At 42.5% G+C, this 144,179-nt stretch overlaps 1 protein-coding gene across 3 annotated transcripts; it reads right to left on the reverse strand.

The window, feature by feature from the left end:
* Positions 1–4,616: 4,616 nt before the first annotated feature.
* nrp1a (neuropilin 1a) lies at positions 4,617–87,771 on the reverse strand. Of its 3 annotated transcripts, none has more exons than XM_032551085.1 (18): positions 87,195–87,771; positions 85,507–86,081; positions 83,521–83,695; positions 62,009–62,190; positions 53,207–53,434; positions 48,697–48,852; positions 45,191–45,357; positions 29,360–29,515; positions 26,644–26,788; positions 22,197–22,528; positions 19,019–19,163; positions 13,834–13,923; positions 13,106–13,156; positions 10,249–10,392; positions 9,883–10,160; positions 9,703–9,799; positions 9,558–9,611; positions 4,617–7,761 (listed from the first exon to the last, which is right to left on the reverse strand). In XM_032551085.1, the coding sequence occupies exons 2-18, from the start codon at positions 85,571–85,573 to the stop codon at positions 7,475–7,477; spliced, it is 2,754 nt and encodes a 917-aa protein (XP_032406976.1). In that variant the 5' UTR covers positions 85,574–86,081; positions 87,195–87,771; the 3' UTR covers positions 4,617–7,474. The 3 variants fall into 3 exon arrangements, with proteins under 3 accessions (XP_032406976.1, XP_032406973.1, XP_032406975.1); XM_032551082.1 differs by having other exon boundaries at positions 13,813–13,923; XM_032551084.1 differs by lacking the exon at positions 87,195–87,771 and adding an exon at positions 86,181–86,633 and having other exon boundaries at positions 13,813–13,923.
* Between the last annotated feature and the right edge of the window lie 56,408 nt (positions 87,772–144,179).

Here is a 144,179-nt window from a genome sequence, read left to right on the forward strand (position 1 = left end):
TACGCACTTAATTGGATTTGATTCTGATTTTATTACTTTTATTTTGAAGGCTGAGGCTGGACCTCGACCACGTCACTACCAGAACCCACTAAAAACGAGATGCCTATTGATACAGATGCTGCCCATGTCGACGTCAACGCTGCACCATTATGTTTAAATTAGCCTGTGCCATCATCACATCATCATCATCATCATCATCAAAGCAAAGTCCACCATGTTTTAGTTTAGTTTTTTTTTTTTTTTTTTACACACTTTTGAAGTACACTTTTGTACTTTTTATTCTTTTCTAAACACCACCAACATTTTTTTCTTTTTTTTAGTATGATTTTGAGGAAATAACTAGTCATCCTATCGTCTTTATTTTTTTCCTTCTTCTTTGTACTTTAGCTTCCCGCATGATGACATGAGCTTCTTTTGGCTCTTTTTCTGCTCAAATAGCAAACGTCGGTTTATTTATTTGCTCTAAGCTTAGTTTCTCAGTGTCATTGCCTTTGCTCTGGAGACGTGGTGGAAAAAAGAATGCAAGAAAAAACAAACTATCAGGTCCGGAAGCGCCTTAAATCCTGTTTAGCCTCCGGGGAATGTTTACAAGGGGGATTCTTTCAGTCCCTGCGCTGCGAAACAAACCCGCCACTGCGCGACAAGGACGAGACAGACGGAAATTGTGTCTATTGAATTTTTCTTATGATTATAGAAAGTTAAAACATCTAAATATATATATTTTTTTTTTATCTAAAAAAAAACCCAACAACAACTAATTCTTAAAAAAGAAAAAGAAAAATTCCCGTAGGTCCAATCAGATAAGCCGGAGTCCCTATGACAAAGCCGAATGAGGCGCTATAATTGAACTGATATGAATCAGACCTGCAGATTAGTCAACACCGTGGGGCAGCCTCATTCCTTCACATCCCAGTTAGAGCTTAAATGACTAAAAAAAATATCTTCCTTTTGACTAAGCGGCAGGAAATAGTCGCCGATGAAAGATATTGGCCGTCTGGAAAGCCAGACGTCCAAATGTTTTTGACATTTCCTGCCAGAGGAGATATGGAACCAGGCAGACACTCCAGCAGATTGGGGACTTCATTATCATCTGGGTTTATCGTCTGCGTGATCATCTTTACCTCTCATTTTTAAAGGGTTTGGCTTCTCAATGTCACAGAGTTGATGAGATGCACTTTCTAGTTTTCTCTTGCGTTTTACCTTTACTCTATTGCCCCCTTGTGGTGGAATGTAGATACTGCGTGATTATAGAAATAAATGCAAAAGAAAAATGTTTGTTTCCCCCCCAACCCACATTTTTTCCAGTAAAGACCAAAACCACCTGATTGGTGAACTTAAAAACAGCAGGCGTCCGTTCTTTTTTTTTTTTTTTTTTTTTTTTAATTAGATGCTGTTTTCATGATGATTCGAATGAGGCTGCCTGTTATGAAACTCCTACACGTGGAACATAAAAACTGATCATGTCTTTTCATGGATATAGTTTTAAATGTAAAGCGGCGGACAGAGTACTCCCAGAAAAATCTACTCAACTAAGAGCAAAGATACTTCGACATATTTTTACTCGAGTAAAAGTAAAAAAAAAAAAGTAGCCGTTCAAAAACGTATCGAGTAAGAGTAAAAAACATATTTGGTGAAACGGTTAATATTCAACAATGATGTCATTTGACAGACAAATATATAAAGCTAAGTGGATATTCTTGCATCGTAAAAGACTGAAATGGAAAAAAAAAAAAATGCAACTACGTTATTACAAAATAATAGATGCAGGCAGAAGGAATTATTTCCAAATCAAAATTTTCAATAAAAAAAAACAACTAAAGAAACCAATACTTAAAGTAATATATATGTTACTTCCATATACTACCCCAGGACAAAGATAATATACGATGTATCATCAGAAAGAGACACTGTATGTTTTACACTGACTTGTAAATGGCTGAAAAGAGTCAAGCAGAGAGAAAAAAGACATTAGAAGTGCAAATGTTCTGTAGGAACAGGACGTCTCATATTATCATAAAATGTAGGAGTGTGTCTGGGTTTGGGGTACGTTTGGTTAAAATCTTTGTTCTTCATTCAGTAAAGTTGCTCGCAGTGTGCAGACTAGCTAGAAATTTGACTCAAGTAAGAGCAGTGATGCTTTAAAATAGTATTAATAACATAAAATTAAAAAGTACAGAGTAGAAAAACTACTCCAGAAAGTTCATTCCGCCCCCCCCCAAAAAAACATTACTTAAGTAAATGTATCTGAGTAAATGTAGCTAATTACTACTCACCTCTCTAAATGTGGCGGACCATTGAGCGTTGCTAATGGCAACAAGATCCAGTGAAAAGGTGAAACAGCCTGACCTGAACTTTATAAGGCCGGAGTTCAAAGTTCAAAGTCACATTAGTGGTGTCTGAGACTTAAAATGACACTGAAACCAAAATCAGCTCAATAAAGTCCATAATAAAATACGTTAACAAACACAGTTAGCTGTTTTTTTAAACCAGAAATGTCACACACCTTTGCTTTTTAAACACTCCCGTGATCACTTAAAGTTCAAATTTTTCAAAATTCTTGTTTCAGAATTAACTTATGAATGCATCTGCTTACAACTTACCTTACTGATTGATTAATTGACTAATTACCTGGTCTATCTTATAAAGTCCCAGTGAGGTTTTGTTTTCAAAGCTATAGTCGGTTCAACGGGTATGAATACTTCTGTGCCAGAGAGACTGTCTGGTGAGGGTTGAATTTTATTGCTTAAAAATGTGTACTAGTGTATTCCATGTAAAGATGTGCTAATTCAGAATTTCCCCCAGTGTAGTATAAGCCTGGCGGGCCGCTAGGCTTTCCTTGTGCCCCCACCAGGCTAAGCATGGCTTATTTCTTCAAGTTCTTTTTTTTTTTTTTTTTAATGTTTGCTGTTTTTAATACCTGATAGCTGGTGTTTAAGTATTAATCTCCCAGTCTTTTAATAACACATAACCATCAAGTGATATTTTCAAATTTCTTGTCAACTTTAAGCATTTTTAAATTCAAAAACATGAATTTAAAACAAGCCCTAGCGACCAACCTCCGGGCTTATAGATGTTTTTTAGGGGAAACCTTGTAATTGCTAACAGATGACCTGAAATTAATAACGCGTGTAAAGGAAGTTGCAAATAAATCTCTGCTGTGTTGCCTCTTGCTCGTATGTTTTTTCTCCTCTATTTTCTTCTGCGCTACCAAAATCCCTCCACCCCAAAAAGGCGATAATTGAAAGATTTTTACTTGGCTAAAAATAAAAAGCACTAAAATTAGATCTTTGGTTTAATGTCTTCTAATGATAGGACATAGAAAGCCAACTGTTGGGCGGGGTATGGCGCTCATCAACGTGTCATTAGTGGTCGGTACCCTCTTCACTGCGGCTGTGAAGTGGAACTTCAGAGATTTCACTGGAGTTGCTTCCATCTGTTCCTAGACCTGAGCACAAATCTTCACCTTTTCTCACTTAGCGTCAGACCAAAGCGGCTTCTAGTTATAGTATAAAGAAGTACACCATGTGTTAAATCTGGGATTTTGCTTCTCAGGACATGAAAAACGAATCTGGTTAAAAGGCCACTGTTATTTTATTTAACAAAATCAGAATAAAAAACCTCGGCATGTGATGCACTCCTGTTTATACCAGAGTACTTTGGGGTACTCTGTCCAATCCAAAAACAGACCAAAAAAAACCCCCAACAACATCAAAACGGTTCATAAATTCCCAACGGAGTTACTGATAAAGAAAAGAATCAAAGTGTCATAAAATGTTTTCCCTGCAAAGTCTTTTCGGCACATTTTGAAGTATCACATTAAAAAATGCCAGATGTAACTGGCAAAATTTTAAATAACTCCCTCCGTTTAAAAAAAAAAAAAAAAAAGTTTCTAAGTTTGCTTGAGTTATTTTTTAAAATTATTTTATTTGCTTTTTCCAAAAAAGACCTAATGCTATATAGGGAACATGGAAACACATGTACCGATTAAGTTCTATAACGCAACAACCGTAGCCACCCAGTGGTGGGTCTGTGCCTTACCAGAGGCACAAAACTAGGAAACATTTCGAGGTCCGGACTTCAGATGTATGGTCCATGCTAGTTTGTAACTTCTACATCTTGTTTTCTACAGACATGCTTGACGTCACCATCTGACAAAATGATGCTTTGTGTAACCTGTAGATGGAAACACGACTAATTTGCATTTTCTCTCTTTCTTTCTTTTTTTTTTTGCGTCATCTTAGCAGGATGCTCCAAATTAACATTATAATTGGAGGTAAACATAGCGAGCTTAGTGTCCATTCTTATAATTACTGTGCTGCTGTGGCTGAATATTTCAAGACACAATCAGCAAAGTGAAAGCAACGGAGCAAAGGAGAGTGGGTCAAAATTCCTCCATAACAGTAGCTGCTTTTCCTTTACACAATTTTGTCATCAAAATTGGTTTATTTCCTCAAAACTGCAGTGGAGCGATCAGGTTACTCAAATGAAGAAAACAGACGCTGTGCTTTGAGAAAGGGTCGCTTGTTCAAACCCCTCGCTGCATATAACACATAACAACACAGTCAAACCCAGTGCTTTTTATAAGACCTTTGCTGTTTTATTACTTCCCCCCCCCCCCCCCCCTACAACAGCAAAATACAGAAGCAGTATTGAAAATAAAAGTCTTGTTTTTCTTGTAAAAAACAAACAAAAAGAACAAACAAATAAAAATCTGCACAAAATCTGAATGACAGTACAAAATGAAGCGCTAACATGGCATGTACATGTACGGGGAGGGGAAGTTTCTTCTTTAAAAAAAAAATCTGTTCCGTCTTTTCAGTAATGAAAACTTCTCTCTCTCTCTCTTTTTTTTTTTTTTTTTTTTTTTACATTTTGGATCCATTTCAGATAATCTGAAATGATGCTTTTAAAAAAAAACGAGCACAAGTTGTTTTTTTTCTCTCTTTTGACGTAATTTTCTTTTTTTTTCTTTTTGCAAATGAACACTATAAACACATAGACCTCTTAAATATATTTCTCAGTGCAACATTGTTGGTTTCGAGTCCACGCTACAGAATCCGGTTTTTTTTTTTTTTTTCCTAGATTGCTTCAGCTACCGTCCTCTGAAACTGAAAGCTGAGGAGAGCGGGGGCGTCCGATTTGAAATGGGATAATAATAATAATAATAAAAAAAAAAAGGTAAGAGTGTGTGTGTGGTGCGTGCGGGGGTGGGCGTGTGTGTGTGTGTGTGTGTACACCACGGCACGACATACAAAGCACACGGATTTAAAAGACGTCACCCTTCTTAGATACAAAAATTGATCGAGTTCGTGATTGGATCGGGTCGATGGTGAGGCAAACCGATGAGTTTCATCGTTGGGCTCGCAGGCCCCGTCTTGTGTGGGCGTGCATGGGTGTGTGTGTGGGTGTGTGTCCTCGACATTCTCTCCATCCGAGTGTGTTATGGTGGGATTGTCTCATCCGTCCATCTGCAAACTTCTCGACTGAGATTGTAAAAGTTCACACTTTTTAAAACATTGAAATAACCTAGAAAAACAAACAAACAAACACTTTGCCACGTTTTGCAACTTTCCACAAGTGTCCTGGTGTTCCCCCCCCCCCCCCCCCCCCCCCCCATGCCTGAAGGGTGATCACTTGATGATGACGTGTGTTCTTGCTGTACTCTCTGTGTGGTGAAAAGCCCCTACAGTCAAAAGGTGTGTGTGTGTAGGGGTGTGTGTGGGTGTGTGTGTGTGTGTGGGTGTGGAGGGGCAACAATCCTTTGGTAAAGCCACGGAGGGATTCCCAGATAACCTGATTCAGGTGATGCCGCTCGATCCCCCCCGCTGTGCCGCTCCAATGACGTCGGCTCTGACATCACGTCGTTATGGCTGCTACATGTGAAACGCATAAAGCTCCCGCAGGCCCAAGCGAGACCTTTCAGCTACACGTCTGGGTTTAATCACGAGACACGTCCATGTCCAGCTGAACTACCGGTAGCACCGTCACTCGGTCAGTGGGTCAGCTCCTTTTTTTTTTTTTTTTTTTTCTTTTTTTTTTAAATCGGCTTCCTATCAACAAAAGTGCGTTCAAGCTGCATTGTTCAGATAGCACTTCTTACAGTGAACATCCACAGTGATGCTGGAGGGAAAATAAAAGACAAACCCCCCAATAATAATAATAATAATAATAGAACGTTGGTTGATGGTTTTCATTTTGGTATGCTGGTCGACATATATATATTCTGACGTAAACATGTCTAATTTTACCCTTGAATTCTGTCAAACGAGACATTAGCAACGGAGGATGTTTTTCATGTGCATGTTTTACCCTTTTATTCATCCATCCTTTGAGTTGTGTGTTTTTTTGGGGGGGGGGAGGGGGGGATGAAAGATGGCTTCGACGCACAAAATTAGCGTCACACACACGCGCACAAAATCAGTCTTGCTTGCCTGAGCAACGGAATCTACGGCCGACGCCACACTTCTGCACAAAACAGTCAAAAGTTTGTGTTTACACACGCACACACACACACTCACTCGAACTAATGGAGGGGGGAAAAAAAGGGATACTGCAGCTTTTTTTTCTCCTCTTTTTACTTTCTTTAAAAAGGGCAATAAAATATATTAAAACTTATTTACAAAGTTTTTTTTTTTTCTTTTTCTTGGACAGAAAAACAAAACAAAACAAAAGAAAAAGCGCCATAATAAACTATATAGTCCTGTTTGGCAGGAATTCATAAGGTAATGTGCCCCTGTTTCCTTTCATTATAACTTAACCCTAATATAATTCAAAAGAGAACTCGGTTCAACGGAAAAAGGCCAACCAAAAGGTACTAAAGGCACTGTCAGAACCATACGTGAATGGGACCCGAACTGCAGGGGGGGTCAAAGGGGAAAAGGATCGGGGTCGCGCTCGTTACGCCGCCCCGCAGTGGCAAAATATACAGTTTCGTCGGGATATGGTTCTTTAAGGGTTTCGACACGTCTCTTTCAAAGCGTGAAGAGGAACAACAGCTTTCATGAACTGATTCTACAAAACAAAACCTTCCCCAAGACATTTCTTCCCCCCCACCACAAAAGATAAATACTTTAAACATTATTAATAAATTGGTCTCAACACCAGCATCCGATTGTAGAAATGAATGAAAATCAAAATACAAAATTATAATATCATCTAAATCATCTGTACATACTTTTTTTTTTCTTTTTTTTTCCTGTATTTTATTATTTGTACACAGTGTCCCCTACTGGTAGGTTCTTTTTACTGCAGCTCCTGAGAAAAAAAAGCGTGGATCAGTCCAAACCTCCCACTGGTTTCCTGAACCCTTGACCCTCATCTGTTGAGCGGAGGGTGTTTGGCAGTTCTGTTGAGCCCGCTTACGGGGCCGGCATACAAAATATGCCTGAAGATGTTTTTGTTTTTTTTCCATTCTTCTTCTTTTTGTGCGAGCTCTGCTCCGTCTTTTAGTCTTGTGACAGCAGCCTGACCCGTCTCATGCCTCTGAGTACGAGTTCTGTACATTGAGTTTGTCCTTTTTTAGCTTGACACCGTCCACCAACTCAAAGTTATAGTTCTCCAGGGCCGATAAGTTCCTCTCCGACATGCCGCCGTGCGAGCAAGCGCAGTACAGGACCACGCCGCAGATGGCCCCCAGGAAAACCCCCAGGGCCGACATGGCGATGATGGTGATGAGGATGGGATTGAGAGTTTTCAGCATGTTGCCAGCGCCGCTGATCTGGTTGGTTTCTACCAGGTCTGGATAGTCGGTGATGTCCTCAACTGAAGGAGAGAGAGCAGGAACAAAGGAATGTGACAAATTCAGAGAAAGCTTATTAGTACTTCATGAACTTCTTCACATTATGTCACGTCAGATCCATTAAACCCAACGTGTTAGTTTTAGACCAGCAGAACAAAAGTAATGCAAATCTGAAAAGTGGAAGGAAAACAATAATTTTACAAATAAAAGTCTTAGAGGTAAAGCATACATGAGTTGGGGTGCACCGATTGCAATTTTCTGGCCTATCGCCGATTATGATTTATATAAAGTCTGACCTGCCAATTATAATTTTGACTGATATGGATTTTATTTGTCTGAAATGTTGCTAAATATAGTACGAAAGTTGCTGAGTTGGCACCTGGGTGACTCAGCGGCGCCGGATTCATTTTTGAGGTGGGGGGGTCATGGGGCGTTTCGTCACCTCTGTTACGCACTTTTCATGTCAGGCGCGCGCACTTGTTCAATTGATATGATGGCACCTGTCAATCAATTCAGTGGGTTTGTCGCAATTTGTCCCGTAGTAAACAGTAAACACCCCTTACCTGGAGGACAACGTTTTAGGGTCTAACCTGCGCTGCGGTCATAGAGATTTCTGAGTGGGACAGATAACCAGCCAGACTGCTGACAATATGTTTGCATTAAAAACTAAATGAAGGGCGTGCTGTGGTGGTGTAGGGGATAGCGCGACCCACGTTTGGAGGCCTTGCGTCCTCGACGCGGCCGTCACTGGTTCGATTCCCGGTCCCGGCGACATTTGCCGCATGTCTTCCCCCTCTCCTTCCCCCTTTCCTGTCAGCCTACTTTCATATAAGGGACACTAGAGCCCACAAACAGACTCCCTGGAGGGGAGAAACCCCCCCCCCCAAAAACCACCATGAATAAACTTTAATGTGCTTGTTATTTAGCAGATAAAAATGAATTTCAACAGCCAACAGAGACCTGAAAACCATCAGTAGCCATCGATACTTATGGCTACTGATGGCTGATTGGCTTTTGGAAAAGCAAAGAGAAAAAAACAAAACAAAACAAATCCACGCAATTATTTTTAGACCTGAGCAAAAATGATCTGCTCTGGGCAAAGTGTGGATGAGCATTTGGTCCAGACCGGTAAACGGACATGGGCCCCATGTCTTTTTTTTTTTTTATTTCATCCCAACTCGATTAGAAAAAAAAACATCGCCACACTTCTATAAATGGTGACAAATACAGAAATCTCACTGAATTTTTAGGCAGAATTGGTTCAGACCTGGACCGGATTAGAGTCAAAGCCTTTTTTCAGATGTCAGACCGGTTCCCGATCCCAACCCGACCCGAAGCTGCCGCATGTAAACCTTTGAGTGACTGTTATGATCTGGAGCCTTAGATTTGGTCCAGATCTCAGTGCTGGAGGTTTTCTCTGTGCCTCTGTCTGCATATAAACACAGAGAGATGTCAGTCACAGATTGTCAGAGTTGTGTGCCGCCGGTGTAAATGTCTGGCGGGACCAGAGGACAGGCAGGGCAGGACCGTAAAGTGGGGGGGCCAATGGCCCCCTGGCCTCCCCTGTTCCGGCGCCTATGGGGTAACTACTGTTAATTACAAATTTGCAGACATGACCTAGTGTCTGTCAGTTAAACCTCTTTCACAGCAGAGCAAAAGACGATCGTGGTTGATTTTTAGACCTTTACCGAGGTAGATGAGATCAGTGGACAAGACTTAATTTCACACCTAAGTATTGGCCGATCAATGATCTCCCAAAATTACAGAAACCAGTACACCCTTAATAGCAACTATTGAAACTCCATTTGAAATGGCTTACAAATTTCGTTGATATTGTCCTCCGGTAGCATTGGCTCAGTAGGCACATCAGGATCTATAAAAACAAGAAATTACAGATTAATCCAGTACTTAAGGGAACATCTTCAAGACCAGCACAAACACAAGAACTGGACTGTCATCCTCACCTTCACAATCTGATTTGCCAAGCCCGTCGAGAACCTTAATGTCATCCACAGCGATGTCTCCCCAGCTCTTCCTCTGCACAAGACCCTCAATCACCACCTTTGAAATAAAAGCGTATGCAATTTAAGTCAATCCGATGTTCACGTTTCAGAGAAAAGTAGGTCATTTGACGAGACACTGACCTGATAGGGTTTGCTGATCCGCGGGACAAGGACACGCCCTTCCCTCCAGCGATTGCCTTGGTGACCACTGACCGTCCAGAGCAGGATGTCGGCAGTTCCTTCCTCAGTCTGCTCGCGCTGTTTGATATGCAGTGTTCCGATGTGTGACCCGTACATGTGGTACCAAAAGGACACGCACAGGTCGGAATCCTCAGAGCTGACCACGGGACTCACTAGTCGAGCCACTTCGCTCTCCTGGAGACCGGTCGCTAGCGTATAGATGAAGTTTCCTGACCCCCCTGTTGGTTAGTTAAATTTACTTTACCTTGGGGTAGAAATGGGTGCAAAGTTACTTTTCTGTGTAGGCCAACAGATTGAGGTACTCACCTGTGTGGTCCATGTTGGGGCCAGTGTTGAGAGTTGGGGTGCCGCTGGACTGGATCTGCCACCTGGAGCCAGTGTCCTCTGAAGTCCAGCGGCAGAAGGAGGGATCATTGGGCCAACCGAAGTCGCAAGCAAACCACAGAAAGCCTGAAAGCAATTTGAAGTCAGGTCAAGCTTTAGCGAGAGATCTCATTTTATTACAAAAGAAGAAATGCCAATAATTTAGACTGCTGCTTCGGCTTGAATCCAGACAATTGTTGAAAGGCTTGTAGCCTGTAGTCATGATCTGACCATAGGCTACAAACAAGAACATCCTACTCTACTCTACAAACTCTAGAGGGCAGCAGATCACCATAGAACAAAAGCCTCAAGTCCCACTTGTTGGCGAGACAAAAGTTGGAAAATGAAATCAAAATGTGACACGAGACGGAGAGAAGTGTTGGTGAAGACATCACACCGTCCTTTTATCACGACTGCGCTTAATGATATCTCTTAATGAATGTAACAGGGTTGAGTAGGGAACAGACGGGGAGGCATGCTGGGAACACTCGCCAAACAATGACGGGGGGATGGAGACGACAAGGTCTGGACACAGCTTAGAAAGAGACATTCAGAGCATCCCGCTGAGAGATGAGGATTTTAATGAGAGCGGGGACTTGAGATTTCAAGACCGCAGCGCCGAGGCGCAGTTCCAACTGCGCGGTCCCCCACGGACCTACGGCGTGCCGGAGGAGCCTCTGCAGAGGCCAGAAAATGTGTGAGAGCTTTTGGACAAAGAAAGACTTCCAATCAACACACGGGAGAGGGATGTTTGGGATGTTAGGCATGGTTTTAAGCTCCAGCAGGAGATGCCTTTGGAGATGTAACGAGACTGCCTTCCAAGTGACAAAATATATGAGCCAATATTCCCTTTAATAACGGCGAGGGTTTAACTAGCTTCTGCAGGCTACGACTCTATTTACCCATTAAGCACAAAGGCTGGAATTCTCATGTGGAACCACATTACAGACTCCAAGCCACGTTCACATATAAATCCCACTCCCAATTAAAAGGCGTTTGACTTTCTTTTTTTTTTGTTCCACTATTGGAAGGTTTTGACTGAGGCGGCCAACAAGCTCTGGATAAGATGAGCAGCCACATGACGCATTTGGGCATTTCATTAAAAGAAAAGGAGACGTTTTCCTGCTCAGTACAAATGGAAACTAGATCCTCGGAGATTAGGATGCATAGGAAACAAGCACCACACAGACTCAGGACACATAAACATGAACACATGTATGGCGCGATTCTACTGACATGGAATGTCTTTACCCTTAGACACAAGGTTTAATTGAATGCAAAATAAGAAAAAAAGAAACCCAGATGTTCTCATTCATTCTCTGCAAACGTATTCGTACACCTTCAACATTTTACAACTACAGATGACTGTGTATGTTATTGGGGTGTTGTGTGACAGACCGACACAAGGTAGTACATAATCCCAAAAAGTTGCTTCTTTGCAAAATACTTTGAAATTAATCCATGGATGGAGAGAATTTGAGAACATCAGGACATTTTGGTCTGGTCTCTATATGGGCTATTCTGGCATATGAATATGCTTCAGTCTAAATTATTGCACTGTACTTCTGACTGTTTATGGGCTTTGATGCATGGATGGAGTGTTCAGCAGTGTCTTTGCATGTAGGCCAAACATAAAAACTATTTTCTCATCTTACCAGGTCAGGGCACCATGGATTGTCCCTTACATTGTCTGTGGTAAACTGCAGACAGGACTTCTTCATTTTGTTATTTAACAATGGCTTTGCTTCCTGCCACTTTTTCATAAAGTTGTATTGGCGGAGTGCAAGACTAATAGCCGTCTTGTCAACAGATTTCCCCATCTGAGCTATGGATCTCTTGGCTGCTTGCATGATTAATGTGCTCTTTCTGCATCCTTTCACATTAAGTGGACGGCCACGTCTTGGGAGGTTTGCTGTTGTGCCGCACTTTTTCCATCTTCATGCAACAGACAGTGCTACATGAAACGTCCAAACTTTGGCCTGTTGTTTTACAGTTTTCCACAGCTTTGTCCCTGAGCTGTCTGCTGTTCCTGGATCTCGACAGTGCCGTTTGCTAGCAAACATCTGTCTATATTGATACATGAAATCAAACACAAGTGGACGTAAAGTCCCGAAACAAAACGGTAAAAAGTTTAAGGTGTTCAAAGACTTTTGTGAGGCAACATGCACTCATAAGTTCATTCTCCTAAATCGCCATGCATTTTCTCTAAAACACAAGGTTGAGTTTAAGGCAAACACACACTACATGTCACTTTCTTCCATTAGGATAGCCGCTGCCCCAGCAGACTGCAGACAGACCATAAAGCCAGCTGACTGAGTAAATGGGGATGGGTGGAGCCTACGGCCCATTAGCCAAGGTCAGACTGGGGTGCTTTCTCCCAGCTGGCTGCTGCCTCATCAGCCCCGCTATAGGAGACACTGCTATGTGTGCTTGGCTGGGGACGTGGCCCCAGAGTCCACCTAATTTCCTCCGGTCATCTGCATCGTGCTTCCCTGTTCTTCGCGCCAGCTCCTTTTTTTTTTTGCGTGCGTCAGTGTCGGCCCGGTGATTAGTGATTATGCTGAGGAGGCAGCAGCGGAGCACCGGTGCTAATCATCAGCCAGCCTCGCGTCGTGCAATCCCTCTCACCCCGTCAGCAGGAGCCTCTCCGGGCCATATCATCAGCGTTAATAACAGGCCAACGCCAAAGGAGGAGAGGGACCTGCCTGGCGATGGCATTCATTACCTTTGGTCTGCTTCTTGTGGTCTAAAATTAAAACTCAGCAGGTAAACAACAACAAATCCTTTTTCAGAAACTTACCTGGAATGGGGTCCACTTTTAAAGTTGTGGTCTCTGGCATTGCGGTGCCACCTGTCACAAGATGGAGTAGCAGCACAGTTAGCCTTTTTTCGAAAGGTTGATTCCTTTCTGAGACATCATCTGCATTCATGCCAGATAGAGCTGATCACTTCATGCCACTTTCCATTCATTTCCTTCAATACACCCTTTCATCGACTATCGTCGCCTATGAGTGAGACAGTGCCATGCTCCTCATTGGAGACTGCTGGTTAATGGAGAGTACCAGCGGCAGTGCAGGCTCATTGAGTTACTGGGTTAGTGGGAAAGGAGGCCAAGAGGACAGCGCGTATGAGAGAGCTAATGACAGAAAGAGGCAGAGCTCTGCTGCAGAGATGCAGAGACAGGTGTGCGTGGATCGGTGTGTCCCCCGTGAGTACCCATGAGGGGTGTGGGGGACTGGGGGGATAGGAAGACTGACGAGGGAGGTGGGAACTAAAGGTGCAACTAATTAGAGCTGCATCTATCAGTGCCAGCTCACATGTAGACGCATGCATGCATGCTGGCGAGCGTGCGCGAGAGATGCCAGATTGGCTATGCTAAGAAAACTCGGTGGCATTGCGTAGATGGGGGAAGGAAGAGGGGAAGCGGAGTCAGAAACAGAGTAAGAGAGGCGGGAGGGCGAGGGGGGGGAGAGTTTGGACGCAGTCTCATGAAGGCGATGTTAGCACCTGTCACGTCGTAGTCATCACCTGTGCCGCTGTGGCAGCTCGCCTGGTCGTCGTCACACTCATCGGAAGGGGTGGTGCTCGGGGCCGGAGTGGTCGGGGGGAGCGTCGGAGCTGGAAGACAAAGAGCGAGGGGAGTCAGCAATCAGCACTGATTGGATTTCTGAGCCAAACCGGTATTGGTGAGGAGGCTGGATGTTGATGAGTCTGACCTTATGCATGTGTGACTGGGGTCAAAGGAAAGTACTGCGAGATAACAAGAAATCTGCATGCAACGATTGTCATGTTTAAAAGTCCTCAGTTTTAACTTTGATCTGCGTCGTTTAACCCATTAAACAATTTTTAAAATTGCAGATTCAGCATTATTAAAATTCCAGATTAGTCTTAAAATAAGATGTGATCACTCTTGAACATATAGGTACCATTCTTCTGCCTGTCTTTACCCAATTAAGCTTTCTACATAGTTGTTGGCCAGTTACCTGTAAAACAGCATTATAATTTCCTGTAAAAGCAGCTGCATTTACATTGACAGTATAATTGTGCAATTTGACAATTCAAAAATAAATTTGCTTAATGCAAACATGCCAATTTTGAAAAAACTTATTTTTTGATAAAAAGTTTTGGCAGTAGGATGAGTTTTTTTTTTGGCCATATCAAAATTTCTTTATTTCACAAAACTGCAATGGAAACAACAGGAAGCAGGTGGACTATGATGACGCAGCATGTTTGTAATGACATATCGTGTGAACAAAAATATTCATGTGTGATTTTAATTGTGTTTTTTACTTAATGGAAACACCGCAATTGTGAAATTGTGTTTTTTTTCCCAACAGTAGTGGAACACTGACAAAGTTTTTCACACATTTGTAAAGGAAACGCAGCTACTGTGAAATAACTCAGTGAGATTTTCTGTCACGATGTTGTAGACCAGAGGTCCTCTGATCCAGACCTCCAGGGCTGGGGTCCTGAAACTTTTAGATGTTTGTATGATAGATTGGTTTTTTTGTGATTAAAAAAGAAAGCTAAAGAAAATAAAAATTAAATATACGTAAATACCCCAACCACAGCTACATACTGGCTTTCAATGTCAGCTTTTATTCCTTTTCTTTCCCCCTTCAGCTGGAGCTATTAGCAATGCTCCTTTTATCAAGTTGGAGAGGTGTGGGTGTATAAATGCAGCCTTGAAGTTAGCGCATGATGCTTGAGCGGTTGAAACTACAAGATGCAAAAAAAAAAGAAAGAAAAAAAAAGACATCCAAATGGCTACATAGGCAGGGCAACCATGGCCTATTATTACAGCCCTGAATCACTTCGATGTGGGTAAGGCCCGAGATCCACGCCACGCTCCACTGCCGCGAAGCCGTCCTGCGGTGTGAGCGTGCATTTGTAAGTTTTTATACCGTCTTGAGTAATGATCGGGCTTCCCCCAGAGCAGAGGGAGGAAAGAGAACGAGGGGAGAGAGGTTGAGCAGGGAAGAGGCATAGACAGATGGGGGGGTGAGCAGGGGCGAAAGTGTGTGCGAGCGAGCCGATCCTCCCGCTCTCGCCCTCCGCTCGATGAAATATGAGGCTGATCAGCCTCTGTCAGATTCAGGGTGGGAGAGGTCAGGGACGGGGTCAGCGCTGCGTTAGGAAACCCTCTTACAGAAATGAGGACTTAGCCCTCCTGCTGTGGCTCTTACTGCACACACACACACACACACACCCACACACACTCCGGCACACTCTTGAGGAGACAAATAGGCACCTGTGTATGTGCGTAATTGTATACGTTGTCCGTTTAACCACAACCTTGGCGAGGTACTTGCGGTTGCTGTGAGTGCATCCGTCTCTGTGAGTCTGTCTGTTTTTGGCATTAAGGGTGAAAACAAGCATTATCGCCTGTCTGAAGGTCCCGCTGGGAGTCCATCAGGTTTATGAGAGAATGGACTTCCCTGAAATCCAATATGTAAATCCACTACCATACCACTAGGCTCTTTCTGTGCTACACAACTGCACAAAAGTGTTGCTCTTCATTTCTTTAAATTTAGTTTCCAACAAAAAGCACTTTTTAAAAAAATAAAATATTCTAAAATAAAAAGTTTTACAAGGACCTTCTAAAAATTTTATGCGAACAGTAAATGAGTAGTTTTTACCGTTTTTAAGCCAGGTTGTACATTCATCATAAGCCTACAAACTAAACAGATGAACGAGTGAGATGTGTGCACCTAGCAGGTTGGTTGCAAACGGCTCCTTGCTAGCAACCTGTTGCAAAAATCACATGTTTGTAATTGAATCTATCAAAGATAGTGGAGAAACAAAAATGTCTTTAGGAGCAACATGTTTGATTACCTGAAAACTTGAGATAGCTGATCAACTGAACAATTTCCGCATTTCCTTTGACTACACATTGGCACAATTTGACATTTCGAAAATAAATTTGCTTAATGGAAATGCAACAATTTCAAAAAAAGATCTTGTTTCTCGATAAAAATTTGTGGCACCAGGATGAGATGCTTTATCTGCTGGAAACAGTTTGCTAGGTGTGATGCTTCTGGTCAAAGACCTACTAGTGATTTTTACAGAATACCTCAAGTCAGGACTTGGTGGCTTTGAATTCAACCTGCCACTCCTAGTCCCCTAATGAGGCAGTGACAACGCTAAACACAGTCGATTTATAAAAAGGTTCAAACACATCAGGAACACCACAGTTCTCACCATTAACACACGTTTGATGAGTCGAGTTAAGGTGCAATGAGACAAAACAAATAACTTAACTTTAGCCCTGGTTATTTTTTTTAGTAGTTGTGATCTGTGAAACTTCAACAAAACCCAGAAGGATACTTGTTGTAGCTCTGCGTTAAAAAAAAAAGTTATTGGTGAAAAATTAGATTCAGTACCTGTCAAAATTGGGAAAAGATTGCGCCTTTGTGACAGTCTGCTAAAGACGAAGCACCTTAACATACAATCTAAAATAGTCTCTTTGCTAAATTTCAGGCACCACACCGATTCATCGCTTGAGTTAGGCTTCGTTTTCAGGCTCACTGAAAGAGGTTTTAAAAAACCGCATGGGAAAACAAGTTAGCGGTGAGCGCCATTAAAAGAAAAAAAAAAACCAACAACCTTGAAATACCTTCATAAAGCCTGGGACAGCCATGGGTCAGAACCCTCTCAGCGCAAAACTTTAGACCAAGTCTAACTCCTTCGACATCGAGGACAGCTCGGTCGTTTCGCACAGTACTCTACATCTGCTCCCAGAGAGAGACCGCGAATAGACAGAAACAATATGGATCAATTCAAATATACCAAAGTCCTCTGGTTCCTTTGAAAGACCAAAGACGAGGACGGGCTGTGAAGAGGCTGATCGGGGGCCAGGCAGCAGCAAACCCAGGAGGCCAGGTGGGCTTTTATTTGATCCCCTCCAGAAGTGGCCAGCCATGAGGGCAGCTTTGATGTAACAGGGAGACAAGACAAGCCGTCCCTTGTTGGAATAAACAGCATGAGCTGGACAGCTGTGTGCTGAACACAGGGAGCCTTCATGCCCATCATTAAACAACCAGGGATGCTGCGAAGAGATGACGCGAAAGTTGTGTCTAGTCACGTTATTAGTTTGGTTGACAGATTGCTCACCTCACCGAGCCTGACACATCACACACGAAGAGATGTAACATACTGTAGGCTCAGACTGGGAAAACTCTTATCTAGACGTCCCTACTGTACTCACGTCACCGCCGTGGACAGAAAGGAATCACCAGTTTTCACCTCACCACTGGGAAAGAAAATTTGATTATGCCAGCTAAACGTGTTTCTGCTGTCAACGGCAAAGATAAAAGGTTTCACTTTGCCACCAAGAAATCCCAGCGGCCCTCACAGCAGCCAGCTGGAAGCAGGTATTTATAGACGCTCTGAGGAAGATGTATAACCATAAACTGTTCCTGCTTTAGGTCAGTTGTAGCTTCCAAATATTATGTGTGTTTTAAGAGGTTTTTTTTTATTATTATTTTTCAAAGTTTACATTAATTTCCTTAGTATTTAGTAAACTGCCTTTTTGGGGTCTCGCAATATTGTTGGGATTTTGGTCGATTCCCTCTTTCAACTCGCCAATCTCTCCCATCTGGTCACCCTTGGGGAGTTCAATATTTTAATAAAGTGATTTGAAAAAACAAAACAAAACAAAAAAAAACTCTGCCCATTTCAGATTTATAGAACTGAAATGAGGCTTGTTGATGGCCACTACAAAAACACTGAGTTTGTCCTCCTTAATCTACTTTGTAAGTAAGTGATGCTATGCATTAGGATAGTGTCCGTTTGGATTTGGAAGACCCATTTACACCCAAACATTAACTTCCTGTGTTCTTCAATATTTCACACACAATATTCTTTCATCATGACATCCATTTAGTGACGTGCCAGTCTGTGCAGCTCTCTTCCTGACGCCTTGATTGATTCTTGTTTTGGTTTCCACAATATCACGCAACAGAGGAATGTGTTACCTTAAAGCACATCCACAGTTCCATTTAAGTCAAATGTTGTTAATTATTAAAGGTTTATGGACCCACTGACCTCTTCGTCTACATAGCCAAAGTAGCCTCAATGTATGTAAACTTCAGAATTTGAGGAAATGTTTTCTCTCGTTGAGGAAATAATTTTGCTAATCCTGTCTGACCGGAACCAGGAAAAGCTCGGGCTGAAAATGTTGTTTTGTGGTTTTATATCGTGCTTGCAACCTTTGGGTATTTCATCCCTTCATCATTTATTATAATACATTTCTTACCACAGAAAGAATTTTGATTTATCATTGTCCATTTTTGATGTTTCAATCCCATAAAGCTGTCCAGATTGATGGTTTTGCTATTTTTGCCACTGTTTTGTTCAATGACAGAATCAATAAATACCAATAAATTAGAAAGAAAAACAACTATTAACATGTGCAGTTTAGTGATACAAATCACACTTCCTTATGCGACTGGTGTCCTGTAGACGCACGTAACTGATGGAAGTTATTTTAAAGGTCATTATTTGTGTGTGTGGGGTTATAACTGCTGTCATACACAGTCACAGTCATACAGTTACCCAAGAGAGACCTAGTAAATATGTTGTCGTTATCGTCACTTTTATCGTTATGACAACAGTTCCTTCAAACACGGTGATGGAAAAACTTTAAGCCCATATTGCCCACCACTAAGATCAAACAAGATTCTTATTCGTTTTTGTGTTGCGCATGTTTCACCTTCAATCTCGCAGCCGAGGAGCTCAAGGCGCAGGCCCATCCCAGCAGGAGTGGCCCTCTCTGGATAAATCCTGATGAAACGGGTCAGCAGGGGCTCCAATGTCCTCAGCTCAGGAGTGTCGTAATTACTGTTACCTTCAAATATCTGGCACAGAAACAACAACAACAAAAAAGAGACCAGTAGGCACAACATGTAATATGCTGTACACACACCCGAGCACGCGCTCTGGGATCCTTATTGCGGCATTCTGAACTTTACAGTGATACGTGTGGGTGGCGAGCGCCGGGTTGGGTGGAAAGTAACAGGAGTCTGGCGGGAAATAAAAGGCGATCAGCAGATCTGCGGTCTTGCTGACATCTAAACCGCAGCATACGTGGGTGACACAGAGGGTAAAAAACCAAACCAAAACAAAACAGCATGACGCAGACCTTTTTGTCAAAAAGCAACTTTCAGCTCCCTGAACTCTGCCTCAGATCTGTTGCACACAAACAAATGGCTGTTGGAGGGGAAAAGTGGGAGATGTAGGATTTAGGAGCAAGCAAAGAGGAAGCTAGAGGACCGATGGAAGTGGATTAATGAGGGTGATCACGTGAGAGAGCCTGGTGCGCTTTAGATGCTTGGGTACCTCTCTGGCGAGGTAAGAAAGGCAGCTAACTAGGACAGTCGGGGGTATGGATCGCTCTTGCTCCCATCATAAATCAACCATCAGCCCATCTGGATGAGATTTATGCGCTGTCAGGGACAATTGTAATTGGGGACGGGGTGTTGCAGCTCCTCTTGGAAAAGTACGTGGCTCTTTATGAGAGCATGATGTGTGCGCGCGCGTGGGGGGGGTGTGCGTGTGCATACATCGTGCCATAAGTGGAGTGTGTGTTCTGTGGACGCAGCAAAACTGCGTCATTTGCTCAGTTAGGAAGTGATTTCTTCTTCCTCTCCAAGTAGGTTCTTACTGTCCCCTGACAGACCCAAAGAGTGTGACTCACACGCAATGCCAAGCGGGGTGTGGGAACTTGGGATTGCGATGTTTATTTTAATGCGATTCAAAGCGCAGCCGAGATTGACTCGCTGTGACTGCTTTATTACTCACAACTGGCAGGTGCGACGTTCCGGCGAAAGTGGACCAAATTCATCATAATCAGAAACAACGTACAGATTTATCTGAGATGTTTTCAGAAGCACCTTTAAATCGGGTCAGAAAACAGACCATCTACTTTAATTTGTTGCCTTGTGTTTTCCAGGCATATAGTGCCATATTATTGCACAATCAAGTAAGTATGTTAACTTCAGTTGTTAGAAAAATGCTGTATATATCAAATATGACTTAAAAAAATATTTTACTTTGTATGCAACACCTTGAAATTGAGCTTCTGTGTCTTTAAGAAACTCTTTCTGAAGCTCCGCCTCCAGGAAGTCATCACAACATGACTCCTCGATAAACCCTTTAACAATGTTTTTACCAGCGTTTCAATGAGAAGTAGCTCGTGCAATGAGCTCAACCACCAGGTGTTTGCTAATTGCTGCTGGCTAGTCTGAAGGAGCTGAGTGGGGGGAGTCACAAGGGAAGTCTGCTTTGCATGCTGTGGAGACTTGGAAGCTTGAAAACTGCAGCTCTGGGGAGGAGCTTCTTCTTGAAGGCGGGGCTAGGTCCACCCAGGCGTTTTGCACTGCTGAATGGTTGCCATGGGAGATTAAAGGATTTCTCAGACATGCATAAAAGAATCAAGGCAACATTAAAGGTATGATTTTAAAGAGTGAATAAAATCCTAACATGTTGTAAAACTCAAAAATGTCAATTTTACATAATATTGCCCCTACTACATTATCTAAAGTTCTTAAGCGCCTTGGTTCTAGTACATGATTTGTCTAATCAAACTAGGTAGGCTTCTATGGCATTGATGGAGCATTCACACTCTAAGGGTTAAATGTTTGTCACTGATCCACCTGGCCGCTTCACCAGCCATCCATCATCTGTTGTTTAATCTAAGATCAGGTTGTAAGGGTAACAGGTCCAGGTGGGAATATCCTTCTCCCCAATGACACTTCAGTTGATTCCGAGGGATTCCTGCTTGTTCCCAGGCCAGAAGGTTCCTCCCTCCTCCTGCTTCTCTTCTAGGTTGAACATGTCTGGAAAACCTCCAAATGTAGGTTAATTATCTCTACAGCTGAGCCCAGCCACCCGAAGAACGGCTCCCATTTTAGTCTGTTGCATCTGGAATCCCATATCTCAGCCATATCAAACTTATTTTCATTTTGAGTCACATCAAGATTATGAATGTTTTCAAAGAGCCAGATTTGCCTGATAAAATTAGGTAACATAAAATATTAATAAATACAAAATCTTTTCACATTGATCACACTCCTGGATTTTGCGATTGTTTTTTGTGATTTTTTTTCTTTGGTGTGTGCTGAAACTGAAAGGCAATATTTGTGCTGATCCATGATGCTAAATGTGACTTTTTGTTACGCACCGCGTCGATCATGGACTACAGCTTGACGTCACGGCAGCCTGAGGCAGCACTGAGGTGAAAAGTATCACTTAACATATCTGCAGAAAATGTGCAATAAATTCACAAATATGCAAAACGCAGGGATATGTTGATTTTGCGATCACGGAATTGCGAAAAAGAATGGAGTGACTGATGTAATTTGGCAGTCTACAGGTAAAAGTTGCTCTGATTGATTCAATATTATTGGAGATATTTAAGCACTCAGCTGTTAACTTGAAGCTTCTGGCATTAACAGGGCCACATAAAAAGCTATGATGGGCCGGATTTGGCCCCCAGGCATTGAGTTTAAAACGTGTAAGAGATGTAAGGGACGGGTGATCTGACTGATACGATAAGTGGACAGCAATGCTTTTTGGCCAAACTAAACACTACAACAGACAAGGGTCCATCCATTTATCTATCGTCCGCTTCATCCTATCACCACTCCTGAACACCAAAATGCTTAAAATTCGTCCCCTTGACGAAGAGACTAAGCCTTCGACAATAGTGAGAAATTCCTCTACTTGTAATAGGGTTCATCTTTCAGAATGCTTCAGTCTTCAACCTCATCAGTTCAAGTGGTACCTTCTACAAAATTACAGATTCTTTGGCAAGGCATAGGTTTCTCTGACCTCTTCAGAACTAAACAAATGTCCAAACGATTTCTTAAACCCCCCCATTCCCAACCTACCTTTGGTTTGTTTCCGTTGGTGTCATACACCACCCTCCAGTCGGAGCCGTTGTTGCTGTACCCGAGGCGGAACTTCTTCATGAAGACCTTGTTCTCGCGGTATTTCCCTCCCTGGATGATGAACCCCTTCACCAGCTTCTCTTCGCCGAGGTCCACCTGCAGCCACTCGTTCGCAAAGGGCTGCGGCTGGGGCAGCAGCGTCCACCCGGACCTGCTGGTGAGAAGGCGGGCGTTCTCGGGCACCCAGCTCCGGTCAGTGTGAGAGGACGCCGTGATCTGGTTGTCTGTGATCAGGCCCGACACCATGCCCAGCATGCCGGAGCAGGGGTACTCTGAGAGACGAGAGAGGAACAGGAAAATGTGCTTAACTTTTTTTTCTTTTTTGATGCAAATCAAATGAAACCCCTGCAGAGATGCAACGGATTTACAGAAAGAACTTCATCTTTAACTAAAGGGGTCGATGTCCAAGATCATCTACAGTGGTAATCTGGGAGGAGGCTCATTCCCCAAACTCTTTGTGATGTTACTGTGATCTCTACCTCTATTCTCTGTCTCTCTATGTGTTGGTAGATCTTGTGCATACTAATTCTTCAGCCTGAAGCGATTGTCTCCAGGCAGCCAATTAAAACCCTCTTCCCGGCTGGTGCTTCCACCTCCCGCATTCTGGGAGCCCTGTTTTTTTCTTTCTCCTTTCTATTTCTCTGCCCCCTCTCCATAGACTTACATATACCTACACACAAACACAGTCTCTTTGTGCTGTTTTTGCTGCCACAGCAATCATCTCGCCTTCTGCTTCACAGCTGTCAACATCTATGGGATTATATCTTTGAATGTATCATTGTTTGCCTGTCCGGTGTCCCAGATTTCCCTCTTTCTTTTGAACTACTTCTCTGATCTTGTCTTCGGCTCTTGATGAATTTTAGCTCTTTGCACCTTTTGCATTTGGTTCCAAAGTCAAACGTACGTCTTTTCAGATTTACTTCACTTTTGTTTATTTACACTCGAAGTTGAATGGAGGAGGCTAGAAACCTTTTGGTATTCAAGCATTTTGCCGTTCTTCCACTGCTTCTCCAAATCTTTCATTCAAACCCAAAAGCAACAAATCTAGAGACCTTAAGTAGCTTATTATATCTCCGCTGTTGAAGAAAAACCAACGCTTGTTGTGTTCATTTTGGAAAAAGTGTACATTTTCAGCTTTGCAGCACAGGGGGAGAAAAACAGAACCAATATTTGCAGAACAAGGTCTCTTTCAGGCAATCTCTGCCTATGTGAAACGGTTCCCATGAAAACCCATGAGATGAATTCCTGGTCGTGCAATCCAAAAACAAGCAATCGCTGAATGCACAGAAGCATTTTTCTGGGACTTTTCTCCTGTTTTTCTTTCGTCTTAGGCCAAGATGTGTTGAAAGTGATGAGAGGAGCTGGCCTTTGGCTGTGTGAAACTAAGACACTGCGATATGAATGCCTTTGAAGTGAGGAGAATTCAAGGGAAAGGTGCGTGTGTGTGTAGAGATAAAAGCAACTGATGCGACTCCCCCCACCACCCTCCAGATCATCTGGAGCTGTTAATCAAGCTCAGCTGCGATTACAGAGGCAGCGCACATGCCGTGACACGCCCCGGTGGTACGACTGTTTACATTTGTGTGTATGGGTAAGAGGAGCGATGATGATGCTGGGCTGCCGGCCACCATCGAGGTTTGGGTGGAGCATCGGTGGTTCATCCAAGCTATTTTCGACGCTGTGGCGTTGTATTTACCAACAACTGGGTGGCGGATCCTTTTATTAATGAGTAGCTGTTTGCATCAGAAGGCACGCGACCACGGTCATATGCGGCGAAGAGTTTTGTGACACTCAACCCACCCTCTCTTGTAATCTCCTGAATAACTGCGCTGCCGTCAACCGAAGACGGGACCTCTCAGACTGAAAGCCTTTCCTCTCTGGTCTCGGTCACTTTTCGGGTTGCGTTGCTTTGGCTCTTCTAGACTCGATGAAAGCAACGATGAACTCAGAAAACTCTCCGCAGGATCAAATGTGGAAGAGGAGAGTCGAGTCGCAGGGTTTGTGCAGCCCTGTACAGCCTCGGTTTCCCTCTGCCTGACCATGCTGGGAGCTGGCAGAGTCTTCAGAGAACCAACGGGCACTAACGTCATATTGGAGGCCGTGCGGTGACTTCGATCCTGTGATGTGTTTACGCGCGGCGCAGCGCTCTGATTATGTGCCCCGCACACAGGCCTCAGCTGTAACCCCCGCTGCACCCACAGTGCCATCTGCTCTTATAGGATTGACCGCACATATGTGATGCATAAGGGACTCGTTGGCTAAAAATAGAGAGGAGGACCACAAAGTCACCTCACAATTTTGGCTCCAAATAATCCCCATTCCATTATTAGCTCTGTTACCGATAATCAAGGTTTGAAAGAAGTGGCCGTTTAAAAGCGCAGCCATTTTTCATCAAACCATTCCTGGGGTTGAAAGTCCGTTTAAAGTGACAGCGAAGAAAGTCCAAGAGTGACCCAAATCTTATCCAGCACTGACTGACACTGTAACGCTCCCTCCCCACCTGTTGCTGCATGCCATCATCAAGCTGAAAGAAGGCTACGAGTTTTTTTTGTTTTTTTTAAGGTTGCTTTCACACTAGCCCTGTTAATTACACTTTTATTGAACTTCGTTGGAAGTGAACTCTGGCAATGTGGGTAAATATAACCAAAACAAATGAATGTGTCTAGCACTAGTGGGAGAAATGGCTTGTGGTGTTTTAGCAGAGCAAAACAAAAACTCCTACCACCGCTAAAATCTGACGCATTTTGCAAAGGAGGAAGTTGCACTCATGTCTTCTGTGGTTTTTCGTGTCGTTTCTTCTTCAGGTGAGGGGGCAAACAGGTATTTCAAAGGGTCTGGATCAGTTCACACAGAACCAATCAGTGAAAGTGAACCGCATCAGCTTAAAAAGTAACAAATGTTGCAATTTTGGTCCCCAACAGAATTGAGTCTACTGGAGAAAACACTAAGAAAAATGCACTTAGTTATTTGGGAATATTTCTAATCGTGGACACCAATACAGGCATGAACAGATACAGTTAAAGGAGGATGTTGTTTTTGGACTGAAGTCACATTTGGTCTTTAACCCTCACACATTTCTTTAATTAACAAGTAATCTTTTGCCAAAAGGTTTTCTTTTTTTTTTCTTGCCAAAATCACTTTTGGAGGTGACAATTTACTACTTACTATTGGTTTACAGCTGGATACGCATCAGGTTAAATGATTGTAAGAATTTGAAGAGCTAATTTGTTACAATCATTGCAGTTTTCCTTAAATTTTCCCCTTAGATTATTTCTAGGTACGTCTTTATCCCGGAGGTAAATTACCCAAGATGTTAAACATCCCAGTAACTCGCCATTACTGCAGGTGTTTCTACGTCTGATGTGGGGGTAGAATCCAGATTTGTGGGTTTGTGGCATCATAATTTAAAATTGTTGCACAAAAATTGTTTACTGCCTCTGTACTGTAAGCCCAAAGTTTAAAGTCCTGCTAAAGCCACGGAGCTTCACACTGATTAAAGTCACACTGTTGTCAATAAACACTCACTAAACTATGAATGGTGTCTGTTAAGCTGCCAGCTGGAGGTTGATTTGGTTTTTTTGTGATATTCCATATAAATCTCAACGCCAATATCTATAATCTTCCACCTACATTTGTTTCCATACATATCAAATTTCAAATATCTGATCTAACTGTTGCCAATAACATCATCATAACTATAATAATCAAATTCCTCTGTAATTCTAGCAAGATCAGTTGCAATTGACACATTTCTGATAAAAAAATAAATAAATAAATTATGATACACATTTGCGTAAATACAGTGAGAACCTCCTTCTGGCCCAGATCTATTCAAGATGTTGACAGAAAAAAAAAGACTAACTCTTTTCTGCCCTTAATTTAGTCAAGCAGGAATCCAAATTGAATACACATGTTCGTGTCCCACAGAGACAAAGATAAATGTGATAAAGCCACACTAAATGGAGCCACCGGCATACACACGCTAATTTAAAACATCAACAAAAGGGCAAGGGGAAGAAAACTGTTACTAAAATCAAAGTTATATCAGCAAAAAAAGAGAGAAAAAAACAAAACAAGCTGTGGCTAAAGAGAAGGCTGAGCGCAGATCAGCAAGAGCCCACCCAGATCCATCAGCAGATGCATGCCAGCTGTTTACTCTGTTTATGCCGAATGAGATTCATCTAAACACAAAGTCATGTTAATAGATAATTCCCATTCCTTTGCCACTATTTGTTGTTATGCAGCTGCGGTCTGGACTGGGAATAAAAACCAGGCAGCAGAGAGAGTTCGGAGTTCTGTAGTCGCTGCGGCTAAAAATGAGCTTTGTGTTTTCAGGGACGGAAAGGTGAATCGTGGGTAATACAGACGAGCATCATCTGCAGCCAACCTGATATCTTGCAGCCGTAGACCTCGAAGCGCAGCGCTATGCCCGTTTCCCAGGCGACTGGACGGATGCGGAGGAATCGCGTCAGCGTGGGTTTGGGCAGCTTGGCCTTGGTGACGTCCGTTGGGTTGGTGTTGCCCTGGAAAATCTGTGAAAGAATGGCGGGAGACAAACGGATTATTTACAGAATGCAGGAAAGGAGATGCAGAGAGGGAAACTAGAGGTCATATTAGCTGCGTTTCCTTTAACAATAAAATTGCACAAATTGAAATGAATAGAAACACGGCAATTTCGGGAAAAAAAATTGCGTTTTTGTGCTAGGATGAGGTGGTTTTTCAGCCGTATTGAAATAGTACTTGACAAAACTGCAGTGGAAACACTTTTTCACATCCCCCGAGTCATGTGATCAAGAGCCGGATATTACTACTAGCGGAAACGGAGAAGAGGACGACAGAAAGTGGTAAGAGGATTATGGTTTCTTTCAGACAACACGCAGCTGGCTCCACCAAAGCTCTCACAGCATCACACGGTTTACATAGCCGCTCCCAAGTGTCACTCCAACGGCTAAATAAGTCGCCAATGTCTCCTCTGACAACTGACAGATGATGAGTGCTAATTTCTTATTTAATAGAAACACAACAATCGCAAAATTGCGTTTCATCAACATTAGTGGAATTTCGACAGACACATTTGCAGTGGAAGCACAGCCAGTGTCAAAGAACAGCTGTCCATTCAAGCTGTTTCACGTGAGTCTCTAAATTGTATTAACGTTTCCTGAACAGAGTGTCATAAGTCGCTGAAATGTCAAGGGGATGGGAGACGCCCTTCTTCACATGTCGTAGTCGAAGCAGGGGAAAACGCTGTGAAACCTGAGGCTGGATGTGTAACAGTGATCAGATCCGATTGGCTCAGGGTGCCCTTTCACCGTCCTCCGCTCCCAGATCGGGTGTGGGGTTTTTACTGCGCCTGTCTTGTCGAAAGGTCAGAGACGCCGGTGTTCTCCCCTGGGGTCAGATGACTGTTTACTAGCGCTACAAGACGAGGACGGCCACCCAGACGAACGGCCGCCTGAGGTCCGTCACAGTTCATTCTGAGTAATTGAATCTCAAAGGTAGCCGCGCGGCCTCCTGACCTCCCTGACTGAGGAGTTACGAGGCGGAAAGGATTCCAGCTGAGCAGAGTGGGATGCACAGATGGAAAGATGGCAGTTTAGCTAATCTAAGAAGAAACTGAAACGCGGCTGGGGCTGATCCATTAGACCAGGCGGCCTGCTACCAGGTCCCTCACCCGGCATACCCGTCGACTACATCGCTGAAGGACCCTTCTAAAGTCGGCCACTTCCTTAAATGCCGTGCAGCGTCTCCTCTCTGCTTGCTAACTGTAAAGTGGCTTTTTTTTTTTTTTTTTTTTCCTGAGCTGCGCTAAGACGCCAAACTGCAGGCTCAGCATGTAGCAAATGGTACCCTTCCACACAAAAGCACTTTAGAGGCCGGAAAAACACACGGCGAGCTTTAGGCGGCACCTTTAAGCTGCCACTTTACAAAGGGAACAGTGTACTCTGGAGAGAGGCCGTAAAAGTATCAAGCTTGGGGGCGGGAAACGATTGTTCAGTTGGTCTGGGAATTTTTTTTTGTACTCATTGGTTTTTTGGGGGTGTTTTTTGAAAAATGCCTTATGGGTGTTGCGTGCCACACAAATGAGGGGACTGTGAGGGGCCCAAATGAGTCTTTGACCCCTCCGGACACTCGCAGCTGAAGCTGCCTTCGTCTCCAGATGGACAAAGCGGGGCCTTTTTGACGAGTCCGATCAGCGATCAATGGTTAGAGTCAGTCACGCTCCGGTCCAACATGCCACTCGTTTTACTTCCTTCCTTCCTTTTTTTTCTCTTTAGTGTTCCAGATCCTCCTCTACCAGCTGTTCAGACATGACAAGCAATTCTTTCATTCAACCTTCCTACCTATTTGTCACCTCAACTGACATTTCTGCTTTCTTGCAAGCGGCAAGCAGATACCAATTGAAGTTGTATGCCAAAATCAATAATCTAAAAACAAAAGTTTTCCAAAAATACTTATGGAAGTCAATATAAAAAAATGTTTTACAGCTTTGTATATTTGTTAGGAATGCATCATCATCTGTATTGACTGATCTCAGTTATTTTTTAACTCATAATTATCTGTTCAATAAGTAAACACATCCCAATATCAGTATCCAATATTTTTTCAAATGAGACACACTAACCTCCTCTTATTGGAACAACAATGAGTTCTGGTGTACAAACTGTTTTATGAGTGAAGTTCATCGTTAGTCACTCTGAAATGTTTCAAGTCAAGTCAAAGGAAGCCCAAAGAATTTCATTAAACTATTTACTAAAACATGCAGAGATGTGTTAGTTTGATTCATTCAGCCTAATATTAAATCTATTAAGTTACCATGTTAAACAAACGCAAATAAATTAAGTTTCACAAATTTAATTCAATCAACAGTAACAAATAACTCGATTATTTATTTTTTTTTTAAGTTGGAGCGCCATTCTCTTTTTTTCAGCACACACAGACTGATGATTTCCTAATGCAAGTCAAGCTAACCATGCTAACTGCTAATGCGAGGCGGTGAAGCTGTAAATAAGCGATTGGAAACTGGCCAGAAAAATCCCATCGTCGTTCTTTAAAAACCGTTCCCACATGTGATTTGGGGTCTGAAGCAGATGTTTGAGTCGCACCTTCTGTTTGGAGCCTTCTTTCAAGGTGATCCAGTCCTCTCCGTTGGAGCTGACGTCTACTTTGTAGGACTTGACAAAGTATATCTTGTGAGTCTCCTGGGAAATGGCACCCTGTGTCCCGATGGCAGAGATGAAGCGCAAAAAGCCGAGGTCCACCTGCAGAGGGGATGGAGATGCAATTATAAGTTTGAGTTTTTACAACATAGGTAACATGCAACGCTCTGTTCAAATCAGGAGCAAGCGTTTAAGTGAGGCTTATAATCCACAGTTGGTATTAATAAAACACAAGCAAGTAGGGGGAAGGTAAAACCAGGGAATCACCTCTGGCCACAGTCTCATCAACTTCCAGCAGGAATTTAATAAACAGCAATGAAACGATAGGCGCCTTAATGAAAAAGACACGGGATGACAACTTAATTTCCTGAGATGGGAGACAAGAGGCTGCTGGATGGGAGCAGAAAAACGTCTGGAATCACATTATCAAAATCGGCCAGGAGGAAAGAAGGATACAGGGTGAATATAAAAACGCTGTGCATTTAAAATATGCAGGGAGGGCGGGGGGCCGCGGGGTGTTCACGGGCTGCGGTACATTACCGGACGGTTGATACATTTTCTCATAGAAAAAGCCGCATGCAGTGGGGTCAGACGGGAGCATGAGTCTACAGCTATGCTGTGATTTTTGTTTGACTTACGCGTACGTGGATTTCATTCATTCGAGCTTGTTTATTTCCAAAGATCCGCACACCGAGCCCGTTCACAAGGGTGACCACAGCTGCCAGGCAAGAATGAGCGCAGACACCACTTTAAGTTCTGCTGACATCTGTTTATGTGGCAGCAACGGCATCCAAATTGGCTTCTGGTTATGTAAATGATGCTGTTTATCACGAGTGGGACCACAGGTCTGAGTAATACCTCAGCTGAGAAACAAACAGTGCCTTTAAAAGTGAACTTCTTAGTATTTCGTCATGCTACAAACTCTGTCTGACACGTATTTTATGTGATAAACCAAAAGAAAGTAGAGCATGATTGTGGAGTGAAGTGAATGATGTTGTTTTTATAATCTCATTAGTATTTTTCCGGGTTATTATTTTGGGTAAAATGATCCGAGAAGCATACCGAATGGGTTTTGAGAAGACGTACTGAAAAAAGCGCTGTCTGAAAAAGATGCAGAGATTTGACTATGGGTTTGTTTATTCTACGGCAACAATGCAATGCTTACATGGCCCCGGAAAGGCGTTTGGTTCAAGGTTGCGGCATACTCTTGGTATTTAGTTAGTTATGTTAAATTGACCAAAAATTGATGTTAACAGTTGTTCTGCATCTGAGTTAAGCTTGATGAAGAACGCGCAAAAAAGCCTTGAACAAATGAGCAAATGTGTTTATATGTGCAAAGAAAACCCACATAGAGTTGGAGCTGTAATTGCAGGTTTTGATGAAAAACCACACTTTTCAGAATTTCATTTGTAAAAAAAAAATTTAAAGGGGCAGTATCATGTAAAATCTTTTTTTTTCCATTTACAACTTGTTAGAATGTTATTCCCTCATCATAAACATACCTGGAGCATTGCCATGATTCTTCCACACATGTGGGAGAAATCCTTTAATCTCCATGGCAACCATTCAGCTGCACAAATTACCTGGTTGGACCTAGTTCCGCCTTTGAGACGCAGCCCCTCCAATTAGAAAACACCTATATGAGCTACTTATTAGTGAAACGCAGGTAAAAACTTTGTTAAAGGGTTAATAGAGGAGCCATGTTGTGACGCCTTCCTGAAGGCGGAGTTTCAGAAAGAGCAGGAGTTACTTAAAGAGACAGAGGCCTAATGTCAAGGAGTCAAATTACAACGCCTATTTGATATTTGGTAAATATAAATATGGTATTTTCTTAACAACTGAAGGTAACATAGTTACTTGATTGTGTTTTCAAATGACACTATGTGCCTGGAAAACACATAATGCTGCCCCTTTAAAACCATGTGTCATTTCCTTCCACCGCACATTAACTTTTCAATAGTCAATTGACTAAAATCCTGATAAAAGTACATTTAAATGTGTGGTCGTAGTGTGGCAAAATGTGAACAGGTTCACAGAGTATGGACAGCTTGTACCCCAGCAGAGGCTACTTCACCCATCGTAACTCAACCCCCAACAAAGACAAAAAAAAGAAATTAAAAAAAAGTTTGAGCGAAGCTGAGAAACTTTCAAAGAATCCCAACCCCTCTGAGGAAAAAGCAGCGCAACTAGTTTTAACAAGCGTTTGCGGCACCTCTGACAGGCTGAGCTGACATTAATGAGGAGTAATGGTGTTGAGTGCCGGCGCCACTGTAACGCAGGAGCGGTGCAGGAAGCCAGGGTGTCGGAGGAGACGGGCTTCCAAGATCACGGCGAGAGACGAGAGACGTCCCTTTGATGTTGACGGGAGACGGGAACGGGCCCTGATGGATGGAGACCGGCGGATTACTGAATCGACTCAGAGGAGATCCCCTGTGTTTGCACGTGAGGAAGGGAGACGGCTCAAAGATCCTCGACGCGAGAGCGCATAGCCAGCAGACACGGATTGCGTGTGAATACTTTGGGTAATTAAAGCCAGGGTTATCTGCCGCCACGCATCTTAACAGGGATCCAACATGTCAAAGCCATACAGTCAAGAGTCAGCTCCAGGGGCCCCCCACATCCCTGTCTGCCAGGCCCATATACAGCAATCCACTGCACTTAGTGATTCCAAACTAAGAGAGCTGGAAAGGAACACAGGCCCTGCCACAGAACGCTGGTCATTCCGGCCCCCTTTAGGTTTCTTCCAGCGGTAAAAAGACATAAACAGATGGGAGCAATAAATGAGATTCCACCGTACTCATTCTCTCTGTCTCATTCCAACGATTCAGATGGATGGAGCCGAACACACACACCCGCACACCCAGGCACACACACACACACACACACAAAAAAGTCAGTCATATACAGACAGAATACTGTTGTTCCTGTCAATTGGCTCAGGGGACTTTCACAGTTAAACTCCACATTTTTTATTTTTTGGATCCACAAATAGAAGTAAAGTCAAATCCTGTCGGCCTGAGACGGTTTAATGACGTCTGAATTCTTCTCTGTGGGGTAAATGGCTGTTTGTGGCAGAGCTTGATGGGAAAAGCAGCGGATGGCAGCGAGGTTTGGACCGCGGGTTCAGCACTGAAAGGTCTCCATTATCTATATCCATATAGCCCTCCTGACCTATTTTCTGTTTGGACCGAGGGGCAAAAGCACAATGAGGCAGCTTATGCAAAATTTTGGGCTTAAATAAAAGATAACAAAAAATAAATAAAAATTTGAAAAAACTGGGGGGAACAGCAGAACAGAGGCTTAGAATACCTTCTGTGACAGCGAGTCATTAGGAAGAGACTGAAATGAGTGGGGAGTAATTGGGAACACTTGGTGCTTGCATGTCAAGCCATGAACTTTTCAACAAATTACTTATTTAAGGAGCGCTGTCCTAATACAGTCAGTCATTTCAGTCAATTTCTCCCCCGTCGTTTGGTCTGTACATCTGTATTTATATGATTAATAGTTCGTTTAAGGCATTCTGCCATGCACCAGCACAAAGCAAGACACTAGACTCTTACATAAAACAGTTGTGTCAAAGGGTTACAAACATAAGCTCCTGTTTCAGTCGCTCCTGGATGGTCAGGAACCTCATTGACGGAAAAGGTTGTGGATGGTGGTCAATCAAAATGGGGACGAATCAGATCTCCGACTCCATCGTCTTTATCTTCCTGCCTTTCTCATCAACGCTTTAAAAAGGAGTGGCAAAAGCCAGCGAGGTGGATTAGCAGTCTTGTCATCGAGAACTTCTTACTGTGAAATATCGTCTCTACTGTGAGGATGAGCTGTTGACATGTGATGACAGTCATGTATGACATTAGAAGTGTCTTTAGTGTCTTCTTGAGACACTTCTTTGAAAATACTTGCATGATATGAGTTATGGCAACATTTATCTTCCCTTTGGGATAAAGTATTTTTGAATTTAGTTGAACAGAATACATAAACGTATGTTGGACATTTCCTATCCCAGTCGGTAAAGCTCATCATGGTATGTAAGTAGTCTGGCAAAAACCAGACACTTGTTCTATGCCTTGCTTGCCCAATCGCTAACGTTTGTCGGTAAAATTTGTAATGCGCCAGTTTGACGATATGAAGCTTGCCATAAATTGACTGCCCTCTAACCACCCATCCTGTGAAAAGAGAAGTTCGAACAAGGCGGCTGTTAATGCTAATTCCATATTTGGAAACTTAGCTAACACGGACTGAACGGCTTTGTTTACTTCCTCCACTGCTATTGCTAAAACTACAGGCAGACTACAATTGTGATGTCATCATTCACAACTTCTTCTGTTAGCTGATTGGCCCAGTAGAAATTTTACTGGAGGAATCCAAGTCAGTGGGAGAAAGCCCAGAATGAGCTGTGAAGAGAAATTAGAATCAAACGCAATTGCATAGGATGGCAATAGCCAGGCTAGCAATGTTAGCCCCTTACTGGTTTTGTTCCACTTTCATTTCAGGAGCTACCCATGACTGAATTCCAATGATCTTGTTCTGATTGAGCACAATTCACCATGACCCATCAAATGTGAGTAAACGGCTATCAACCCAGTGTGTTTCTGCCTTAAATCCACTGACCAGCTGGTTGGACAGACATCTCATTGCTTCATCACTCCCTAGAGAAGCCAGAAAGCCAGCTAATCCTTACATATGATGACAGATGCGAAGCTGGGACTACCTTTCTTGGCAGCTCAGAGACACAGCAGTACGATTGACTTGCCTCTCCATGCCACCCTTTGTCCTTTCAGAAAACACCAGGGGACGATGAAAGGGGGTCTCAGTCGCAGCTTTAAGTGTTTTGTAAAGAGATCAGCGGCTCTTGAAACTGTTTAGATGCTGGCTTGGCAAGTATTTGGGTGACGTATCTGTCTAGCGCTGTCCAACATGAACAAAACTTAACCTGTGAAATCAGTTTTCCAGTGTTGTCCTACAACAACATGGCTCTCAAAGTGTGACACATGTCTTGTACAATTCAACTGAATAACAAATAACTCTGGTCAAAGGAGAAAAAAGATAAAAAGTAGGTGTGCACATCCTTACACTAACACCTTATGGAAACGACTTTTGATTTGTTTTCCGTATTTCAGCAGTGTTCTTCGATAAAAGTCCATAAGTACTCCACATTTTGACAATAATAGCCTGGTTTGTCTCGCAGACGTTCTCCACGCCCATAAGTCTGTGAGGATTTCTCTTATCCACAGCACAATGCATCTAAGCAAACATATTTCCTGTGTAGACCGTTCCAACACTTGACTTTTGCTCTGAAAAATGGACTGTTGTCCCATGTAGAACACGTCAATCGTTTTTGCACGTTTCTGTAGCTTATCCAGTTTTGGTATTGGTCTTCTGGAAAGTTGTCTGGCTCGTTGCTTTCTTGTCAATTGAATTGTTTTTGAAGAAATGTTTAGTTTTTGTACTCAATGTTCTTTATTTATTTGTGGCCATTGCCACCCCGCCATGGTACTTATACACTGTTCCAGAACATTTTGCACCCTTCTCTTTACTGATACCTCTGCAGAATGAGATCATTTCGGTCCTTTCTAATCGCTCTGCAGACTTGTTTGTTTTTCAGTTAAGTTGTGCTAACTAAAGCCTCGCTTGTGGTGCAACCCAAGTTGGTGCGGTTTGGTACTTTATTTTATTGTCAGACATATCCAACTGAACTCGACGACAAGCACCGGCTGCTTTCCACTGACCATATAATTGAGCAAATTATAATTACCAAAATAAATTCACTAAGTGGAAACACTGCAATTTCAAGAAGAAAAAAAGAATAAACCCGTTTTCTAACTAAGAAAGAATTGGGCTAAAAGGAGGTGGTTTTTCAGCTGGATCAAAATTAGTGTATATTGCAAAACCGCAATGGAAACACTTTTTCCGCGTCATGTGATCAACAACCAGATGTTGCTACTGGCGGAAATGACGAACAAGATGGCAGGAAGTGTTAGGAGGATCATGATGCAGCATGGCTTTTAACAAGTTATCGCACGAACAATCTTACTTGGTTGTGTTTCTTATTTGATGGAATCGCTGCAATCTGCAAATCTGTCTACAAATTATTGTACGCATTTGTAATGGAGACGCAGATAGTGAAGTTTCTTTGTCCTCCAGTCAATGGACTGTGTTGTGTGGCGCCAGTAGCCCCACCCTAATCATACTGTACCATTGTCTTATGAGCGTACAACTTCACTAAGCCTTTCTTAGTGAAGGGTCCAGGAATGCTACGTTACGGGTCGGTTGTAATGGACCGCTGTTGTTATGGAAGCAGACAAAAGAGTGAACCGAACCAAACCGCACCACTCCGCTCCACGCTTTACTGCTCAGTGGAAAAGGGGAATAAATGTCACATTTTTATGTGGCGCAATTTTTTTCTTTCTGATCCTAGTCATCAGCATATTAACAGAGGTTTGTAGATTTCAGAATGTTAAAGTTAAGAGAGGATGGGTTCTTTTACTGTCTGTGGCATGATTAATGGTACCGAACCTTGCCGAAAAAGTCAATCCTTGCAAATTTGTGAACGTCTTGGGAACCAAATTTGAAATGTGTTGCAATGTGAGTGAAGAAAAAAATAAAAATAAAAAAAGGCTCGTCGAGGTAAGCTGTCACAGGATGCAATGCAATGTGGAGAAGGATGAAACAAAGCACGGTGGAAGGAAACAGGAAAGCGGAGATAGCGGAATGCAGAGGGGAAACTTGGGGAGGGGAAGTTTTGCCACTGACGGCGAAGCCTTGCAAGATGTGAAGGACAGAAGCATGGGGTCTCCAGCAAAGAAGTGCACAGACTAGATCAATTCCACAGACATGGGAGGATAACAGGGCCTGGGTAATGAGCAAACCATGATTTATTAATGGCCGCTTGTTAGAAACAGGGAGAACGCTGGCGAGGCTGCGCTAACAGACTGAGGTTTCTCGGGTCAGGGAGGAAGGCAGGCTGTCAGGGTGCTTAGATTTGGAACAAAATCTTCCATAAACCGCAGAGGCCTCTGTAAAAACAAACAAGCCCTGATAATGATTACAACTGGGACTCCTTTTAACCCAACGCCAAGAACAGCACTTACTGACCTATAAATGTAAACCAATAACATTTAGAAATCGTACGAAAACCCAGAGAGGATCTTGAGGTAAATAAATCCTCCTCACATATAAACCTATTTGTCTTCGAGAGCTGAAAGGCTGAACCGTGTTTGATGGCTGATGTAATCACTCGGAGGGAGACGTGAATTATGACTCGTGATCCACCATCGCTGCAGTCTGAGACTCTGCTGACTCAACAAAACCAAGCGTCCATCTCCTCCACGTTTAACATTTGGTTATATTTCCAGATAAGTGCTTGGAGTCGAGCCGGTCTAAACAAATGACACCACACGTTCTGGGCACGCAGGACGTGGCTCGGCGAGGCTCGGCGAGGACCGCACAGTCTGACTCATAAAAGAATGAGAGCCAGGGTAAAGAAATCAGCCCAATCTTTTCATAAGTTCAATATGAGAGCCAGATATCGGCGCGTAATTGTCCTCCAGGAACTTTCTTTCTGCTTCAGCATTGTCAAAGATGTATGCTGGCGTATTAGGGCCTTTGTAGATGGAAAATAAATAAAAAAAATAAGAAAAAGTGGGAGTAAATTTCCACTACAAAACTCAGAAGTTTTGAGAATAGTCTAAAAAAAATGCTACAAAAAACAAGGACATTTCTGTGTTTGAAAGGTCAAAAAATAGCTAGAAAAAAACCTTAGAAATTTTTATATCAATCTAAAAAGTTATCAGAAGTTTCAAAAAAGTTGAAAATTTTCAACATTTCAAGCTCAGAAAATTTCCTAAAGTCAAACTTTTTTGACTTTTGAAACTTAAAAATGTTCTTGTTTTTTCTTATAGAAAATTGCTGAGGCTAATCTTTAGATTTCCGAGTTGTTTCCAGCAAAATTTATGAGATGTATCTCCAGCTTTCTGGGAATTTTCTCACAATTTTCTTCACTTTTCAAACTCAGAAATTTTCTTGTTTTTTCAATACATTTTCTGAAATCGATCTCAAAATTTCTCCGTTTTTTTCCCCCCCTCACCACCGTTTGACTTTTCAAACTCCAAAATGTCCTTGTTTTTTCTAAAAACATCTCAGAAATGTTTTTTTCTTCCATCTACAACGTCCCCCAATAACTTGTTGTAAAAATAAGTGTTTATGAGCCCATTTTTGTGTCTATTTTCTACCTTTTTGCTATGGGTCAAAAATAATAACTCAAATCCCGTTGCGTCCCGACAGCCACTGTGTGCAGTCTCTGGTGGTTTCACACACACACTGATGAGACCAGAAAGGCAGAAAGAGAATCAAGTCGTGCTCAGACTTGTAACATCTTTAGACCTGTCAGGAGATCCTGCATGCGCAAATTAACTCTCAGCATTTAAACGGAGGTAAACACATTGAGCATGAGCACTGGAAAGTAAATGATAGGAATAACAGAGATGCGTGGTATTTAAGTATTTATGCGTGTTTGCATAGATGTAGTTTAGTTCGAGATAATTTTCCAATTACACCCTTAACGGCAGAGTGTAATCACTGGGTCGAGGTATTACTCAGGGTATTGCCGCAGGGTATTGAACTATATGACTCAAAGTTGCATGACCTGACTAAATCCTAGTCAGGGCGGCTGAGAAAAACAACAACATCGCGAGAAGTTCGAGGCCGAGCTTCAGAAAAGGCCTCTGAACACTATCTGTCCCTGCCTGATCGGCTTATAATTGAGTTGGATGCAGCAAACAGTTCTCTGCAAGATGAAATAAATGCATTTCTTTAAATCCGTTTCTCTACTTCCCCAACCGAGTGGGAAAAAAACCGGCTTCCTATCGCTGTGTTTTGTGTGTCTGTGTGTGTGTGCGCGCGCGCGCGTGTGTGTGGGCTTCTGCTGACTGAATAACCGAGGCCTCTACGGAATGAGTTTATTCATCTTCCCTTACCAAGAACGACAAAAAAAAAAAATAGAGAGAAAATGAGAAAGAACAGAGTGCTCCTCTGTGTGTTCTGAATTCAAAGAGCAGCAGCTGGCAGGCCTCAATCCACCCGGAAACCTCTGGAAACGCTTTGTGGATTTCCGATGGGGGCGCTGTTAGTCACCAAGTGGATGCCGAGACTCAAGTCACCTGTTTCCTCTTTTCCTCCGTATGCTAATGATAAAACGGACGACGGGATATGAGAAGGGGAACGCACAACAACGGGCTGAAGTGATGTGCTTTATTCACCAGAGGCGGGATGCTAAGACGGCCTGTCCCGATTCGCTCTCTAATTTCCCCAGTGTGGCTGAAGGGACGCTTTAAGGGCTTTATGTAATTCTTTACATCAGCATCTGTGTGTGGTTTGGACCTCACAGGCAGCCGTATTCGCACTATATTCATCTCAGTTAAACCGCAGCGGTCCCCTCAGAGGTACACATGTTTTGCTACAGCCCCACAGGGGGCACTAATGCACCGGTTTGTGAACTCTCTACTCATAAAAGAAGAAACCGAATGAAAGGAAAGAAAATATTGCTTCCCCACTCTGTAATTTATGCGTTTTCGCTCATCTCTCTACAATACACTTCATATATATATAAAAAAAAACCCTCCACACATTATTGCTGTTTTTCTTCCTCTGCTCCTGAAATGATTAGCAGTTTTCTGTAAGTGCCGTGCATTTGGCGCCACCCTTTGACTGGGAGTGTTATTAGCACCGCAGTCAAGGCAATCACAAATCTCTACACTACACATGGAAGTTCCCTAAGATTCCTGGAGGACCCTGGTGGGGAAGCACAGATGACAACATTTATGTCCCACAGGCATGATGCTGCAGCAAAAAGTAGACTGAAATGGGGATTGGAGGGGGGGGGCATAATTTTGCCTTAGGCTCCATTTCCTGAAAGTGTAATTAATCCTTCTTTCTTGAAAATGATATTACTTAAATGCTGCAGGACCTATGAGCTTCGCTGCCGACATTCCATTTATCACATTATTCACCTGACAGAATTACAGTTTATTTTTAGCTCCCCACACCTCCTTGCTGGCATTTAATTATGCATGTCTTCTCATGCACCGATGATCTGTTATGGTGACAAAAAAGGATGCATAGTTCAGATGACAGTGATAATAATGCAAGAAAGTTTTCAGTTTTTCTCTTTTCAACTGTGAAGGGGCGCCTGATTACAGGGGCAGCATTATGTAAGACCAACTTACATAACGTCATGCAACTTTGAGTCGTATAGTACAAACTCTGTGACAATACCCTGACTAATACCTCGACCCAGTGATTACACTCTGCCGTTAAGGGTGTAATTGGAAAATTATCTCGAACTAAACTATATCTATGCAAACACGCATCACGTTATAATGTTTTTCCCTGATTAAAAGCAGACCTGGTGTGTTGCTTTGATTCTTTCAAGCATGTTTGAGAAATCCTTTAATCTCCTATGGTAACCACTCAGCTGCGCAAAACGATTGGTGGGACCAAGCTCCGCCTTCAAGGATGAAGCTCCTCCTCGGTTGCAGTTTCCAAGCTTCTGCCGCACAGAGCAGCCCTCCCTCAGCTCCTTCAGACTAGCTAGCAGCAGTTAGCAAACACCCGGTGGAACTGCACATCCGCTAAGCTAATTATACAAGCTACTTCACATTGCAATGCTGTTGAAAATGTTAAAGGGTTAATAGGGGAGCGATGTTTTGATGACTTCCTGTTGGCGGAGTTTCAGAAAGAGCAGGAGTTTTTAAAAAGACAGAGGCCCAATTTCATGGCACTAAATTACAAAGTCACAGTTCTTTTAAGCAATATTTGATATATACGTCAAATATTACTTAAAAAAATGCTTTAAAATACTTAAAAATGCTTTGTATATACAGCATTTTATATATACAGACAGAGTGATGTATATATACAGCATTTTTACAGCAACTTAAGGTACTCAAGGTTACTTGATGGTACTATAAAATAGCATTATGTGCCTGGAAAACACCTAAAACTGGCCCTTTAAAGATTTCAGTTTGTCTCAGTCAAAGGCAGGGAAGGGAAGGAGTCTGATTTTGAGGTTTCTTGGCTTGTGAATCATCTTTGAAGATAAACCTTAAGGGTCATTCCTGAATCTCCCTCCTCCCACTCCTCCACACACACATACAACACACACATGTGACTAATGCTTTGAGTCAGGATTACGAAACCAGCAGGCATTGATGGGGACGGAAAACACAGCGACCTGAAGGTATGTCATGTCTGGATTCTTTCCCAGGATGCCCAGCTGCACATGATCGTTTGGTGATGACTACCGACTAAAAGGGCTTCAGTCTCCCCCACACACCATCCTCCTCTGTAAGGCAGACACTGAAAATGGCACTGATTGTGCCTGAGCTGAGTTTATTTTTTTATCTCTAGGTACTTATGGAGCACTCATTTCATTACGTCATGCGACCGCTCATGTTTCGATTACTGGCCGAGTGCGGCTCTCTATCCTCTCATTGATTTTCCCATTGAGAGCGAGGGGCCCAGAAGCGGCGCGGCAAAGACAGCAGCCATTGTTCCCACTCGGATGGCATGATGATGATCTCACCGGCAGCTGCATACCAGCCTCATGCTCTTTTGCTAGACTTCATCAAGTGAAAAGTTGCTGTTAATTACCGGTCCGTACTCGGAGCACTCGGAGAACTCGTCACTCGACAGGTTGGTAAGACATCAGAATGAGGTGCCGATTTAAAGAGGGAGACAATGCACTGGGTCGGAGTGCTTTTTCGCCGATCCCCAACTTAAAGTAATGGAAACCGCATTAAGATGGAAAGAAAACAGGACGCGCTGGCTCAACGTCGGATGTTGGCCTCGGCGTGAGGACTAGAGTGGCGTTTTCGTTCAGGAAGTGTGCCATTAAAGGTTGCTTAGCCGGTCAGCCAGAGATGTTTGCTTTATAGATTTGAGGAAACACAGTCAATGCAAGCTGGTGTACTCCTCCCAACCTTCCAAAAGTCCAAGGTTTAAGACTGACATGTTTCCATGAGTGATTGACTTTACCTTGGGGGGGTCATCACAAATGGATAAGATAAGGGAACATTTTGTGACAACAAACAACGATGCGTTTCTTTGCCTTTTGTGCTTTTATCTGTCAGGAAGTAAAGATAAAAGAACCTGTCGCAAGCTGGGTTGTCTTTGCATGATTAAACCTTTCAAGTAATCACTGACAGACAGACCACTTGTAAATATATAAATACAGTTGCAGACAGAAGAAGCCAGTGAAGCAAAATCACCATTATGGGATAAGACATACAGGCTTTCAGGTATTGACACTTGGGCTCTCTCCAAAACAGTCTAAATTATTGATGCAGCGAGCATGTGCGATCAATGGCATCTGCCTGACGGAGGCTCAGTATGTCTTTTATTGTCTCGTTCTCATTGCTCTTGCGGCTCTCGGTACCCATCGCACCCCCCGCCCCCACCCGTCAGACGCATTTGACAAACTCATTCTGCACAATGTCAGCGATTCCTTCAAAAAAAGTTCCAGAGGAACCCTTCCGTCAGTCTGTAAACATATCGTTCTTTCCCTTACGGAGGCAAATGTGTTGCACAGATGCAGGTGTTTCCATGCCAGTCAAGAGAGTCCAGAGACGAGGAGACAGCTCATTGACTCGTCTGAAGGTGTAATTTTGTGTATTTTTCCCCCCGAAACCTCCGGCGGAGAGCTCCTACTGCTTAAGCTATTGAGCGTCAGACAAAGGCAGTTAATATGCGCAGTGAAGCTGGAAAATTCTAGTTTATAAGAAGAAAAAAAGCAAAAGAATGAAAGCGGATGATGAAATATAGAAGAGGTGATATCCAGAGTGAATCGGAGATGCGCTGAATTGTGTCACAAGACGGATTGCCAAGAGAAAGAAAAAGCTGCCTGCGTTCTTTTTTCTCTCCTCAAGCCTCGATTCTCCTTTAAAAAGGACATCTGTCCATCTCTGTGTTCACCAACGGGGGCTGATTAATGACCTGGCTAACCCAGCACTCAATACTCAACCACACTACACCAATCTAATTAGCCAACGAAGACCGCCCATGACTGTAGCATCTTGTCCTCCTCCTCTCTGTGCATCAGAATGAGGCAAGCATTAAAATGGATGGACAGAGTGAAGGAAAAGGCCTTGGACTCGAAGGCTGCCTATCATGAATAATAAAACCGTCTGGGCGAGACGGGAGTCAGAGAATGATCATGAAATATAAAATGAATTGATTGCTATGCATCTGACTGCGCACCGAGATGATTTGTACATGCCGGGAGGGCGCCCCGGCTTGTTGCAACGCCGCTGACATGCTTAATGAAAGAGAAATGAGAATTTCTACTCTTCTAATACCACCTGTGATGACTGGCGCTCGGACCGCTTGGCACAAGTGCAACTCATTCCTACAGAGAGCAGAAATCATTAGCCAACCGCAAAACCTGCCGCTGCCTTCGAGATTAGAAATTCAAAGGTGGTGGGTGGGGTGAGCTTGTTGGGGTTGGGGGGGATTCAAGGTTTTGATCTGATTAGTGCTGGGAATTTTAGCTCAACCATTACAGCACAGAGTCTTGAAAAACTCAAATTTTAGGGCCAAGTCAAATCCTGAACATGATCGATACAGCAACAAGGCCAAGAAAAAGAGCTAATTATTTTTTGTTTAAAATACCCTGCGTTTCCATTGCAAATGGAAAACTCTGTCGATATTCCGCTGATATTGAAAAAACACAATTTCGCAATTGCGGCATCATTACAAAAACATGCTGCGCCGTCAACTTTCAACTACTTCCTGTTTTCTTCATTGAGGTTTTTTGCCAGTGTCAACATCCGGTGGTTGATCATGAGTGAATAAAGGGCTCCCATTGCAGTTTTGCCAAATAAACCAATTTCAATATGGATGAAAAAAAAAATCATCTCCTCCTAGCGATAAAACATTTTATTGAAAAAGGAGAGTTATTTTGAAATGTCGTGTTTCTATTAAGGAAATTTATTTTCAAAACGTCAAATTGTGCCATTATATGGACAATGGAAACGCAGCTTATGACAGGGCAGCTTGAAAATCTCTCCACATTTGGCTTTTAGCAAAGAACTTTCCTATGAGAATGACTAATACGTTTTTAACAGAGGTTTAAAGGGTGGTCTTGCTTCTTCCTGATCCACTCAGATGCACAGTGAGTTCCTCTGCGGGACACGTTGGGCCTTGCCAAACCCTCCTACTCACACAGGTCGCCAAACACTCACACCCGCATACACACCCCCACACACAAGTAGAACCGTGTACATATGCGGTTACACAGCGATTAAATTAGCTTGAAGGAATAACAGAGGCCCTTAGGACAATATTTTTATTGCAATAATAACGCAAAAAGCTTGCTTATGTCCCTCCCTGAGCAAATATTTGGCTTTGGGTCAGCTCTATTATCTATCCCCCGGGGCCAAACTTTTAAGAAATGAAGCATAAGCTGCTGAAAAAAAGTTGAAAAAGAAAAACAGCCTGTATATTTATAAGAGGTTGGGGTCTTGGGTTCATAAATCATAGACAGTGCAAATGCATGGAGGTAGGGCTGTGGTCGGGAGGGGGCTGTGGGGAGTTCTTTGTGATGTGAGTGGACTCGGTATACGTGTCTTATCCCCACCGTGGGATGACAGAACTAAATCCTTAATCTTCCCACATAAAGTTCCCTTGGTGGGTGATGATCACTCTGTGAAGATAAGCCAAGAGACAAAAAATATGACAGAGGCTGAGCCAGTTGGCGTGCGTGTGTGGGCGTGGGTGTGGGGGTGTGTGTGTGGGCGTGGGTGTGGGGGTGTGTGTGTGGGGGTGTGCGTGCGGGTGTGTGGGTGTGTGTGTGTGTGTGTGTGAAGCTTGGCAGGTTGCCTGGATTAAATCTGAGCATCTCCGGAGGCAGTTTCAGTTCCAAAGGATAGGGGGGAAATTATCAGGTAGGACTGGAAGACAGAGGCAGCCGCAGGAAGACAGGCAGATAGGGACAGAGTGGAAACATCGATGTAAAAGACTGACTGTGATGGGATAGACGGATGAATGGAGGGCTTTCTGTTAGGGAAAGTGAAGAATGTGAACATTTGGAGAGAGGGGGAGAGTTTAGGTACAAATGTGAAACAATTATTTGTTGGTTTGGGCCAGCTGTCTGTGACAAAGTTCAGTTTTAACCATCCATCCTGAAGCATGGGGCTGTACCTAGGCAGGTAGTCAGTCCATCGCAGGAGATGTAAATTTTTCTTGCTAGAAAGTGTTAAACAAAAATAGGTTTGTGCACTAAATTCTGTAACTTAAATTACCACTATTAGGTTAGGTTAGCTGTCTGACTTATTTGTAAATAGAAAAAATACATACGGTAGGAAGACGGCCTCCTACGAGTGAAAACGCAAGGCAATACAGAGTACACTTGCAACAAGGAGCTGCAAAGACGTACAACTTAAACGTATTTTTAAATTTATTTTTGAGCATTTTGAATCGATTCATAATTCCAACGACTAGGAAACTGCCATTCTTTGAGAGTCGATTGTTTTCTGAGCTTCTACAGACAACCATGGATTCACACATTCATTACTAGGGACACTTTTGATTGGAAAGTGACCGTAACGTATATGTTTCTGAACTCTGGGAGGGTCTCATTGTGGCCTAAGCCCACCTTCAGACAGAGCAATTGGCAAATACTGTTGCTTTTTAAATCTTATTTATCCTTCCATGGTCGCTAACTTTGCTTTATTGGAAGCAATTACTTTTAATACAGGAGAAAAACAGACGGCATGCTACCTGAATCCACTCCTTGTTTGAGTCCTCTGCGGGCGTCCATGCGTTTTCATAGTAGTTGAGTCGGGAGCGCTCCGGGGACCAGCTGGGGTTGTACTGGGATGAAGCCATGATTTGGTCTGATGTTATCTCCCCCGACTCCATTCCCAACGGATCGCTGCAGTCAAAGTCTGAAAGGCAGAGGGAGGAGAGAGAGGAGATGAAAAGGGAATCAGAAAAAAAAAAAGATAGAGGAGACAGTGAAAGACTTTCAGCTGAATTCTAAGCAGTCAATATGTAGTCAAAGAATGTGTCTTCTGTGTCGCCCCCCCCCCGCCAACCCCCTCCCCCTGTCCCTGTCCTCCTCCTTGAATCCGAGCAAATCTCCAGGGCGGAGGAGAAGGCCTCCACATGACTGGCTGGAAGACAACAGCACGTCGACGGCAAACCCCTTCTATTCCTCTTCCAGCGCTTTTTAATGGAAGCCGGAGGGAAAGCGTCCGAGACGTAAAAATGTCTTCATGAAACATTCAGCGTGGTTTATGCCCGTATTAGGCGCTAACAGTGACTTTCGCTTTGGTTGCCCCCCCCCCCACCTCCCTCTGTCTGAATGTGTTATATCTCCCTGCGGGGAGTTTATCTTTTTTTTGTTTTTTTGCAAACCACAATGCTCTCTTGGTCCAAACAGGAATATGTAGAGTCTGCGTGTGAAGGAACGCTTTTGAAAATCATTTGAATTCTTTTGCAGACAAATCCCCTAAATATAAATGCCGTTGCTCATTTTGAGGCCTTCGGATGAAGAGCAGCACCGGAGAGCCATGCTGTGGCAGCCTGAGAGCTAACACAGATGGTCCCCCCCCCATCTGCCGCACCGCTAGCGCACCCTTACTCAACGGGGTCACTGTGTGTGTACGGCTTGCGGTCTTAATGCGCAGCTGCATGTGCGCGAGTTCATGCCTGTAAGTATGTCAGGGTACTAATAAACTGTCTCGCACCTCTCCCGCTTTCTCTCTGTGGAAAAAAACAACAACAAACTTCCCCCACAACCCCCACCCCCACATCTCTTTAAGCCAACATTATTAACCAAGATCATCGAAAATACAAAGAGGTGTTTTGTTTTGCCTGAGCTTATATCTGATCATGTGGCTTACCGAGCACGGTCGGGGCTTAATGGCTGGGAAAATACGAGAAAAGGAGCAAAAATAAAAAGGATAAGATAAGGCCTCTTTTCATCACCTTATCGCATCTCTTCAGTGGTTTTCAGCTACCCTTTGCCTCGCCACGTAACGGCATAAAAAAGAAAAAAAAAATCTACTGTGCATTATGCATTAGGGGATTATGAAAGATTCAGTTGGTACAAGCTTGGAAAAGCAAGGGCGATGTTTGGGGACTTTCTATCTCCAGAGCGTCTGAGACGATGATGCAGAAGCCAAGCAACTCGCTCTTCAGTCGAGGTATTTACCGATGGCAGGTCAGATGGTCAACCGTTCCCGTCTAATGGCGAACGTAAAAAGTTGCGTTGCACAATTTGACTTTAAGGAAAACCACCAGCAGTGGCAGCTCTGCTGGTGACTTGGAGGCAGCCCTTGTTTCCCTTGTTTTGTCTGTGCTTCAACATCATCTCCCTTTCCCCCCTTTGGGCAAGACAAAATCCCTTTTGGAGATGATTAGTAGACTTGTTGAAAGTCATCCACCTCTGTTGCTATTCAGAGATGGACTGTGTGCGTGTGTTTGTGTGGGTCCCTGTGTGCGGGGTGGTCTGGCTGCCGGACAGATTTATGAGCCTTACCAGAGCTCGTCTTCCTTAATGAAATGTTTAGATGGAGCGTTTTGCAAAATGGGGTCAGCGGAGGTCGAGCCCCGTGACAGCGATGTGGCATGTAAAAAGCCCTGGGGGTGTGTGTGAAAAGAGTGTGTGCTCGGGCAAGCTGCTGACAGAGACCGTCTAGGCAAACGTGTTCCGCGTGAGCCATCGCCGCAATGAAGAAGCGGGAGGTGTTCGTTTAATAACTCTTCAACTCTGCTCAGCAACTGGCAATTTGTCATAATTGGGCAACATTTGCTTTCTGCCTGGATTATTGCCCCTCTGGTGCTTTAATCTGCTTCCCTGCAATTCCTTTGCACATCCTTGCCTGAGTTTAAGCTCCTCAACTTTCCTTAACCTCTCTGGATGTGTTATGTATGTTCTTCCTACCTCAGAAATGGTTATTGGCTGTTTGAGCCTTAGGAATCTAAAAAGTAGTTTAGGGGAGATTGCACAGGTGCTTTGAAAAAACACAAGATCTATAAAGACAATAGTACCTTGTCTATGCTTAACACTTAACTCCAAAAGGTAGCATTAAGCGACAGTTTAGACAATATTATGCTATTAAATGAGAAGCCGCAATGATTACAACGTTTCCTGACCCATGCCCATACCTTTAGGGAGAATCATCTGGTACAACGACAAGCTTTTCTTTGTATCAAGCAATGTGAAGACACAATAAAGAGTGAGAGAAACGTCCTAGAGTGCATTTGGTAGGACTTACTGTGCATCCTGTTTGCAACCAATACATAGCCCAGTCGTAAAAGTAGAACGTATGGAGAACCATTTCACTCTACCCTTTGGATTAATGTGAGTGCGTCTTAGAACCAGAGGAATATTTAAGAAGAATATTTAGGGATAAAAGCTAGAAATGACTGAAACAACTGAGAAAACGTGTTCAAATTCATCGCTGAATTTATGTGGTTGAGTTAATTATTGTGGCCAACCAAAAGTTGTGTTTCAGGTTTTACCATTTTTCTGTAGATGTTTGTACTTTACCAGGAAGTGAAACTGCTTTTTGGATTTTTTTTAAAAAGGAAGTCCCACGGGTCTGGTTTAAGAGCTTCCTTCTTAAAGAATTTCATTGAAAATAATTCAAACTAAGCAAGAAACCATAACATACATGGTAAAAAAAAAAAAGGTCAAAAAATAGGTCTGAAATAAAAGCAACAAATCATCAGCACAAAATGATGACAGTCCTTATTCATAGTCTTGAATAAGGACTGTTGACCACAGCTATGTTACCTGCTTCAAATAACAGTGGACTAGGCTGTATACCATGAATAGGGATGAAAGGTTTTGATTTTTGATTATTAAGACACATTCAGGCTCTACTTAATGAAGTGCAAATCAAAAAATGACAAATCTTCCCAACACACAAACAGATCAATTTCACAAATTCAAACGTTGTCTTATTAGTCCATATTCTCGTTATTCAATACATTGAGAAGGAGCTGAACATTAAAGCTATTAAAAATTTCAATAGCAGAAGTGAAACACGTGTTTTTGTTTTTCCTTGTTTAATGAGCTTAAGAAGCTTCAGAACGAGAAGCGTGGCGCTCGCTCCGTGTTAATGAATCTGAACCGAATGCAATAAAAGCATAGCTATGATTAATGAGACAAAAGATTAACACAATGCTTGTTTTTCTGCTTGTTTTTCATGGCTACTGGACTTTTTACAGTTCTATCAACGGGTTTCCCTTTCCTCCGTATTGAGCCAGCTCACCCTCTGGGACGGTCCGGTCGAGGACAGTGAAGTTGGCAGAGAAGCCTTCCTTAGCGATGGCGCTGTCGGTGTTGATTGTCAGAGCCAAAATGCCTGTGTAGGAGATGATCCTGCCGGGGGTGTTCTGACCACAGTACCTGCCGATGTAAGGCCCGACTGCAGGAGGAAGTGAGAGAAAACCACAGACATTACAATTGTGCACAAAACTGTCAGTATTCCACTAGTGTCGGAAGATGTGTTTTGTTTTTGTGCAAATGCGGTGTTTTCATTAAGTATGAAATAAAAATAAAAATCACACATGAATTAGCTTGTTCACATGATAAGTCTTTAAAAAAAAAAAAAAACCTGCTGCGCCACGAGCCTCCAAACATTCCTGTTGTTGTGGTTTGAGCGCCAGTGGCGGCATCTGGTTGTCAGTCACATGATTTGTACCATGCAAAAAAATGTTAAAAACCCACCCCCCAGATTTCTTTATGGCAACAAAAAACCCCCAAAAACAAGAAACATCTAATCTTAGAGCAAAAACAAGTTTTTCGAAATTGGAGTGTTTCCATTAAGCGAACTTACTTTCAAAATGTCAAATTGAGTGATTCTATGTTCAGCAGAAACGCAGAAAGTAAGTTTGTCTAGGCGAAAGGCCTTTAAAACTCTAATGCTGTGCCATTATCCACCTGCCACCTCCTGCCATTGTCTTTTCCCCCAGTGGTAACATCTAGTTGTTGATCATGTGACTTGTGTGATGTGAAGGATGTGTCTCCATTGCAGTTTTGCGAAATGAACCAATTTTGATTCGGCCAAAAAGACTAATCTCAGCCTACAACAACAAAACATCACATCAACAGACGAGGGTTTTTTCGAAATTGCTGTGTTTCCATTAAGCACTATTTTTTTTAAACTAAAAGTCAAATTGCGCAGCTTTATGGTCAATAGAAACACAGCTAGTGTTAGACTTAGCTTAACTCAATATTTGTTGGGTTGCCTCAGTCCTGTCACACACACATGGGTTTAACTAGTAACTTCCCCCCTGCGGAGGTGTGAAAACTAGTGTGTCAGTGAGGTATGGCACTGACCCCATAAAGAGGAATGAGAAAAACTTCCTGGCATTCCAGACCCGCTTGCCTGCCGGACACAAAGAGAAAGAAGGGTGACCTGTGGTGTGGGGCCAGGTCACCGTCTCCGTCTATTTGCTCGGCTGTAAATACCAGAGACCCCGGACTCATTTTCTCTGACGACCACGGCCCGGCTGGCTTTGCAAAGGAAGTCAAACAAGGAGAGGCAGAGCGGCGGACAATACGAGAGTATTAAAAAGATAGAGAGCAATAATAAAAGAGAAAGAAGTACGCGTTCCGTTGGGGGGGCTTGAGAAGAATGGGGGAAGATCTGGGAGAAACTTTTTAGCGGGACACAGAGATAACGAGAGAGGAACCCGGGTGGAAAAGAGCATTAGAAACGAGGGAGAGCAAGAGAACACGGTGACCTTGCTCCGGTCCTTTGATGTGTGCCGTGATCCATGCCCGTTTATGGATGTGTGTTCCTGTCAGTGCGTGGGGACCTGCAGCTTATCTGCGATTAGTAATGCTGTGATCAGCGGCGAGTGACAGTCCTGCCTCCCCAAGGCCTCCTGTCATCCAAAACATGCCACTTCCAGCACAACTCCGACATAAAAGGCAAAGGCCGGGCCGCGGGGGTGCGAGGCGTGGGAGGGAGGTGCTTATGGGGCAGTGGCGTGACGGCTCAGATTAATCTTCGTAAACCAGGTGTCCGGTATATATTTCAGAGAATACAGTGTGCATTTAGGCCCAGTAAGACCTGGGCTAAAGGAAAGAAGAAGATGAAGAAGAAGAAGGAAAAAAAAGCCTATCTGCCGGATTATCTGCATGACTCCACAGTGGCATGAAATTTTAAAGAACCTCGCCATAAACTCTGCGCCTTGCCTTCTGCAGGGAGGAGGAAGAAAGCCAGAGGTTCTTCTTTTCTTCGCCAGCTCCTGTCCGGTGAGGTGTACTTTGTGAGGTGAAGGGTGTGTGGGTGGGGATAAGGAGGTGTGAATCCCCGGCTGCTTGCCCGGACATCTCCAATCTCGGCACACTCCAGCAGCAAGCATGCCTTCTGTGCTAATGCGCTATCGATCCGGCAGGCACAACAGGAACAGCCTGGCAAAAGGCAACACTCTATTTTCCCCCCGTGGCTCATTTTTATACACCGCTATCTGTCACGCACAGCAACCTTCAAAGGGTGTTATGGAGAAGAAGAAAAAAAAAAGAAAAAAAGAAGAAGAAGTTTTGTGACAAGTTTCTGCCGCTGTTGGACAAAAGGAGACCTCGTTTGTTTTATCCTACCACTGTCCTCTGTTAATTTTAATAACTAGAGAGGACCGGAGAAAATGTTTCCTGCTGTCTTCTGTAAAAACTATGTCTCAGAAGGCGATAATAACCAGACATTTTCTCATTCCCCCCCCCCCCTCTCCTCGACCCTCTGACAGTCTTCTGAATCAGGCGTGAACCTTGGAAATGAGACACGCGAAAGCTCGAGGGGGAGAGCCCGCGAACGAGCCCCGCTCCGAGGAATCAAAAGGTCACCTCTGCAAAGTTAACATCTTCAGAGATGTGAACTTTAACTAAACTTCCCACCCCCCCGGAACAGGCGCCTGTGATTAACACTTCAACCTTATCACCCAGAGAACGCGCGGAGCAGCGAATACTGATGTGCGCCGGGTTAAGCGTAGTTAGATAAAAAAAAAATACAAAAAATAAAAAATTCTTTCAGTTTTCAGCCGCGGACGGGTGAGACAGGCTTTCATCTCGCCTGCACCAGGAGTTGGGATCGCCGGCAGAAAGAAAAACTTCGAGATGTGATTTTGCTCGCTGAGTTAAAAGACTAATCTCAGGATGTGGAAGCAGGGCTTTGAACCCTCCTCGCCCTCATCTCAGCCCCCACCCCGCTGACTTATAAGATGAATAGATTTTTGAAAACTGTTTCAGGGCAGTATTTGATCGTGCGTGTTTGTACGCCAGCAAGGTTTGGTTCGAGTCAAGTCCGAAACGGTTTAACTGAATGAATGAATGAATGAATGAATGAATGAATGAATGAATGAATGAATTAGCTGGGGTACTTTTTTTTTCTCTACCTCATTGGTGGGAATCGCAAGGAGGTTACCCGAGGAAATTCCTTTTTGAGTCATTTCCTGTGAAACGGAATTGTCAAACAAAAACAAAACCTCAAGCCGTACAACCTAGATTAGACCTTGAACTCCCAAATGTATTTGCCTGAAAACATTATCGCACACAGATAGCCTTTGACATGAAAAACAAAAGCGCGGGACGCTCTTTTAGGAGGAAGGAATGTTTGGCATTGAGCGACGACTAAAGTTAAGCTGATGACGACTGAAAGACGTCTGCGGACCACCGTGTCAGGGTGAAGCCGTCTTACTGTGCGGAGATGGTCATTTTCTCGAGAGAGAAGCTATCATAAATGAAACTGAAACCAGTACTCTACCCTGCTGTATTATCCTGCAGCAGAGAAAATCCCTTTTCCTTGGTGTTCACAATGTTTGGTAAAATAAAAATCTCGTTTTAATAATAAAACTGCATTGGAAACCAGTGTCAGCAGACAGCTTGTACTAAGACCATTGGCATGTAAAATGTAGCAGAGGCACAAGTAGGGAATAGATGGTAGATGCAAGGCAATATTTCGATTTCTGCTACAACAAATGGTTCACAAACTACAGACTTTGGTGCCCCTGATTTGGTGTTTTAATGCTTCTCCGGTCCTAAGGCAATTCTCAAAAAACATGGAAAGTGTCTCTGTGTCTCTGTTTGTGTCTTCACAAACCAACTGAAAGTTTCAAGAATCTGAAACTTTTCAAATTGCTTACCAGTTGTTGACTCGCTGTCCCTATTTTCAAAAAAAGTTCCCAGAAAGCTGCCACAAACCATTTGGAAGTGGTGGGAGCATCCTCATTGCTTTTTGTTACTACGAGAAGTCTTTATTAGCTCATCACATCAGCAGAAGAGGGCGAGTCAAAAGCGACTTTCTTCCCAACACCAAAATAAGAGTCTCAAACATTTCTGAGAACCAGAACAATACTGACTTCCCCAGATAAAGTTATAAAGTCACAGTAAATGAATAGTGCTTAAATGACATATGTTGTGTTTAATATTGCAATATCTTGTGACATGAGATTCTGTCACGCCTTCATTTTTCCAAAACTGATAGTAAATTGTAATAAGTAAGTAAAGATTGTTCAATGAATAAGTAGAGATTTTTAAATTGAAAATAGCTCGGATACTTGACGTGAATTTATTTTTGCAAATTTGTGAAATCAGGCTAAATTTTGATATACCGTCAACCTCTAAATGGCTGAAAAATGTTTCCTAAGCAATGAGTAGAATATACGTCAACAGGCATTAGTGGTAACCATGAGTATATGGTGATTTAGGATGAGTTAATTATAATACTCTGCGAGTATTAACTCAAATATACATTTCAACGTTCTGCCTGTTTTGCTCACCTCCTGGAAAACCGTCCCAGATTTCCAGCCGGTCGTAGCGGCAAAAGACACCGGTAGGGGGTGTTGTGTCAGGTTCCAGCTCGAAGTTCTCGAACTCCAAAATGATTTCCGACATCTTTGGGGCGAAGATCATGAAGGTGCAGTCGAGGTTGTTGGGGTACTTCTCTGGAAACCCCGGAGACTTTATGACGCCGCTGTTGGAGGTGAAGTTCTTGGAGCACTCGGGACCTACAGAAGCAAGAAACAAGACAGTAAATGATAGGTTGAGAGAAAAAGGGAAACTCAAACACATCAAAATGGTGAAATTGATTTGTTTGAGCTTCCTCTGCTTCCCATCTAGTCTGTTGAGACTAGAACAGTTTATGACCCTAAGTTGAGGGGCCACCTTCATGGCTCTATTCACAAGGTGCCACATCTGGATCTCTTCACTTTGCCCCTGAGTTACTCTTTGTTTTCCTCCACCGCCTTTTTGGACAAACATCACTCCACATCCCACTGTGTATGCTAAATCAGTGATTCCTGGAACATCTGGACCAACCCTGTAAACATTAGTCAACGGCCTCAATCGCCAGAGTCACAGAACGACGAATAAACAGTTTGAGTCGAGCCGTAATCCCTCCTTGTCTCACACGCGCACGAGCCCTCGTCCAGACATGTCGGCAAAACCCGTGAGAGGCGCTCAAGCCCGAATGACGGAAGGGGGAGCATTGGCTGCGCATACTTCAACGCACACACTCACACAGTTTTACACGGAAGAAAGTCAAAATATTTATGCACAGCTCCCCAGAGAGCTGCCTTTCAGCTGATGAGGAACGTTAACATGCTTCCCATAGTAGCTGCCTCTCATGAGCACAAAACTATGATTTGAAAATGAATGACATGTAAAAAAAAACAAAAAAAAAACTTACTCCTAACAGCTGCAAGATGATTTTTACAAGCATAAGGGGAAGCATGGTTAGGATTTACAGGCTCAAATCCGGGTCCAAGCTTTGCTCAATGCAAATATACATAACATCAGGAGAGAAAAAAACTGAGAAGTACTGTCATTCAGGGCAATTATTTGGGGCCATTAGCGGCAGAAATGTACCCAGGATAACATCATTTTCATGCCAGTCTGGCAGCTGGCGCTATGAGTGCAGATGGGGCCAATAGAAACCAAAATTGCAGGGAGTTATCGCTGGATAGAGCCGCTGTGCTGCAGTCACTGTAGCTTAAATGAATGTGGCAAACTGCTTTTTCCAGCGTCACTCAAGCATCTTGCCTGGCTCCTAATTGAAGACCATCAGGCCCACTTGAGACTGTCCACCAGCAGAGTGAGTGAGGGGCTGGAGAGCCATATTGATTTTCTTTCTTCCCAAGCTGAAAGCCATGGCGAGCAGCATTTTGACTCGAAAAAGAGTTGACATTTAGCACAGCAGCTAAAGTGTGGCCTTCGAGAACAGTGGGTACCATTAATTTCACAGCTTCCCCCTTGTATTTACTTCAAGAAAATGGAGAGATTTTGCTGAAAGACGCTGTTCCCTGGATGTAGTTCTGCACTTACCTTTGCTGCATTTGGGATAATGTCAGACATTTTGTGGTGAGGGGAAAAAAAACAATAGATGGAAGCCAATTCTGTTAAAATCGTTGCTGGAGAGTTGGAGTACTCTTCAGAGCTGTCGAATTTCCAATGGATATTGGCGTTAAATCTCACTCACTTGCCTGCACCCTGACACTTACAGCTGCCCACAACAGATTGGAGGTTTGGGGATGGTTTACTTACAAAGGGTGGATTCACACTAGCCCCGTTTAGTCCGCTTTAATCAAATTCTAGTTTGTTTACCTAGAAAGTCTGGTTATTTTAAGGAGGAGCGAATGTGAACACTGGAACTCTAAAAAAAAAACTAGATCTTGTTTCGGTTGAAGCAAACTCTGGCATTGTTTGAATTAAGTAGATGCAAGTGGAAAAGTACAGGAAGCAGACAACAGCACAAAGCATTCTGGGTAACTATATCTAAAACAAATGCTGGTGTCTACTGCTTGAGGGAGAAATAGCTCATGGTCTTTTACCCAAGAGAAATCCTCTAACTGCTAAAATCTGAAGCTGTACTCCACTTTTGTTTACATTTTGTAAAGGAGGAAGTTGCACTCTTCTTCAGAGGTTTTTATGTCGTTGTCTTCAGTAGCCAGCACCACTACAGGCGAGAAGGTGAACAGGTTTCTCAAAGGGTTTGGGTCGTTTGGCCCAATGCAGTGTGAAAGCGAACCGCACCAGCTGAAAATGTAGCAAACGCTGCAATTTTGGTCTCCAATCAAGCCAAGTCTACGGGAGTATCAAGTGTGAAAACACCATTAAAAGCCCAAATCACACAGAACTCCCATACATTACCTTAAATGTGCAATAAGCTGGAACCTATGACTTTTCAGTTTCGTCCTTCTGCCTCTACCCTCTCTACTCGGGTAGTGACTCCCTCAAAGTGACGTGTGAGGCAACCAAACATTTATGCAGACACGTGTTTTCTGAGTCTGTAAAATAAAACTGAAGTACCTGGAGAGAATCCTAACAAGCACGTGGAGTACATGCAAAATTCTCATAAAACGTCCCTCGGCAGGACTTGAACCCATGCCATTCTTGTGGGGACTTAACAGTGGTAACCATCTATTTTTTGTGTGCAGCTCCTCAAAGCAAGTATCCCTAACCAAATAAGAATACCTGCTTATCTTTGTGGTTGTTTGTCCTTTTTGCCTTGTCCCACATCACTTGTCTTGCATTTTTTATTAAGACATTGATCCAGCTCAACTGTGCGGTTTCTCTCTTCTTACTGAATTATCATGACTGAGGTAAAGCCAAGGGCAAACCTCTCTACTGACAGCTTTAGTGTCCCTGGCTGTATACAAAGGAAAACAAAAATGGACTGGCCAGAAAGACAGAATACTCCAGTTGCTCCCACTGGGCAGATTATCATCTGGCAGATCTCTTTTATCTACTACTTCCTTGTAAGGGAGGGGCTAACTCCCCAGCTTCTCTTTACTACACCCACAATGCTTTGTGTTACAATCAGTGGTGGGGATATGGAGGGGGCTTTTTCTGATAGTAGTCATGCCTTTCTGTGGTATTGTCCATACACATACACACACAGACATGCACCCTCCTCCCCCCCACTCATGCACACACACACAGCTTGTGTTGACAGGGAGCTTCTGGAGACAAATATATTGAAGGGTCAATTGAATTCTTACTCCCTGCCCCCAAACTCAATCTCTGTCTCACCTTGTGTTGTTTTATTGGCTCACTGTTCATTGTTTCTCCTGGCGGACTCCATGCCGTCATGGGGGAAAAGGTTAAAGCAAAAGGCTTTTGTAAATACATCTGCAACAGAAAAGCAATAGTTTTGTCTGCAGTCCAAGCACTTCTTCTAAACAAACAGCCAGAGTTATGGCCCGGACGCTTAAGGAAGGAAAGAGTAGTGACCTTGAGCGTGCATTTTCTAGCGCCCTTCTAAAGTGCCGTTTGCGGCACGGCTCAGTGAGTGATTAGACTCTTTTCAATGGGTGAAGTTTGAACTTGGGGACTGGCACATAATGAAGCTTTGATTTTAATCTGGGCAAGTGTTTGAGACTTGGAACGAATCTTCAATAAATTTGCTACTGAGAGAGCGGGATGTCTTTCAGGCACTGGCTTCCCTGATGACTTGTTTCTCTTCGACTCTATTAAACCGTTGCTGAAAAGCGGACCAGAGCTAATCATAGGAACAACATTTGGTCAAGAAAGTGGTTCTAAATGTGACATTTTTTATAGTCTTTCCCTCTGCCTCCTTCCTTCTCAATGGCCCCACGTTGTTCTTTTTCAAGATAATCTCCGTTTCTGGCCGGGGCTACGGTGTTGATCTTGGACTGCAAAGGAAATCACCACTGTTTATGTACCACGTTGTTCTCTGGCTGATCGTTACCCAGCCCCATTCCTCATGCCTTCCGTATACTCCCCTCACCCCTCCAGTTCATTTTCCCCTTATGTCACACTGACAGACGGCCTGATTGCTGGTGGAAAATTAACTCTTTCGGCACTACATCAACCATTAACCAGGAGCGTGTGGAGATCCAATCACTGAAACAGATGGGGGAAGGCAGGTTTACACTCGCCGACACCCTTCCATACATCCTGAGGCTCAGCTATGCCGACATGGTATTTACTACATAAACTGCCCTCTTGACAGGCCACCCCACCTCAGCAGAGGGAGAGAGGAAACCTGCCTGATAAGATGAGGTAGAGGCTGGGGTGCAGTCTACTTCCTCACCGCTTCAAAGAAGTTTGTTATCTGGGGTAACCGTGCCAGATGATGCCGGGCTTGTGCCACTTACGAAGCCCCAAAGTGCCCCATACACTCGTGAAGTGGTTTTTTTGTGAGATGACAACAGGATTTCTGAATGACAAGTTTTGTTTTGTAGTGGGACATGGTGAACCTACTTCCAACAGAATTAGTCACTAGCTGCGTTTCCCTTCACCACAGAATTACGCAATAAGTTTGCTTAATGGAATCGCGCCAATTTAAAAAAAGCTGAGATAGATGAAATCCATCTATTTCTTAAGAAATTCAAATGTATTATAAGAAATACATCTATTTCGCATGCACTTTTTCTGTATCACACGAGTCACGTGATCAACCGACGGATGTTACCAATGACATAGAAAACTACTTCCTGTTGTCTTCTTCGTGGTTTGTAGTTTTTTTTGTGTTTTTACAGACAATCTGCAGCTGGCTCCGCCAGAGCTCTCACAACATTGAGAGCATGATTATGCGCAGTTGTGTCATTCGAATGTGTTGAATCATAGCTCTTCCGTAAAAATTGCTGACCACAATTTCCCCATACGTAGCCGCTCCCAAGTACAAGGGTCTTGTTCCTCTAATTTCTGAATAAGACACCGACTTGTCCTAGATAATAGAGCCACTGCTGCCAGTTTGACTATGTTTCTTTTCTATAGTTTATATAATTTATTTTCTTCTGTGTTAAACCTGTTTTCTTTTCTGAACAAACCAATTGAAGGCACTAGTGCAGTCAGTTTTTCACGTTTTCTATGCATTATTACTACGTTTTTGAACTCATACTGCTCCTTTGGAGCTCACCTTTTTCGCTGCCACTAATGAGTCATGTCTTCCTGTAGGTTTCTTGCTATTGAAAGAGTTATTTCCCCCTGTTGCCATCCAGGTTCCGAGCACGAGGGATTGCCATGAAGCTATATTTAGCATATAATTTGGACCTGCATTGGTTATTGCAATGACATTTTGTTGTGAAACTGTGCCTTATACATGAACTCAGTGGATTTCTGAATGAGACTAATCTCGAGAAACAAATGGTACACCTTTGTCAGTTTTAGGCAACATGATGTTTTCAAGTTTTCCAAGTTAACCCCATGTTGGAGTAGCTCACTGAGGCTGTTTGGCACAACTCGAACTCTATGAAGAACAGTAGTTTGGGAGTTACAAATCATGACGTCCTTACTTCATTATTTCTTCAAAAACAAGCAAAAAACAAACAAGCAAAAAAAACAAACAAACAACCAAGGCAACTCCTTTCAGCTCAAAAACTCCTGCATGCCATCTCATTGGCTCCCCTCCTCTCCTACTCTTGCCACTCTTTAGCCAGTGAAGCGTCGCTGCCAATTTGCAGGCTATAAAATAAATAGCCCGTGCTAATTAAGATGGTTGGATGGGACCGAGGAGTGGAGAGGGGTAGAGAGAGTGATGTGGAAGCAGCCAAAGGGAGCCACAAAACAACCTGTTCCCTTCCAATTAAACACTTTGCAGGCCGCAGCTGATAAAAGCCAGAGTGCTGAGCGCCAAGCATTTTCAGGAGTGTGTGTATGGGACGGGGAGAGAGAGTGTATTTAGTTTATGGCTTTGGTGGGGTCAGCGTGCCCATGTAAACATACTTGTATAAGCTGGCACATGATCCCAAAGGAGGTGTGTGTTTACATATGTTTGCTTTGTGGGTTTATTTATCTTCCGTGTGACCTTTTGCTGGAGTTTAACTCTTCGGGACTATAATCATGGCAATAAACAGCCGGCATTCTCTGTGTTTTCCTTCATTGACATGCACAAGTGCAAGCCTCCCGTTCCTCTATCTGTTATCGGAGCATCTGTGTCTCATCATTAACATTACATGTGTTAGCCAACACAATGTGTTTTTTTGTTGTTGTTGTTTTTTTTTTTTCCCAGCTAATACCCTGTGTTTGTTGATAAGCCGTGCTAATCAGCTAACTTTGTGTCTCTCGTTCTGCTTGGTTCTCTCTGGTTTTCTCTTTCTCTCTCTCTCTCTCTCTCTGACTCCCACAAACAGAGCTGCTAATTGATCTCAGAGCCCCTTCTTTTTGGCGGGAGAGCCAGCACCGCCGCAGTCAAAACACCGAGCAAATTCAAAGCGCATCGACGGTCTGGATCCACTAAGGAAGCAACGGCACACCCGTGGTCCTCCTCTCCGCAGGGGGGCGGAGAGTGCTGGGTGCGAAAGAGCCAGATGAAAAGCTTTCTGCCTGCATCTCCCTCACCCCGCCTATCCTCCCCGAACTCCCGACTCCACTTCGGGTTCAATCAGCGAAAAAAGGCACAGCTTGTCTTCAAGCTCCAACTATTTATACTCCGGTCTCTGTTGTAGCATATTTTCCAGCTAGATCTGTTATTTTCTCATCCAAGCTGCTCGAGAGTGTGTTCTGCTTCGTCAAAGGACTCCCGCCCCAACACGGCTCATTTCTAATCAGCCGCCGCTAATACGGGAGACCGGGGAAATACCGAGCTAATCGCGAAAAGAATGTAGCGATTTAGCCGGCCTATCTGGAGGTTGGGGGGGCCGGTGGGGGAGTTGGAATGGGGCAGTGCGTGCAGATGAGTTTGAGTATGACTGGGCGGAGAGCCGCTTTGATCTCCTAAATGGCCCCGCACTCCGCCAGCTGCCCTGCCGCCGCGGCGACGACGAGCAACAAATCCAGCCACTCAAACACACGGATTAATACGAAGGAGGAACCTCGTCGGGCTATTCATCAAGTCTCCGAGGTCACGGGGGTCTTCCCCCCCCCATAGACTGCTGCTGAGGTTAATTAATGAAAGTGAAGACTATACCACCTGTCTGCTTACTAGTCACTCTGGAAAGGCTCTCCTCGTCCTTCATCCCCTGTCAGTCCAAACAAAGGAAGGCCGCCTATCAGCAGGAAATTCTTCTTCCAATTCTGCTGTGCTCTGATAAGACAGAAGTAACCTCGTAACATTTGAGCCGACAGGCCAAGCTCTGCTTTTTTAAATTTTTTTATTTAATGAAACATTGGGAACGGTGACATTATAAGGACTTCCTGACGTGGCGCCCGCTTTAAAAGGACCGAGTTCTACTCTCTCCCTCAACCTTCTTTCCAGCTTTGCTTCAAACCGCCCCCCTGTTGACTGCCATCTGATGAGAAGAAAAAGAAAAAAAAAACTCTAACAACATTTGTTCAATCACTGCTCAGCAAATTATAGCTTTGCTTATAGTGTAATATTTCACACCAGAAAAGAAAAAAAAAAGCCTGTTACAATTATGAAACATATGGGCCCATGATTCATTTGTTTTGAAGGAAGCATATTGCCCGCCATATTGCATTTGCATAATGTGGCGCTCTGACGCCTTGACTAAAGCACAAACAAAGCATGAAATTAGACAGAGTCTTGTTCCCCCATCGTTATCAAGATCCTTCCTCCCGTTTCCAGACTGTATCAAATTATAGCAGACGCGGCGACGGACGCATTGGCGGCTTCAAAGGTCTTTCGCTGGCGCCCGCTTGCTTCAGAACACTGGGATCTGGATCTGGTGCTGGACGTCACACCCAACTTAACTGCTCTCTAACTCAGCTGTAACTCGGACCGCTAGTCCAACTTCTAAACTTGTAAAAGATACCACAGCGCCTTGTAATGAGATTGCAAACTGACAAAAGTGGAAATAAAGTATTTACTGCAGCAGTTTCCATTGCATTTATTTTTTTTTATACGTCGGGTCGTTATGTTGGAGTTTAATGTTGTGACTTTGATGGATTATATACCAGGAGATCAACAGTGCAGTTTTGAGCTGCCAATTGTGATGAACCAAAAGGGCCCTGTGCATGTTAACACGGACATCTGGCAAAACAAATACTTTCTGCTGTGCTCACACTTGGACTCAAGTAAAGAAAAACAAAAATAGCAGTTTTTGTTTTTTTAACATTTCCAAAATCTCTGTTTATGGTGTTTCCATGTGAACTGGACATCCAAAAACTGTTACAAAACATGATGCAGGGGCCCACTTGATTCATGCCCAAGTCAGAACTGGCATCTCAACAACACTGAAGAGTTGTTGAGATGCCAACAGTCAGTTTTTCCTGACTCTCGTTCCATAAGACTTCAAATGGAAGCTAAAGAAATCAGGAGCTACAATTCGTTTGGTAAAATTTCTAGCCTAGCACTCCTTTAGCCATGCTTAAATTCTTGTTTGATTGAATTTTGATGTGGATAATGTCAACAACCTTGCCTCTTCCTGGTGCAGTACATCCACTACAGCGTTTCTGACTAGAACACCCTGTCAATGACATCTAGAACATTAGAGAAGTGGTTTCATCCCCAACACCTCCATGTTGGGGAGCCATTTTCTCCCTTTTTCAAAACAGGAGGTTGCACCAATTCAATGTTTTGAATCTACTCTAGTGGAGAGATGTCTAAAACTTGCAAAACTATAATCCTTAAGGGCTGAAATCGGGAACCACTTCATTCAAAAATACAACGCAGATACCTAAAGGAGTTCAGGAAGGTGAAAGCATAGTTTGCAACCTACCCGTCTTAAAGATCTCATATCGGATGGAGAATCCGGCTCCGTGTGTCTCGTAGTCCGACACAAACTTGATAAACAGCTGGTTTCCTGAGGAGACGACCGCTGAGGGGGCGATCTTCCCGCAGTACTTCCCCACCAACTGACCGTTCTCGTCCACACCATCTCGCACCTCCACGTAGTCATACCTGTCAGGAGCAAAGAGAATAGAGACGGCGTTGGTCACAGGCCTCAGAAGTGGGGTTAACATGCTACAACATGGTGTTGATCTCCATTAGGACAGCTGTGCTTTTCAGTCCTCCACCAGGCATTCAGGGAGGAGGTTCAGTGCCTAGACGTATACACAGAGGAACAGAAACACCATGCTGCAGAGCATATTGTGTGAGTAATGTAGTGGAAATACAACACTGTGCTAATGAAGCTTCGGGTAAAAGCTAACAGAACAGGTGGGGAGGCGATTTACGTTCATTACAATTTAGACACAAACAGTGAGTAGGTGTCCAGCTCCTATCAGCACTGATGTTAGGATTCAGCAAACTACTTGAAAGGGACAGTTTTTGCAGGTACACAGTGCTATTTAATAGCACAATCAAGTATCTATGTTACTTTCAGGTGTTAAAAAAATGCTATATACATCTAATTTAACCCCTTGAAATTATGTCTCTGTCTCTTTAAGAAACTCCTGCTCTTTCTGAAACTCCGTCTTCAGGAAGATATGATAACATCTCTCCTCTATTAACCTTTTAACATCATTTCTACCAGAGCTGCACTGAGACGTAGCTCCTACAATGAGCTCAGCGGATGTGCAGTTCCACCAGGTGTTTGCTAATTGCTGCTGGCTAGTCTGAAGGAGCTGAGTAGGGGAGGGCTGCTCTGTGTGGCAGAAGCTGCAGTAGCTTGGAAACTGCAGCGCTGAGGTGGAGTTTTGTCCTCAAAGGCGGACTAGGTCCACCAAGTCGTTTTGCACAGATGAATGGTTGCCATAGTAGAGTAAAGGATTTCTCAAACATGCATGAAATAATCAAGGCAACACTCCAGGTGTGTTTTTGATGAGGGAATAACATTGTAACATGATGTAAAGCTCAACACAGGTGATTTTGCCCCTTTAAGTACCAAATTCAAGCTAAGTGGTTGTTCACATCCAGTCTAACCACCGGATCACACGCACAGCATTCCTAACACATGCAGGATAAAGTATAGGGTTGGAGATTTATTACATTTACATTTTCTGTTTTTAGAAAGAGCCGATGTCACGGGTATTTATAATCCACACACTTCAGCATCTCACTCAAGCGGATTTTCAGACCCCCGTCTATGGAATGGGATTACATTTAATTAAGTCAGAGCGGAGTTTGGTAGTAAGCGAGGCGAGCTTTGCAGGGACACGAGCCGCGGCGTAGAAACACGTCCGAGGAATCTTGCGTGCAAAGACCTAAGCTGCTAAAGAAGAAATGTTGAAGGTCTAGCCAACGAGGGTGGTCCGATCGGCCTGTGGAGGTATCGGTGTGCGCGTGCGCTCTCGGGCGCTCGTTAAAAGTCAACAATAAACGCTTTTGATTTGTGGTTTTCACTCCAGTGCCTGCCTATGGCGGCTTGAAGGACAGGTAGAGACGACTTTTCCACGCCGTGTCTTTACTCTGAGTGAAAGCTCTCTGTTTTTCTTTTCTTTTGGTAGGCTTCAGGTTTCCACTCTTTCTAATTGCTCATGATGTGAATTTCTGACACGTTTCCAGCATTGCCGGCTACTTATTGAAGATTTTCCCGGCGCAAACGCTCGGGACCGTCACCTCCGTCATCGTCAGGGAGCAGATGAATAAGCAGCAATTCAAAGACAGTCAAGCAGAGATTAATTTTGATGCATGGGAGAATAACAACAAGCAGCAGGTGTGTGGTCGTGTTCACACCTACACTCCCCCCCCCACACACACACACATTTCCTTCTGTCTACTCAGAAAATGTTCGCCCCCAAGCAATAGGGGCCAATTTTCATAGTTTTGCCTGATTCCCAAATTACTGTCAAAACATCAGGTCTCCTTAGTGATTCTGAACTGACTTAATGCATTGCCTTTTTTTTTTCTTTTTTTCTTTTCTCCCACCAAAACGTGATTTACACCTTGAATGGCAGCGCAGTCGGGTGAAATCATTTAGTTGCGGTTTGACATGCATCAGCGCGCAGGATTTGACACATTTCTTTTTTATTTTTTTTTTTTATCCGCCACCTGTGTTAAATTTTGAAAAATAATATTTGCGAAATGGAAGTCTAGCTACGGGGAAGGGATTTAGAGAAAATGGGAACGGAGGTTAGGAATATTAAGGCGAGATGAGAAGCTTAGGCAGCAAGACGCGAGGACAAAAAAAAGTGGCGCTGCTCCCGGTGGAACAGAAACCGACGGGACGACTCGGTTCAGCTCGACTCCGAAAACATTCCCGTGTAATTTAAGGTTCACCACAAAATAGGCCAACATTTTCTCACCCTCCAGACACAAAATTTAAATGTATTTTATTGGGATTTTATGCCATAGACCAACGCAAATAAATGTCTCAAAGTGTGGTGTGCGTGTTTTTTAAGATTCAGATCTTTATACTTGTTCCAATGGGACATTAATTGTACAGCAAGTCACAATGAAAACAACAACACACCAACAATTAATATTTAACAACAGGGCGTGGCATTAAATGCCACTGCTTCAATCAAGTTCAAAATGTGCAACTTGCCGATCAAAAAAAACATTTAAAGTGCTGGTTGGACTAAAAACGAATAAATACATCATTCTTAAAATGTGAAGTCCCTCACTTTAAGAGACAACAACGCTCTATTTAAACTCAGTGGTTAGAAATACAATAATGTCATTTCACATCACAATCAAGTAACTATGTTCCTTTCAGCTGTTATAAAAATGCTGCATGTAACAAATATGACTTACATTTGACTTCAATATTTAACACCTTGAAATTGGGCCTATGTCTCTTTAAGAAACTCCTCCTCTTTCTGAAACTCAGCCTTCATGAAGTCATCACAACATGGCTCCTCTAATAACCCTTTAATAATGTAATAGTGTTGCACAGAGAAGTAGCTCCTATAAAGAGTTCAGCAGATGTGCAGTTCCACCAGGTGTTTGCTGATTGCTGCTGGCTAGTCTGCAGGAGCTGAGTGGGAGAGTCGCGGGGAAGGGCTGCTCTGTGAGGCTCGGAAGCTTGGACGCTTGGAAACTGCAGCTCCAAGGAGCAACTTCGTCCTCAAAGGACGAACTAGGTCCACTCGGATATGTTGCTCAGTGGAATGGTTGCCACCGGAGATTAAAGGATTTCTGAACACTCCAGGTATGTTTCTGATGAGCTTTACAATATAACATGACGTAAAGCTCAAAAAGTTGATTTTACATTAGAACCCAATTTGAATAAATGAAAGTGAAGACTAGCCTGAATTATCACCAGTCCCACCACTCTGAGTCTAGCACTGGGAAGAAAGAAGATCCCGTACTCTAAAATGGACACCTTCAAGATTGGCTAAAGCTTGAAAACTGACAAGCCACTTGTGTTCAGGAGAAACTGTTTATTGTCAGGTGTGACAGAGTTTGAGCTGCTTGGTGACAGGAATGTTTGGAGGTGTCGGGATCAGACAACCCTGAGAACATTACTGCTGGTATTGGTAATCAGCCATTACTGCTGGTATTGCTGCACTCCATTAAGTGGATGTCATATGGAAATCCCTTCATATATAACTTCAGAAACCATATGACTGGTTTTCCTCTTCCGTATTCATTTTGGGGTTTTTTTTTCTTTTAAATCTGTCTGCCTTTCTTGGGGAATCTCTGCCTTGCTCTGGGTTTTTTTTTCTTTCTTTTGGCGTCTCCATGTTTCTCCTGTGATTATTTTGTGATTTCAGTCCAGGTCTTTTTCCTCCTAATTCGTCAGGCCACCAGCTGTGGAAACAGCCCCGCTCGGCTTCCACAGGCACCGCTTTGTTCCACCTCCCCCTTTATCAGCTACGGCTCCTTGAAAGAAAACACTAGTTTTGCATGTTGTTTACAGTGTGTTTCTCCCCTGTGCTGTGATCAAACATTCAGGAAGTCACTCATTTGGTGGGCTCCTGTTAGAGTGATGTCATACCGTCTACTTTGAATAGAAGTTATTTATGGGGTTTTTTTTCCAGCCACAAATGATTGAGCAGAAGTAGTAGGTATGGCATTTTTTTCCTGGGTCTCCTGGCTCACAGCAGAGAGTATTAATCTTCCCGTAGCCCTCCTATGGTCTATCAGCAGACTTATAATTCACCTCAGATCCTCTGTCTCTGCAGCTATCTCACCCTTCCCCGCATTGCAACTGCCAAAAGCCGAGCTTTGCCAGACGCCTTGAAAAATTGATGCTGAGATGCATCACCGAGACGAGGAAGAGCAGGGCGCATTAGTACAGCTGGGGGAGCTCTGCAGAGTGTCGAAAATGCATATTGTGTCGGGCGAAACGGTGTGTTGGCATTCGCAGATAAGTAGCATCACTCTTCTTTTTTTTAACCAATCAAAGAAGAAGAAGTTGTTTACTGCATTTTTACTCCGGCATATCATCAGCTCTGATGGCCCTCGTTAAGGCGACGCAGCGGGGGGGAATGGAAGGCAGATGGAAGAGAGACGCCTCCGTTTCGGGAAGAAGGGGGGTCCTCGGTGTGAATGATTGGAACCTATCTCTTCAAAATATCTCTATTTGTACCTAAATGAGCGGCGCGCCAACCAGAACTCCAACGGTTCCGCTCCGGTGCATCCACACTCCCCCGGCTCGGTTAAATGCGGGTCCGTCCGGGCCCTCGTCATCTGGAAGGCGTTTATTGGGGGAAGCGCTCGGCTGGGCGGTCCGATGCCGTCGAAAATCTCTCCTGTTGCCAGCTGTGCTAAATGTAGCTCCAATCTAAGCACCTGTAGGTACTCGCTTCTGTGGTTCAGGGCCTTTTTGGGGGGTGCGACAATCTTGATCTGGGATCATAAAACAAGTTCGTGGACTTGTCCCACTTAGCAAAAGCCCCAGACACAATCACAGTTTGGGTGTTTTTGGCACTGCTCTATTTCCCCCTGACCTTTCAAGTTAAACTTAAACTCCTCTTCTCGGCTGGATGTGAGGTGATGCTTACGTTTTATGACTTCTGTTCCATTTTCCTCTTGACAATACAATCCAGTTGAGCCATGCAACTATTTAGCTTTCAAGTCTGCTTTGGGTCTTGGTGGACAAAGGCACAACACACACACACACACACACACACACACACAGATAAGTACACCCACATTTGAACACACAGTGTCCAAATGTGTGTGGTAGCAGCCTACCACAGCGCTAATAGTGAAAACGGTTTGCCAATCCAGTGGGGAAATTAAAGAGAGAAAAAAAAGAAAGAAAAGGGGGTAGGAGAGTAAGGGGGCGAATGTAATTCTCAACGACCTTCGCTTCACCAACCCAAACATATTAGGCTGCCTTCTTTCTTCAGGCACAGAGAAAAAGCAATCCGCCAGTGTCAAACGAGAACATTAGTCCTCCGCGCAAAGCTGAAGAGAAGGCGACAAACCGGCGGTCTAACAATATAACAGTTATATTGCCTGAAGCTTTCCCATGGAAATAATCTGTCCTCCCACTATAAATGTCTGCTTGATATGGTTCTACAAAGGCAATGCAATCTGAAGCAATGGAATAACGCTATGACAGACTGTATAAGCCTCATAGAATTGGTTAGCTTCCTTAATCAGACCATTTATAAGCCGGGGCCATACTGCAGAAGATCCCAGAACAAGAGCTTTTTCTTCAGCTGCATCCACAACCATAATGTCCGGCCCGTTTGTTCGGTTTTCTCTTTTCTGGTTCTGACAGAGAACAGCTTGTTGTTGGTGGGGGAAAAAACAACAACAACAAAAAAAAACATGTCACCTACAACATGTCAAAACACCTCCAGGTAACATAAGTGCAAATACCTTAACAATGAACTCTGGACAGCTCTGTGAGGTCCAAGGAGAGTTAGCAGGGAGAGAGAAGAAAAAAAAAGGAACCTGGCTGTCAGCTGTCAGAAAACTCCAGCTCCAGCGGATCTCGGGTATTAACAAGTCTCCGTCTAACAAACGGTCACTTGGGGCCCAGGAAAAACATCATTAACATTTGTACTGGGGCCCAAAGTCATGCTGATCTCTGAGTTACTGAGAGGGCTAACCTCGCAGGACTCCCACGCTGCCTCACAACTGCAAGAGAGATTCATTAACCCAAGCAAGGCCAAGGGGTTCCCTTTTTTTTCTGTGGGATCAATTGAGCCATAACTCAGTTGCCTTGGGCAGATACAGCTACACTCTCCAGCCTCTTTATTAGATACACCTTGCTAATGCCTGAGTTGCACCCCCGTTTCGCCCTAGAACTGCCACAAGTCTTTGTAGCAGTGATTCAACGAGGTGTCAAAAATGCTCCTCGGAGATTTTAAACCACCACAGATTTGTCAGCTATACATTCATATACTGTTCCAAAACATTCCAAAGATCCTCCACTGGTCTGAGATCTGATGACTTTGGAGACCATTGGAGTGGAGTGAATCCAATTTCTATGTTCAGGTTAGAGACAATTGTGGGTGGGTAGAGCACCCAATCATTGTACTTAAATCAGAACAGAACATTTTTGTTACTGGTAAAAATTAGCCGTCCAAGAAATTCCTTAAGTAAGGATAAAAATGTATTTGGTGAAAAGTTACTCAGGTACTGAGTAACTGATCAAAACATCAATCATTTAATATTTAAAAATGACATTGTTACACAGACCAAAATATAAAGTCAGGTATAAATAACAAATCCAGCAAAAGAATCAGTTTTGCAAATCAATTTCTTTCAAAATATAACTTATGTAACTTTGACAGAAACAGCAGGTGTGTGTCTGGTGAATTTTTGGCTAAAACGAGCTTCTTCATTCGGTGAAGTTTCTCACAGTGGGCAGAGTATCCGGAAATTTTACTCAAGTAAACTCAATACTTAATGAGAAAATGACTCAAGTAAAAGTAAAAAGCACAGCATAATAAAAATGTACTTAAAAGTATATTATTTTCCCATAAATGTTACTCAAGTAAATGTAACTGAGTAAACTTAACTAGTAACCCAACTCTGGTCTTCTGGACACCCGGGTTGTGATGAGTTGTGATGAGACTGAACCAGTCTACCACATTCAAAGTCGTCCGCATTTTAAAGCTCGGCTTGAGGAAGTCATCTTTATGTTATTGTTCACATCTGGAAACGATAACATGACGCCATACATCGCCGGAGGGCAAAAAGACTAATGTTTGCATGCCATCCATAGCCACGATGCTGCGGTGGAACAATTCTGTTAATAAATTAAACCTGCCGATGTAGGTATCATTCATTTAGTGCGGTGTGCCACAACAAAGGGAAAATAACATAGTAAAACCGACGAGGAATAACTCAAAAGCACACTTATTCATTTTTTTCTCGTTCTTTGAGTCGGCTACGCTACACACAGACCCACTGACATAGCACCTGTCTCGACAATGTTACAGTTGTCAAAGATAAGCTAGCATAACTGACCTACTTCCCTCTCCCTCAATATTTCTTTCTTAATCAAAACTTGTCAGTGACCTGTAAAATGTGATAATCTTGGACCTTGCTATCTAGTTGCCGTAGCGTTGACTATTAGTAGCAAAGCACGGCGTCCCTCTTCTTCTAGAAATGTATTGGTGGTTGGCAAAAAATGTTAGATGAGCATTACTCCCACCACACCAACCGGTAACCTTTTCTTTTATATATCATGCATACATTTAAGATTTAGCGCATTATGTTGACAACTTGACAGCTAAATCCAATGATGCCATTGTAGCCATCGCAAGCTAGTAGTTTGCTGCCCTCTACGAAGTAGCAAAGTTGCAAAGTGTCTTCATGTATTGAGCTGCTGAAAGGTGATTTGGTGTCTGTATAAATAAGCAGCTGAAAAGCTGCACCATCCAACGCTGAGAGAATGTAGAAAACCTCTGTAAACCATATCTACATCTCTGTGCTTACAGCTACGAAAACAAAAATAAAAGAACCCTTCTATTGACTCGCACAAAGAGATTCTTTTTTTTTTCTTTTTCTTCATCAAAGCAGCATATCAAACTGCTTTGGCAGATGCTCGACCACAGAGCATAAAAAAAAAATAATTAAAAATCTGCAGACGTTTAAAGCTATCATCATCGCAACTAGTGTTGGGACTCCGCAGAACATGGCTGCAGGAGCTCCAGAATGTGGCGAGTCACTCAGCAGGGACCAAACCACCAACCAATCAGAGCTGCTTGCTTCAGAAGTGGTTCCCCCAGGGCGGGTCTGTTTTACACACCATATATATATTTCCACAAGCACGGAAGATGAAATATACGGACGCAAAAGCCGGATATTTTCCTCCTGCTTGGCCCAGCTGCGCACGCTCCAATAAGTGTCCGCGGGTGTCGCCTCCGCCGCTCAGCTCGGCTCGACGCTGCCAAATATTTTTAGATGCCGTAGCTTGTCGTTCCCAGTCTCGCCTTGGCCACGAGCTTGTAGAGCATATTCCTATGCTGCAATTATCATTAGCACTGATGGATTTAGCATGCTCGCATCCATTAGCTTCCCTAATTACACTGTCGAGAGATCTGCTGTCGCCAACAATCAAATTAATGAATTTGGCCGTTTAGGCTCTATTATTGCATCCGGCCTCCCTCTGCAACATGCACAATAATCCTTTATTCAGAAATATGAGCACACAGAGGGGGAAGGATTTCTGTCCCCAGGGGTGGAGGCACGGTTTGTAAGTCAGAACAGGAATGGGTGGAGGGTGTGGAGTTTTGAACGAGCAAGAGAAAGTCCTCGATCGCTCCCACTGTAAGACTTCCAATGCTCTGACCCCTGAGCAAGCCCAGTTCTGTTCAGCTGATTCGCTTTCTGCTGCTATTACAGACCGCGACACGCCTTCGGGGTCAGAGAAGCGCTACGCCTACTGCAATTCATCTCGCTAGGAGCGAGTTTCTCCACTAATTATACCTGTGAAGTGTGACAAATAGGTCAGAACAACCTGATTGTGTAGTAATCTCAACATACACCAGTTGCTCCGGCACAAAGACGGGCTTCGCTTGGTGTTCATTGTGACGGGTAATAATATTAATTGATGGTGTCCTCTGTTTCTGGGTTCAGAGACAGTTTTCTTGTCTGAATTTCACACCTTTCCAGACCCAGTCTTCTACCCCCCCGCCACTTTATTTTCATACTTATCCAATTCCAGACTTTTCCAGACTCCTTGAGGCTGAGTTTTGAGCGCATGACTCAAAAACTGTGAACATTTTTGACAGTAAACTGTTTCAAACAGAACTGTTTGTGTTATTCCGTCGAAAAGTGTGACTTTTGCCCGAGTGTTCATTAAAAAAAAAGGCTTGCATGTCCCAAAATCAGGAAATGTGTCTAGAAAGCACAAAATGTTAACAAATGGTGATTACAAAGTTGCAAACTTTTACTGGTCCTTGCAAGCTTCATAATCATGATCATTTTTTTTTTACTAATCATTGACTGCAATCACAGCATGACATATATCAAGGACCTCATCGCTGTTTCTATCACACATCATTTTTTCCCATCTCAAATGTTGTGAGATTGACTAAGTGCCGTGATCTTTGAAAACTGCTATTGGCAAAATGAAAACACATTTCGCACCGTTTTTTTTGCTGCCTCAAACTTAAAAAATTGCTGTGAACACAGCACATCTGAGAGTGCAAATGTTAATATCCCCACTCTGCGTGTGAGCTTTTTACAAATGAAGCAACCCACCCTTTGGCTTGTTCAAAAAAAAGGGAAAATAAAAGAAAGAAAGAAAATCTTCATAAACTTAGCAGTAATGGCCTTATTATATAGTCATTCCAACTGAGAGCTGTGTAATAGATCAATTATACACTCTCACTTGAAAAGGTTCAACGTTTTCCTAACACCACAGCCTGAAACTCTGTGATATGATTCACAAAGCACCCCAGCAAAGCTGGAAACTGGTATGAAATTCAAAGGCAGAAAAAAAAAAAGGAACGGGAAGCAAAAGATAGAGGGGATGAAAGGGAGGCATATGTTGTCTCGAAGCGAGAGGGAGAGAAAGAGAAAGAGAACCTGCTACAGACCGTTTCTGGCGGTCATTACTGGAGGGAATGGCTCCCATTTGTCCCACCTTGACATTTGAGAGGATCTCTGATTACACAGAGAGTGAGGGGGCGGGCAGAGGTGAGCGAGGAGAGAGTCCTCCACAGGGGTCGGCGGCACGGCTCGGATGATGCGCTGTCGCTACAACAATGAGAAGTCAAGGGTAAAAATAACAGGGAGCTGGGAGGGAGGGGCGACGTGGCCCAGCGGGAGGGTGGACTTTTACAGTTGTGCTTTTTAAACAACAGCCTCTCTGCCTCGTTCTTGTTGCTCCCTCTCCCTATGAAACACCTGAGTGTCGTGAAAACAACGACATGTTGCTGGGGGGTGGAAGGGGATGAGGGGGGGGGGGGGGGGGGGGGGGGGGGGGGGGGTTGTTTCTTCAAGGTTTGTTATCCGGTTTGAAACTGCATCTGATTTCATGTTCTGAGTCCAACGTTGCAGTCGTGAAATACGTTTGGGAGATGACAGAATTGTTTGGTTCTGCAAACAATGCATTGAATTTAGTGCATCTGTGATCTGACATGTAGTAGTTCATTACAAATGACTTATTTTTCTTTTTTTTTGCTAAGTGACTAACAAATATATGTTAGGTGTAAATCCTGCCCCATCACAAAATCACCAACTATCACCTTGTTCGTGAAGCGAGTCCCAATGCCACAAAGTGGCTCAAAAACATTAAAACCCCAGGAATCCGAACGCTATCGAGAACCTGTGGACTGTTCTACAGAAGCAAGTGGGTCAACAGATACCAACAGACTGATTGATGGCAAATAGACTGTGTTTTATTAAGTCCAAAGTACCCCAAAGCACTTCACACTACGTTCAGTCATTCACCCATTCATGCACACATGGTGGCAAGCTACTGGACACCAGCCACAGCTGCCTTGGGGCAGTCTGTCAGAGCCGAGGCTGCCACCGGATCCTCTGACCACTGGGCACTCGGGTGAAGTGTCTTGCCCAAGGACACAACACTGATTGTGGGACGAACTCCAGCCACCGTCGCCTCCATCCCAGTCAATGATTAACTACCGGCACTAAGAAAGCAAGAATGGCTCATTATCAGTCATAATTTATCTCAGAAAATCCCATCAGAATCTAACTAGATTAAATTACAGAAATTGTAATTGTAAAAATGACTTTTTGGCCGTCGTGGCCTTTACTTGACAAGAAAGCAGGTTGTGTGAAAGAGGGGGAAGACATAGGGCAAAGGTCAACGGGCCTGGACTCGAATCCATGACTGCTGCGTAGAGGACTGAGGCCTCTTCATTGGTTGCGCTCCCACATACGCTGAGGTCTAAAATAAATGTTAAATTTATCTGTTAGTAAAGCTATTTCAGAGCCACCAAACACAACATTTATGTCAACGCCAATTTTTGGCATAATTATAAGGCAAAATATTCTGATATTTGAAAACAATTTGGACTAAGTAACTCTGTGAGATAAACGTTTAAGTAAAATTATCCCCATGTACTTTTTAGGACTCGAACATTTCATGAGCTGGCAAGTGGGGAACAACAGCAATGATACGCTTTCCTCCAAAACCACATTTAGCAAGTAAATTGTCTGTCTGCTTCTGGAGCTAGCAGAGGGCCACCGACACGCTCCTGCATGCGAGGAGCGTGTCGTACTTGAAGAACCCGAGAGGAGCAGAGGAATCGGAGCAGAGGTCAGGAAGAGGTAAAGCCATTGAAAGCTAGTCAAAGCCACCATGCCTGCCCACAATGGACAGGAAGTGAGGAACAGTAAGGTGTGACTGCCTTCGGTGGTGTTATGGGAAACTGCTGAGCGAAATAGAGAAGGCATGCAGAGTTGTAGATTGAAGGAGCCAAAAAAGACTATGGAGCTAGTTCCAAAACAAACTGCAACATAACTATAAGGGGTTTGGCAACATGAGCTCTTGCATGCTAACATTCTCACACAAGGATTTGCAAAGGAAAGGACGCTTGAGGGCAGTGGTAATAATAACTGTACTGGGATTTATTCAATTAAACACTCCATCCGTTCCCCCTGGTGCTCTTCCTCTTCTTTCTCTTCCCTGACCTCCTGGGAGTCTGTGAAAGGGTTGACAGAGGGGAAGAGCAGTGGGGAGGGTCAAAGAGCAGGCTTGGCTAGATGCATCATGACCCGGTCATCTGGCTGGACATGGAGGACTTGCGCTCACACCCCTTGGGAGTGTTAAGGATGATGGTGTGTGCACCTAACCCAAACAGTCAGAGCCAGTCTAAATCAACCCAGCAAACAGGAGGCGGCTATTTCTAAATCTTTACAGGAAACAGACATAAAGTGAAATGGAAACATAAAAAAGAATAGGATGTTTCCATAAGGGAAGGATATTTGCAGGCGCAAGCAGGTAATCCGCTGTTGTTCGAATCTGGCAGCTTCCTCTGAATGTAGATCAGTTCAAAGATGCGGAGTCTGACGTTCAAACCCCCATCTCTTGTGTCTTTTTTTAAGCCGGCAATGTTCCCTCTGCGTACACAGAGCTCCGATTTTCCAATGATGGAGCACTTTAAAGGCCAAAAAGTCCATGCTGCGCAGGACACATGCCAAGTGGTACATCTCCTCTGGCATCGGCCAAGGAGAGGAAATTTCTTGGCACTACACAACTGATTTAGTTTCTGCTGGTCAGACACCTGCTGCCAACGTTTGAAGGACAGTGTGACACTTCCCACTTGCTCTCCTGACAATCAAACATTGCCTGGCTTATTTGAGGCCTTCAGCACTGAAGAGAGAGTCTCTCCCGTCACTTATCTGGCGCACACAGGGGTCATCCCGGAACGGCTGGCCAGGCGCCAGAGGAGCGGGCTACTAATAATACTTTCAGCACTTTAGCCCACTGAGATAATGCCAGAAAAGATTGCTGTTAGGCTGTCCTCTTTCACATTTTCCTTTCTCTAATGGAAGAAATAGGGGGCTGCGAAGAGAATGCGATTGTTGCCGCAATGAAAAGGACAAACCACAACTAATGTTGGCAATTTAGTGTGGCGAGATCATGCAAAGAGCAAACAAAGCGAGGGATTGTTGAGTGTCTCTAAGTCAATCAGGGAGCAGCTGGGTATCAACCCATCAATCACTGTCTTCCCCGCTGCACTGGCCCAATCACGGAGGGCTGAGTGGCGGAGAAACAAGCAACACTGCAGCCTGCTGTGGGCAAACATAGCAACCTAAAATAACCCCAGGGAACCAAGAGAGCTTGGCTTCCTCCTTCCTATACCAGACTCCCCTCTTTACCCACTGCACACAAACTTTGGCTTCACCAAAGCACCTCTGGGAACTTATGAGTTAGGATCCCCGCGGCTGCTGAGCCCTCCCTCCTGTACACCAGTCCGGTAAGCACAGGGGCATCGGGGCGACAAACAACCTGTGCCGAACTGCAGTCACATCAATCAAAATCATAGGGCTCTACTCAAGATTAGAATGGACAGGGGGCCTATTTAAGTTGTACCCTAGTGCTCACCAACTGGCCAAGGTGATCCTATGCCGCCTACAAACAATGACTTGAAGGAACTCATTATCATTCCCAAATTAGATTGTTATTCCTTGTATTTTTTTTTTAATGTGAGTGTGGGAGAGACAAACACAATGTCTAGCTAAATCTAATTCTTTTCTGACTAAATCATTGGCAATGGAAAGACTCCCACTGTCTAATCTATATAGTTCATTCCTTGTAATCTTTCCTGAATAAAAAGTAAGATAGAAAACAGCTGACGTCTACAATTTGTGTGGTTCGAAGTGTCATTCTAGAAAAACTTCTATATAGGGAAGCTTGTGTTGGTTCAAGGCTGACAGGGAACAAAGAACAGGAAAAACATCAGCCATGTCCCAAATGCAGCTCATGGACATTATTAGTCTATGAGTGGCTCTGTCCAATCAGATAAAAAAAAGAAACAAAACAGACAGACATGTGAGAGTGTGGCGCTTTCATGCTGTCTCAGATTTCTGACTGGTGCTTGAAACCCAGTGGCTTATTTATGAGCAAGAACCTCTTTCTCTCCTCCGCTCCATCGTCCAGCCTTTCTCTGCTCCCTCTGCTGCGAGGGGGGAACTTGCGTCCTGCTGTGAGGCAGAGTGGCTCTCCTCCCAGTTGTGGTCAGGCTGTGCATGAATCAAAGCGGCGACAGAGCAGCGGGGAGGACGGCAGATGCCACGGCCAGAAAGCTTTTCAATCAGACTGCCCTTCCAAGCTGCGGCCAAGGTGAAACACTTCACCGGTGGATTAAAAAAAATAAAAAAGAAGACATTCAACAGCCTTATGCGAGCACACACTACTCACAATGACCTATTTTAATCCTGCTCATTAGCCAGGAAGTAACCCCTCTACAGTTAAAGGAAATAAAAAGAAAGAGTAATGAACGTGAAGGCCAATGGCTGTCTCATACAACATCTCTGTCTCCTGTCCGGGAGTCTTTGCCCTCAACTTAATTAACAAGGTGAGCACTCAAAAGCACATGAGCGCTGCAGCTTTGCTGCTCTTTTGTCTGTAAATGCCGCCCCTTCCTCATCACTGTACAACACCGCCGCGTTGCAAGCAGACGTTGAAAACGCAGGATGTCTTTTCTTTTTGCACCGTTTCACCATGCTAACAACATAGGGGTATAATTGGCGTGAGGCGCAAACAAGTCGTACTTAAAGTGGATTGCTCTTCTGACAACCTCTTCTTCAGAGGGGCGCCCGCTTCAGTTTGCAATTTAAGGCCTAATTTGATTTCCACTGCTATGAACTGTGGGAGTCTATTGTTGTGGAAAATACCGGCTTGCACACTTTCTGCTGTCTTTGATGAGGAGGGTAGTTAAAAGAAGCGGCGGGCCTCTTTTGCAATCAAGTTTACCACTCCATTTCTGTGCCTCCACTTTAGACTACAATGCCTCTTTGACTTGTGCTTTAAAGAGGAAAACAAGTCCTCTACCAGATCGTGATCAAGCCAAACAACTTCATGTCAACGGTCCATTGACGAAGAAAGGCTGCATTTCTCTCTTGTTTGTTTTCCTCCCTGACAACGGCTGATAAACGAATAATCTGTTGGTAGCAGCCTTGCATTGAGTGGTGAGAAGTGATCATTCCTCCTCGCTTTCCTGCTGTGAACCTTGAATGTTCTTTGTTATAGAGCCGCCAAATGAGAATGAATGGCATTAACAAAATGACTGACCCCCCCCAACCCTTCTGCTCCACACTTCCTAGAAACAGGTGGCTCTCTTCGCAGGGCACTGAGTTAGTGGGATTCCGCGTGACAGACCCAGCTTTAGATGTGGGGTAGGTCAACACCTCTCCTTCCCCATGCTGCTCTTGTGGGTTTGAGCACGCTCAGAAAGGCCAGGGAAGGCAGGATGTCTATTGTATGAGGTACACAGTGGCGAATGTTTTCTTTCCCAGCAGGCCAAGAAGCTCTACAAGAGGAAAACACAGTGGGATGTAGATGTAAAGGAGCAATGAAATGGAAAGTGAGGAAAGCTAATATTCCTCTTCCAATTTTTCAGTTTTGGCACCTGAATGGAGGCGACGGGCTCCACTTTGGCTTTTGAAGTGTGGCGAGCCAAGAGGTTTTCACTCACTTTCCCCGCTGAAATAGCATTCCTCGAATCGCTCGGCTGCCTTATACACCTCATCTCAAACTTCTCTCTGTGTACCCCAAACACTGTCACAGTGGAATTTTCTGTGGCGGACAGGAAAGAATAACAACACCCAGGTAGAGAAGCACAGACATAAGAGACGGCTGGGAAGGGATGAGTCTACTTCTGTCTTCCGCTCTAGTTTTCGACCCAACTCTTCTGCTCCTCCAAAACAAACAAGACTGAAGCTCTGCCTGACTGACTGCCTGACTGCGAGGGATTTTATTGTGTTCAACACTGAGCCGCTTTCTGGTTTGGTCAGCAAATCCCACTCTATCAAAGATTCATGGTGTTGTCAGGACTTCGCTGGATCCAAACATTGTTGGTGCTCAGCTTTCGAGTCAGCAGGAGAAGATGAGGAGGGCATGGGGAGCAGAGCTCTGGGTCAGGATGTGAAACTTCAGGGAAACTTGTTAAAGTAAGTTCTGAATCTCAAACTTCACCAAACCTCTAAGTAGAAAACAGTAAGCCGCAGTATTCCTTTTAAAGCAGATGAATTGCCTATCAGGTTTGCCGCTCTGTCACTTGTTTAGATTTAAATCCACTGAAGTTTCCATTCCATTCCAGATGAGCCTGACAGGCCTTATCAGCTCCCCCTGCCCCCCAAGGAACAAAGATTAGATGCATGGAAGGGGAGTGGATTGCGAGCATATCTGTTTACCTTGTTGTCTTTGTTTCACCTCGGCTCAGCTAGCTCATTCCGCTGATTTTTGCAGCAAATTGACTCCAAATATTTGTCTCGATGCGGCCTGCGCCTTTTCCCTCAAACTTCATTAGCTGGGAGAGGCGGCGGGGAGGGCGGCCCCACCCGGTGAAGTCTCCACTCCGTGAAAGTCTACAACGGTGCGTGAAAGGTAAACACGTCGTGCATTCAGAATCGCAAGGCTCACTTAGTCCCCCCTTATCTCTGTGATGGAGTGTTTTCCTCCTGCCGCTCTCAGGATACAGGCCTCTGCACTTCCCTAAACAAACCTGTCAAGGGTAGCGCGCCCATGAAACGGCAGCTCGGCAGCCAGACTCTGCTCTGCAAAGACTTGTTTTTTTGTTGTTTTTTTTTCCTTTCTTTTTTACGAGCGCCGCTTTGAGTGGTTCTTGTTTGGTTTGCTGATAAGGCCCATGTCGGAGGAACATGTGGTGCATGTGTGTTCCACTGGCCCGCTAATTAGATTGTGTGGCAGGGCAGTGAAGCATGCATTGTGAGCGCCGTCCAACCCCCACTCGCTTTAGCAGCCTATCAGATAAGGAAGCCATTCTGGATCTCATCAGTTTCCATTATGGAAGGGCTGATTTGGTGAGTGGCGCTGCGATGGGGATTCTAATACGTCCAACTCAAATGTTGCCCAACTGTACAATTGACACAAATAGTGCCTTGGAAAAAAAAAAGTGTTAATGCCCTCTAAACTTTTTTCTCTTTGTCACATTGCAGCCACAAACCTCAGTGTATTTTGTTTGGATTAAGAGTGGTAAGAAGAAGACCAAAAGAAGTTATGTTGAAAGGGGCAGGATCATGTATTTTCCAGGCACATAGTGCTATTTTATAGCACACTGAAAGACTTTGTTACCTTCAGTTACTGTAAAAATTCTTTATATGTCCAACATGACTTAAAATAAATTTGGCGTTGCAATTTAACACTTTGAAATTGGTCCTCTATCTCTTTAAAAAAAACCTCCAGCTCTTTCTGAAACTCCGCCTTCAGGAAATTATTACAACATGGCTCCTGTATTAACCCTTTAAAAACGTTTTTACCAGCGTGGCACTTTGAAGGAGCTTGTGTAATGATCTCAGCAGACAAGCAGTTCCACCAGGTGTTTGCTAATTGCTGCTGGCTAGTCTGAAGGAGCTGAATGGGGGAGCTGCTCTGTGAGGCAGAAGCTCAGAACCTTGGAAACTGCAGCTCCCAGGAGGAGCTTTGTCTCAAAGGCGGGGCTAGGTCCACCCAGGCGTTTTGCACAGCTGAATGGTTGCCATGGGAGATTAAAGGATTTCTCAAACATGCATGAAATAATCAAGGAAACACTCCAGGTATGTTTTTTATGAGGGAATAACATGACATAAAGTTTTTTTAAAAAGTCAATTTTACATAACAATGTGCCTTTAAAATAGATCAGAATGGATCTATTTGACTACAATCATTACATGTGGAGTAAAAGTAACAGTGCACAACAAAGGGGAAGCTGGTCACAGTAGATGGGGAAAATCTGAATAAAGACTTCACCTTCCAGCAGGACTATAACCCTATGGTTAAAATGTGTATATGTTAGAATAGTCCAGTCAAAGTCCAGACCCAATGGACAATCTGAGGCAAGTTTTGAAAAGTCTCGTACAAAGATGCCCGCCTTCCAATTTGACTGAAGTTGAGAAGAAAAGGCATAAAGTTTCGCCTCTAGACCGGTGAAGCTGGTGGAGACACGCTGTGAAAGACCTGCATCGGGAACTGGGGCAGATGGTGCTTCTATAAAAATGTGGCGGTGTCTAAATCCAAATTCATGCCACATACTTCTTTTTAAATGGTTTTTGTCTGTGAAAATGTTGTAAACCATGCATCATTTAAATTTTATTTCACAATTATGTTGCGCTTTGTATTGGTTTTTCACATCAAAGAGTATTACGAAAGCATATGTGTCATTGCAGTGTAATAAAGTGCTTTGTAGTTTGTAGCTGCTAAATGACAACCACAGGAAAAGTTAAGGAGTTCAAATATATAATTGTAGCACTATATAATCTTTTAATACTCTGTTCACACTGACACCCTTCTGGTGCAACTAGGTGTGTCACCATAACAAATTTTGCCGGACGATAAATTGTCCCAGGAGTTATTGCGATAAACGATACTATTGTTGTTTTGAGACCACTTTCAGGTAATATAATGAGAACGGCATAATAATGAACGAACACATTCTCAACAATCAATAAACTTTAAATTCTCACTAACATTGAACACTGGAAGTGGAAAACATTTTAAATATACACAATAAATAAACAGAAACAGCAAATAAAATAAATTTTGAAGTCTGTGAAAAAAATTGTCCTTCAAAAAAAAACAAAACAGGGCTAGTTGAGACCAAACTGAAGACTTTTGTGATCAAGTTTTTCAGAAGTTGGGATACATCACAAAGCGTGACTAAAGTCCCACTAAAAGCTCTGCACTAACAACATTAAAAATGAAAAGGCTCATAGAATTAAAGACGGGGAGCAAAAGGAACCGACAGGGGCCACTCCAGTTTTTGGGTGAAAGCTCTGCGAGGCCCACATGAATCGGTTCCAGACTCGGGTTTCACGGCCGTCTGCCAGGGTCATTTGTCAACGGATCCTGGAAACAAGCGATTAGGAACCTTTCTGACCACAGAGCCGGTGCTAATGCCCACTTCGAATGAGCGTTTCATCAAAGAAAATCTTTGATTGTCGCAAGAATCGGGACGTTTTTGGGTTGGGTTTTTTTTTTCATCTTGGTCAACGGATGCATTCATTTTTTTATTGCTTCTTTCCACTAATATCAGCATTAAATACAGCAAATGAGTTGGGGAAATTCCTCAGATATAGCCGAGTTCTGCTGACATTCAGTGTCTCCTAAAGGAGGGGGGGGCTCCGCTTCCCCCAAACCAGAAAAAAACTCACTTCCAGGAGGCCTGGAGGAACCGAATCCTGCCTCCACCATGTCCAAGATGTACATTCCTGACTAATTAGATTAACACAGCCCATTGTTACTGACCCTTCCTCACCCTCTGTTTCTACATATTAGACCTCATTCATATTCAACCCCCACCTCCCTCTGGTGCTGACACTGGAACCAAAAGCAGTTTCAAAGAGCATCCAGCTGCTAAAAAACAGCACCATTCATAGCCTGTCATAAATCTCTGGCACCAATAAAGAAAGGTTAAAGTGGGATTTAAATCCAAGGTTTGAAAAGAAAAAAGAAAAAAAAAAAAGAAAAAGGGAAGCCGCCGCAAGTGTATACGGGGGACCATTCAAGGAGCACAAAGGGAAGCGTAGGGTCCCAATTTTGGGTGGAGCGGGGATACAGTAACAGGATCCAGCAAAGCTCTGTGCTCTCCGGAGGCCCTGCAGCGTAAACAAACAGCTGAGACAGAACAGGGCCGACATACACACACACACACACACACACGCACGCAAACGCATGCAGAGAGACGAGCAATCAGAGCGAGGCAGTGAGCCCAGCAAAGCTCACCTCAGGGCACCCGCACTGACACAGCCTCATCACATTACTGACTGTCTCTGGTTACAGAAGCTCAGGCTACCTGTCTGACAATAGGTCTGCTGCTTAGCCTTTTGCTGGATGCAACAGCTCGTGGCTCACGAGTCCAAGGACGATCAGTTACCGGACCGTCACAGAGAGGTCCCGATTTAAAGGTCGCTTTCATCAAATTGGGAGTTTGGAGTGCTGGCCTGTGGGCGAGCCCATCCTTCTGCGATGCATAAGTGTGTTTTATAGTTGCTAGGGGTGTACCAATCGCAGTTTTCCAGCTGATCTCCGGTTACCAATCTTCACAAAAGCCTGACCTGCCGATTCCGATTTTGGATGATACTGTTTTTTTTGTTTGTTTTTTTTTGTTCGAAAGAAGTGTGGCTAAATATAGGACGAAAGTTGCTGAATTTTCAACAGTGAGGTGACTAGAGATAGCTGTCAGTCAAGTCTCTCTCACAGCAAGGCAGAAGAGGTCAGTGTTTAATTTTAAGACCTTTGCCAAGGTAGTTAGGACTGGTAGATAAGACTACCAATCTAGTAGACTGGTAGTCTACCATGATCGACCAATCACTGATGTCCCAACATTAAGGAAATAAGGGCCAATTTACTAGTGCAACCCTATCAATTATTGTAGAATATTTCAGTCCAGTTTCAACTATTCCTATGTATTACAGCTTGTGCAGATGTCCTGATGCCAGAAACTGTTAGAAACCTTATATTTTGATGTTTCCAGACACAAAATAAAGGTTTATGAAATCTTCCACTATGTTTTAAAAAAACTCTGCTCAGTGTACAGTCATCCACTCAGGTTTGTCCAATCTAAGTTTTTAAAGTTCCAAACTAGACATGGTGAAATGCAATCCTGATTCCAGAGGAAACATCAAACAGCTTATTAATTCAGCAAAGAATGAGAACCTTGAAATTAGCCAACCCCCTGACAGCGAGGCCACTCTGAGCCATGAGTCACATCACAAATATTGAAGCTGCCTTTAGAGGAATATCTGAGCTTCAACTCTGATATCAAAAGTAGCAGTTAATCTCCGGGAACCTCTCACATCTTTATCGAGTGTCTTAACTTGGGATTTGATGTTCACTTTCCTCACAGACTAACTCCAGCTGATATATCTTTGAGAAAGAATTTGGCTCAGCAAAAAGAAAGAAAGAAAGAAAGAAAAAAAGTCTAATCAATATCACAGCCGGATGACTTCACACCACAAAGACGCAAAATGACGGACTTTCCCAAAACCAAACAGCAGGGACGAGACATTCCTTCATCCTTCTGTCTCGCCGCAGAAAGGATCGCTTTCTGATTGCTTGTTGGCGCTTTTAGGCGCTAGATGGCGCAGCCTCACGTGCAATAAGAGAGCAAGGGAGGAAGGAAAGCGAGGGGGTCGGGGGAAGAAGAATCTCTCCCACAAAATACACACACACACACCTGACTCACTCATGATCGGAACATAGGCTTTCTGGGTGAACACGGACCTGCACGGGGTTCCGAAAAACTGCACATCTTAAAGCAAAAAAAGAGAAAGAAGGCGCATGTGTTTGTCGTCACTCACTTGCACTCTCGGTCCTCCAGGTCGAAATGCGGGTTGAAGTTGATAAGTATCCGCTGGTGGGGACCCGGCGCCGAGATGACCCACATGCACCTCTGAGAGGGCGGGTAGGACATCGGGTATCCGGGCGACGTGAGGTAGCTGGCGCTGGAGATTCTGATGTTGCCTCCGCATTTATCTGCAGAGGGGAGCGAAAGGCATGCTCTTTAAAGAGCGTGGCATGTCGCGCCAAAAAGAAAAAAAAGAAGGAAAAAAAGCCCTAACCAACGTCGTAGATATAAACAGTCGTCAAAAGATACTTCAATTCCTATTAAAAAGAAAACACATGAGTCAGCATTTAAGTAAAAACCGACTGTTTGAGTTTAACCGTGAAAACCGCGTTTTATTTGGACGTGTCTGAACCAAGATGTCTGCCAAATGACACGCAGCAATATTAGCTAAAGCCTAATTAATTTACACGAGTTTGTGTAGTTGACGAAGAACAAAACATTATCATTATTTTGTTCCCATTAAGATGCCACTAGAAAGCGAATAACTTTATTTTTTTTAAAAAGAAAAAGAAATCTGCTTTAACGAGGTGCACCAAGCCGTTTCCCTTGACAACCACGACTAAGATGTGGCATTCATGGTCAACAGTTGCCTCAAGGTGGCTAAGCGAGTTTCGACTTTACTGTTGCAGCTAAACGAGTCAGAGCTGGCTACACACATCGACACAGAGACTCTCTCAACCTCAAAGTCTGAAGACACTTTGGGGTTTTATTTTTGTTTGTTTGTTTTTTAACTTCTCCTAATTTTTGGCCAATAAATGTCCTCTGTCTCACATCTCAGGGTAACCGCATCTTTAAAGTTAAAATGAAATTTGTTGGGGATTTGTTAACAAAGTAGCTAAGTGTAGTTAATTATTTATTTTTTACCACTACATGCACAAGCGGCACATAGTTGATTAAAAACGTCAAGCCTTTTTAATGGGTTACATTTAAGACTGGTTTTTAAGGTGTATGGTCATGGTCAAAACGATTCTTGTTTTGATCGTTTGGGGTTTTTTAACCGATTTTGATCGACAGAATACAGAGGTAGACAAAACATCGCGTGTTGCTTAATCGAAACTGGAGATGAATCATTTAAAAACAAGAAAAGGAAAATTAGGCCAACAAATTATTTCTCACGAGCGCGTTTCCCCCCCCCCCCCTCTGGAACGCCACTCTGCCACGCGCGGGTGGTTAAGCGACCTCCAGACAGACAGACAGACTTCACATCGTCGTTGTGTTTAATATTCTAATAAGCATATAGTTACAGTTTGGAAAGGGAGGCAGATCACCCCGGAGTCTGAGCACGCAGACGTTTCTGCGGAAAGTTTGGTTTTGAAGTCAGGCTGATCTGTTCCTCCAAACTTCCCTCATTCTGACAGCGCGTTTCATCATTAAAAATAGGCGAGAGTCTATTTTTAAAGGCCCACTTTTTTTTTTTTTGCAGCTATATATTTATTTATAAAGCATCTGCCGTCAACATGAGCCCTTTGATTTTTTTTGTTGTTCCAAATAATAATAATAAAAAAAAAAAAACATGTACTGGATGCTTGAATCTATTAACGCACACATACAGTAGATGGACTTTTCTTAACTGCATCCTAAATCAGATCAACAATCCATTATTAATCCTTACTTACTTTTATTAGGCTGTAATGTGCAGATTTAAAAGCAATAAATGTGGTCTTTTATTTGAGTCTAGAGTTCGATAAAGAAACTTTTTATACTATAATTAAAAAAAAAAAAAAAAAAAAAGGTTTTCTGAATCAAATTTTTCAAGACAATTCAGATGTTTTCCAACGGACTCCGTTTGCCTTAGGCTGGCTTCAGCTCGGAGTCAGAGTTTGCCCAAAGATCAGCGCAGATCAGAGAGGGGCTAATCTTCAGGGAAAACAGCGGGATTATGCGGCTTTGCCGGCTACACAACGGCTTCATTTATGCTCGTATCAGATGTCAAACTTACCGTTTTTAAAAGCCTCGAGCACCGCGAGGAATCCCATGAACAGGACAAAAACTAATCCACAATGCATCCTCGTTCTGTCTCCTCCAAAATTACAAAAAAAAAAAAAAAAAAAGAAAAGAAGAAGAAGAAGAAGAAGAAGGAAAAACAAAAGCACTCCAGGAAAAGAAGTATTTGTTTTTAAAAGAGAAATCCTCCAAAAGCTTTTTGTTGTTGTTGTTTCTTTCTTAATGTCTCTCCGTTATAGTTCGAGAAAACAAAACAAAACAAAAATAAAAATAGAAATGTACTTTAGCAGCAAAACAATCAAAAAAAATTATTATTATTATTTTTTTTTTTTTTTTAAAAAGAGGGCAAAAACTCCAGGCTGAATCGGTGCTCCGAGCAGTTCAGGTCGCGGGCATCCTGTCACTCAGCTCCGGCTCCGGCTCCTCTCCAGCCCCGGCTGCACTCCTCTCTCCAGCGCCCGCCTTGCCATTCCCACCGCGGAGACGCCGAATGATGCGAGTCCTCTCCACCCCTCCACCTTTTGCGTCCTTACTCCGTTGGATGATGGACAATAATCCTTGGCTGTGGGACTGCACAAAGAAGAAAAAAATTAAAAAGAAAAAAAAAATCAAAATTAAAATAAAGCAGGAAGATTGTAAGCTGCTTATTAAGGCGCGCGCGCTCTGCACCTTTTAACTGCTTTTTACGCGCCCGTGGAGTGATTGGCTTGATTATAGCCAACCTGTGTCTGGAAGGGTCCTTATATGTGAGCGGAGTTGCACACTGAGCAAGAGAGCTTCGTTAAGTGACAAGACTCTCTCTCTCTCTCTCTCTCTCCCTCCCCCTTCCACTATCCTATCCTATCTCACAAAATCGGAGCCAGACAGTAATGGAAGATATAGTGACTCAACAGGACACTCCTGCTCCGGGCCACGGCCAGATAACAACGAGACACGCTGACAACCATAAACAGACTATTTTATTCACCGAGATCGGCTTCGCTTCTTGTTTTGAGGTGATCACTGCAAAACTTCCCCCCGTTGTGACTCCTGAATCCTGTCCAAACCCTCTTCTTCCCACACAACTCGAGTGGAACTGGATCACATGTCATGTTCTTTTCTCTCGGGTTTTTTTTTTTTTTTCTTACTCTGGAGCCACATAACTGTATTTATTTCATTTTTTTTCCTCTCTCTCTTATTATTATTATTATTATTATTATTATTATTATTATTTTGCGCACCAGTGTGCGCCTGTTTGTTAAAACCTGCCCCGCAACCGTGACACCATTAAACCGGTCGCTCTGAAATTTAGAGGAAATCGATGAAAGCGAACATTTCAGCAAAGCCTGCAAGTCGTTTAGCTGCTGGATCAGAGAAAGAGAGAGAGAGAGAGAGAGAGAGAGGAAGCCTGATGTACAACACGCAGCGCGGTGAAATTGGAAATTGTGACATAAAACAGTAGAGAAGTGTGTTGGATGTTAACCGTGTTGCATTTTTTTTTTTAAATTAACGACGAGGAACAAAGGAGAGAGTTTGATATTTGGATTTGGTCAAAAGGGTCAAATTCATGGATTTCTGTGTGGGAGAAAAAAAACAAAATAATGAAAAGCGGTTTTTGAACATTTCTTTTACAGGATTCTGCGTCGACTTTTCTGCCAATCTTGGACGTAAAGTCAAACAAAAAAAACAAACATCTGCATTCACCTGCGTCTTGAGGATCCGCGGACCCGCAGGCATCCAGCCCTCCTCTTCTCTCTCTCTCCCTCTCTCTCCCTCTCTCTACCTCTTTCCCTTTCTCTCTCTCCGCTTTCCAACAAGAGCGGAACAGAGCAAAGTGCGCGATCCGAAAGGCTTCCCTTTTGATTTCCTTAAACAAATGACAAGAAAAATATCCCCCAAAAGCGAGCAGAGACAAAAACTTCTTTCATCTCCAACTTCGAACCGCCCGCAGAGTCCCGGAGGGTTGGGAGGGGAGCGGAAGGGGCCGCTCAGCGCACAGTCCGCTGCCCGGGAGAGCGGCTCCTCCGCTCGGCGTGCAGACAAGTCCTTTCCCCGCTGTGAGAACGGCTCTCTCCGGCTCTCATTCAGCGGGGCTGTCACAGCTCAGACCCTGACCGCAGTGAGGAGAGTGGTGAGAGGGGGAGAAAAAAAAAAAAAAACCCAACCAGTTCCCAAATAGACCGCCTCTATCAAAAATAAAAGTAAAAAGTAATCTTTTAAAATAACTTTCCCCCTTTCTCTGTCTGTGCTCCTCTCCGCGCGCGCCTCTCCGCTCCTTCCACTGACTGATGCAAATGAGGGAGGGTCTGAGTTCGTGCCAGCCCAACACGCGCCCCCCCCTCCCGCCCCCCCCCTTCTTCACTAGCGGAGAGCGACGGATGCGCGCGAGGCTGTTTCCCCCGCGTGCGCGTGCGACTCTGCAATCGATATGCAGATTTCACGCAGCCGCGTGGCCGCTCGCTCGCTCGCTCGCCTTCAGCCTGCAGCCTTTATTGGATGAAAGTCTCAGTAAACAGAAGAAAAGAAAAGAAAAAAAAAAAAAAAACACGCGCATCCTCAATGAGATCTATCTCCCAGTTGTGGTCCATTCACAGACAAACCTCCCTCCCTCCCTGCCTGCCCGATATTCTAGTCTGATAAAGAGCGGAGCGACGCCGCAGGACGGCGGCGTCCAGAAGCCTTATAAGGATATTGGGGGGGGCTTCTGATTCCATCTCCCAAATCCAGAGGAGCGGCGGGGCTCACGAGGAAGATAAAAGATATTAACACGAGCGTTGAGGTCACGCCAGTGCGGCAGCTAACACATACGGTCCCATTGGCATATCGTGTTAATATCACGGGTGAACTGTAGGCAACGTAATGCGTTTTTCTTGTAGACTATGTAAAACAGCACTATTCTGGGATGAAATTATTATTTTTTTCCTTCTTGATTCTATGTGATGGCTCTATCCCGTTAGATCCTTGAATGGAATTATGCGAAATGGGTGTAACAAAAATAATAAAAAAAAAACGGTTCAAACTGGGAAATTAGTAAACTTTGAGCTTTACATCATGTCATAATTATTCTCTCATGGAAAACATAGCTGGAGTGTGTTGCTTTGATTCTTTCATGCATGTTTGAGGAATCCTTTAATTCCCCTTGGCAACCATTGAGGGGTGCCTAAGCGCTTGCTCTCACAAAGCCCCGCCTATTTCCACAGAGCTCCTCCTCTTCTTCCTGACAGATCACTCCTCGCCTTGTGCCTCCCCACTCAGCTCCTCCAGACTAGCTGCAGCAGCAACTAGCAAGCACCTGGTAGAGCTGAGAAGAACTGAGAGTCCGATTAGCTCATTATAGGAGCAACTTTTCGGTCCAACGCACCTAAGAACAGTTGTAAATGGAGATGGCATAATGGAGAAACCAAAGGGGGAGTGTCTGAATAATAGGGGCTTCTTAAAGAGACGGGCCAAATTTCCAGGTGTCAAATTGAGAAGTTTTTTTTGTTGTTTATTTTTAAAGTTTTGTTTGACACACAGCATTTTCACAACAACTGAAGGTAACATAATTACGTGATTGTGCTACAAAATGGCTGGAAAATACATAATACATAATAAAATACATAATAAACACAATACAATATAATACAAACATTGTCCTTTTATAAATGGGCGGTATTATAAAAGCCCAGTTCATACTAATACCCTCCTGACAGGCAGCGTAGCTCATGTTACACTGTTGGAAACTAAAGAGACATGCTGAAATTGTCAAAGAAATCCACGAAGTTATGTCTGAAGATATGTCTGATTATTACACACAAAAAAAAATCACTTTTGACAAAAAATGACTTAGGCCATTTTTTTTTAAAGGTGACTATATTCAAGCAAGACGGTTATTTAGATTCCTTCTAGAATCTCAGAAAAAGAGGAGACTGCTGGCACCTCCATGCTAAAAGTAGCACTCCCTCATTTGTATTTCATAACGTGATTAATGGCATCAAAGCTGTGAAATCTGACACCAAACTAATATCTGAAGTGTTCAAAAGAAACAAAATCTCACGCATTTATTTTCCAGCACGAGGTTTCCAGTTCATAACTTTTCTAAAACATTAGGAAGTATCTAAAAAAAGGAAAAAAAAAAAAAAAAGAAACATTGCGAAACTCTTATAACAGGAAGTGATGGTTAAACACAATACTTTTTTGTTTTTCTCTTCAAAAAGAAAAAAAAACAACAACTGTTCTTCTCCTTTTTAAAACGCTCCCTCTCGGCCTGAAGGCTTAAACCTGCCAGAGTTCGGAACTGAAATTCAATTGTCTGCAATAAGCGGACATCTCCAGGCCCGCTGACCTCCGTGGTTAGGAAACTTTTTTTTTTTTTTTGCCCTGCAGGGGGCGTCAGAGCTGGGGAGCACAGCTGAGCAGGAGGCTTTCCTTACTCTCCGCCGCGCCTCTTTGTGAACTGCTGAGTTCATAAAGTGAGTTCAGCGCACTCACTAAACTGTCCTCAAGGAAGATTATTAATGGTAATGATAATAATAATAATAATCTGGTGAATAATATGGATGTGCTGTGTGTTCAAATCAGGGGTGTAAATGTACTTTTGGGTTTGTTTTTACTCTAGTTTAGTTTTAATTCGTTGTGACTTTGTGTCATCTAATTCAATTAGATCTAATTCAGTTTTATTTCGTCTCGGAGTGTGTTTGGTAGTTTTCATTAGTTATATTAGCCAAATATTGTTTTGTTTTCCTTAGTTTTAGCAGTAGATTTACTTTATTCACACTTCACACTTTATTCACAACAGTATTGTTTTGGGATTAGAAGTAATGAATGCTGAACAGAAGACACCTCCCTCCCCAAATAAAATAAATCTATTAAATTATTGCAGAACAACTAGGCCTGTCACTATAACAAAGTTTGCTGAGCGATTAATTGTCTCAAAAATTATTGCAACAAACGATAATATTGTTTGAAGACCTTTTTACACTGATTTAATGGAAATGATGTAATAATGCATGCGATTTCCTGCCAAAGATAGATACACTTTATTTTCAAAAGAACACTTAACACTGGACCTGATGAACAGAATAAACAAAACAACCAAAAATAAAAGGGATTATCAGTCTCCACTAATAAAAACAACCCGAAATCCAGCGGACATTGGAGATGATACGTGGAAACAACATTAATGTTTATTCAACATTTCGTGCAAAGAATATAGAAATGACAAGGGGAGGAGTTGGAGCAAAATTGCTACTGCAGTTGATAAACCCGGTAACTTTTCAACTGTACTTCGTTAACGTGACATAAATAGGTTCTAATGATTTTCATTCAGTCAGGATTGACACTAGCCACATGCATTGCAGGTAGATTGTAGTAAAGCATTGATTAATGCCTGGTTTTAAAATTAGTTAACTGGACTTGTAGCCATTATTTTGTGCAAATTGTTGGACACCACACGGCAGGAACGAACCCGATCGAACCGTTATACCTAGGATTTCTGTCGGCTAATGTGTGGTCTCTCAGCTTTTGAAAATGGCCTGACGATCGACCAACAGCTCTAAGATCGTGTAGTGTGCGCTGGGCTTTACACTAAGGAAATGAGGAAGGGAGGGTCAGTGGAGAGCACCGGAGTTGAGCCTTTTTTCGTTCAGTGTCATCAACTGAAAGAGAAAAAGGTCGGAAGAGACGATAATGCCGATAATTAAAATGAGGTCGATAATTTTTATTTATCGTGCGATTAATTGATTTATTGTTTATCGCGACAGGCCTTCGAAAAACCAACTGACTCTGGTGTTTGCTCCCAACTTTTGCTTCTGCCATTTTGTGGACGAGCATATAGTTGCAGTCAAGAGTATGGAGTGCCGTAATTTAACGACAGGTGACGTAAGCTGTTTGTTTGCAGAGAAAAATACACTTTGCATTAATTTGAAAGGATAATAAATAGATTCATATGCACAAAATTGTTATATATATACTCTCAGTATGTTTTAGTTAGTTTTATAAACTCACAACATAATTCCAGGTTGCTATAGATTTCCCACATTCATTACAGCTTTTATTCATTTCAGTTAATGAAAATCTTTTTCTCAAATTCAGTTTCCGTTATGTCCTCAGTTTTAGTCACCTATGATAACCTTGGTGCAAATCTGGGTACAAGTGAATTGCTCAGTGAAAATACAAGTGCCACTTTGTCATTTTGGAAAGCTTACACATTAAACACAGAGAGCTCTATATTGAGATTTACTCTGCTTAAAATGTAGTTTTTTTTGTTTTTCACGTCTCAATAGACCAAGATAGGCTTGTCAATCCTTGCATGTTGTTATTATCACTTTATTTTATTCCCAAAGCGAGATGGAGACAGAGGCTCGAGTGACTTTATTCTCAGTAATTCTCCGTTTCGCTGATAACAGTGTTCAATTTTTTGCTGGGCATCTCTATCAAAGGTAGCTCTAACAAGTCTTCGGTGTCGTTAGGATAAAACAGGAACAATGGCTCAGAGTCATTTCACAAGGGGTTCCCACCCCCCCTCCCACACACACACACACCCTGGCAGCGGCGTATCTAAAATGAGGGTGGAGGTTGAGGGGGCGAGAGGCAAAGGGAGGTAGTACAATAAAAGAGCCATTTAAAGGATTTGCTTCTTCATATATACCCATGCTAATCTTTACTACAGCCCTGATGAATAATTAGCTCTGGTACAAAAGCAGACGTTTTACTGCTCCTTTGAGCATCTGTCTTGATTTCATTAGCTTGCCCTTTATTCACCGACATGAATGAGTCAGGGGGAAAATGGACAGACGAGGAGCGTCAGGCCTGGTTTTCGACTGAGAGGTCTGTATCCGAGGCAGCTGCTAAGAATCTAGGCAGGGTTTTATTATTTCTGCTCAAACTTCTATATTTTGTTGGTGGTTAGGGTAAAAAAAAAAAAAAGCATAATGGCGTCTCTGAATGGCTGAGTAAGAGGACAGCAGGCAACAGATGTTATCACATTCCATTAGGAGTCTGCAGAAATAAACAACAAATAAACAAAACAACATATGAAGGCGAGGTTTTTGAAGACTTACTGTGTTTTCACACCTGATAATCCAGTAGACTCGGTTCGACCGGGGACCAAAATCTCAACGTTTGTAAGATTTTCAGCTGGAGCGGCTGGCGTTCACACTGCACTGTGTCAAATGTTCACCTCATCGCCTGTGGTAGCGCTGCACCAACAACTACTGAAGGAAATGACACACAAACCTCAGAAGACACGGAGCTCAACTTCTTCTTCCTTCTTCGCAAAATGTAAACAAAAATGGCGTCGCATCATATTGTAGCGGTTGTAGGTTTCCTCTTTTGTCTTTAGTATAAGACCAGAAGCCATTTTCTCCCCCTAGCGCTAGTCTCGTACTTTTGTTTGGCTTGCATTTACCCAGAATGTCCTATGTTGTAGTCCACTTCCTGCTTTTGGAGCGTTCCTCTTGCTTCCCCACAGGCACTCGAACCGCACGAGAGTTCAGCTTTTGGGTCCGCATCAGAGTTTGAAAACTTACTTCGCAACTTAAAACTTCCGTTCAAAATCTAATGTGGAATTCAGAACAGACAAAACAAGGAGGAAGAGTGGCTGAAAATAACAATAAAAAAAGGATAATATCCGGTGTGTATAGGATATTTTTATCCTTCTGGAATCATTCTTGTCCTTTTATCAGCAGCAACCTAATCCACCTTACACACCCACACCCTAAAAAAAAACTACAAACATGTCTGCTTTAACAATTCTAAAAACAGGAAGTGTCAACAAGCATTTTCCACCTATTCCAGTGAAACACCATATGTACAAGTTCATATTAACTGTAATATAAATCATTGCATGCATGCAGCAGTGACAGCATGGTGTACTCCTGCTGATGGAGGCACGTAAACACGGCTCTTACGATTTAGTCAGTCTGTCAGAATGAGGTTTCCTCACCATTTGCTGTTTAACAGTGTCTATGTAGCCACTTGCTAGGCTAAAGCTGTTTCCCAACAGTGACTAGGTGTGAGTATGTGGTAGTTGTGACTCCCACATTCCACGCTCCATCTTATGCCTGGACCAGATTTTGTTTTAAAGTTGTGCTTGTGCCTGTCCCATTAACAGCATAAGTTGATGCACATGTTTGAACAATACAATTCAATAAACTGCCAAATTAAGTTTGACATAGTTACAGCTAGTAAACTGGAGTGATAAAAAAGGCATCTTGTCCGTCTATAAATAAGCATTGGTCTCCTGCATGAGGGTATGATGCGCTACCAGGCTCTGTAACCTTCTGCCCTGTAATAACTTGGACCTTTGCTTCACAAAGGAAACAATTCTTTCTGTGCTATCGCTGATGATTAGCTCTGAGTAAGTCATGAGGGAAGGAATGTTCTGATTAAAAAACATTTCTGCAGAAATATCGCTGAGTTTAGTTTCCAGGAATCCTCACCTGATATTAAACTGGGGACTGTACAGGGCCTGGCAAACGTTACAGCAACCAAGACTGCGGTGTGTCTTTCTGGGATTGGATCAATACACTATAACTTGTGAATCTGGAGGAAAAGGATACATTGTTTTAGATTTCATTATTTGAAAAACAACAACTAAAAAAAAGAAATTAAAATCTCAGAAGTGTAGCATTCATTTGTATGTCGCTCTCTTTGCTCGGATACTCATAAATAAACTCTAAAGAGAAGTCACTGAATTAACAAAGAGTTGACCTGTGTGGAATCTGATCTCGGTATGAATCCAGATAATGTGTGGAAAGATTCCAGATGTTACTTAATGAACATTAGTAAACAAACACGGAAACCAGACGGGTCAGAAAGAAAGTTTGATCAGAAATCTAAAGCCAGGTTAGGTTCTGAAACAAAATCGAAATGGAAAGACTCTGGCGCCACTGCAAACCTAGCAAGATACAGCTGTCCTCCCAAACTACAACTGAGCTGATCGAATCAGAAACCAGGACAACTGAGTCGTACACCGCCAACTTGGCCCAACAGAAGAAAGCTGTTGTTTAAATCATGCTTTAAGAAGTCCCTTTTACATTTTTCCACAAGGCTTTTAGGGATCACAAAAAAATGAACACCGGGCGACAATTTTTGGCCTACATGCAAAACTAATTACTGCACATCTCCCTAAGTCTGTCACGTCCATGGAAACGTACGGTGGTGGCACCAAAATCCTCTTTTTTCATAAGTACTAGGGGGAGCTGATGAAAATGATGGATGGATGCTACATGTAAGACTATTCCAGGAATGAAAAAAAAATTAGACTGCAAAGGACTTGACTCTAGCTGTCAAGTTTAAGAAGTGGGAATACTTCAGGCATTTCTCCATTAACGTAACTTAGTGCTGTTAATGTTCTTTCAGTTTGATTAGCTCTAGTTTGGTGCATATATCGTATTTGGGTTTGAATGCACCAGCAAACAGAAATCATGTCCGTTAGACATGAGGTAACATTAATCTCAACTTAAAAGATGAACAAGATAAACAGAACCAGGCAACATGACAAATCAAGCAAATTTATTCCTGGCAACTGGGTAACTAGGGCAATTTTTAATATGTCATTTTTGTGACTTCTTCCTCCAAAATGATTAGAACTAAATGTTATCGATTGGAACACTTGTCTTTTTTGCGTGAAGGAGGTTAAATCCGTGTACTAAACTAATGAATGAGTTCATCTTATTCCCTAGAACCATCCCTAAAAAGATTTGATCATCTCCTCCAGATTTGAGGCTTAAGCACAAAAAAACTTTTCAATAATCAAATCTGCTCCCATCCTCAGGGGAACGAGTCAAACCACACATCCACAGATCCCGTCCATTCCCTGATTGCAGCTGCACAGTAATGTTGGATATTTTCAGCTCAGCTGCCCCAAATGACTGGTTACGGCGAGCCGGCCCTGATGTCATAGAATCCAAAGTAAGTTCCTCCTAGACAGGTCTGGCGTGCTGCTTTCATACAAAACGTTAAATCCCCAGAATTTACAAGCTAAGCCGTGAGGTGTTTGCTTGCCTGCCGCATCGTACCCCAGTCACGACTTTCAGGGTCTTTACGGCCGGACTTGTACATGGCTTGGAAGTCCGTGTTAAATACCCGATTTTCTTTATCATCCACTATTGCTTAAATGCAGCATTTGTGACAAAGAGAACTCCATGACAACTGCTGTCTATAAAAAGGTGCAGAGTGAGGGATTATTATGCACATGAATAGGAGCGGTAAGAGCTCTCGGAGTGAAGCAGCTGCTGTACCTGTTTCACACTCGTGGCAGCTGTTGATAATTATCGGGCAAAGAACGTTTCACACACTCTCTCCGGTAAATTCCTCAGAGCAAAATGACACACCTTCAAAACTTTGTATTGTAATCTCAGGCGGAATGTGTGCAGTTCGAGCGAACCCAGAGGGAAGGCGAGGGGCCGGATGGCTTCAAAAACAGAGCAGAGGGAGAAGCAAACAGAAACCTTGGGCAAGCTCGCATTCTTCCGATTGCGATAGAGAGGCCTGGGTGAGGACGCAGGAAACAGTAGAAGCCACAAAACATCCCCGCTCTGCTGAGAACCTCGGCAATGGGTCTGGTCTCGCCGCTACTGAGTTACGGTTTGATCTCTGTGGCCGAGGCAAAACAAAAACGGGAACAGCAGAGCGCTGAGGTTGGAAATCCGCTTACCAGCCACTCTACTAGGTGTAGCTGTTCAAATGATTTGTTAACACAAAAAGAAGCAAATCAGCCAAACACGGAGAAGACTTTGAAAGTGAAGTTGTTACTGGCCTGACATAAACCTTTACCGTATCTGGCTTACAGGAATATGGTCTGAAAAAGGAAAGTATCCACTTGGCAGTATCCACTCTTGTTGACGTCAGAGGTCAGTTGAGAATGGACAGACTGGTTTAGTTTAAGATGAGAGAAATGCAGCAGCTGCTAAAATGACCACCAATGGACGGCAATACAGCAGGAGAAGACTACACTCGGTGCCATTATCGTCAGCTAATGCCTAGAAACCACAAGTTACACAGCTTCACCAGTACAAGTCAACAACAGATTGGACAAATGTTGCCCAATCTAATGAGCCTTGAGTTTAGCTGTTAATATATTCTTCTTTGATTGCTAGTTGGTGACTGGATTGGGAGGTTGGCCTCAGTAATTACACAGTAAATGGTGTTTCTCCGCAGACCATACAGCCCATGGCACTGGCCTTTGCCTGAATAAGGTCAAGACATCAAAACCCAAGGTCCTTTTGGGTGCTGATGTTAGGCAATCGCATGTGCAAACCAGTGTCACCAAAAGAGTTGGTGTGGCAGTCAATTGTCTTGCGCCAGCATGTGTTTGGAGTCTTGCCATTCAATAGCTGGTTGATGCTCATATCGTTTTGGGATGGTGTTCTTTTCCATCATACCTTAACGAGAGATTTTAAGAATCAGATTGACTCCATAGATGACAAACCTTGAGTTTGCTCAAGTTTTGCTAAATAATGGTCCAGATCTAAGCTACTTAGAAAGACAGACAATATCAAAGTGTTTGAAGAGGCACGTCTTTGTCCTTGGGGGTGATGATGAAGACACGTCCCAATTCAACAGTTGACCTCGATTGTTGAAGCTGTTTTTTGTTTTTTTTTCTACTCCAAAACCACTGAGCGGACACGTTTAAACTCTAGGACCTGTTCAAACTGAACACCCCTGACATAGACCGTGCCGCGGCGAGGGTGCCACAGGAATAAAATAAAATCTGAAATGTTTTCCAGGATGTTCTGCTTTCTAACAGAAGCAGATGGGGCGGAGGGGCCACTAAGGAAGGCAGCACAGGAAAGAACGAAGGCGGGACGGGGATAACAGGACAAAAACATAAAGAAATGCCTTCATTAGAAGTAGAAATATTTACAGTGACATTTAGTAACACAGGGAGGATGTAGGAATAAATATTCAGGACGTTGCCGGGAAGCATTGAGGGTTTCTCAGGGGCAGAAGGATGGTGAGAGTGATGGCTCCTGAATTAATGATGAGGAAGCCTCCTGTCTGTCTCTATGTGTGCATATGGGACTGCATAAGTGTCTGCACATGTGATAGTGTTTATCTGCAAATGTGTATGCGTGTGTGGGGGTGTGTATGTGGGTGCGCATCACGAATTCACACACTCAAACACACATTTAGCTCAGTCTTGCAGCACCCCAATTTTCCATCATCACTGATGGAAATTACCCAATCCTAGATACCTAATCAAGCGATCACTTTTTTTTCCCCTCTTTCTTCTTCTTCTCCTTTTTTTAAAATTTTTTTTTTGGAGACAGATTCACAATTGTCTCTGATGCTTAATTACATTTTTTGGAAAGCTATGGAGCAAGGAGCAAACCGTCTGGCAAATACTCATTTTTGGCATAGATATGTTCCCCCCCCCCTTCTATCGGTTGGGTTAATTTTCCATCCTCCACATCATTTTTAAAAAAACTATTTCTTTCCAGGCTGAGATGATGAATATTGTGCTGCTCATCATCAAACGTGCGGGGAGAAGCCCCGGAGATCGGGGAAAAGGAGGGAGGGAAAGAGGGAGGGGGATGTAGATCCGGGAGGGAACTGTCAGGAAGAAATGCTATGTAGGTCAATGAAGAATTGCACTGGGATATTGCCTCCTCAGCTCACAGTCTTGGAAGCTGATTTGATTTCCGGTGAATCCATCCGACTTGAATTATGAGAGATTACCCTGCTTAAATTCACCTTGGTGACGGCTGCAGGAGCTCCGGATCCTGGCGCGAGCGTCGGCTCAGTAAATACTTCTGGTCCGTTCAAGTTTACGCGGCACCTTACTCTGGGCGGTGAAGATATTACCCTTAGAGACAAACGTTCGTGAAAGGTTGCAAATGAAGAAACGTATCACGTTTTGACACATTTCTGTCCATTCGTCTCTCCTCGGGGAAACATAAAATGTTATTTTCCTAGGCAGTGGATGGTGATTTTGATGACAAACGACGAGATGTTTTTATTTTTTTTTCTAAGTTCGAGCTTGAATATGCCGGCAGGTGAAACTTGGGGCCCCACCTCGCCATCCGCTCTTTGTTTTGGTAGCAATCATCTCACAGGGTGGTAAACCTTAGCTGCCCCCTTTTGACCCTGCGGCTTCACGGGAGTTAAAGAAACAACAAGGTGAGAAACTGAGCCTGAAACAGCAGCAGTGCTAGAACAAAGCCCCGCCTCTCGGTAATTAAGAGGAGGAAATCCTTAACAATGGCGGCCGGCGCTCTGAAGGGTAAGACGGCCTGAAACGGTGAGACGGCCCGGTGAGGAAGATGAGACGCTCACCTTTGTTACGGTTTGTGAATGTTTTCGGAATGCTGGAGGGTTGGGAGGGTTCTTGTTTTAGTTTGACAGAAATAGAACGCAATCATGAAACATTTGCTTCATTATCCTTGGATTATTTTGTGTGTGTGACATTTTTGAAAATGCTGCAAAGACTTCTTAAATTTCTGTCATTTTTGTTATATTCGACGTGAAACCACTGTTGATCTACTAGATTATTTACAGAAGACGGGAAGTTGGGATGTGACTAAAGAGCCTCTGAGCTCTCAGAAAACAAGCCGATATTTTTGCTCAAAACTCCCTTGGTCATGAGATAGAGGTTGCATTATGTCATCTTCTGCATGAGAAACAAACACACATCACAAGATTGTAGTTCCCCAGGAATACAAGCGATGGTCACAAGGCGAGCGAACCTTTTGAGTAATAATACACCACTTCTCTATTTTCCCATTAGGAGAAAGACTGTTCAACTAGAAGCAAACCAGCACATCATAAGTGTCAAATGAAATGTGTTTGTATCAGAAGCTCTTAAAATGTAAAGTAAAACTACACATATGGTTTACTTAGTGAGTAATGTACATCAAAACGTTAAAATGGAAAGAAAAAAAATCAGCAATATGATTCAATCCGAAACTGCCCAGGTTCTCCTTGGAACGTTCACTTTTATAACTTTAGAAAGTAGTAAAATAGAACAAACATTCTGCTTAAAGCTGCTTTTACATCAAAACATGTTTTTAATAAATTTATTAAAACTGTCACCAAGTGGTGACAGCATGTTATGACACAGATAATCTGTGAAAAGATTGATCTCCAATTCCTCCTTGAGCTACTATTGCTGTCTGAAGAAATTCAGCAACCAATCAGAACCAGGAGGCGGGTCTTAGCGCTATCAATTGATCTCATGTACCAGCTGCTAAATGTGATAATGACAGAGAAACAAGTTACCATTACTAGAAACCCATTTATAACTAGCCTTAGCATTCATAACAGGTTCTGCTAGCAGTTAGGGGTTGGGTTGAGGGTGATTGACAGCATTAAGACCCGCCTCCTGGCTCTGATTGGTTGTTTCTAGTTAGCACTGGGCGCACAAGAAGAAGGAAAGGGTATTTCTGACAGAGTATCTGTTTTATAAAATACTGACACAACATAGTGACAGTTTTGACAAATATGTAAAAAAAAACCAACATATTCTTTATAAAAGTTACATTCTGTAGCTTTAAGCCCTATTTTTTGACTTTACTGTTACTTTTTGTCATCCGGTGCCGTTTTCTAAAAAGAATAGTTGTTTCATGTGTTTGCAGGATGTCAAAAATTGGAAACCACAGTAGAATAACAAAATCTTGAACTTCTTGCCTGTCACGTGTCTCAGTCTTGCTGTGTGTTGTTTGCCATGCTCTGTAGTTTTCATATTGGAATATCAGAGAGAATACATTTAGTAAACCAGCTGGATCATTTGGACCACTGAGTCGCATTGAATTGGTACATTTATCTCTGCTGGCTTTTTGCATTTCGGTTTCTTGCCTGTTGGACATCTTCACCGTCTTCTAATAACTATTTAGCGCTGGGAGCTAATGTGTCTGTTTTCGTTAACCAAATCCAGCCTTTGGTGTTGATGTCTAAATGTGGCTTGAAGATTAATAGGAGGAAGGTGTTTGGTGTTTTGTGGGGACTTTATGACCAGTCAATATCTTACCAGCAGTAGAAAAAAAAATCTTTACTTTTAATAGTTAGACTTAATTCAGACAAAGCCCCAAGTTAAATCTGTTTGAGAACCTGTGGCGGGAGATTAGAGTGATGGCAAGGAGGCCCTCCAACCTCAAACACTTGGAGTTCATCATCAAAATATCAACTGAAATATCCAAAAAGCTGGTTTATATGAAGAGTTTGATATAATTGTTTTCCACTGATAACTGAGAATGAACTAAATGAACATTTTCCACCCACCATTTTATTTTTAAAATAAATAAACTGATTGTATTTGAAAATTGATACTTCATTTACACTATTTTATTATCCTGTGAGAAATTTGTGGTTAGTTGAAAATATTTTAAATGTATAACAACCAGAGGTATGATTCGTTTGGATCCAGCTAATGTAGTCTACAATAATTTTTTTAATAGGTCTAAAAATTCTATTATATTCAATTTTGCCACTGTGACAAAATGTACGGTGCTTTTATGGAAGTCTTTCAGTCAAAACTGAGTGGAAAGCCTAGAAGCAAAACGCCAGGGTGGACCTAGACCCGCCTTCGAGGCGCAGCTCCTCATCTGAGCTGCTGTTTCCAAGATTTTGGGCTTCTGCCTCACAGAGCGACCTTCCACCACCCAACTCCTTCAGACTAGCCAGGACCAACTGGCAAACACCTGGTGGAGTTGCACTTCTGCGGAGCTCGTTATACGAGCTACTTCTCAGTGCAATTAATGGGTTAACAGAGGAGCCAGGCGGCGTTTCAGAAAGAGCGGGACTTTTTAAAAGAGACAGACGCCCAATTTCAAGGCGTTAAATTACAAAGTCAAATTTCTTTTAAGTCATATTTGACATAACAACTGAAATTAACATAGTTATTTGATTGTGCTATAAAATGACACTACATGGCTGGAAAACACATAATACTGCCCCTTTAAACATCACAATTCAGAGTACCGCTGACCTCACACATTGTTAGATTAGGACCTCTTATTCTAGATCAGGTTACAAAATGACCACCAGGCCAGACATGAAGCCAGCTCCATCACATACCGCCGCATCATCACCACAGAAAGAGTCAATTGTGTAACAGATGGCGTCCTGATCTCAGTATTGTTGAGTTCAGACACTCAACCTAACAACTTCTCTGAGATTCTTGGCCCAAACGTTTTCCTTAGAAGCCTAAAAAAAAATAGTTTCACTCATGCACTCAGACTATAACAAGAAAGGCACTCAGCCAAAAATGCTGATTTCATCATCGAACATGTGACGAAACCTAACAAAAGCATTGACATTTCTTTATATTTGAAATGCAGAATGGACATCATGAATGCGTTTGAAAACATGCTGCGATTTGTGGCTCCTTAAGAACAGGAAGCCAGATTATTCTGACGATCGGGCAGGTTGTGGCTCAACCGGCACGCTTGTTAAGTCTATGAGGAGGAGAAGAAACAAGGCTAAATATTTCCCTCGGTATCCATGGCGATGCAGAGTCTTTAGCATGCGGCAGCTGTGGTGGGATAATCAGGTGGGTTTGCTTTCATCTGCAAATCAAACTGTTCACATGATCTTGTTAAATTGCTGCTTGTTTCCCGCCTGTCACGTTGCGTATCTCACTCTCACCGATCTGCGGCTACACTTAGAGATTCCAGCAACAATCTTAAGAAATTATTGTAACTGTTGATTAGCTTTTTCAACAAGTTGCTTCTCATCCACACAATCATAAGCACAGAGTTATCTAGCAAAAGTGTCACTAATCTATTCTTAAGGGTTTCATATGACACGCCAACACAAATGGGTGTTTTTACTACTAAAAATCTAAAAAATGTATTCGATATTTAGAGCTGTAAGCCTTTTGGTGATGTCTTCACTGCAAAAACACAAAATCTTACCAAGGACTTAGTCTAAATTTTTCGCTCAAATATCTTAGTACACTTGAAAGAAGACAAAAAGAAGTTACAAAATAACTTTTCAGAAAGAAATATGAATTGTTTTAAGTAACTAATTTCTTACTACTGATGAAAAAGTCTAGTTCCACTGGCAGGTTATTTCACTTATAACGAAGCATTTTTCCCATAGAGAAATGGGGAAAAAAAGTACTTATGCTAGTGGAATAAGTATTTTTTTCATCAATATTAAGGAATTAGTTACTTAAAGCAAGTTTGAATTTTATGCTGAAAAGTTGCTTGTAATTTAGTTTAGCCTTATGTCAAGTGTTCTAAGATATTTACACTAGAAACTAAACCAAAAATACTAGATTTTGCGTTTTTTTTGCAGTGTTTGCATCCTAGAAGCTACAATGTTTGCCCAATTTTCTTTACAAAATAGTTTAAACTCATTCATTAGTTGGAGCAAGTCTATATCTAATTTTGAAGTCATGAAACAGATTGAATTTCAGTCTGGGCTTTGACCGGGCCACTTTATTATGTTTTGATCTAAAGGATGCCACTGCAGCTCTCTGAGTTCATGCAGGAACTTCTGACTCATTCTCAAGTTTTTGTGCAAACTCTGGCAGGTTTTCAACTTTGACTGCCTCGTATTTGGCTCCACTCATCTTTTAATAAACGTTGGCCAACTTCTCTGTCTCTGCTAAAGAAAAGCACCACACACACACTGTAAAAACACAACATCTTACCAGGTTTCTAGAGAAAATATCCTAGTACACTTAAAATACGACAAGACTAACTTACAAGTAACTGTACACCAAGATATAGGAGCTTGTTCAACTCAATAATTCCTTAACATTGAAAACGTAATAGTTCCACTGACAGATTCACTTATATCATGGGAAAAATATCTTGTTATAAGTTTTATAATCTGCCAATGGAAGTATTTTTTTTTATTTCATTACTAAGGAATTGCTGACTTAAAATATCACAATAGAAATGTGATCAATATCAATAGATAATACATCTGATATTCAATATTCCATAAGTAGGATATTCAGTGAACTCCACCTCTCGTGGCAAGCTAAGCTAGGTGGGTGGCATCAACTAACACACTCACTCTTTGGTTGTCTAGCAACAACTTATTGGATAACTTGCTCAGATTTCACCACTGTGTCTAATAATTGCTTGATAATAATAATAATAATAATAATAATAATAATAGTCAAGCAAAAATATTGTGGAGTGAAAACTGTGGCTAAAAGAAGGAAGTTCTAGGCCACCAGTTTGGCAATACTCAAGATATTTACAACAAAATAACTAAACAATAATTATCGATTTCGACCAATATGAAACGCTTATGTCATGAATTCAGCCCCATTTTCCATCCTCGTCGTGATTATGCGCAACTTCATGTTGGTCTTCCCCTTCAAATCGCCCCGCCCCACCCCAAAACTCCCACGAGGTTGTGTTAATTAACAGCAAATTAACAAAATCGAAAATATTCTAGAAGTACAAATTCAACTGACACCCCATTAAGTAGCTAAACAGCATCTGCTTCTCGCCCTCCACTTCCTCCCCTGACCGTATCGGCACAATGGAGTCGTTACCCTGACTGCAAAGTGCTGCCGTCAGAGCAAGGACAAACTAACTCCATTTCGCCGTGTCAGAGTGCAGCCCTGAGAGAAACCTACATGTCCACCGAGACAAATGGAGATGGACAGCAAAAGAGAGAGAGTGAGAGAGAGAAGGAGCTGGAGAAAAGATAAGAATGGACGAAGAGAGATGGGACAGGGTGGGGGAGCCTGGGAGGTAATATTGGAAATATTTGGGAGTTGGCCCGTCGCAGCGGAAAAGGCCGGAGGATGAGAAATGTAAAATAAAAACAGTGCATCAGGGGTGAGCGATGAAGCGGGGCGAAAAGCCAGAGACGGACGAGACTTTCGTCGCGGCTGAAAGCAAAGAGCCCGTAAAAGAAAAGGGAGTGGGAGATAAAGAGATTTGGAGTTGGATGCAGACAGAAACACGGGTTCAGATAAATGGATGTTGACAGGGCGAGTTAAGAAAAAAATGTAATTGGATGCAGACAGAAACGGAGCTGGAGACAATGAGAAAGTGAATCAGAGGAGTGTACGCGCCACGACCGCATCGCCGCGCCACGCGCAGCTAAAGGGGAATGGCTGGGCCGATCTCCAAGTAAAGTGCTGTGAAATTACTTTTGTTATGAATGTGATCCAAGGAAAAATGAATATAAACAATAACTAAACTGAAATGTCCCTCACAGTATTGAATTCATAGTAAATGTTCACCGTTTATTGGTCTGTTCTGACACAAATATAGTAGAAATTACTTCTTTTTAAAAAAAATAATGACAGTTGGCTTACTGTACCATTATTGTCCAAAAAGTGCTAAAAACAACGACCAGTTTGTGCAGTGTTACTACGATTAACATTGAGGTTCTATTAAACGGCAACCAGCAAAGAAATATCATACTTGTTGTACAAAAAGATGAGTTCTTTGTGTCGTTATTTAGTATTTACCAGTGTTGTATAAAGTACTGAAATCTCAGAGTCAAGTAAAAGTATAAGTACCTCTCCAAAATACGATTTTGGTAAAAGTCCAAGTCACTGACTGAAATGTTACTTGAGTTAAAGTCTTAAAGTATCTGAAACGTCTTGTACTTAAGTATGGAAATTACTGTAAAAATGGATGTACTCAAGTAATGTAATGAAAAGTACAAGTAAAAAGTAAAACAAGGCAAATGCAGTTTGAATGACTTTTTTTATATTTTGGTAAACTTCCACGAAACACCCACGAAAGAGTATATTGTGTTTAAATAAGGCCATGGGCTCTCGTCACCAGCTGGTGGTTCCCCTGGAGCCGTGTCCGACGTAGTTGCAGTCGTTGTGGTCTCCGTCTCCTCCTCCATGTGACTGCTGCTGATTGCGAGACTTGCTTTGTGTTTAATGGGAGAAGCGAAACAGGTGTATCCTATTGGTGGTGATGAACAAGCCCAGGCAAGTAGGCTACCGACTTTGTTGCAGTCAATCAGTAGGTGGGGTCAAAACACTTGCGTTTCTCTCTCTCGCTTTTTTGTAACGAGTAACTAAACCACACATTGAAAATGTATCGGAGTAAAAGTATGCGATTAAGTTCGGAAATATAGTGAAGTAAAAGTGAAAGTCATCAAAAATTTTCATACTCCAGGAAAGTATGAAGTACTCCAAAATATACTTAAGTAAAGTAGTGAAGTATTTTTACTTCGTTACTATACAACACTGGTATTTACCCAGATCAGATGGTGCCTACTAATGCAGTCTCAAAGATGCTACCAGAATCTGGTGCGATGCATCTTTGCTATCTGCTAAATCTTGTGGAAAATCTACCGTAAGAGTCGATGCAGCTGGGAAGGGCAGACCAACATCATATTGAACCCTAGGAGCCAACAATGTGATGTCATTAACATTCATATAAGTTACCATGATTACTGCATACAGAGGATCCTCAGCTCTATATTACAATGCCACAAAGTAACTATGAACCCATTCAAACACCTTATGTCACCTCAAGAACATTTACAGGATTAAAGGATTAATGTCCTAATAAGAGCTAGAGAAACTCAACCATGAATTTATCTTTGGTCGCATTGATTACTGCAACAGTGTCCTCACAAGCCTGCCTAAAGAATCAATCAGATAGTAGCAGCTGATCCAGAACACCTCACTAAAACCAGGAAGATAGAGGAAGTCCCTCCACTGGCTCCCCGCAGCTCAGAGAATAGACTTTATAATATTATTCAGTTTATAAATCACTGAACGGCTTGGGACCAAAAACACATAAAAGGCCTGTTGTTATTGTTGTTGTTGTCGTATCAACCTTCCAGATGTCTCAGGTCTTTTGGTTCTGGTTCTGGGGATGCAGAGCAGAACCAGAACCAGAACCAAACCCGGAGAAGCAGGATTCAGCTTCCATGCAGCACAAATCTAGAACAGACTTCCAGAAAATGGCAAAACGGCCAAAACACAGAGTTCCTTCAAAATCAAGACTAAAAACGAACCTTTTTAAGAGTTGTGTTTGGAGCGTAATTAATGGAATACTCACCGACATATTCGACGCGTATTAATGATGTTGACGATGGCACTCATCATAATGGTATGTTTGTAACTGGTTTTCCAGATTGTTCACTGTAAGGTGTCATTTATGACTTTGCATTTTGATGCAAAGCACTTTGCACTGCCTTATTGCTTAAATGTGCTATACAAATAAACTTGATTGATTGATTGATAAAGCGCTCATGAATTACTCCGTTCCTGAAATGTGCTGTGCAAATAAAATTGCCTTCCGTCGCATTGTGAGCGAAAGCAATATACAGCACATTGACACATGTAGGGAACTGACATTCGATTTAATGCAAACAAAGTTGACCATCACTTACTGACATGATCTCCTGTCACTCGGCTTATGATACCAAATTCAGGAAGACGTTCAATAGACATCAACCCCAATCTGAAAGACAACGAAGGATTAAGTCTACACTTGGTCTCCAATCCCTCATTTGGCAACAAATCTACAGTCGTCATTTATCAGTAGCCAATACAACCACATGTGAAAAGCGATTATCGTTGAACACAAGAAGTTCCACAAAAATAGCTTTTTGCTACCTTGTCTAGAAGGAGTAATGATTTCTCTTGGATTTGACGACTTCTAGAATAGATGTGGCCAGACAGTTTAAGCTAGTGTACTTTTTTTTTTTTTTACAAGCATCCATTAGGTTTTTGCCATATTGATAAGAACTATCTGGGCTTCCTTCTTCATCAGATGAGAGGAACAGTGTAGAGGACTTGGAAATGCTGCGTTTGCTGCCTCACAGGCGTCTTAAACACAGGAGGCTGTTATTAGAAAGCAAACCTACGTTGTTCCTGGTAAATATCAGCAGCTCTCTGAGGCGCGGAGCCTGGAGAAGCACATGTTTATTAGTACAGACCTCCCACACATGTCACACCGGCAACTAAGTACTTTCACAATGGCTTTTTTTTTTTTTTTCCCACCATTCTCAAGAAAGCAAGAGAGTGGGCCAAAATGGCCTGAAAAACACAAACACAGGCTGACATATTCCCCACTCTTAAAAGCAAAACCAGAGATAGCAGCACGGAGGGAAATAAACGTTCTCGGTTTTGAATTTTTCCACAAAGACTCATGAAATCCTCCGAAAAAAATAAAATAAAAATGAAGCCAGGCCCCGTTTTCCTTGGACAGCGGACAAAAAGCGACATGTTTTATGGTTGATCACATAGCGCTTCGGTGAGAGGAGGCCGTCTTAAAAAAAAAAAAAAAAACGACCAAAAGGAATGAGATTGCTGCGATGCGCGGCAGCGTTCGCAGACCAGACATATGGCCTGGCGGTTAAAGACACGCCGCCCTGGCACCACAACACACCACAACACACAAACCAAACGCTTGATCTCAACACGCTGCCGTCTTGTTAGCTGCTTCTTTAATTTGCGACTGGCCACACGATCATTTCAGGCTCTGTTGATTTTCAAATAGAATCCCTCTGCCACCCTCCATCTTCCCTTCACCCCTCAGCTCCACTGATATGAATCAAACGCCGTACTATTCAGTGGCTTTTAGCGTGTCAGCCGAAATGCCCTGTTATCAGCTCGCCTGTCGGCTCAGCGGCAGACTCAGACTGACACTGTAATGTTGTTGACCCCTGACCCCATTTGTTCCCCTCGCCAGCGTCTCGTGCTTTATCGGTTTTTGTCCAACTCTGCGCCTTTTGCTGTCACCGTAATGGGGCCTCGGCGGCAAACGGGTGACGCAGAGCGCTTTCGTTTGTCCGGAAGCGCGTGCTTCCTTCCTCCACGTGAGGGCTTCTCGGCGTCACGACTTCCAAGTCTCCCTGTTCTTCTCTCTCGCCCCGTTACGCCTCCTCCTCCATGAGGCTGTCACGCTGAAGAAGTCCACCTAAGCGGACACTTAATTTGTCTTGTTTTGTTATTAGTGTCTGAGGCCAGAGAGCAGCCCACAAACACACGCGGCCCCTCCTTGTATCGATTTGATGTCAACAGCAGCGTGGCAGTGATGCACAGGTCGCCGTCTTCCGTTTTGATTTTAGAACAACTGATACGGCTGTATATTCCACCGAATGTCACGAGACAAGATAGAAAACCTGGATGGGTGACATTTAATGTAGTGTTTCCTTCCCCTAGGCAACACGTATGAAAGCCTGGCAGATGAGCTAATGGAAGGCAACCAAAACGCAGGAAGCTAAAAAAAAATTTGTCCTTGACTCGCATACAAAAAATAAATTAAATCTAGCAGAGTAAAGGGTCCTTTACCATCTTTAACATGGCATTTATTATTTCAAATGGTTTCCAAACATTTTTTATTATTATTTTACTTCATATCTCAACTTTTGTTTGCTACTTTTCTTTGGGTTGGGCCCGATTCCATAAAATAACGGATTCATTCAAAATTAGGAGGAGCGAAACTCTGCTGTGTATGAAGTTTAAGTGAGAAAACTGAGAGGGACAGTGCATTAAACGGGCATTATAGGAACTGAGGTGAGCTCCAGGGCAGAGGGGAACTGAGGGAATTGAATGTATTGTTTTGTTTGTTCAGTCAATGTGTTTTGGGAGCAAAATTTAAAGCCTGTTCATTAATGACCCTCGTTAAAGGCATGAACTGTTAAGCTTACATTCTTATAATACACTGCATTCTTTACCTAAAAACTTTGCGTGTGTTTTATTGTGGTGCCGGTTCTTTGGAAGTACTTTATGGAAGTACTGGTTCCACTGGCAGATTATTTTTACTCATAACATGGGAAAAATGTCTTGTTCTAAGTAAAATGAATCTGACAATGGAACTGGAAATTTTTCAGCAATATTAAAGAATTATTTATTTAAACCTGGCCCCTAAATCTATCTTAATGGTTACTGATAAGCAAATCCTTTTTATTACATTTCTAGTGTACCATGATATTTGAACTGAAAACTAGACCAAAATACTTGGTAAGATTTTGTGTTTATGCAGTGTAACCTATAGCCCTAGTGTACAAATAGTTTGTAAAGGAACAAAATACTTTAACCGCACAACGGCAGGAAGGAAAATGCCCTAAACGTCTAATAATTGATGATTTGAAACATTTAAGTGTGACAAAACTTAAGAAACGTATCAAGACAGAACAAAACAACAACAACAACAAAAAAACAGCTTTTCATAGCACTCCAAGTCAGTCAAAATCCAACTCTTTTTACATACAGTATATTCTCAGCTGTAATGACTGTGGCATCAATAGTTTGTCTCACAGACAAATGGCTCAGTGTGAACAAACCCATCCATCCGTCCTGTGTGCTGTGAAATATTTGCGCCCCCACTGACAGGACTGAACATTAAACAGATGAAAAGCCACAGCTCAAACACAAACCGCTTAATTGACTTATTGTTACCAAAACAAACCAAAAAAAAGGCAAATAATGTTGGGAAAACTCTGAAAGCAAGCAAAACAAATGATCACACCACATCGCGTTTATGAAGCCTGGAAATGATTACTGGAGCTGCATACAGTTTACTTGCTTGAAATCAATTCTTTAAAGAATGCTTTCTCGCTTGTCATTCCAGAACGTTCCGCCCGTTCTTGCACTTATCCAACAAAGCAGTCAGTCAACATGTCAGAGCCCAGCCCAGTAGCCTGACAGATTCATATATTACAGTACTGAGGGTCTGCTAAAGGTTAGATAAGACTTTTTTCCTTTTTGAGTTGTTTTTTCAGCTTGCCACTAAGTACATTCTTTTTTCCATTTGGCATCTTCCTCCACTCTCAGGGTTTGTTTGCACGAGATTGCTGTCGGATAACTCCTGGTATTTTTGGACGATGGGAAAATGTTTCACGTGGAGACGCCATTGCCAAGACGCCTCAAATCCTGTGCAGCTGTCATGCCAGGGCAATAGATGGCGCTGTGATTTAGGCCTATCGTCAAAATGCGCATGCGCTTTCGACACAGCTTCCACCTAATTTAGAAATTAATAATCCGTCTCCATCTTCGGTGAAGAAAGTGCTCATGTAACAGAAAGGTTTTCCCGAGAATGGGTTTCGAAAAGTGGTTCTTACTGGACTACAACCGCACGGCTTGGTTGCAACAAAGATGTTACGTTTCCACTGTAAACCGGCTGCGTGTAAACAGGGCCTCATTCTCCTCACACCTCTTTACAACCTCTTTTCCTCCTGCTAATAATCTTTATCCCTTCTACAAACTAATTCACCATGATCCAGTTCAGTTTCAGTCAGGGCTGAAACTGAACTGACTGAAACTGTCCAGTCGGTTTCAGTCAGTTCAAATTGGGCACACCGGGCATTTTCCAGCTGGGCATATTGGCTGCGTTCAGACAGAATGCGACTTGAGCGTCAGGGGGCATCTGGCTTACATGAAACGTCTGTGGATGCATGTCACGAAGTCTCGAGGCACGTCTCGCCCATGTAGTGCTGCACTTTTGAAGCGATTCGAGTAATCGGCTCGCGTCCGACGTGGCTGACACCAGCGTTTGCTGCTGAACGCAGTGTGTCAACCGCTACATCCTTTATCCGATGTAGTAGCCTGTCGTTGGTGTTCTGCTAGGAAATGTAGGCACCGATACGGGTTGGCGGGTCACCAAGCTGGGCTCTGGTGAGACAAAAATAGTGCTGGTAGCGACCCTCGTCAGCGTGCTGCTAGGTTGTGAAATGCACCAAACTCACAACACCCCTGCATTATCTGTTCAATTCAAAAACGGGGCGGAGTTGTTAGACAACAACATTCTCTTGCTTTCAGTAAACAAAGCCGAGACACTCTTGCAATATTTCATCCGCCATTGTACAAAGAGACCAGGAGAGAGAGAAAGATGCAAGAGGCTCCTCTTAACATGTGTCTAGTGTGAGTTTTGATGCTCGATATCAAGTGTCTGACTTCGGGTGTGCCGCGGTGGTGTAGGGGTTAGCGCGACCCATATTTGGAGGCCTTGAGTCCTTGACGTGGACATCGCAGGTTCGACTCCCGGACCCGGCGATCTTTGCCGCAAGTCTTCCCCCCTATTCTTCCCCCTTTCCTGTCAGCCTACTGTCACATAAAGGGACACTAGAGCCCACAAAAAGACCCCCTGGAGGGGTATAAAATATATATATAAATATATATATATAGTCATGAAAATAAAGAAAACCCATTGAATTAGAAGGTGTGTCCAAACTTTTGGTCTGTACTATATAAAAAAGTGTCTGACTTCAAAGTGCACAAGCTGGATGCTTGTGCACTTTGAAGTCAGACACTTCATTTTTTACATGTGAACCATGTTTGGTCTGAATGCAGAAGCACAAAATGTTTGCAGAGGCCTAGGTTTGCAGGTGGAGGTGTTTTAGGACTGCACTTCTTCAAAACTCGTCTTCTTCTACCAGCTGTTGAGTACAGCTTTTATCCGACCCATCTACTGCTTACAACACAACTGCAGCGCCTCAATCAAGCCTCATTTCTGCCTTTGCTTAGTGGCTGACACAAGAGAATCCGGCCGTGACACTTGTCCATTTCGTTGGCTGTCCAAAGCCATTCCTCAAAGCCAAGTGTCCTGCATGTTTTAGATCTTTCTCTGGTTCAGCACGCCTGAATAAATTGATGGTTAATTAATAGGCTTCTGCAGAACGTTTACATGCTGAGGAGGTCGACCATTTGAATCAGCTGCACTGACCACAGATTCATCTAAAACTGGCAGGACATTGGCCGTTGAGGACCGGAGGTGGACACCCATGAAGAGAGAGTAATTGGTGATTGGTAACATGGTCATATCTTCACGGCTGTGTTCAGGAATGTGTGTGTGTGTGTCTCTTACCTTCCTCTCTGCGGACAGCATTCAGCAGGTGTGTGTGGTTCCAGTGGCACTTCATCAGCACCAATCAGGGAGGAGCAGTTAGCAGAGCAGATCCCCTGAGGCAGACGGCAGATTGTTTTCTCACTCACCAGTGGTAATCAGGCCTCTGGTTTGAACTTTTGTTTTGTGAGGAAACTTTTAGTTGCCCGTGCCTCTATTCCTTCCTCGTCAGCTGTCCAATCCTGGCTCCCCGTAGTTACCTTCCTCTTTTTCTTTGTCTGCCATTAATCCTTCCGAGACCACCTGTTGTGTTTCTCCTCCGTCCTCCTCTCTGGAAACACCAACCTCGCCCCTCAACGCTCAGTCTGTTCCGTGCATACCGGAAATCAAACGGAGACACCTTCTTGAGCTCGCCCCTCACTTTTAACCCGTTTTCTACTTTCTTTTTTTTTCTTTAGGTCTGGCGATAACGAGACGTCGGCTCTGCTAGTGAAATTTTAAAGGGGCAGAATTATGTAAAATCAACTCTTTTTTTTAGCTTTACATCAGGTTGTAATGTTAACATGATGAAAAACACACCTGGAACGTTGCCTTGATTCTTTCATGCATGTTTGATTAGTCCTGTAATCTCCCGTGGCAACCAGTCAGCTGTGCAAAAAACCTGGGTGGACCTAGCTCCGCCTTCAATGACGCAGCTCCTCCTCAAAGCTGCGGTTTCCAAGCTTTAGAGCTACTGCCTCACAGAGCAGCCCTCCCTTGTGACTCAGCTCCTTCAGACTAGCCAGCAGCAATTAGCAAATACCTGGCCGAACTGCACATCTGCTGATCTCATTATACTTCTCTGTGCAGTGCTGGTAAAAGATATTGCTAAAAGGTTAATAGAGGAGCCATATTGTGATGACTTTCCGAAGGCAAAGTTTCAGATAGAGCAGAAGTTTTTAAAGAAACAACGACCCAATTTCAAGGCGTTAAATTACAAAGTCAAAATTCATGAAGTCATATTTGATAGAACTAGCATTTTTATAACAACTAAAGTGAACATAGTTACTTTATTGTGCCATAAAATGGCACTACATGACTGGAAAACACGTAATGCCATGAAAAAATGAGCTTTTAAAAATTATTGTTAATCACAGCTAATTCCAGATTTTTAAAGAAGGGAAATTACTTTGTCATGGTTGCTTTTGTATTTACTCTGGCTCGTGTTTTTTTTCTGATATTAAAATTAGTTTGATGAAATGAAGCACCGCCCTGCGTCAAGAAGGTCCTGGGACTGAAGCCGGGTGTCTGCATGGCTTCCCTGCAGGTACTGCAGCTTTCTGCCGCAGTCCAAAGACACGGCAGGTATATTTAGTGGATGGATGGAAAGGAAACATTTAACGGCAACAAAAAAGCCAAAACAGAACAAATCTGTAAGAGAAAAAAAACAATTTTCCACAGTGTCTGCCTAAACAGGATTTTGTAATTTATGAATCCTGGATCACTATGATAGTAAAAAAAAAAAAAAAAAAAAAAGTTTTTTTTTAGTTCAAAGATTAATAGCAGTGTAATAGTGTGGGTTCTATGTAGCCTCGGGATGAAACCACCAGAACATAATCTGATTATCATATGATTATGATTATGGTTCTGATTATTGATTCTATGTTGCATTGTGTTTCTGTGTTTGTAATGATGTAAAACACTTTGAAATGCCTTGCTGCTGAAATGTGCTATACAAATAAAATTTGATTGATTGATTGATTGATTAACCTTATCATCTCTATACAACTCTTGTATTATTGTTGATCGTTTTTGCATTTTAGTCATAGAGGCCAGGCTCTTAAAAAAATAAAAAATAAAAAAACATTTCCCAAAACATTGTTATAAAAAAAACAACTAAAGACCCATTTTTTGGTAATAATTGGTCTATAAATGCAAGACATGGTGCAACCAAAACCACATCAGTGAGGGTTAGTTAATGCAATGAACTCACAGTCTTTTGACTCCCGTTTGTATTTCAAAATTTGGTCAAAGCCTTTCTGGGCGAGAGGCTGAGCTGCCACAGAATCCCCATGTTTGAGAAAATCTTTTATAATATTCCTCACACACACATTTAAGGATCTGTGGACGGGATCACTGCCTGCGGAGGCAGAGGAATCGCGCCAGAGGGGGAGAACCAGCGTTTGGCTCAACTAGACTAAACAAGGCAGATTTGCAAGCATCCTGACATTATGTGGCACTTCCATGTTTGTGGAGAGATTTTTGAGTCGACCCTCTGCGGTTTTCACTTCACACAGCTGTGCTGTTCAGCTTTGCTTATCCCAGCCTGAAGTGAGCTGACCACAAGCTTATTCAAGCAATTTAGGCTGGATGAGGATCACTGGCCATAAAGACGAGGATGCATCCGTAACCAACTCAACCTCTGAAATCCCAACAGTTGGCTCCCATCAAGATTATTGTCAAAACATTTGAAATTGAGTTTTTTTGTTTGTCCTGTACTTTTTTTTTTGCTGAAAAGTATTCATACACCTTGAGTGTTTCTACATTGTTTTTACGTGTTGTGTGTCAAACTACAGTTTATTTTTGTCCCTGGTTGTCCTGGATTTAGCTCTTGTGGTGGAAAACCACTCTATATTTTCATCAACTGTGACAAAATAGCAGCCGGATAACATGATGCTGCCACCGCCATGCGTAATGGAGGGGGTGGTGTGTTCGGGGTGGTCCACAGTCGTAGTTTTCCAGCACGCAGAATGAGTCGAAAAGGTTAATTTTGCTCTCATCCACACCAGAGCACCATCTGTCACAAATTTGGCGTGTCCCCTGTGGGACTGAGCGTGCTAACAAACCGCAGACGTATGCTCTTATTGGTTTCTTTTAACAAGGTTTTATTCTTACCACTATTCCAAAAATGTCTGATTTGTGCAACCAACTGAGTTGTTTTTCTTGAAAGATTCTTCCAACCGAGCTTCAATTCCGTTAGATGCCAACTGGCCTCTTGGCTGCTTTTGTGATTAATGCTAACCCAGATTTTGGGTTAGCATTAGACAATGTCATTAATTTGTCATTCATTTTTTATGAAGCCTTTATTCAACACCTACAGAACCTGTCAAAAATACACCCAGCTTGACTGGTGCCAATTGGTCGAACCTGATTTTTTGGGGGGCGGGGGGCATCACGGTGAAGGTGATTGAATCCACAACCATGCCACATTATATTGACAATGTTTTTTTTTTTAAAGTAAAAGGTAGGAAGCATTTTGGGCTCTATTTCATAATGTTGCACCATATATTGTTGGTTTTCCACACAAAAAAAAGGAAATTGGAGTTTGTGGCTGTAAAGTTACAAATTGGGACAAGATAGTTTTATTGTTGACTTAGCTTTTCATTTTGAGAAAACAGACCCAGTTCCACTGCTGGGTTCAGAGACATTTTTAAGCGATAAGAACTTCAATCAACGTGACATTTTAAAAAACTTTGAACAACTTGCAAAAGGTCTCCTTGGGTCTGGCCGGCATAAGGGTGACGCCTCTCTGACTTCACGTCGCTAACGATACTCGACTCTTGAGCTAAAGAGAAGGTGGAACATGAAACACACAAAGCACTGTCACTTTAAAACAGCAAACAGTGGACTCAGAAATCAGAGAGTGCTGGTGGCGTTAGCTTCTTTCTGTGTATTAGTAAATACCGGACTCATTTGACAGAAACAAGAAAAGGAAGAGAATTCCAAGTTTTCTTGGAATCAAGTTGCAACTGCAGGATGTTTGGTCAAGCCTTTCAGAACACAGGTCCAGTGAGATGTTTGCATTCAGTGACATGAGTGCTGTAGTCATTTTGGGCTTTAATTCCGAATTTCAAACTGTTCCTTTTTCTGACAAGAATGACTGTACGACTTCAGCAATTTTGAAAAAGAAATTGATTGTGAAAGTGTTCATTTTATCCACCCAGGATCAACATTTTGCATAAAGATTCATACATGCTGTATGTATATGGCCATACACACATTGCTATCAAAATCTTCTAGACTTAATCTGGCTGGATATTTGGCTGCTCTTCTTGACGAACTGGTAGATTTCCTTTGAATTGAACTGAACTTTTATGCCGCTTTTAGGGGTCGAGGTTGGGGTAATTAAAAGATTTTAACGTTAGCTTCCTTTATTCACTCTTCAGCTTGTTAAAAGAGCCGATTGTGTCCAAGCTGTGTCCATCTGAATATGACCAACATATAAAAGGAATTTGGCTTGAATGTTCAAGAACACAATCATTACAAAGCTTGTCATGAACTTGAAGATACTTGAACAAATCTGTCGCTAGCTAAGTTTTCATTGACCGTAAAATTGGAATTGCAAAAATAAATTGGCTTACTGGAAACACAGTAATTTTGAAAAAACTTTTTTTTTTGTGATAAGATGGTGGTGGTGTTTTAGGCTATATCAAAATTATTGTAATTTGTAAAACTGTAATGGAAAGGGTTTTTTGTTCTCATCACACGAGTCATGTGATCAGCAACCGAATGTTGCTGCTGGCCGAAAAGATCAAGAAGTCGACCAAGTTGTAGGAGGATGATGGGGCAGAATGTTTTTTAATGACTTATTGCGTGACCAAACTCATTCACATGATTTTAACTGCGCTTCTTATTTAATGGAATCGCCACAGTTACAACATTGTGCGTTTTTTTCTGACAGTAGTAGAAATGTCAACAAACTTTTGTGCACATTTGTAAGGGAAACGCAGCGATAGTCCACAGTGTATGAAATGTAACGTTATCAACATGGATTGAGAAGGAAAAAGAAAGAAGTCCCTATACTCTGTCAAGATTTACTAAAACGTGAAAACCGACAAGCCAATTGTCTTCTTCAGAAAATATTTAAGGTGAGGTGTGATGAAGTTTAAGCTGTTTGGTCACAATGGTGATGGAAACATTTGGAGGTGAAAAAAGGAAAACAGTGAGGGTTGGTACTGCCGCACTGCAAAAAGTGGGTGTCGAATTTAAGATGAAGAAATGTCTTTTGAAAATGTTATAAAGTCCATGTCTCTATCTGAATGCTCTGTGTAAAGCTGCCTTCTGCATGTTCCCCACTGACAACTTAACATTTTGTTCTGATTATTTTCCACCAAATCTCTATGACCGCAGCGCAGGTTAGACCCTAAAACGTTGTCCTCCAGGTAAGGGGTGTTTACTGTTTACTACGGGACAAATTGCGACAAACCCACTGAATTGACTGACAGGTGCCATCATATCAATTGAACAAGTGCGCGCGCCTGGCATGAAAAGTGCGTAACAGAGGTGACGAAACGCCCCATGACCCCCCCCCACCTCAAAAATGAATCCGGCGCCGCTGATGCAAGGACCATAACATGTTAATTTACTCAACAGGGCGCTCAAATTGCCCCTTACTTTGACTGTATAACTTTCCATGCACTTTCTATAACAATGTTTGTTGTTTTTCTTTGCATCAGAAGGTGTTCTCTGGCTCTTCACGTGTCTTTGTCATGCTCAGTTTCCAGGCAACTGAAGGGCATGGTGATGAGAAAAGCAGAACATAATACAGGGCTGGCGTTGCTGCAGCAGGAACTTGACAAGTTTAATGAAGACAGGCAGGGAAACAAAGAGGAGAGACAAGGAAGGAAAAAAAACAAGAGAGCCAGCATTGACTGTGGGTCAAATGAATGAGGAGAGAGTGGAGGAGCAGGAGCACACAGAAGGCTTCCAAGCTCTCACAAATTGAAGCAAAAAAAAAAAAAAGAGCAAAGTCTGGCCTTGATATATGTGGCAATAAAGTTGTTAAAGGCCTCAAAGGCATTTTACTTCAGGGGGTGATTCAACGAAATGACCTCACTTAGTTATGATGCTGCTTTGGAAAGGGCCCCTACCGCCTGAACCCACCGCTCTCCTAGAGATCCTCTGATATCAGCACATGAGAAATGTTTCTTTTGGCCCGGCTCGGCTCTGCACCCCGAGTACTCGGGGTTTATTTGGGTTTCCAGCGCGGGTTTTGTGCGCCGCAGCTGATTTGAATGCCAGGTGGGGTTTTTTTTAAATATTTTTTATTTGAAGGTTCATCTTCAAAATGGGATAATTCCACGAGATGTTTGCGGATTCTTAGAACGTTTTCGTGCTTCTTTAACAATGGGAGCCCCTTTCCGCTCTATCAACACTGAGTCTGGTTATGAGACTTAATGACTGAGTTAAGCCACATAAAAGGTAATGTTTGTTGTGAACAGGACTTCTCACTGCGTTGAACATAAACACTTTCCGCTGCCCCGGTAAAGACGCGGAGGCCAAACGCGACAAACAAAAGCAGGACTATAAAAGCTCTAAAGCCTGAATCGAGGATCGAGGCTCAACTTCCTCAAGCTCAACCAAGAAGAACCTCTCTGAAAAAAATATATCAATGAACAGGGGTGTGTCTAGATTTTATTTTGTATGTTTTTTCAGGGGCACAAACTGTGATTAACAGTGGGCCAACATTTGAACCCAGACAAAGCACACAGAACTGTTTAGCATGTGAAAACTATGCAGTGGCTAAGGGCACAGGCTAATTTTTCTTGCCTCAAAACTAGCTTGTTCAGCTTAGCATAGCGTAACTGTATACAACTCTATTTTTAGTGCTGTCATGCTAACTCTGTTCAATTCACTTATCAACTTAATGTCGAAATCATTGAACCATTATAGACAACAAATTGCAAACAACCTCACTTTCTCCTTTATGAAGTTATTTTTGAGGACAGTAGTCAGAAGTTGTTTTGTCTTCTTCTTATTAAATGTTATATACATAAACCTGCCAGTGGGACTAGAGATAGAAATGATCCACGTGAATTAACATGTAGTATCCCATTTAAAATAAAAAATAAAAACATAAAACAACAACAACAACAACAAAAGAATGGTGGTTGTAAAACAACAAAAGGAGCATTTCTGTCATTTTTTGACATGGAGTGTAATCTTTGTACGCCCCCACAGCTACAGAGAAGCTGGAGATCTGAAATAAAGAACTTGTGTGCTGGGATTTATTATAGCAAGTTATAAATAATGTTTTGTTTACCTACATGTATGGGGATTTTTTTTTTTTTGGGTGACAAGTTATGTTAATGATTGCTCAGTTGGCTGCATTGTCGCCTTTCAGTAAGTAGGTCTTCGGTTGCCAGAGGAGATGGGCACCAGCAACCCTGAAATCATGTGAGGATCAGCATAGACAAAGGATGGATGTCAATGATTTTTTGGAGGAGTCTCTTCAAACAAGAAGAATATTTATCTGTGTTGCAGCCTGCGTTCATTTTGATGACATATTTCAACTGAGTTATCAGTTTTAGTCGTTTGACTGGAACGTCTTGTGGTTTTAGTCAAAACTGAGTCGACGTCAGTAGCCGTGTTTCTTTGCAAATATCCACAAAACTTTGTCTATATTCTGCTAATGTCAAAACCCCCACCATTTTCCAATTGCGTTGTTTCCTTTAAATAAGGAAAGCAGTTAAAATAACATGTGACTAAGTTATTAAAAACATCATCCTCTTACCACTTCCTGTCGTCTTCGTTGTCGTTTTCACCAGCAACAACATCCGGCTGTTGTATAACTGTATACAACAGCTGTATACAACATGTGACAAAATAAGTGTTTCCATTGGAGTTTTTAAAGATACACAAATTTCGATAAAAACCAAACAACTTAAAATCCTAGTGAAAAAAACTCATCTTGAAACAATTTTTTTTCCCAGACTTGCCGTCTTTCATTAAGGAAATGTATTTTTGTAATTCCAATTTGTGCGATTATACGGTCAACGGTAGCGCAACTTGTTTGCTAGTTTAGGCAACTGACTCGATCTGTGCTGCTGCTTCGCAGCATGTGATATTTCTCACTTTCATCAGAAACCCCCCCCAAAAAAACAAGCCCTATAGATTTAGGCAGCATGTTCAAGTTGAAAACTGCTCCTGTCTGATAACTTCTGCTTGGTTCTCCACACCACGCCATCGCCCCTCTTCCCGCCCTTGGGGATCAGAAGGTCTCTCCTCACATGCAGAACATGCAGAAGACACATATTCAGGGGGTAGAGATGAGCTCATCACTCCATATGTTGAGCAGCATGGCCATGCTGCGATGAGATTAGCTAATACATACGGATTTAAACATTTACACGAGTTGTCTGACTAATGCTGTAAGTCACGTCAGCTGTTGTTCAGCATTAGACGGCTGAATCCTACTGTGACATGAAATGTTACACTGAGGTAATCAACATTTCAAATCTGTTGTTGTCAAGTTGTTGTCCATTTCTTAAAAACTCTATTAAGGTCATTTTACCAACATTTTTGTCAACAAAAGTTACTCCCAGTAACAGTCCTTCGTCTGGAGTCTGCTCTAGAATTACTCAATATTTTCATTCATCTTCCCAACAACTCTGATTTATTTTCCTTGCTAAAAAAAACAAAACTGCCCACACAGCATGATACCACCACCGCCATGTTTAATGTGCTTTGTTAGTTTCTCGCCACCCATACTGACTTGCACGCAGATGAAACGGTTGAATTTTCTTCTCATCTGACCAGAGAACCACGTTTGCTTACTTTTCCCTGAAAAGTAAAGTTTAGTTTTTTTTTAACTGTACATCACTTCATCATCCCCGTTTCTCATCTGCTGACGTAGAACGTTGGAACCGGCTCCACACACTGCAGGCAAAATCTTTTGTGTGCTGTAAACCCGGTCAAGACTTTTCGTCTTTCAAAACAATCTGCCTCGGAAACGAACAGAGATTCCCGCCACATCTTTTTCTCTTTCTCTTTCATGCTGTCAACACTTCCTGCATGACTCCCTGTTTATCAGGAGGGATACATGCGGAATGTGTTTCTTTTTTGTTGTTGTTGTTTGTGTGTGTGCGTGTGCTGGCTGAGTCCACATCAGAAGGAAGATTGCTGAGCTTTTGTCATCATATCAGATATGATGTCATTAGATAAGATATGTGTGTTTGTGTGTGTTCCCCCGATGTGAAGTTGTGTCTTTTGTCCTGCATCAGTTTTACTGGTAAAGAGATAAGAAAAGTGTCCAGACATTGTAGCTGCACACAAACAGGCAAATAAATAAGATTTCTACAATCCTCAAATATGGGAATATTAGTCAGAGGCACGGCATCTTCTGCTTATGCCCCTTGAATTTGTTACAAATTTATTTATGTATATCGTTTGGATATAAGGTTATACATCAAAATTGAAGGCTTTAGTTTAAAGAACAGTATTGTGTGATCTTGTAGAACAATCAAGTAATTTTTTTAAACTACAATTGTTATAAAAATGCTATATATATATATATATATATATATATGTGTGTGTAGGTGTGTGTGTGTGTGTTTAATATGACTTAAAAAAATTCCTAATTTTGGGCCTCTGTCTTTTTAAGAAACTCCTCAACTCCTTTCTGAAGGAAAGTCATTACAACAGTGCTATAAGATTTCTGGCAAGATTAAAAAAAATGTATTTTCACTGAATCTCTCGATCCGATCTACATGCGATTAAGCCATTTTGTGAAAACCAGCAAAAATATTAGCCTCTTCCTGCTGTAACTGCCTCAGGTCGACAAAGCATTGGCTCAATTTGTCCTGTTTCAGTTATACTTTGTTCGACGATGTGTTAAGGTCTATTGTAGACAGAAAACAAAGTAAATTCCACCAAATAACCTCAAAGATTTTTAGATTAATCGCAAAAAATTTCTAGAAAAAAAACTTAAAAAGACTAATCTCATCATTTGAGTTTTTCTTCTTAGCAAATGTTTGACATTTGGAGCTCAGAAATTTCCACGTTTTTTTTTGTTTAAAACATTTCTGAGATTAATCTCAAAATTTCTGGGTTTTTTTTTTTGCCAGAAATGAACTTCTCCTATTTTTTCTATCTACAATGGCCGTAATATGCCGTCGTAACTGTGTGTTGGTCTAACACATAAAGTCCATTGAAGCTTGTGATTTTGATATTACAAAATCACAAGCTGAAAAAAATTCAAAGTCCTGAATACTTTTGCTAAGTGGTGAACCACAGAGCTCTCAGCCAACAACATCAATCCAGCGTGAGAAAAGATATATGAAGCTAGAAACCGAGATAATCAGACTTTAACTCCATGGTGAAGAGATCAGACCCAGATACTGGCTGCCACCTTAAGCAACAGTAAATAAACATGTGGACAACCAGAACATGAGTAGGTATGTTAGTGATTAAGTTTCCTTCAGATCTGTTCATCGTTCATTTCTCAAACCTATCAAATGACCATAGAAAATGTACACACTAGAGTTTAGTAGTAGACATTTACAGACGTGTTTCCACATTACACAGTCGTTTCACTGACTTGGCGCCGTCTTTCATCTTGCGCTAAAATGAATTTTTTACGTTTCTTTTGATCTGGGCTGGTTTGAAGTACTTCTGAGGTTGGGAGTTTGTATCCCGAGGCTGGCAGCGGTCAGTCTAGGCAAGCAGCGGTCAGTGTAGTAAGAGGGAACAGGGAAGGAAAGGCATGATGGACTGGCCTATTTACAGCTGCTCAAGATAAGAGACGGCTGACAGCAACCGAAACTCCAAGATTTATTGTTTATTTTTACCTAACATGACTTTAACTAAAATGAATGCATATTATTATGCCAACATAAAGGTTGTTTGTTTAAAAAAAAAAACTCTGACATTGTGATGTTTGCCTCACATCACAAGACACATCTCTGTTCTGTGGCAACGCTGGTGACAGTGGTAAGAGTTTGTCTTGGAACTGGATGAGATCGCACTCCCTCCATCTCCGTCACTGTATCCTTGGGTAAGACACTTCACCTGCCTTGCCTGCTGGTTGTGGTCAGAAGGGCCTGGTTTAGCTCACGGTGAACTGATGGACAATCCCAGCTTCGTCTCTCCACTCCAGAAAGGACTCTTCCTCCCGTGCAGAATCTCTTCAAAGCCTACTTGGACAGAGCCGGCGCTGCAGGTTAGTACAGAGGGACAACAGAGGAAATCCCAGAAGTGGATGAGAGAGTTGTTTCAAAACTCTGGCCAAGTTCCCTTGGGATTTGAACATTGCTCCAAAAGTCAGGATCAAGAGCTGGTTGGTATGTCAGAGAAGGCAGAGTGGCAGACTGACTTTGGGACGTAAGACAAGACAAGGAAGTATAAGAGGACAGGCAATGTTTCAGGATCAGGAAGCCAACTTGGAAAACTTGGTCCAACGATGCTTAAGCAGGAATTGTAGTTGTAAAAATAGAAACTGGGTCATACACTCCATTCAATCATGGAAAAACTGCTGGAACGCTGTGACAAGGCAAATGTACAATCTGGCACTGGGAATTGGACAGGTGAGTGATGCCATGAGATGAGCTCAACTGAGTTACAGGACCATTTACAAACCATGGCAAAGCAAGTCCGTATCATGTTGAAACCCAAAGATTTATTTTGAGCGCTTCAGTAATACTAAAATCCCTCACGCCTGTAAGACTTCTAAGATCCCATTTCCAAAGTTTCACTCTAATCTGTTGTAGGAGTGTAAAAAACTTCTTGGGCCTGGCTTTGTATTTTTTTTTTTTACTCGCGGTAAGTGACTGCAAACTTCATGGTATGGGTTGGGGTCCGGTATAAGCATATCAACACTACCACAATCAGCCTTTAGTTCTCCTTCTTTATATAAGAATTGGTTGTAAATACACATAATGTTTCCTCTACCCTTTCATATTTTTCTTGAACGCTTACATAGGCAAAGTGAGGCTCTGAGCACGTAAACCGAAGTCAAGTTGCTTGTTTGTGTACACAATCTTAACCAAAAAAAGCTAATTATGATGCCGAACAGTTGATGAAACTGTGACTGTGTGCAAACTCTGTGCAACAAATGTTGCTAAGGCTGCTGGCAGCACATGCAATATATTTTGAGATTTCAAGACCATAACTGACATTACATTATTCATGTCAAGGTTTAGGAATTGGATAAAAATTAACCAGAATTGTACTCATTTTTAAAAATCAGAATGGTTTTGATTCAGTAGTTTTAAGTACATTGTTCTATATCTTTTTTTTTTCATCATTTTGTTGTATTTCTTGTTGATCTTAACTGTTAAAGGTCCTTCTAGGGACTAGTGTTGCTAATTAGCAATGGCTATATGCACTGTGATGCAGAATGTCTTGATTGTCAGTGCGACAACTGAAAGTACTAGGATTAGAGGCCACAAGGAGAAGACAAAGAACCTGCTCATTGCCGATTTTAAACTGAGACGTAGTCGGATCACAGAACATCAGTGGAAGATAAAGACGGCAGGAACACTGTACTTTAGCATCAAGGAAACATTGAGCTAAGATTTAACAGTGAATTGCTATTTATGCTCAGAGCAGGAATGTAAGGTAAACAGTTTTAAACAGTGAACAGTGTAACACCAAACTGCCTTTCTTCTAGGTTTTACATGACATGACAAGTTCTTCACAATAACTCATATTTTAAAAGTCCTAAATTGTGGCTCATCTTTGTTTCCTGTGTACGGTATTTCTAGAGTGTTGACAAAATAGAAACAAAACCAAAAAACCAACGTGTCCATGAAACCATAAACCATAAATGAAAGAGTGAGCCCTTCTAAACAACTTTCCTCTTTTATTTTCTTTTGTTTGAACTAAACCGAGAATTAGCAAGAGGGACTGTTCGAATATTTCTGAAGAAAGGTTCTGTGACGTTATTATCAAGAATGGCTCCCTTACTAGGCAGATGGTAGATAAGGGAGCCGCTAACAGCTAGCTTACTCTGATGATTTATTTCCATTTTGGCAATGATATGACATCGAGTAGAGGTAAGGGAACTACAGCTGATTACTTCACAAAACATCTCACCTGAAAAAAAAATCCAATCCACCCTTTAAACGAGAATCCATCCTCCGGCATTCTGGGAGTCAGAAACTTTCAGGTATTTGTGCCCTTTTCTTTGCATACCTGACAGCCGACATGTCTTATATACTCGAATTAGACTTTTTGTCTCGTTTCCCCAGGGCTTGACAGTAGTAAAGTCCTAAATTGCCCCTTAGCTGTGCCCTGCCAGTTGCTAGCGTGGCCCACGAGGTGCTGTGATGAAACCTTGCTTGAGCTCTCTGGCCTTTCTTCTCTATTTCCTTGTCCAAAAGTAGCAAGTGAGAAATATAGACTAGGAATTCAAAGTTTGTTGATATGCCTCTTAAAGGGCAACGCACCTTATGCTGCAAGGCAGGCATTTTTTTTTACTCTTAGACTGACTGATCAAAGTTTTGAAACCCTTCAAGATGGTTGTTAAAACTGTAGAAGAGAAACTGGGGCAGGATTCGACGTTCTAGACAGGACCTTTTTTAGTGTGAATACTAATCCATTGACCATATAATTGCCAAATTGGTCATTTTAAAAATAAATTTGCTGGATGGAAACATGCCGATTTTGAAGATTCTGTCAGGTTTTTTTGATAAGATGAGGTGGGTTTTTTTTTTGTGGCCGTATCGAAATTGATTTATTTCTCAAAACTGTAATCAGAACATTTTGTTCGCATCATGCGAGTCGCACGATAAACAACCGGAGGATGCCGCTGGTGCAAACCACAAGGGAGAAGGCGACAGGAAGTAGCTGGAGGACGATGGTGCCGCGTGTTTCTAACGACTTATTGCATGAACAAACTTATTCACGTGCGATTTTAAATTGCGTTTCATACTTAGTGGAACCATTGTAAAATTGCGAACTTGTTTTTGTGCGCGCATTTCTAATGGAAACAGGTCTGCTGAAGTCGCAGTACTTTTCTGACTGGTATTCAAAAGGGAACTATAAAAAAAAACAAAAACCCAAAACAAACAGTACTGTGAGGGAAAACATGCTTGTTTGAGATCTTTAAGAAAATCCCACCCTGTATGTGCAGACATTTTGTGTGCTCAAGATAAACAGCTATCAGGTTTGGCAATCATATTCTTCGCACGCCATTGTTGGAAGCGTCTTATCAACTTCAGGTAGAATCATATCTTGGGCCACTTTTTTTTTTTTTTTTATTAAAAACCACAATTTCAATATCTTATTTTCTAGTGGAGTCACGTCTGGGGACCAGTGAATGATACAATAAGTCGGTATCTTATTCAATTGAAACGCCACGGAGCAATAACGATTTGCTACAGCAAACAGCTCGCAAATAAAGCTTGTCACCCTGAGCGGTAATAAAAAGCCTCATTTGAGGGAGGTGATATTAGAGCCGCGTGGAATCAAATAGATAGAATCTGAAGTGCTCAATTTCTCTCTGTTTTGAACGGAGGCGCTGTGAAGGCTTTTCGGGCGCCGATAAATATTCACATTTTTGGGGGGGGGGGGGGGGGGGGAGCTGAGGGAGTCAAGCAGCGTGGCACAACGCTATTAGAGCTCAGCTTCAAAGTTTCACTCGTCCTTTCACATTTGACAAAAGCTGAAGTATTTTAGGGTAAATGTGTAAGTGAGTTTTTATCTAGATGCAACAATGTCAAAGTGGAAATGAATCATCTGGTTATGATCCCATGGTGTGAGAGCTTTGATTTTCATTCATGCTTTTATTATATATTTTTTTTGTTTACTTACTTACATCTTGGATTTTAATTCATTCATTTGTGTTAGTGCTTTCATGCTTTAAATCTTATCGGTGCAGTTGACTTCTCTCCTTGACTTTGTTGCTCTTAGTTTTCTGTCCATGGCATTTCACCAAAGGAGCAGTATTATGTGTTTTCCAGCCTCTTGGTGCCCTCTCATCGCAAAATCCCGTAACTACTGTATGTATCCGTGTATGGTTGGAGGGAGACAGAAAGTGCTGCCGTCACACTGTGATTAACCAATTGACGGCACTAAAAACTGACACGAGAGCCACTAAACCTTCAGCATAAGGAAATCTGGTCAGTCCAGAAAACCTCTGCATCATGCACAAGACATCAGCTGCCGAAAACTCAAGTCTCAATTATTTTTCCGTATTTTATTTTATTTTTTTTGTGTGCAATTTTTTGTGTTTAAATAGAACTTCAGATATTTCCTATTTTAGAAGATGACATTTTTTTTCAACATTTTCTATCTTCTCAAAATTAGCACCCCTTAATTTTTTTTTTTTTTTTCATCTCCTAAGCTACAGTTTTAAGCCACAGCACTGACCCAGCTGAGTTTATGGAACTTTCACACAATCAACATAACTGATTCGAATATAACCCAGGCTAATTTTCTGCTCCACACTTATGTAACCTTGTGTCAATCTGAAACCTGGCAACCTTGTCTAAAGTGGTAAATCCTGCAGCTAATTTTGACGTGCACCCGTTTTTCTGCTGTACCTGTGTTTGATAAGCGAGACCCACTGAATGCAAAAACAGGGAACGAATGGCTTTGTGGTCCCATTCTCTGTGCCGTACATAAGTCTTTACTTGATTACAATCTGGCGTTATAAACACACTGCCCCAGCTCTCCTAAAAAACAATGACAGGGGTGCCTTTTTATTTCACCTTCACCTACCAGACATACAACCCTAAAAACAGTCATTACAGACTTGTACAATTACAAATGTAGAGCTCCATGTTTGCACAGGTTAAAAACATAACTTTTATCATGCCAAGTATTAACCTTTAACCTCCCGCCGCTTTGAAGTTTCTGCATGCTCGGGCGGCAAGCAAGGTCACACAAGCTTAACTGTCCCTGTTCCCATTGCCTGCGGGGCTCCGGGCTCTGCTTTCTGCCGCAGATAACCTCCCCAAACAATACAGGTCCCAGGACCCACAGGGCCACCCGAGTCACAGATTATCTGTGTTTACAGAAGTCACAGCCATCACTGCGTCTAGCAGGTTTATCTCTTACCTGGCCCCTTTGGTCAAACGGGCTCATGTGTGAAGAGTTCAGATCAGAGCTGTCAGACGATCCGTAGATGGTAAACAAGATGGTACTCATCTAACTAACTCTGCTCTGAGAGATAACCAACTGAAAAAAAATAAAAAAAGTTCTCTCAGCCCCCGGGGACGCAATTAGACTCCCTCATTGCACCTAGTATAACATTTTAGTGAGGGTTATGACTCTGGGGTTCTATTAGGTCTTTTGATTAGCCAGCCGGAGTTTGTTGTTGAGAACTACTTTCATCAACCCCAGCTATGCGCCTTGTGCCAAAACAGGCATTTGAAATGTGAAGGCGCACACGGTGTGTGATTCCAGTTTAGTTTCTTTGATGAAAGTCGAAAGCTGGAGGAAAACATCAATGCCAACAAGTCAAGGTTCCAGCCCTCCATGTGCAAGTGTGTGTATCGTCCTATCATAGCTGTGGAAATGGAATTCTACCTTTAAAGGAGTAGCATTATCTAAAGATGTACTTTTTTGAGATGTACATCATGTTATATTGTTATTCCTTCATCAAAACCATACCTGGAATTTTGATTTGATTCTTTTATGCATATTTGAGAAATTCTTTAATCACCATAGCAACCATTCAGTTCGAGGATGAAGCTCCTCTTCGGAGCTGTGGCTTCCAAGCTTCCGATCTTCCTCCTTACAGAGCAGCCCCCCCCTTCGTAGCTTTCCCACTCAGCTCCTTCAGACTAGCCAGTAGTAATTAGCAAACACCTGGTGGAACTGCTCATCCACTGAGCTAATTATACAAGCTACTTCTCAGTGAAATGCTGGTTAAAGGGTTAATAGAGGAGCCATGTTGTGATGACTTCCTGTAAGGCAGAGTTTCAGAAAGAGCAGGAGTTTTTAAAGAGACAGAGGCCCAATGTCAAGGTGCTAAATTAGGAAGTCAAATTTCTTTTGAGTCATATTTCATATATATATCATTTTTATATTAACTGCAGTTCACATAGTTACTTGATAATGGCATAAAATGGCACTATGTGCCTGTAAACACATAATTCTGCCTCTTTAATTGCAAATTTCAGTAGATAAAGAGATTCGCTACATAAATATGTGCAACTAGTTTATAAATTGCCAAATCATTTGGAATGTAAAAACTAACTGTCTTAGCTTCCGGCTCGCTCACATTCACCCATACACGCACACACACACACACCCACACACAAAACACAAATGTCAGGTGACATGCCTTATCAATCAAGCCTGTTGCAAACAAAGAGGTGACCACAGGGCGATTGCCATCATCCTTGTACACCTCTTTTATCTTGAGGAGAACGATGATCACCTGCCTCCAAATAAACTTCGTTTGTCATGCGCTGAGCTGCGACGTATGCTAATAGGCGACAAGAGACACGCGAGCCTACACACTCAAGTGCAACCTGAGGGGATCGCTGAAAGTGGGCGAGGTAAACAAAGCGGATTCATGTAAACTGGGTGTAAACAAGGAGGGAGGAGGAAGCGAAAATGAAAGGGCACCGCTCTGTAGGCAGCTGTGCAACTTGGTCGTTTTCAAGTTGTGTGGCCAGCGGTGAGTGATGTGGGCAATTATTTTTTGTTTAGGATTTGTTTTAGTAAGGAAAACACAACACAGGAGCTCCTTTGACCAAAACTGTAACTCCACGGCTGGGGTGGAGCATCTTAATCAAAGATGGCATTTTGGGATCAAAGGATTTGAAAACAGTTGCAACAAACATACCCCCCAAAATAACAAAAAACAAATCAAGAAGAACACATTATTGGTTTTTGCAGATTGTCAAATTGTGAATGGTTTGTCGTGGAAAAAGTTTTTCAACCTTCACAGTAAGTTTTAGTTTAGATAGGAATGCTTTGTGAAAGTTTGTTTACTTGTATAAAGCATTTGTTTTACCCCCAATGGTACTTGCATAGCACCTTATCAAGACCAGAGGATCCCAAAGCCTTTCACTCTACAGCCAGTCATTCACCTACTCAAACATAGTGAAGCTACATTATAGCCACAGATGCCCGGGAGTCTGACATAGGCGAGGCTGCCATGCACAGGCGCCACCGGGCAACCCCCTGATTACAGGACAAACTCCTACCACCGTCATTGAAACCTGACTTTACAAATTGCTCTAAATTTGGCCTCTGTTTCTTTAAGAAGCTTCTACTCTTTCAGATGCCACCCCCTTTAGCACATCTTCGCAATAATGATGATGCCATTTACAACTGTTTTTAGTAGAGTTCCAGCTGTGAGATTTGTATAAGCTCAGCAGATGCACAGTTCCACCAGGTGTCTGCTAATTGCTGCTGTCGCTAGTCTGGAGGAGCTGTGTTGGGGGAAGACACAGGGGAGAGGCTCAGGGGGGCAGAAGCTCGGCTAGGAGCCAAAAGCTCCAAGGCGGAACTTTGGGTAAATATGCAAGCGTTTAGGCACCCCCGAGTGGTTGCCACGGAAGATTCAAGAATTTCACCCTTTCATGGAAACATTGCTCAAGAACAATATGCACTAATCAAAAAATGGTACTCGAATAGCTTAGGGAGAACAATATTGAGGTTGAGGTCTCAGTTTCTGAGTTTCCCAAAAGTCAATCAAATCAAGTATTAAATTACATCCGCAGTGGCCTCAGTTCCATCACCATACAAGACTTGAAGCAGTGGCGTCCAAAGGTTAATATCCTGCATGATTTTAATCTCTGGTTTGTCTGTCACACCTGAATAAACTAATGACTCGTTAGCATGCCTCTCCAGAACATTGACATACTGTTACTACCAACGTGTTGAATCAGGGAGAGAACTGAAACAAACATACCTGCCCTTGAGGACTGACTTTGGACACCCTTGACTTAAAGTCTCTCATATAATGATGGCAAATTCCAATGGATATCTGTAATCTTCAAGGCTTCTAAAAACAGCAAACGGGTGAGCATCAAACCATTTGGCAGGTGGTCGTAATGTTGTAGATGATTTGTCTGTATAATTCATGATATTCTGCTGCACTGTATCCGAAAGGCAGCTTTTCAACCATCCGAAATATTCACTTGAAAAATTCATTGAGTATTCTGATTTCCATGCAGTCTACAGCTCAAATCACATGCACATGTTTGAGTACAGCATGTTGTCAATTTGTCTCTCTCTTAATTTTTTTTCTTTTTTTTCTTTTTTTCTCCCCAATCACTCCTATCGCCCCTGATTGCCGCACGCAGCCCACACTTTAATGAGGCTATTTCATTCGCTGGAAGCTGTATGCAAAACAAAATGTCTGGTGTTGACAGCGCTGCGCTAGCTGGAGGCAATCCCATCATGAAACTTTTGCTTCCTCCATTTGCATTAAGCCCAGAGCTGTCACCGTGACCTCGCCGTGCCCCAGTCTTTGGGATTACCCGAACGACGTCGCCAATCAGTCCGCCAGTTAGATGTCAGATGTCAGATGCTAACCCTGCCTTTGGAGACACAGTAGTCGTTCTGATGGCATGGAGAAGAAAAGGCTCTCGCCTTGGACCCTCGCGGAGACTTTAGAAGAAGCGACGTCGAGGTCGGTGGGTGAGGTGGCGGCGGATGGATTTCAACCAGCTGATGGCTTTGGAATAGTTTTCAACACGCAGCCCCAGAGAGGGATGCGATCTGTCGGCTGGGCGCCCCCTCATTGAGTTGATTCGCCACTTTTACTCATTCACCGCTTCATGCCTAGCATTTGCACATTTTCTCCCTTTTTTTTATTTTAGTAACTTCCTCTTTACTTTTTTTCTCTTACTTTCCTTTGGCCTATGTTAAGGCATTTCAGAGAAATTATCCTCTCTTTTGCTGATTGCCTCTCCACTGGTTGAAGGGATAATGTGCAGGGGAGGTGGGGACTGCCAGGCTTTCTCTCAGTTTCTCGTTGGCGGCTTAATGCTGCCTGTCTGCCTGGATCCTTCTCTCTGACAGGGGGACTTGTGGTGATGAAGATGCTCATCTCTCTCTCTCCTCTGGAGGGCTAAATTACAGTGTTGTGCTATTAAGCAGAAGTTGTGCTCGTGCCTTGGCAGCTTATTAACATATTTCATCTGCGAGCTCTTTTTTCCCCTTCTTCACAATTTATCCAGGCTTCGTATTTTTCTTGCGGTGACACGCGGGTTATAAGTTAGAATAACTTATTTGGGTAATTCAAGTGAAATAATCACCGTTTCCACATAGGAACAGAGGAAAGCTTACAATTACAACGAGGAAGAAAGAAAAGGAGCAAAAATTTCCGATGAATTGTGGAGATGCCTGTAATGCTTAGGGTAAAAAATAGGAAGACACGGTGACCACACACGTCCACAGAGGGAAAAGCAAACGTATACCCACACACAGGCACCAAACCACACGCCGTCTGTCACATGCGCCTGTGAAAGTATGACAAAAGCTGGGGAAAGGAATCCGTGGTGGAAAAACTGGCAGTGCATCTGCAACGCTGTCGGATTTCTGGGACCGCACACGCATGGGTACACACAAACAAACCCACCCCCACACACACACACACACACACACACCGTCATATAGATCCACCTGCCTCCACCATGCCTCCTCAATCCTTCACTCTCCTTTTGTCCGCTCGCTTTGTTCGGAGGTAATGGTCCGGAAGAGTTTCCGGTCATCCGGAAAGAAGAACGTACAGATCAACAAGGAGGATAGTTAACTGCCACAGCGCTGCAATGGATTACACTTTGACCTGGAGGGCAGGGCTGGGAAAGCGGCGGAATCTCTGGCGAAGATTGAGAAGGCGTGCGCGGCTGTTTGTTGATTCAGCGAGAAGGCCATCACAGAGCCTGGAGGAGCTAGTCTCAACTCTCAGCAGGACTTTCCATAAGCCGGGCAGGATAACGCCTCGTTCACCGGGAGTCTACGGACAATCTTCTCCAGACAGAGTCGGTTACAGAAATGGTGCAAAGAAAAATTCTGGACAAAAGCTCATATTGTGAAATGCCTGACCCAAACCGTTTCCCCCATTGCGATGTGACCAGGCCGTGCACAGTGGTAAAACTAAGCGGCTCCAAAAGACGTTGAATGGAATCCATTTTTACCATTAAGATGGCATCAAATAATTTCCTAGAAAAGGTCGCATCATTTAGATCTCTTGAATATGTAATGTATTTTAAAATATGTATATAAGATGGGGAATTCTCGTGATGTTTAATCTATTTTTACCTTAATTTACATTCTTGCCATGAGTCAAATTAGCGAAAAATGACTCAAAGTCTCAAATTGTAGAAGTTCTATAAAAACTTGTTAAACTAAGCACATACTGTATGTACAGTACAGACCAAAAGTTTGGACACAACTGTGTGTCCAAACTTTTGGTCTGTACTGTATGTGTGTATGTAAAAATGTCTTTGTATATTCTAGTGAGTGATGATTCTTTGTTTAACTGAGGGTTAACTGAGCCTCAACAATAACAATACACATTTAGAAAGGGACAATGTACAGCTCAAACATAAATTACACCATTTGATGTGCTTTACTAGATTGTAGCATAAGCTAATTTGCATCTTCTTCCAATTCCTGATGAATATTTACAGCTTTGTCATGTCGTGGCTCAATCCTACCATCCTATCTTTTTCCATATTGTGGAACACAACAACCAATGCAGGAACAGATAAATGTAAACTAAAAAATAAACTGGACAAAGCTAAACCTGTTTAACTTTCTCTTAGCTGGCGAGAGTTAGACACTGTTGTGATTTTAAGCCAAAAAAACTCTAAAGTACTTCAATAGAATTGTGCTTTCTGCAATGAAAGCACAAATAGTAGCTTAGCTTAGTTCAATGAAAGTGTCCAAGGTTTATAAGAAAATTATGTTAATTGACATAGAATTAAACTACAGATTTCATTCACACATGTCAAATTTTAAATGATTGAACAGTGAAAAGAGGGCGAATAAGTCATTTTAATTGATTAAAATATGACTTCTCTAAAAATTGCGCCGAGTATCGAATAAAACCAGTGATTCAAACTGCGCTCCTATTACAAATGTGCACAAATCTTTGTCTATGTTCCGTTAGTGTCGGAAAAAACATAATTTCTCAAGTGTTTCCATTAAATAAGGAATAACATTTAAATGAAATGTGAACACACGATAAATCATTACAAATCATGGCAGGGGCTGCTGTAAACCATTACATGAGATATATTCATAATTCCGTCGAGGCACTAGCGCTCATCATCAGTCAGCCACCAGAGGAGACGTCGGCGTCTTATTCAGGTGTTGCGAGCGACAAGTCTTGTTACGCCTGGGAGCGACTATGTATGCGGCTTTTTTAGGGGAAATTGCAGTCTGTGATTTTACAGAATAAATGTGGATTTAAAACATTCGAATGACACACAGCTTTTTATGAACTAAGTGATGCTGTTAGAGCTCTGATGAAGCCAGCTACACATTGTCTGTAAAAAAAAAAAATCATCCTCCTACTACTTCCTGTCATCTTCTTCATCGTACTGACATCCGGCTGTTGATCGTGTGACTTGCGTGACGCGAAAAAGAAGTGCTCCCGTTGTAGTTTTGCAAAAATCCGTCTATTTCGATACGGCCGAGAAACCACCTAATCTCACTGTAATGACTTTTTTATCGGAAACTATAATTGCGGTGCTTCCATTAAGCAAATTTATTGTTATAAATTCACTTTGTGCAATCTGCGGTTGATGGAAACACAGCCACAGCCTCGTCTCATCTCCTGCTAGAGCCCAGCGTTCTGTTGCACTGAAAATATTATAGAAATGTCACACTAGCTATTCAGATTTTATTGTCATTTACAAAGCTGACACCCAACAGACCTCGCAGTACACATTTTGTCCTTCCTTGTTCATGAGTCTACCTCTAAAAGAAACCAACAACTCTTTTAGAGGTAGACTTATCGGGAGTGGCACAGCACCTGTGAACTACACAAACCGGTTAACTATTGCACCCGAGTGTGAGATCATCAGAAAAATACACTCGTTTCATTCCATTAATGGGGTACGAGTTAGCGCTACACAAACTTGCCATCAGTGGCTCTCCACGATCAAGCTAATTACTCCTCATCATATCCAGCAGGTAGTAATTACGCCTTTGTTACTCGCTATCATATTGTTGACACAATACTCGGCTGTTAGACGGCTATTGTTCTCTACGGCTGTGAATTGGGTAAAGGAGACTGTGCGTTTAAACGTGAGAGACATGGAAAAAATCTAATCAAACCAGTGAGGAGAAGGGGCGACTCTCTTTGTGTTTATTACAGAGCTTTCACTGTGGAATATGTGAGAATAATATCATCATTCCAGATGCTCAATCAAGTGCTCTTGACGGCCGCTGATGATCAATATGCAAATGTGTCAGCTGATGCACCGTAAGAGGGAAACAAAGAGCAAACTGGCAGTTTAAATCATCACAATATATATATATATATGTATACACATTTGAAGATGTTTATTATACAAAGGGATGTCAAGAGATGGACTAGCTGATTTTTGGGAGTGGAACACTCTGAGGACTCTTAGCTGATTGCTGTTACACCCACAATCAGGACTGGCAGAGTCTCACACACAAACATTTCTATTTCATTTTAAAGGCTGCAGGTTTGTGTAGGAACAAAAATGATGCTCTTCAAAGAAAACAGCACGATCCAAAACTCAATTAACAATTTGACAAAAACACCACATCAACGTCAAAGTGCAATTTCTCTTATGTGATGAGTTGGACCTTCTGGTGTTTGAGTTTGCAATAGGTTCGTGTTTCATTCCTTGTAACTAAACCTACTGACATTTAAAAGCGTATGTGATTCTTACACATATATAGCAAGACAGAATATACAGTGAGTGTGTAAAAATGAAAAGGGTACAAAAGGAATTAAGACATTACAAGGAAACAGGGTAGAGAATTTCAAGTAGCAGGGTCAACGGTCCAGAGCAACGGAGAGTGTAGGGAGGTCGGAATGTTGGGAGAATAGTGTCAGGTGTAATAACAGGGTATCAGCAAGAGTGAAAGGAAAGGTTGGACAAGACAGCAGTGAGGCCAGCGATGTTGCACTCCGTAGAGACAACGCCAATCCGGAAAAGACGGAAAGCAGAACTGGATGTTTCAGAGTTCAGGATGCCACGGTTCAGTTTGAGATTGACGAAGACGGACAGGATCAAGAATGAGTACATCAGCTGAGGTTAGACGTTTTGGAGACGAAGTCAAAGAAGCCAGACTGAGATGGTTTGGAAATGTTCAGCGGCGAGACAATTGCGATGGTAGGACAATGAGACCGAAGCCACAGGGCAGCAGGCTGTGGAGAGGAAGACCGAAAAAAGGAGATTTATGGCCTTGGTGAAAGAGGACATGAAGTTAGCTGGTGTGAGGCTCTAGCCTCTAGGATGCAGAAGATAGGAGTAAATGGAGACAGATGATTCAGTGTGGCGTCCCCCGAAGGGAAACTCCAAAAGAGAAGAAGAGGATGATGATGAGTGGTCTTGAGCTAAATGTGATGAATTTCAGATGACAAGTAAACAGAAGAAATGACACCATGGAAATAATGCAACTAGATTTTGTAGAAAGCTATGGAGCTCATACAATTTTCAATTGTTTTCACATTCCAAATGTCTAAAAATGCCACAAATGCCAAAAAGTCCAAAACACCTTCTGGTAGTTTCCTCTTCTTAGAGTCTCATCTTCATGTGTGACAGAAATATCAACCTGTCCGACATAACTTGCAAAGCTCAAACAAAAATCAAAGCGACTCCCTGCAGTTTTTAAAGGTTTGGATGTCAAACAATTTCTCATCATGTTTTTGCCTCCAGCCTCATTTTTTTATTTTTTTTTACACTTTGTTGCCAAGAAACAAACAAACAGACTCGGGCGCTGCCAAGAGAGAGAAACAGAGAGACGAAGCTACGCGTTTGTGCTGAAGCCTGGTTAAAAGGCAGGAGAAAATTAAAGCATGTCAACAGCTATTTTAACTCAAGGTCATCAGAGAATGAAGTCTACCTGGTCGTCATGGAGATAACTGAACTGTCATCAAACCATTATCTAGATTTAAACACCGTTTTGTTGCATTTTTGTGAGGGTAGAGATGTTTTCCTTGCCCCCTTAATCTCTCAGTTCTGCATTATTGACTACTGTCTGATTTTCTGTCTTTATTTCCATGTGCACCAACCATATAACTATATACTTCCTATTTTGGAACTCCCAGCTCCCTTAATGAACTCGGGTAACTTTCATAAACTGTAAAAAAATGTCTATTCATTAAAGAAACAATAGGCAGGAGACTTTAACTGAGCCCTGCAGCTGAGATTATTAGTAAGTGTAGTCTAATGTTTTTTATAAATCATAATTGCACATTAAGAAGAAGCTGCACACTAAACATGCACTTGATGTGTTAGCTCTATTATGACACTAAATAACACCATTAAATGTCTCTGTTGTTTAAAAATGTGAAATAGTTGGCTCTCTGTCTCTCTCTCTTCATTCAACCTGTACGTCTGGTGTCAATTTATTCTTTAGCAATTAAATCTAAGACACTTTAAAGAAAGTTATTAAAAACACCTAGTAAAGTTGGGTGGTTGAACGGGATGTCGGCTCACATGTGGTATCCAAGGGCGGGAGAGAGAGGTGTCAAAAAACCGTCGCCATGTGAACCAACATCGTAAACTTGAAAGTGCTCGACAGCCACAAAAGGCTACATTTATGAAGGTTTTTAATTAAAAAACGTAAAAATGAGGTTTCATGGTATTATTTTAACTTTTACTAACAACAGGAGAATAACGCAAACTTGACCTTCCTTAAAGGGACAGTATTATATGCGTTCCAGGCACAGTGCCATTTTGTAGCACAATCAACTAACGGTTACTTTCAGTAATGAAAAAGCTATATATCAAATATGACTTAAAAGAACTTAAAATGCTTTGTAATATAATGCTTTGAAATTGGGCCTCTGTCTCTTTAAGAAGCTCCTGCTCTTTATGAAACTCTGCCTTTAGGAAGTCATCACATCGCTCCTCTGTTAAAAATGCAATGTTTTTACCATATACAAAGCTCAGGTAAGTCGATTTTCCATAACACCAATATTGGACGTTATTATTATTATTAGTTTAAGATACTTAAATTATAATCTCGGTCCATGTTGATGCTTTTATTGGCTAGTTTCCAACTTTAAGCCTGCTAAATTTACAACTTTGTGACAGAAGTCCTGTTCTCTAGCATACAGGAGTATTTAACTTTTTTACAACACAGAGAAACTATTTTGAATATTTAGAGTTTAAAACTGCTGGTTTAATGGGCACAAGAGAAATTGAATATAATATTCACTATAATTTCTACTAAATTGAGGAAGAGCTAAATTGTGCATCATCATATCATCAAATTTGATGTTTATTCATTGGCTCAGTCATTAGCCAATGCTATTTGGAATTGGAAAATGTTCTACAAAAGTAACTTAATTCTTCAACAAATATTGATATTTAATTAAAAAAAATGGTAATAATCCAAATTTATTAGTTACCAACCAATTTTTTTTAGGACATTCCATCACTGACTGCGCCCCATCCCTGCTGCGGTTCTAAAACCTGCTGGGCCCAGTTGATCAAAGCAGAATAACTGAGTGGTCTCTTTTTTGGAGATATTTTATGCTGGTGTCACATTACCCCCATTTCGATACTGTAGGCTATGAGGAGACTGTAGGAAATTACTTTAAAGTGTCATCTGTCAAAGCAGGTAGGAGAGATTTCTGTGAGACCCTAAGGCGTGTACGAAAAGGTGCTTTGTGAGTAAAAAGGAGGGAGTGGAATGGGGATTCTCTTCCCCAGTAAAGCCTTGGGAGACGAGACCAAAACCGCAAAGCATGAGGCAACAAAAGAAGTTAACAGTGCAGAATGTTTGAGCGCTCACACCTTTTTTTCTTTTTCCTCAAGGATTTTCTCAGATTAACCCGCTTCAAGGTGTATTCTATTTTCAAAAAGTGAAAGAGTCAAGACGTGAACGGAAGCTTGAAAAAAATAAATCTTTTTTTTTTTTTAGTTACCCGGTAATACCGGAGAACTCTGCCTGGGCTTTGCTTTTTCAAGCTTTTGTGTGTGTTGTGTCAAGCCATCTCACTCAAATCATATCTGTTGAGGTAAGTTTGCTGTAAAAAACATTGCCAGTGATGATGAGATGGGACCGCTTGACGACATGTGAAATGACACAGAAGAACCTGTATCAGGATGCTTCATGAAAGCCAAGAAATTAAAGTGGCAGTATTATGTTTTTCAAGTAACTATATTAACTTCAGTTAAAAATGATATGAAGATATACAGTACAGACCAAAAGTTTGGACACACAGTTGTGTCCAAACTTTTGGTCTGTACTGTACACATATATCAAATATGACTTAAAAGAAATCCGACTTTGTAATTGAACACCTTGAAATTGGGTCTCTGTCTCTTTAAAAATTCCAGCTCTTTCTGAAAGTCAGAAAGTCATCACAACATGGCTCCTCTATTAACCCTTTAACAATGCTTTGGACTGAGAAGTAGCTCGTGCAATCAGCTCAGCTGAGCCGCAGCTCTATCAGGTGTTTGCTAATTGCTGCTGGCTAGTTTGAAGGAGCTGAGTGGGAGGGCTGCTGTGTGAGGCTTTGAAACTGCAACTCCGAGGAGGAGCACCGTCCTCGAAGGCGGAGATAGGTTCAACCAGATGTCTTGCACTGCTGAATGGTTGCATATTTGAGAAATTGAAGGATTTCTCAAATATGCATGAAAGACTCAAGGCAACTCTCCAGGTATGGTTATAAGTGAATAACATTATAACATGATAAAATGTTCAAAAAAGTTGATTTTTACATGATCCTGCCTCGTAAAGTAAAAAAACAAAAACAGTTTCCAATGTTTAAAGTCTTTAAAGTCTGCTGGTTAAAACGCAGTTTTCAACAATTTATTGTTTTTTTTTATTATCACACAGCAGGAATCTGAACTATCCCTACAGTAGTTCTACAGTAACCTTATGTCATGAACCAAGCATTTAATCACATTCTGCCCGCGAGGGATTTGCAAACTGATATCACCCTCGCAAACTTCTCCTTTCGGACGGCTAAAAACGTTTAGACGGCTTTCCGATCCAAAGAATCTGATTCTCTCCGACCGTTTCACATCATCCAGTGGTTGGAGCGTTTTCCTTCCAAACGATGCAAACAGCATCCAAACCGATGCAAGATTACAGATTACAGTTTTCCCCTAGATTAAAGGGGCCGGCGAGCGCAGACGGCGCGGCCGCGATCAATCAGTTGCCGTGTTTGTGCTTCTTTTGTAATAATGCGTTTGCGGTGAATGCTCCTCTTGAGCCCTCTTTTTTTTTGTATCTGTATTGTGCTCTCCGTGCTGATGCTATCAAACACAACAAATGCATCCACCTGTTATATTTCCTTTCGGGGCTTTCATCTGTGTGCTCGCCGTTATCTGAGGGGAGAGCGCGGACGGGGGGCCGGGGTGACATTTATCGTCTTGTTGGTAAGTGAGCGAATGTCTGGGCAACATGCGGCCCTTTTCTCTTTATCTCTTGAGGGCGGGCGAGATGCACGTTGTGTTAGAGCAGCAGAAAGATGAGCGTATATTTAAAGGAGGTGGAATGCTGCTATCTCACTGTGTGCTTCCACAGCTGCTGAAAAACATTACATTGCCTCATAAAGTATTTGCTTTTTAATCTATTTTTCCCCATTGCAACTAGAGACGCACCGATTCGATATTGATATCTGCATCGGTCCTGATATTGAAAAAAATTCTATATCGAGTATCGTGACAATGTGCTCTATCCATTAGAGCAGATCTATTCTTTGTTCTCAGAGTGACTTCGTGCTTTATTATGTATTTTACTATGTATTTAGAATTCCTAATTGCTCTTTCTGAACCATTTGAAAAAAGTTTTTTTTTTTTTACATGCTTGACCAGGGCAGTCAGCATATTGTCAGAAATTAAGGTGTAACAGCAGCAACAGAGAAAAAGGTTCACACAAACGCTTAAATAGTTCAAAACAACATATGTAAAAATAAGTTTAACAATAATAATATACTGTAGAGACTGTGCAATAATTAAAAATTGGCATATCAGACTCACAATCTAAGGGATTCATGAGTAAACGATTTAGTCTCTTCAGCTTTGATGAAGAATAATAAACTTTGGGGTTTTTAAGGTGAAATAGAAAACTCACAATTAAATGGGCAGGTTTATGTAATATTAACTTTCTTGAGCCTTACTTCATTTTATGATGTTCCTTCATCAAAAACATACCTGGAGCGTTGCTTTGATTCTTTCATGTATGTTTGGTAAATCCGCGCATCTCCCATGGCAACCATTGGACTGTTTAAAACGCCTGGTTGGACCTAGCTCCACCTTCGATGACAGCTCCTCCTTGGACCTGCAGCTTTTGAGCTTCAGCCTCACAGAGCAGTCCTCTGTCGTGACTCCCCCACTCATCTCCTTCAGACTAGCCAGCAGCAATTAGCAAACTGGTGGAACTGCACATCTGCTGAGCTCATTTCACGAGCTACGTCTTGGTGCCTTGTTAGAGGGTCAATAGAGGAGCCATGTTGTGATGACTATGATGAGGCAGAGTTTCAGAAAGAGCAGAAGTTCATAAAGAGACAAAGGCGCAATGTCAAGGATTTACATTACAAAGTCAAATTTCTCTTAATTCATATTTGATATACATAGCATTTTCTTAACAACGGAAGTTAAGATGGTTACTTGTTTATGTCTATAAAATTACACTATGTGCCTAGAAAACTTACAACACTACCCTTTTAAAACAGATTTAAGAGGTATGAATACTCTCGTTTTCCGTTTGCTAAATTCAGTTTTGGCCCCCAAAATTATCCAAATTTATCTCATCAGCACTGGACTAAAGCCCCATTGTTGCGATTGTGACTCATTTCGACAGTTGACCTTAAGGGCATTAAATAGCATGTGATGAAATTCCTGCAGACAAAACCTCTGGAAGTGCTTAGGCACCTCCAGATAAGAGCTGCCGCGGTTTGCAGAACGTGCTGTCAGGCACGCTTAACCCCTTTTCTGAGGACTGAAAGTCGGCGAGTCTGCTCCTTTGTGTGGGTTTCTGCGCTCTTCTGATGCCCCATTTATCACTGGGGGGCTTCCTGCTCGCCCCTTAAGCAGCTCCAGGACTCGAACAGAGCGGGGAACATCTGTCTCTCCGTCAATAGTCCTCCCCAGTAAGTGCGACGCATGCCACCGAGAACACGAGAGGCAGCCTGGCTTCGACGGGGCTGGCTTTAAATTACTCTGTTTAAAGGTTCTGATGTGGTGGGGGAGACTTCTAGGCAAACGGGTTTCATCAAAGCACTTCAATGAAAAACAAAAGTGGAACAGTATGTGTTTAACTCTGAGAGAGATCAGAGAAGGGTATGTATCTTGTTTAAAGCTCTCGTGTCACTCTAGGCTTTCTTTCATCTCGCTTTTTTTAACTAAAGGTATCAAGTTAGTGACAAGATGCTTGAGTAATGGAGCGCAAGAGCTTCTTTTTTTTCTTTTTTCTTTTTAACGGTGCCTCTTTTCTGGCGGAGGCGATTGGCGCTCTGATGTACCGTCCAGTGTCAGAGGAGTCGCTTTGCGAGCAAACAAGCAAATTACAGCCGCTCATTTCGGCTGACATCTGAGTTAATGAAATAAAAGACGGGGGAGAGGAAAAAGGCCGGGAGAAAAGCGCCGTCTGTCCGCGTGTCGGAGGCAAACTTATTGACGGGGCTGCGGCTAAAATGCTAATGTCCGCCGAAATGTCATCAGTCATATCGGCGCCTTCATCTTCTGCTCCCAGTGGCGTCCAGCGGGAGATTTCTTTCAAGCCAGCATTGATTGACGGGGGAGGGATTGATGTGGTCTTCTGCCTGCGCTTGTCTGTCCGGCTTTGAACAGATGAAGACAAAGTCTCTATTTGACTGTTTTCTGCATTCTGCCGGATTCCCTTTGTCCGACCAAACATCAGTCATTCGCTGTTGGCTGCTCAGACGTTAAAACGCAGAGCCAAGGAAAAGCCTTCATATCTCTGGGGTGCTTTCGCATGTTTGTCCTGTTACAACTACAAGCTGTAGCATCTTACATACGGATTTGATGCGATAAAACAAGAAAATACCGCATCATTGTGAAGCTAATTTTTTCTTTACTTTTTTTTGTCCCCCCCAAAAAATGTCTGATTACAGTGTGGCTTCTAGTCCCCATTTGGTCAATGCGGTGCCTTTTAAAAAGACTTTTTTAAGAACATATCCACCATCTTAATATCTCTAGAAAAATGTTTGCTAATTTTTCCTATGTGCAACGTCTCAGACAATATCCTTCAAACATCTGTGAAGATAAACTTTTAGAGTTTACTCCAGATCTCTTTTTTGCCCCTCCAGAGTGGCTCTTATGAAACCAAATAAGAGTAGTTGTAAAGGCATTCAGAAAAGGTGATTTTAGCAACACTTCTGTTAGTTTTGATGTAACATCTGCATTGAATATCTACAACAGAAGGGCACCAACTGCCCAAAGCTAAGGGCAAAATCATATATTTTGGCTCCAAACTATCTCATTTGTACTTTATGAATGAGCAAAGTATCATTCTTCATTTTTCATCAGTGTTGAAAGTCAAAAAATATAATTGGCCTGACCTCATAAAAACGTGAACTAGATGATTTGCTTAGTTGCAAAATCTCTTTAGGTTTTAGAATTAGACTTTTCAATTAGTACATGTTTAGAAAATCTTTCTTTTTGTTGTGGTTCTAGCCAAATTTTATGTTGTAGCAGTGGGGGAAAAAGTGGTTGCTTGAATTTTAAAGGTACCAGAGTTTAATTAGCGCCTAAATAACATCCATGTCACACAGTGTTAAGATTTCTATTCTAAAGAACAAATTTTAAACCATGCAACATTCAATATGTGCTGTTTTGTGTCAGTTTATCTGCCAAAATTAATCCAGAAACCTTGACGTGTGCCTCTCCAACGTGCCGAAATATAGAAAATGTCACGTTGTACGAAAGCGTGGGACTTTGTATTTATTCTTCTACAGCATGTTACCTCATCGGTTCCCCTTGGGAACTAGCACAAAAACAGACAGTTGGCAAACAGAAGGCAAGAAGGTCCAAGTAGGGGCTCCAAAAAAAAACAGGCAGAATGTCTCTGAGGAGGGACGTGTCTTGCAGGCATGTGGCTGGTCGTGATGAGAGACTGGCACCTGCTCTGGTGCCAGCAGATGGCCGGGCGGGGAGGTGGCGTGTAACCTTGCCAGCGAGGTGAAGGGACACTGTGTCACTATCTGCATCTGCAGCCCCTCGTCGGG

This window comes from Xiphophorus hellerii, chromosome 21 (genome assembly GCF_003331165.1).
Source record: "Xiphophorus hellerii strain 12219 chromosome 21, Xiphophorus_hellerii-4.1, whole genome shotgun sequence".
Classification (NCBI taxonomy): Eukaryota; Metazoa; Chordata; class Actinopteri; order Cyprinodontiformes; family Poeciliidae; genus Xiphophorus; species Xiphophorus hellerii.

Bases quoted from the DNA above. Each gene is read 5' to 3' on its own strand.
- nrp1a (XM_032551082.1), bottom strand. From the start codon at position 85,573: ATGCATTGTGGATTAGTTTTTGTCCTGTTCATGGGATTCCTCGCGGTG. The intron at 13,924-19,018 runs GTGAAACATGCG...TTTGTCTTCCAG, and splicing joins CCTCGGCTGCGAGATTGAAG to CTCCGACGCTCCCCCCGACC. The intron at 13,157-13,812 runs GTGCTAACATCG...ATCTTGTGACAG, and splicing joins TGATGACTACGACGTGACAG to GTGGCACCGCAATGCCAGAG.